This window comes from Mauremys mutica, chromosome 1 (genome assembly GCF_020497125.1).
Source record: "Mauremys mutica isolate MM-2020 ecotype Southern chromosome 1, ASM2049712v1, whole genome shotgun sequence".
NCBI lineage: Eukaryota > Metazoa > Chordata > Testudines > Geoemydidae > Mauremys > Mauremys mutica.
The window spans coordinates 3,219,054-3,361,213 of NC_059072.1; the positions used below are offsets into that span (position 1 = coordinate 3,219,054).

The 142,160-nt window shown below is 48.0% G+C and overlaps 5 protein-coding genes across 11 annotated transcripts in view; 3 read left to right on the forward strand and 2 right to left on the reverse strand.

Annotated features, from left to right (window-relative positions):
• Window positions 1-7,385, reverse strand: part of ARF5 (ADP ribosylation factor 5) — an 11,368-nt gene extending 3,983 nt beyond the window's left edge. Inside the window, exons 1-4 of the mRNA XM_045027374.1 lie at window positions 7,193-7,385; window positions 4,111-4,191; window positions 2,071-2,180; window positions 1,129-1,200 (exon numbers count right to left, since the gene is read on the reverse strand). Coding sequence (XP_044883309.1) covers window positions 1,129-1,200; window positions 2,071-2,180; window positions 4,111-4,191; window positions 7,193-7,259 — 330 coding nt within the window. The 5' untranslated portion in view covers window positions 7,260-7,385. The remainder of the gene's footprint in view (window positions 1-1,128; window positions 1,201-2,070; window positions 2,181-4,110; window positions 4,192-7,192) is intronic.
• Window positions 7,386-9,961: 2,576 nt separating this feature from the next.
• On the forward strand, window positions 9,962-17,693 carry GCC1 (GRIP and coiled-coil domain containing 1). Of its 3 annotated transcripts, none has more exons than XM_045027325.1 (3): window positions 9,962-10,221; window positions 10,738-11,823; window positions 15,931-17,693. In XM_045027325.1, exons 2-3 carry the CDS (start codon window positions 10,777-10,779, stop codon window positions 17,233-17,235), a joined length of 2,352 nt encoding a protein of 783 aa, XP_044883260.1. In that variant the 5' UTR covers window positions 9,962-10,221; window positions 10,738-10,776; the 3' UTR covers window positions 17,236-17,693. The 3 variants fall into 3 exon arrangements, with proteins under 3 accessions (XP_044883260.1, XP_044883279.1, XP_044883269.1); XM_045027344.1 differs by lacking the exon at window positions 9,962-10,221 and adding an exon at window positions 10,241-10,259; XM_045027334.1 differs by lacking the exon at window positions 9,962-10,221 and adding an exon at window positions 10,266-10,373.
• Window positions 17,694-24,109: 6,416 nt separating this feature from the next.
• Window positions 24,110-40,060, forward strand: LOC123375920 (transmembrane protein 116-like). 3 transcript variants are annotated; one of them, XM_045027349.1, is made up of 13 exons: window positions 24,110-26,186; window positions 28,163-28,206; window positions 29,709-29,772; window positions 30,520-30,660; window positions 33,361-33,459; window positions 34,286-34,341; window positions 34,832-34,972; window positions 35,547-35,589; window positions 36,227-36,307; window positions 37,008-37,161; window positions 37,681-37,792; window positions 37,986-38,056; window positions 39,013-40,060. In XM_045027349.1, the coding sequence occupies exons 1-13, from the start codon at window positions 25,809-25,811 to the stop codon at window positions 39,144-39,146; spliced, it is 1,518 nt and encodes a 505-aa protein (XP_044883284.1). In that variant the 5' UTR covers window positions 24,110-25,808; the 3' UTR covers window positions 39,147-40,060. The 3 variants fall into 3 exon arrangements, with proteins under 3 accessions (XP_044883284.1, XP_044883291.1, XP_044883297.1); XM_045027356.1 differs by lacking the exon at window positions 37,681-37,792; XM_045027362.1 differs by lacking the exon at window positions 34,832-34,972.
• A 1,806-nt stretch (window positions 40,061-41,866) lies between these two features.
• Window positions 41,867-79,023, reverse strand: DENND6B (DENN domain containing 6B). Of its 2 annotated transcripts, XM_044989585.1 has the most exons (20): window positions 78,799-79,023; window positions 68,617-68,655; window positions 68,495-68,537; window positions 66,774-66,886; window positions 64,847-64,927; window positions 62,432-62,537; window positions 59,494-59,573; window positions 59,193-59,255; window positions 58,461-58,516; window positions 57,355-57,477; window positions 56,302-56,397; window positions 56,077-56,171; window positions 55,448-55,513; window positions 53,098-53,162; window positions 52,433-52,522; window positions 49,706-49,759; window positions 47,898-48,007; window positions 45,087-45,189; window positions 44,155-44,229; window positions 41,867-43,802 (listed from the first exon to the last, which is right to left on the reverse strand). In XM_044989585.1, exons 1-20 carry the CDS (start codon window positions 78,973-78,975, stop codon window positions 43,680-43,682), a joined length of 1,758 nt encoding a protein of 585 aa, XP_044845520.1. In that variant the 5' UTR covers window positions 78,976-79,023; the 3' UTR covers window positions 41,867-43,679. The 2 variants fall into 2 exon arrangements, with proteins under 2 accessions (XP_044845520.1, XP_044845529.1); XM_044989594.1 differs by lacking the exons at window positions 66,774-66,886; window positions 68,617-68,655; window positions 78,799-79,023.
• Window positions 79,024-94,513: 15,490 nt separating this feature from the next.
• The window catches only part of PPP6R2 (protein phosphatase 6 regulatory subunit 2), a 156,543-nt gene continuing 108,896 nt past the window's right edge, over window positions 94,514-142,160 (forward strand). Inside the window, exons 1-2 of one of the 2 annotated variants that reach the window (XM_044990735.1) lie at window positions 94,514-94,684; window positions 133,614-133,772. The gene's annotated coding sequence lies outside the window, so the exon portion shown is untranslated. Of the gene's footprint in view, window positions 94,685-133,324; window positions 133,397-133,613; window positions 133,773-142,160 lie in introns of those variants that run through there. The other variant, XM_044990744.1, reaches the window with a different exon arrangement.

A 142,160-nucleotide genomic window follows, 5' to 3' on the forward strand; every position in this document is an offset into this window, starting at 1 on the left:
TGAAATACATACTTTCTACCAGAAAAATGAATTGTATCCCCCTGAAAACGCAGGAGAGGACTGGCATTTTATAGCTGGAATGGGACACTAATTATCAAGCCCTCCGCACGTGAGAAAGTGGTAATGGTTGTACAGTTTAGGGGTAGATGAGCTGTCCTTTTTAGCACATTGGTAAAATGGCCACATGGTAAATGTGTCTATTGGATCTACATGAAAAAGCTTCCCTGTAACACTGATGTTCAACATACGCTGAGGAAACAGTCCCAGGCCTCCACTTACTTGCAGGTTGGTTTTGACAGCCATTGGTGAGAGACAGCATTTCTAGGAGCCATCCCGTATCCTTGCATTCCATGGGTTCCACTAAATATGTCCATTCCACCCACTCAAAGGCCTTCTCTGCATCCAGAGAGAAAGCTAGACTGGGGCCAACACAAAGACACTTTCTATACTTGGCTCTGGTTAATTTTGGTTTGTTTTAGTAAGTGAGTTTAATGTGTCCCACCTATGGTTGTATGGAACATTTCTGGCAGACACTGGTTTAGTCTAAAGGGATGGCATGGATAGTGTATGCAATTTTGATTTCTGGAACTAGCTGTTAGTGCATTTCACCCTGTAGGTTAACACAGTAAGAGATGCTGAGTACTAAGTTCCTATTGACTTCATGTCTCAGCACCCGAAGAGTCAGAATATCAGTCACCCCCCATCCCCATCCCCCCAGTGAGTCAGTAGACAGCAGGCATGACTATGGAAGAAGCAGTAGTGTTACATTTACTCCAAACACAAGGGATTTTGAGGACTGTATAAGTGACCTCCGCATGCATGAGAGTCCATTGCAATAGCATCTAGATGCCTAGTCTTAGGGATAAGCAAATTTGGGAAGCAGGCTCCGCTGGTTTTGAGCTCCTGCTCCACACACGCCAACTTACCTTGAGATAGGAATTCTGCAACGGGCTCTAGCAGAGCCTCGGCCACCCTAGATCCATGTCCTACTAGCCCTGTCAGCTCCTAGGCTTTCACACCAGAAAGAGCCCACCTAACTATTCTCCCCCTTCCCACCAGTCTCCCCCAGCCCAAGTCACCCTACGGAGATAAGATGCAGTCTCTCTCCAAACCACCCCCACCACTCACCATCTTCTGCAGCTCATCTGCAGACTCCTGCACTCTCTCTCGGTCATTGCTGTCCACAACAAATATGAGGCCCTGTAGAAGAAAGCAGACAGACATGAGACAGTTCACGCAGCGCAGGCACCAATGCCACAGCGAGGGGCACACTACACAAACCCAGAGGAACACTATGGAACGGCAACTGAGATCACTGCCAATGTGGCAACCGCTTCCCACCATACCCCCAACCACGTATCTTCTCCAAAGCTATTCTATAGATCAGCAACAAGGGCTTGCATGCATCTTCATTCAATGGAAAACCCCACATCTCTTCTTGCCGCTTCTGCTGCGCAGAGGCCAGGGGTGGGAAATGCCCTGGGGTAGTTTTCAGACGCCCCACGTTCAGCACCTTGCTGCGCTGAACAAAGGAAGTTACTCATGGCTCAGAGCAGAGGCGCCTTCCCTGCCTCATTCTGAAAGAGCCTGACTCAGAGGCAGGGTCACTGCACCAGCTTGGTGCAGCGAAGGTGCAGACAACTCCCATAAGCCCAACGCAGGCTGCTGCGTGGGGGGAGCCAGGAGCTGCCTTCCAGCCATACTCCCTGGTTAAATCATCTCAGGAAGAGGACAACCTGCCACTACCAATGCCCAATCAAGCCCTAGCCTCTTTATCCATCTCTTTACCAATGTGACACTGCTACTGCCCTTCCCCCGCTAGAAGGGAGAGGGGTCAGAGGGTCACCCAGAAATGCTGGGAAGGCCAAAGCGATCTAGCTCCTATGAGCAGGGCAGGAGCAGCATCCATGGGACTAGGTCCACGTCTCATCCCCAGTTCTTTGCCATGGAAGCAGTTGCGATCTCCTATTCCTATCCTGAGGCAGGCAGGTGAGGGGAGGTCTCAGTGGATCCCTGTACAATCATCATGTCCAGAGGGCTCTTTCCCGGTGCCTCTGCAGCTCCTCCCACCTGTGTGTTCTGGAAGTAGTGTCTCCACAGGGGTCGGATTTTGTCCTGGCCACCTACATCCCAGACGGTGAAGCAGATGTTCTTGTATTCCACTGTCTCAACATTGAATCCTGCGAGGGTGACAGGAGGAGAGAGAGGAGACAGGGTTTAAGACCCAAGCGAGTCTCTGCTGAAGATGGTTAATCACCATGGCAGCCTGAAAACTGGCAGACCACAGCCGCGCACTACAGGAAACACCAGCCACTGCCGGCAGAGACGCCACAAGATCTCAGGGGATTTTTGAGTCGGGGGAGGGAGGATTCATGGGGTGACGAGCGTCACAGGGGTGTGTTAAGTAAGATGAAGATGGAGTGCAGCATCCTTCTCCTCCCACCAGCACTTCTGGGGAAGGGGTAATGGATGATCCCACCCCAGACAGCAGATCCATCCACCATGTCATTCTGCTCTGCAATGGGACTAAGAAAGGGACAGCACAGGTCCATGTTCACAGTCTGCTCCCTCAGCAAGCTGCTTCCAGCCACTACCAGTAAACTCACCCAGGCTGGTGTTCCTTTACTGCTAGCAGAGGATTCTGTGCGACAAACTCTGACTTAGCAACCCTAGAACTCACTAAGTGGTTCTGTCCAGTGGTGCACAAGTCACATCTATCTACTTTGTCTCTCAAGCAGGTAGACAACTCTGCATACACATGGTGAGCAGATGTCAAGAACCATCAGATGGAGACATATTTACACAGCTACATCTCAGGCTAGAATTGCACTAAGGTAACTGCTGTTCAGCTTTCATCTATAGCCTTGTCTGCTGACCACATTTCTCATGATCAGAAATAAGCAACCCACAAGCACCCCCATTCTAAAAATGCACCGAGAAAGACATTTACCACAGTCAGTAGAGCTCTGCACAGCTGAGAAATACAAGCTCTGCTGGACTCACTGTGAAGACCAAATTAAGGTCAGATGATGTTTACAATCAGACCATGTGACCCAACGATCCGTCCCAGCAACCCAGTCATCTGCTCTTCTAAGGTGAACCTGTGCACATGCCACCACTGGCACCTCTGCAGCCACTGCAGACCTGGCAGCTCTCAGACTTACAAGCATCAGTGACAGAAACATGGGGGTGGGGTGACAGGGAACGGAATACCGGGGGGTGGCCGCTTGGGACTGGGGGGTATCAGAAGAGCTGTGGATGGGAAGCCCAGGGCTGGGACAGTAGGGGGCTGCGGGCAGTGGAGAATCGGTAGAACTTGGCAAGGAGCCCAGGACACTAACAGCAGAGAAATGAGGTCTACTGACAGCGTTGTGTGGGGGCGTTTCCACAGCATCTGCCTCTGCTGTGCCTTGCCCAGGCAAGTCCATCACTTTCAACACTAGCGTCACATAAAACATTTAAGATAAACACCACAGAGACGAACCGACAGGAAGCCTCTTTCTTCTGCTGCAGTCACGCTACCCGTCAGACCAGCTCCTCGTATGCTGTGTCCGAAGCGAGCAGGGCTGAGACACCAGAGCATGGGCGGTTAGGAACATACGGACAATGACTGCCCTTGCATGTGGTCTGAACTCGTACTGCTGCCCAGCCCAGCCAGTGTGCAGGACCGACCTCCCCAGCATTAGAGACACCGGGATGGCTCCATTTTATCAGGCGATTGGATTGTTAGCTCTTCAGGCCAGGACTGTGCAAGGACCTGGGCTTGGGTCTCGCCCGTTGGCCTGTTGGGAAGTCTAGCCCCACGAGACGTGGGCACCTCCTCCAGTCAAGCCAGTGCCCAGCAAGGCACAGCTCAGCAATGCGACAGGAGCCATCCTGACACATCCCTGCTGACTTCAAAAACCGTTCTAATTCCAGCGCCACGATACAGCCCCCGCTCAGAGATGGCCCCCAGCTAACCAGCAAGGGAGCTGCAGGGAAGCACAACCCCACTGGCGACTCAGCCTGAGAGATCGGAGTCACTGTACACAGCTTGCGAACCGCAGCAGATTACCCCTCTCCCAGCCTTGGAGGCAAACCAGAGCCGGGGCGCGGCTTTTCACCACTTACCGATGGTGGGGATGGTGGTGACGATCTCGCCCAGCTTTAGCTTGTACAGGATGGTGGTTTTACCAGCAGCGTCCAAGCCGACTGAAATGGGGAGAGAGAGGGGAGAGGCCAGTGTCACTTGCCAGCACCGGGGTGCAGATAAACACATGGCTCCTGCCTAAAGCCCCCATAACCTGTTTCCCTCCTGAGTCTGACCGCCCCAGTATACAGCACCCCCTCTTTCTAGGAGATGCTGCAGACAATTCTAACAGCTCCAAGAGCCAAGTACATGCTCCCAGAGGCTCAGACAGAGCCATCCTAGCAAGACAGCTTTACAAAGGGCTACCAAATTTACAGTCTACAAACCCACCCACGGCCCCTTGTGTGCAGCTCACCCCCAAAACAGCAACACCTCATTCATTCAAGAGAAGCAAGCAAGAGGTCTGCCCAGAACGAAACCCACCGCCCCTGCGGCATTCTGCGGCTTTCCAAGCCTGAAGTTATCCCAGAGACCACCAAGCAAATCCACACGCTGGGGGGCAGAGATCTAACAGCAACTGTCCCCTCCACAAAGCTCTCTGTGAAGATCAGTTATGAGCACCAGGAGGGGAGAATCAGGCGAGATTCCTAAATGTTCCACTCCCTCCGTCACCACTCTGCTCAGTCCTAGGCCGCTGGTATCAGTTGTGGAGGAGTCACTTCAGTCTGTCCTTGACATGATGCCCAGGGCAGGAATTGCTAGCGTAGGCCAGCTCTGTAATCCCCATCACAGAAGAGCAGATGTCTCTAGAGCCCTATCTAGAAGGGTCATTTCCAGTTCAGAGGCAGAGCCCGGTGCAGGGCAGAACATGTGAACACCCACACAGTTTAGAGTTCCCCCCTCAGGAAAGACAAGGTGTTTGTCAATAGAACAGCTGCATCCTACAGAGACAATAGGAATCTATGGGGAATTCTGCAAGCCTAGAGAATTCTGCTGCCCTTTTCTCTTCTGCTTGACCTGACCGACATCGTAGTCCCAAACTTTACAAGGAGGGTGGTTCAGAAGGGCATTACCCGGGGAGCAGGATGGCCCAGAGTAAGAGTAATAGGCTAAGGAGACTCACACTCCCAAGGCGCTGTTCTGATCCGGCTCATGTCAGTATTGGCCAAGAGCCATTACCATCCAACGGCTCTTCTGGGACTCCTATAAGTAGTGAGCTGGGGTCTCAGCCCAGCTTGTCCACCTCGCAGAACTACCAGCACAAGAGGCCCTGCCTTGCTGGCCCTCGACTGGCTCATGGAGACTGAACACCCCTCGAAGTCAGAAACAGGGCACGAGGAGGTAGAAAGGAGCTTGCACAGACACTGCCTGGGCCACACCTTTCATGCAGCTGGAGAACTCTGGTCAGCATGCGTGTCAAAAAGCTAGGACCTTCTGCACATTAAAAGTGGTTAGGGCCCTGCCACTGAGCTGAAGCACTACTATATCTTGCAGGAACCCCCCAAAAAATCCTCCATTATTGTTACTTATTTGCACTGCACCTGGGCTGAGAGATCCCAGCTCAGGTCAAGCTCCTGCTTGGATAGTCTCTGTAAACCCCTTGCTTTCTGCTGACAGGGTTCACAGCCATCTGTTTGCATTATGCACCGCACAGTGACCAGCCAGAAGTGCCTCGGCAAACTCAAACCCAGAAGAGCTGACCCGAAGACTGTCAGCATCTTTCACACGCACAGCCTTTGTCTGGTGGCACTTCCCTTCCAACAACGTTTAAAATGCACTAGACAGAGCCTGGGAAACACAGTCCCGCTGACCCCAGCTGAGTGGTTCATATCCCATCTCTGAATTCCAGCATCTCTCGACAAGACAGGCGTGCCCAGCCACACCAGAAGAGTCCGTTAGCTGGAGGTGTCCAGCCGCCACAAGGATAAATATATGCTCTAGGGCCCAATCAGAATCACATTTCAGAGTAAACACCCCGTTTCGGGGACTGACAGTTACGTGGTTCAAGCCCCGCACCGAGGACAGCTGAATACTCTCCAGAGCCTTCTCTCATGGCTGTGGGCTCAGCCAGACCGGATAGACTCAAGGACATGAGTCTGGCCCTTCTGTCACCAAGGGCTCACGGAGCAGACCCAGAAATTACAACCTTGAATCCTGTTGCCACCTGCAGAGGCCCTTCTAGCCAAGGAATGTGCAAGGAGCCTATGCCCAGAGGTCCCCATCGCCCAGCCCATGAGGGGGGGTTCCCCTTCCGTGAGGGCTGCTCTGCTGGATGGACTCTCTCTATAAAGCCTGCAGCAGAGATCAATGCCCCATAAGGGGGAAGGATACAGGATCCCTCAGCCCTATAGGTCTCAAGGTCTAGGGAGGACGAGTCTGTGCTCCTCCTGGAAGAGGGCAAGAGACAGCGATAACCGTCACCCCAGCGATGCAGGGAGGGCAGATGCCCATGCCTGGCAGGGCTGCTCAGCTCCACCGGACAAAGGCAGGGCAATTCTCCAGCAGGGATGCCGTCCCCGATTCTCAGGGATAAGGGCTAGCGCTGGCAGCGCAGGGGCAGGCACCTGGCGCTGGGCAAGGGCGGGGCTCCCCCTACACCGCTCTGGGAGCAGCGGGCAGGCTGCCAACCACACTGCCCATGGCAGGAGGGGATGTTACCGGGCCCAGCTACCCCAGAGGGATTGGCCATGGGGGTGGGTTAACACCACTTCCCCTGCCAGCCCTGCAACCCAACCCAACCCTACTCCTTCAGGGGGGGCCCTACCCACCCCCCAAGGCCCTGCAGCCCGACCCCTCTGCTGTGGGGTGGGGAGAGACTTTACCCACCCCCCACCCACCCTCCGGGGCCCTACAGCCAGACTCCTTTTTCTCCAGGGGGGACCCTACCCACCCCCACGGACCTGCAGCCCGACCCCTCTAACCTCCCAGGGGGGACCCTACCCACCCTCCGGGGCCCTGCAGCCCGACCCCTCCGGCCCTGGGGAGGGCCGACCCACCCCCAGCCCTAGGGCCCTGCAGCCCGACCCCTCCCCCGGGGGCTCGGCAGAGCCGCCCGCGGGCAGCAGCCGCCCAGCGGGGAGGGGACTCGGGGGCCCCAGCGTCGCCCCCCCGGCCCGGCCTCACCCATGAGAATCCGCATCTGCTTCTTGCCGAAGATCCGAGAGAAGATGGCGGAGACCGTGAGGCCCATGGCGGCGGGAGGGGGGGGGGAGGCCGCGCTACGAGCCCCGAGGCTGCCGATACCGCCGCTGCGAGCAGGCCTGGCCGGAACCAGCCGCAGCCCCGCCTGCTGGCAGCCTTAGCCCCGCCCCGCCGCTTAGCCCCGCCTCCGTACAGAGCCCCGCCCACCTTAGCCCCGCCTCCGGACAGAGCCCCGCCCCCGTCCGCTTAGCCCCGCCTCCGGACAGAGCCCCGCCCACCTTAGCCCCGCCTCCGGACAGAGCCCCGCCCCCGTCCGCTTAGCCCCGCCTCCGGACAGAGCCCCGCCCCCGCCCACCTTAGCCCCGCCTCTGGACAGAACCCCGCCCCCGCCCACCTTAGCCCCGCCTCCGGACAGAGCCCCGCCCCCGCCCACCTTAGCCCCGCCTCTGGACAGAGCCCCGCCCCCTTAGCCCCGCCTCCTGACAGATCCATGCTCCCGCCTTAGCTCCGCCTCCTGGCAGAGCCCCGCCCAACTTAGCCCCACCTTCCAACAGAGCCCCACTCCCACCACCTTAACTCCGCCTCCTGGCAGACTTAGCCCCACATCCAGAGGGAGCTCTGCCCCTGCCTACCTTAGTCCCACCTCCTGACAGATTTAGCTCCGCCCCTGCCTGCCTTCTGAAACAGCTCCGCCCCCAGCAGCCTTAGCCCCACCTCCTGAAACAGCCCCAGGCCCGGCAACAGCCCCGCCCCCTTCAACGCTAGCCGCACCCCTGGGAGCACGAGCCATGGCCCAACACTGTTAGCCAATCACGTCTCCCAAAAGAGCTCTGCTGCCGTCAGCCTTAGCCCCACCTCCTAGAAGAGACTAGCCCTGCCCCTGGGAGCAGGAGCCCTGATTGGGCACCATTAGTCACGCCTCCTGAGAGCGCCACGTCCCTGCAGCACTAGCCCCACCTCCTCGGGGTTCCCCAACCCCAGCAAGTAACAGCCCAATCCTCGGAAGAATAAGCCCTGCCCTGTAACAATAGCCCCGCCCCCTACCAACACAAGCCCCGCCTCTCAAAGTGCTAACCACCCCCAAGGAGCTGGCCTGCCTCCTGAAAGAGCCACATCTCTATAGCCTTAAATCCCGTCAGACCCCACTTCCCGAGAGAGTCCTAACACCCACCCACCCCCGAAATTTCGGCTTCCTGCAGCTCCAGGCATGCCGCTCATGGTCCTCCCACCCTGGGCCATGGCCCTGCCATGTAGTCCTGTCCCTTGGAAGTGGCACCAGCTTTTGAAGTTAAGCTGAATGGGATAGTCCACACCTTTTGGAACTATTGTTTCAGGGTGTCTACCAGACAGCTACAGGGCCGCCCAGAGGATTCAGGGGGCCTTGGGCAAAGCAGGGGAGCTGTGGCGCTTGTACTCATCCAGCAGCAGTCCGGGTCTTCAATGGCATTTTGGTGGCGGGGGGGCCTTCAGTCGCTCCACGTCTTTGGCAGCACTGAAGGGCCCCCCGCCGCCGAAATGCTGCTGAAGACCCGGAGCGACTGAAGGGCCCCCCGCCGCCAAAGACCCGGACCGCTGCCGGGCCAGGGATCGTGGGGCCCCTGCGGGGCCTGGGGCAAATTGCCCCACTTGCCCCCACCTCTGGGCGGCCTGGACAGCTGGTGCGCCTGGCCTGCATTTTGCACGTCAAAGTTTTTTAAAATGAAAGCTAAGCTTCCGATCACAAGTGGCTCCAGTGATGGGGACCAAGTCCAACCTCCATAAGGTGAGTGCTTTAATCCACCCAAGAGAGGCGAAGTGGGTGAGGGAGTAGCTTCTATTGTACCAACTTCTGCTGGACCTGAAGAAGAGCTCTGGGTAAGCTCGAAAGCTTGTCTTTTCCACCAGCAGGTCAGACATTACCTCACCCACCTAGTCTCTGATATCCTGGGAATGACACATGACTACAACTACACGACTAATACCGGGCTATTGAATTCTAGAATGGAGCCATATTAAGCTATCCGTAACAGTTCTGGGTATCCTGCCTCAGAATCGAGATCCTGCTAATGAGCAAGAGGCAGACTAAGGTTCCTCTGATGAGCTGGAAGGAACAAGCCTTCCGCCTGAGAAGGGGGTTTATTCTACAGTGAGACAGCCCCCCCCCCCACCCCGCAAGGACAGTCCCTAGAAAGGAAGGAGTCACGTTCCCTTGGGCTTTAAAACACTTCTGCATGCCACCGCCTGAGCACCTCCGCCTCTCGGGACCCCCTCCGGATTTGGTACTCAGGGTCTGCAGCAAATTCAGCTCCCCCTCTAGGGATCTCTGCTCGGGGCCTCTCTTGTGCCCACTGCCAGAGTAGGGTGACCAGACAGCAAGTCTGAAATATCGGGACGGGGTGGGGGGGTAATAGGAGCCTATATAACAAAAAGACCCAAAAATCGGGACTGTCCTCCCTATAAAACCGGGACATCTGGCCACCCTAGCCAGGAGACTCGCTAGGGGGACATTCACCCCACTCCTGGGTCTCCAGACACAGCGCTGCAGCTGCAAACCAAGAGGCCCCGCCCCCAAACTCATAGGCCCCGCCCTGCCCCAGGAGGGCGCATGCGCATCTGCGAGCGGCGGAGTAAGAGTTTATTGCAATCAGCACATGCGCAGTAAGAGTCAGCGGCGGAAAGACCGGAGCGTGCGCTCGCGCGCTTACAGTCGAAGGGGACCAACAGGCGCATGTGCGTCAACTGTTGAAAGGGAGCCTCGGGGATTCGCGCAGGCGCGGCGAGTGTTGGACCGGGATTACGAGATATGCGCATGCGTTAGCAGGGAGCCACGGGGATTCGCGCATGAGCAGCAAGCAATATGCTGGGGAACCAGCGTCCTACGCGCACGCGCTTTGGGAGGAAGCGGTGCGGAACGCGCAGGCGCGAGGCGCGTGAGCCGGGAACAATGGGATACGCGCAGGCGCGAGGGCTGGGACCTATGGGATACGCGCATGCGTGGTGACGGTCGGACGGAGCCGGAGGTGGGGATCCGGGTGAGGAGAAACGCCCTTGGCTGGGGTCAGGGTGTGAGGTGGCCCCGGGGCCCTACGGCCGGGGCGGGGACCCGCGCGGGGTGCAGGCCTGGCGGGGGCGAGGCCCTGGCGGCTCTGAGCCGCGCTCCCAGGCCGCGCAGCCGCTCCGAGCGGTGGGTGTTAGCCCCTTTTACAGGCGGGTGAAGTGAGGTACCGAGCGAGGGGGGAGGGACTTCGCCATGGAGTCGGTGACAGAACTGGAGTCCCCAGCTCCCCAGTCCTGTGACCAGGCTGCGCCTTCTCCCGAGGAGGAGAGTTCGCTGGCGTTCAGAGCCTTCTGATGTGTGTGTTGCGCCTCAGGCTGCCGTCGTGCCCTGGGCTGCTGCTGCTCTGCAGATTTGTTAGCCCCTGAGCTCCATGTGGCTGGAGCGAGCTCAGCATTGTGGCCTCATAGAGTAGCCTGCGCTCATCTGTTTTAAGACTTGCTAAAGCTATTTGTGTAGCCTTCACTCATGTTTTTTCTCCCTCTCCTTTCAGGTTGCGTGAGCAGCGAAGTTGAACCGCTGCTGAGCAGCCATGGAGAAGTTTGGCATGAACTTTGGGGGCGGCCCTAGCAAAAAAGATCTTTTGGAAACTATTGAATCTCAGAAGAAACAGCTTCTTCAGTACCAGACTCGCCTGAAGGATGTTGTTAGAGCCTACAAGAGCTTGCTCAAGGAAAAGGAAGCCTTGGAAGCTAGCTTAAAAGTGTTGTCCGTGTCTCATGAGACAGACGTTGGCCTGAGTGGAGCTCACCTTGAAGATGTTGCCAGCTCCAATGTTTCCTTTGCTGACTCTGCTGATGACAGGAGTTCTGTTCATAGCGAAGACAGCATGGGGACAGCTACAAGTGTGGACACTGCTGCCAGCTTGACCAGTGCCAAGGGTGAACTGGGGATAGAAGATGAGAGAACTACAGCTGGGGCTTCCCTTATGAAATCGGAGGAGGCGAGTGGATCAGAGAGTGGCGTCAGCACTGGCAGTGGGGATGTGCCCGCCGCTGCTAATGAGGCTGACAAAAGGGTGCTCCAGCTGAAGACTCAGCTGGCCACCTTGACCAGCTCCCTGGCTACAGTTACCCAAGAGAAATCACGCATGGAAGCCTCATACCTAGCAGACAAGAAAAAAATGAAGCAGGACCTGGATGAGGCCAGCAAAAAGGCTGAGGAAGAGAGGAGCAAGTTGGAGGCAGAGATGAAGTGTGTCCAAGAGCAGCTGGCAGAGACCAAAGCTCGTCTAATCACACAGCAACATGACCGGGCCCAGGAGCAGAGTGACCATGCCGTTATGCTGCGGGAGCTACAGAAGCTGCTGCAAAATGAGAGGACCTTGCGCCAGGATGTGGAGCTAAAGCTGGAGGAGACCAGGGAAGCACTGGCTGGAAGGGTGTACGTGGCTGACCGTGTGGAAGAGTCTGAACTGCAGACTAAGCAGCTGAGCAGGGTGGTGGAGGAGCTGAAGAGAGAACTGCAGGCTGTGCAGGAAGAAAACCGCAAGCCAGACCCCCGGCTGCAGGAGCTGCAGGATGAGATGTCCAGCCTCAAGAGTCACTTTCAAGCACAGCTGCTGCAAGAGATGAGAAAGGTAATTCTCTGTTTGTACACCAGGGTGCACTAGCCAACATCTTGTATAGGAAGAGACCAATAGTGAGTACATAGAGATTTGTAGTGAGTTTGGGTTGACATAAATCCTGCATCTTCATAGGACCATAAATAAGAGAGATTTAAAAAAAAAATCTACTGTTCCACTAGAAGGAATAACTTCTTAATAAGGATACAAACTGCCATGCTTCAGGGCAAAAGTCAACCACTAACCAGTGGGAGTAGGAAGAAACTTCTTTTATGAACAGGTATGCCATAATTGTCCATTATAGAGTTTCTTACACCACCTTCAGAATCATGTTATCCTGGCCACTGTCCGAGACCAGATACTGGAGTGGATAGAACACTGTTCTGAGCCATTGTGGCAGTTCCTGTGATTGTACTTTTGTAAAACTTTTCAAGATCCTGCAGTGAAAGAGCGGTGTAAATGGAAATTATTATAGAAATAATTTTAATGTAATGTTTTGTAAATCAGCAGAACTCCCTATCAATGGATGCTGAGGTAAATAATTCAGTAAGATAAAGTGAAATGAGAAGGGCTTTTAACCCTTCAGCTTCAGGGGCTGAGCTGATCACCAGCTGGGGTCATGAAAAAATCTTTCCTCTTTTCTTGGTACTGTGCCGCATGCACAATGAGATGCATTTTGACAGTTTCACACCTTCCTTGGCAGCCAAATATCAGACTACAAGGACCATTGTCTGTTCCATTGAGAATAATCTTATGCTGCCATTGGCAATTGCTCCTCAATGTTGGTGGGAGCAACGTGAAACTGATGTGTCTTGTGCCGTCCTTGTAAGTTTCATGGTATTCCTGGGGAAGCTCTGCTGTTGAGCCCCTTTGTGATCACTCTCTGTGAAGTTTGGCTGGCGGGGGGAACAACAGGGCAAAGGCCTGTCATGTGCAGGTAGGGAGAGAGAAGGGCAGAAACCAGGGATACGGAGGAGAGAGCGATGAGTAGATGAACCCAGATTAAAGAGGGGATAGAAATCATCTTCAGTAATTGGATTTGCTGCTAAAAGAATTCCAGAATAAAATCTCCAACTCCTCCTCTTAACATTCCAGAATTCTTTCTTCCCCTCTGGATTTGGAAATGTCTAGAAAATTCCTTCCGCCAGATAACACATGGGCATTAATTTCATTTTATCTCTGGTCTCGCACTCCTCTGTGGCAGGGCCGCCCAGAGGATTCGGGGGACCTGGGGCAAAACAATTTCAGGGGCCCCTTCCATAAAAAAAAGTTGCCATACTATAGAATACTGTATTCTCGGGGGGGGGCCCTGCGGGGCCCAGGGCAAATTGCCCCACTTGCCCCCCCCCCCCTTGGGTTGCCCTGGGAAAAATAAACATTTAAAAACCTTCCACATCTCGGCACAAACCCAGTTTTGAGAAAACTTTTCAAGTCACCTTTACAAGGTATCACTGGTTCTCAGCATCAGCTAGTGCTAAAAGGCACTAAAGCTCATCAAAAGGGTTGGACAAATATTTTCCATCAAAACTTTTTTTGGATCGAAAACTAAGGGTTTTTAAAAAGCAGAAAAAAATCACGGACAATGTCTGCTTTCCTTCAAAATTTGTTGTGGTTTTTTTAATTGAAAAGCTGAAATTAGTCTGCCAAAACCTGAACATGGTTTGGGGTTTCAGAAGTGTGTAGCCAAATATTTGCTGCTTGCTGTGTTTGATTGTTTAAAGAAACAAAAAAATACTGCTTTTAAAAAAAAAAATCCAAATGTTTTGAACCACCTTAGCTTGTGACCAAATGCCTGAGCACATGCAGTCAGAGATTTTTCCAGGTTTCTGATACTCTGCTGGTTTCCTTGACTCATAGCCATCTCCATAACTTTGGGTTCATTTAGCTTAGAACATAAGAATGGCCATACTGGGTCAGACTAAAGGTCCATCTAGCCCAGTATCTGTCTACTGACAGTGGCCAATGCCAGGTGCCCCAGAGGGAATGAACCTAACAGGCAATGATCAAGTGAGCTCTCTCCTGCCGTCCATCACCACCCTCTGACAAACAGAGGCTAGGGACACCATTCCTTACCCTTCCTGGCTAATAGCCATTAATGGACTTAACCTCCATTAATTTAATCTGTTTCCTAGAGACTGGCTCCATGGGATCCCTCACAAACTGGAGATGGTTACTGTGGGTTTGTCTTTAGTATAGCTTATGTACATACGCCACGAACTGAGCATTTGAGCTTGTTCCGGAATCTGGGATGAGCCTATGTTGTGAAAACTGAAATGCTCAAAATAGCACATGCATGTGAAGGGACACAGGGTGCTAAAATTAAATTAACTCAGGGGTTCTCAAACTGGGGGTCGGGCCTTCTCATGGGGTCACAAGGTTATTACTGGGGGTTGTGAGCTCCACCTCGAACCCCGCTTTGCCTCCAGCATTTATAATAGTGTTAAATATATAAAAAAGTGGTTTTTATTTATTAGGGGGGTTTCACACTCAGAGGTTTGCTGTGTGAAAGGGGTCACCAGTACAAAAGTCTGAGAACCACTGAATTAACCCCTCTGGAGCCTTGGGGAATGCAGGGGAAGGGGGTCTCCCTTGGAAGGGTTGGGAAGCAGGTAGGTGGTGTAGAATATTGCTCTTCTCATGTGATCCCTGCCCTATGGCTCTCTTGGCTCTATCGCTGTTAATCTAAAGTGGCTAATTTTAATGAAGCTCCCCTCCCCTGGCGGGAATCTCCCTATGGCACTGAAATTAAATGTAGACTATAATTTGGCATTCGAGACGTGAAAGGGATGGTAGCCCTAAGGGAAAAGATAACAGCTTGGATCTTTGTGTTAAATAGCTGTCTGCAAGCCTCAAACTGCTGAATGAGCTTTGGGGAGGCACAGCATTCCCTTCCCTAATCAGCCTGGCTCTGCCCCCATCCGACCCCCACCCACTTCCTGCCCCCCGGCTGCCCTCTCAGAATCCCCGACCCATCCTGCTCCTTGTCCCCTGACTGCTCCCCCGGGACCCCACCCCCCAGGAACCCCCCACTTCCTGTGCCCTGACTGCTCTGACCCCTATCCACCTCTCCCCCTCCCCCCCCGCCGATTCCTGACAGACCCCCGGAACACCCACCATCCAACCCCTGTCCCCTGACCGTCCCCACCCCCCGAACCTCTGCCCCCTCCCTGTGCCCTGACTGTCCCCAGGACTCCCTGCCCTTTATCGAACTCCTCTGCCCCCGCCCCCTCGGCCTCTTTACCATGCCACTTATCCCCGCCTCCCCCTTCTCCCAGAGCCTCAGCATGCCACGTCCAAGAACGGCCCTAGTCAGCGCTGCAGCGGCCTGGCTCCACGGGACCCGAGCTCCCGCTGCTCAGCTGCAGCTCCGCCCCCTTACCACACGTCTCCGAGCGGGAGGAGCTCAGGCCCCACCCCCTTAGCACACAGCTCAGAGTGGGAGGAGCTCAGGCCCCGCTGGAGCCAGGCCGCTTTAGCTCTGTCCAGGGCCGCTCCTGGACGTGGTGCGCTGAGGCACCGGGGGATAGGTGGGTGGGGGAGCCTCCGACATTCTCGTGGGGGCCCCTGTGGGGCCCAGGGCCTGGGGCAAATTGCCCCTCCCCTCTGGGCGGCCCTGCTCTGTGAGCTTGTCCTTGGAAAATGGCCTCTAATAAGAGGATTTCCCAGGGGAGTCTGACTAGTGGAGAAGATTACTTGAATTTGGCTATGATTCTAGCTCTGCAAGATGCTGCAGTTGTACCCAGTGCAGTTGCGTCTACTGCATCCTTTAGATTACACCCAGGTTTTGAGAAATCCCATAAGAAAAACAGGGCCTTAAGAGATCCAGCGCTGGCATGCTTCTCGTTGCCAGTGCCGGTGTGGCATAGCAGCACTTCTTGCTTGAGAATGGGGAATGCAAATAGAAAATTGTTTCTTGTTTCATTTGATCCTTTGTTTATTTGTCCTTTAAATATGGGCCAGACTTGCTGTGTAATGGCCCAGACCTGATTGTGAGAGAGGAAGGATGGCCTGGTGGCTAGGGTACTAGCTTGGGTTTCAGGAGACCGAGGTTAATTCCTGCCACAAATTTCCAGGGTAAAACAAAACAGACGTGTAACCTGTCTGTGCTCCTTTTGTTTCCAGACTGCACAGGCAGAAGAGCAGCTCCGTCAGCATGCCCAGATGGAGGAGCGCCGAGTGGCCAGCTTGGAGAGCCAGGTCTCTGAGGTGTCAGAGCTGCTTGGCACTTACGAAAAAGCCAAACAAAAAGACCAAATGACCATTCAGAAACTAAAGGACCGCATTGTGCAGTTAGACCTGGAAAACAAGACTCTGGCCATCGCTGCTTCCAGCCGATCCCCAATGGACATTCACATTGAGGAAGCCAGCCTGGATGTTAACGTTCTGAAAGACAAAATGGAGAAGCTGAAGAAGCTGCTGCAGATGGCAGCCAAGAAGAGTCAGCCCGCCCTGGACATAGAGAAGCTCTGTGAGCTGGAGCTGCCAAAGGGCACTGAGGCTGGGGATGGGGAGAAGGCTACTGCTCTGTATTACCAGCAAGAGCTGAAGCAACTGAAGGAGGAATTTGAAAGGTACAAGATGAGAGCACAAGTGGTCCTCAAGAACAAGTCAGCCAAAGATGGCAACCTGGCCAAAGAGCTAGAGGACACCCAGGAACAGCTGGCTGAGCTGAAGGAGAAATACGTTGCACTTCGGCTCTCCTGTGAGGAGATGGAAAAGCAACACAAGCAAGAAATGGAAGCCAAGAAGCAAGAGGTGTCCCACCTTCAGCAGGTCCACAGACAGGACCTAGAGAAATGCCAGCTGGATTACAGGGAAAGGGCACTAAAGCTGGAGGAAGAGATGCACAAGCAGCGGGACAGAGCTCTGGCTGTGCTGTCGGAAAAGGACCAAGAGCTGGAGCAGTTGAGGTCTCTAGCCATACCTTACGGACTTCAAGGATCCAAAAACTACCTAGCACCAGGGAGTGACATTAGCGGTGATGATTTAATGGGTGCAATCTCTTCTGAGAACCTCACCCAGGCTCTGCATCTTGCTGCCACCAATGAGCCCACTTTCTTTCTATATGCAGAGCAGCTGGCCCGGAAAGAGGTAGACATTGTAGCCTTAAGGAAGCAGAAGCACAAACTGGAGAAGGAAGTTCACCAGCTCCAGGAGAGACTTTTGGTTGAGGAAGAGAAGCATAGGGAAGAGGTATCCACCCTTCAAGACCATATCCAGAAGAACTTAAGGGATAAGAGCAGAGAGGGAGCCAACCTGGAATATCTCAAGAACATTGTCTATCGGTTCTTGACCTTACCGGACTCACTGGGCCGTCAGCAAACTCTAACTGCCATATTGACTATACTGCACTTCAGTCCAGAGGAGAAGCAGGTTATTATGAGACATTCAGCTAACAGCAGTTGGTGGCTTTCTGGGAAGAGATGAGAACCCGGGTCCTGCTCATAACTACTTTACTTCTATGGTGACATGTTCCTGATTTCTAACTGTATGAGAAGAACTAACCATCCTTCCCAGGACCTCTGCACTTAATTGTGTCCATCATGTGTCAAGGGCACAGGAGCCTTCAGCAGAGTACTGAGCTTTTAAACTCGTGAAATTAGCACTAGGCCAAAAAACAAATTGTCATCTCAGTAATTCCACTAGGACCACAACTTTCTATGCCACAAGAATTCACTTGGGGTTAAGACTTCATAGAAAGAGCTCCCCACTGAGGAGATCAATATATTTTTTTTTTAATCAAATGTTCCTTCCTTCCTTTTTTTTTTTTTTTAAACCTGTCAGGTATAGAGTGGGGAGAACTTACTAAGTTAGTTCACTTGCTTGGGTCTTAAAACCCCAAATGGGCTCATGGCCTAAAAATAAAAGGAAAAGCACTTAACCGATTGGGCAGCGCTGTGATCTAATCACTTAGCATTTAAAAAAACCCTGAATTGCTTTGCCAAGTATGGGAACCAAGGGGCTGAGTAATGGCTCCATGCCATTTCTAAAACAAAAAGGACAACGTGCCCGTCTCATCAAGTTAGATCTGAGTTTCTAACCTTCGTGGGCAAAGGGGAATCCAGTGTTAATGTGTTAGATCCCAGGAAGGTGGTGACGAAAGCCTGGGATTGCAATGGCAAGCTGACCTCCAGCAATCATTTTAGGCTTTCTGGGGCTTGTCCACCATCCTGGATATTCTTAGACTAGCTCTTTGTTCAGAATTTTTCAGGGGGGAGCACAACTGTTGAAGAAGTTGGAAGAAGCAGTGAAGGGTGTGGGAAAGCCAGTCTGTTGAGCAGAGAGAACCCAGTAGCTCACTGGGGAAATATGATTTGCAGTAAAGTACCTGTGTGTGTGTGTGTGTGTGGGCTTGGCCCACTATCACTTTAATCCAGAGGTTCTGCCAAAACTTCTCCAGGATTAACTGAGATTAGCAGCCAGAGGTCGGAAATACCATTCTCTGGTGGGCCACTGCAAATATAGCATTGGAAACAGTAGCATTACTATCCCTTCTGGCTGTGCCCAGGAGCCCTTCGGCAAGACTGATGGCTGCTACACCGCCCAATGTGAGGCTTTGACTCGCCCGAGACGACAGCAGCACTACTCATTTCAGTAAGGGCTGCAGGACTGGCCTCTAACAAGCCAGGCAGGGAAGGGGTTGGGCAGAAGATCAGGCTGTGGGTTCTGAGCATTGGAGTCTGCTGGCTGGGTGAGAAGGGTAGTCTGACGCGAAGTGTATTGGTACCATTGCTTCCTCGTGTATGTCTCTGCACCTTCTGATCCCATTTGTGTTATATAACATGCACCAGCCTAGCGCTGCAACACCGCCAAGGGGGCTGGGTCCTGGTCTATCCTGTCTGTGGAAAACCCATGTCTTTCTGGATTGCCATGGAAGGTGGAGTCTGTGTGTGCAAAACCCCTGCTTTCCATGGTGCATATCCAGTGGGAATGTGACCCAGTCCTTTTTCCTTGCCTGAGTGTGCTGCAGAGGCTGAGCTATTGAAAGGGACATCCTTGGCTCTCACTTGGGAGTAAGGGACAACTACCCCGTGGCTGGCCTGGTTAGGAAGTAGAAGCCTCTTCACATGCAAGTCCCACACGGTCAAGCCTGTATTTCTCTGTGCTGAACTAGCAGGGGAGCAGATTGCCTTAACCCCTGTCTCTTTTCATTCTCCTCTCCCCCCACCCCCGGCAATGAATACCGACGTGACAGGCGTGAGAGTAGACAGGAATCGAGCTTTCAACAAGTTCCCTTTCCTTTTCCTGTGGGTAGCTTTGCCTTTCTGGGGGGAAAGCATAGAGGCTGTCTGGGTACCCAAATGTATGAAGCTAACACTTTCCTTTCCATAGTGCATTGGCACACCCAGATCACAAGGCGGCACCCTCTAGTCTGTGGTGGTAACACGGCTAAAGTTCTAGCTTCCCTCCCCATCATTCAGCTTTGAATTTAACCACTGATGCCCTTGTTGTATAGGTATATCAGAGCCTGTCTCAGTTTACACACAGATCTGGTGGATAATTATTGGCCTCAAATCTTGCATCATTAAACCGAGTTTTGATCAGGTTACACAAGGATCAATCTGGAGAGTCAGGGATTTGGGGCCTGTTCCCAGATGGACACTTTGATCGGACTCTCCTATCTCACAGGAGCGTTTGTAAAGCACTTGGACGTCCTCAGCAGAGGCTGTGAGTGTAAACGCTGGCTTGGTTATAAACAACTCCCAACAAGCTGGCCCTAAGCTGCCAGGGCTCTATGGCGCTCTGGAGACTCTGTGGCAGTCTCATTTAAATTTAAAAATGGAGGATTTTAACAATTTACATACAAAAATTATGAATCTACTTAGTAACTCCCCACCTGCAAAACTGTGAGGGGGAACTTTGGGCCTGTGATAATCACGCTTGCTGGATCTTTTGCTAACATGCTCAACAGTAAAATAGGATTGACGTTTAAACTACCATTACGTTTTGGAATCACCAGCACCACATTGAAACGAACAGGGCAGTTCACACCTTTCAGAGCTGCTGTTGGAGGCTGCTTGTAGACTCTAGAACCTAGCCCTGTACTGGTTACACTCCATTCATGTTTTCAGGGGGGTTTTTTGTTTGTAATGACTGCTGAGATTCTGGAGCCCAGTTCTGCAGCCACAGGACAGACGGGCCTGTTTGCAAGCACATACATTTGACCTTGTTTTAAGCTTCCTTCCTGGCACTTTGTCGTGTGGTGTTCCTGCTGGGTTTCCATTCCACTGGTGAGCCCTGGAACTGGGACAGGAAGTAGATGGTTTAATTTAATCAGCTGGAGTTGTTGCTCTACAGCCTTGGGGGAGACTTCTTTCCCTGGCACACAACCCAGGCAGTGCTGCAGGGATGTGGTGCTGAGTATCTAGGCAGTCATGCTTGCCCTTGCAGGCTGGCAGTATGCTGCAAAGTTGGAGGAGCAGCCCTTAATGCTTCCAGGCCACAGCTGCCAAGTGGACTCAATTGCGTCAGCATAACATACGTGCTGTTTGCTCGAGTGCTGAAGAACATGTTCTTTGCTTAGCTAGGGTTCCTAGGCACTTTCGTTGGAATCGGCACAATGTTGCATTGGGATCTTCTTCAAGGAAGTGGCTCTGACCAGGCCCATGAGTTATGCAGGGCTTTCCAGCTGCAGTCAGATGAGAGCAGTGTCTCAGCAAAGATTTCTTGGGAGAAAAAGCTTTCTGAGTGACAGCTGTAACGAGTGTGGGGGAGTTATGGAGAGCATGAGCAGTGAAATTTAATAGCCTCCTGTACATAGTGTTTTACTCTTTCAAAGTGCTGTGCGAGCAGCCCCTCTCCTCCATGGCAATCAGTGTTGATAAATTGTATAGTCAGTTGCTTGACCACACTTTGGTTTATTTCGTTTGAAATATACTCAAGACCAAATGATCAACATTGGGTTATTAATGCGATACAGGAAAAAGTTTCTAGACCATACCAGTCTCCAAAGAGTAGTCGCATGCAGCGATGGTACCTTAATCTTATGCAGAAGTTGTGCTCCTTAAGTTACAGGTTTCGGCTGCTGCTATTTGCTTCTTTACAAGTTATCCATTTCTTTATGCGACACTAAAATCCAACCCATCAGTTTGTTCCAGTTCCCTAACTTCTTGTTCTGTTCCTTCCTTAGCTTTGTTCTGAACATTAGCATTCCATGTACTGATCCATGAAGGTCCTTCCCTAGCTTGTACCATGACAGAGAACGAATGTGTCTTAATTTTGACAAGTTTCCTATCAGCTTGTGCCAAATGCTGACTTCAGCAAATGCCAGGTATTATCCTTAGCATAAGTGAACAGGATTATGATACAGACCAGATTAGGTTCTATCACTATTACATTATTGGTGCTTTGTGTGTGTATAATATACACACACACACACACACTAACATCATGTACAATATGTATATATGGTGCTGATAATACATATGATTACTATGATATATATTTGTATGCTAACCAGCATGTATTAGTCAACATTGGGCTGGCCAGTGAATAACAGATGCTGGCAGACTGCTGTTGTGGTGATCACTTTGCCAACCACAAAGGGAAGCATCTGACTTGGTGATGCATAAGGGTCTTTCCATTCCATTCCAGAAACTGATTATTAAATGGAAAACCTCAGTCCTCCACTGCCATTTGCTCCCCCAGCAAACTCGCAGAAGAAAAGAAAACTCCACAGGCAGATTCTGTGCCTGCTGGAAACCTTGGAAAGGGACCGAAAAACCAAGGAGTAAACACTTCATCAGATGGTGCCAGGAGAAGAGGGGCTGGGTACCTCCACTTCACTGGATGTCGGGCTGCTGGGAACATGAGCGGAAAGGATGGGGCCTGAGTGAGTTTCTTCAATGAAATGTGGGATCAGACTTTTGCTATTGTGTTGAAGTCTAGTGGAGTCACTCCAGGTTGCTAGCAGTGTAACGGGGAGCAGAATTCAGCCTTGTGTGTCTCATCTCTCTTAAGGCCTGGTCTATGCTGGCGGGGGGGGAGGGGGGAGAACTATTTTAGTTACGCAACTTCAGCTACATGAATAACATAGCTGAGGTTGAGGTACTTAGATCGACTTACCGTGGTGTCTTCCCTGTGCTGAGTCGACTGCTGCCACTCCCCCGTCGACTCCGCCTGTGCCTATCACAGCGATGGAGTACAGGAGTCAATGAGAGAGCGCTTGGGTGTTGATTTATCGCGTCTAGAGTAGATGCGATAAATCGACCCCTGCTGGATTGATTGCTGATCCGGCGGGTAGTAGACATACCCTAAGAAGTGCAGGTAGTTACTGCTATGGACCCTGCTGAGAGGTCTGAAGGAGGAGTCTGCTTCCCCTAATCTCCATGGTCCCACTTTGGCCAACCTTCCGTTGAGTAGCACCTTTGAAACCAATAGGACTATTCACAAAGTAAGGTTCCACTCAGCATGTCGGGCAGAATAAGGCCCAGAGTTAGAATGGGCGAGGGGGGTCTCCAGACTGGCAATTTTACTGCTCAGGCTGCCACTGACTAGAGCCGTTCTGAGTGCCACTGAGCTTACCCCATGGGTGTGTTTCCAGACTGTTAGGAGATGGGCCATGTTTTGCCTCTGCTGGGGTGATGATACCAAGCTGGGAGGGGTTGCAAGTGCTTTGGAGGATAGGATTATAATTCAAAATGATCTGGACAAACTGCAGAAATGGTCTGAAGTAAATAGGATGAAATTCAATAAGGACAAATGCAAAGTACTCCCCTTAGGAAGGAACAATCAGTTGCACACATACAGAATGGGAAATGACTGCCTAGGAAGGAGCACTGCCGAAAGGGAGCTGGAGTCAACAGTGTAACCTGTTGCAAAAAAAGTGAATATCATTCTGGGCTATATTAGCAGGTGTGTTGTAAGCAAGACACAAGCAGTAATTCTCCCGCTCTACTTCACACTGATACAGCCTCAACTGGAGTATTGTGTCTAGTTCTGGGTGCCACATTTCAGGGAAGATGTGGACAAATTGGAGAAAGTCCAGAGAAGAGTGACAAAAATGATTGAAGGTCTAGAAAACATGATCTATGAGGAGAGATTGAAAAAACAGTCTTTTTAGTCTGGAAAAGAGATGGCTGAGAGAGGACATGATAGCAGTTTTCAAGTACATAAAAGGTGTTACAAGGAGGAGGGAGAAAAATTGTTCTTCTTAACCTCTGAGGACAGGACAAGAAGCAATGGGGTTAAATTGCAGCAAGGGCTGTTTAGGTTGGACATTAGGAAAAACTTCCTAACTGTCAGGGTGCTAAGCACTGGAATAAATTGCCCAGGGAGGTTGTGGAATCTCCATCATTGGAGATTTTTAAGAGCAGGTTAGACAAACACCTGTCAGGGGTGGTCTGGATTAGGGGTTCTCAAACTTGGGGTCAGGACCCTTCAGGGGGTTGTGAGCTATGAGCCTCCACCCCAAACCCCACTTTGCCTTCAGCATTTATAATGGTGTTAAATATACAAAAAGGTGTTTTTAATTTCTAAGGGGGTCACCCTCAGAGGCTTGCCATATGAAAGGAGTCACCAGTACAAACGTTTGAGAACCACTGGTCTAGATAATAATTAGTCCTGCCATGAGTGCAGGGGGCTGGACAAGATGACCTATCGAGCTCCCTTCCAGTCCGATGATGCTTTGGAAAGGACTGTAGAATAAGAGAATGAATGGTGGTTTCTCTACTCCGTCCTTGTACATGATGGCAGGACTGACTTGATCATCCCAAGACCGTGCCTGAAAGATCACTGCTGTAGCCTAGAAAATCTAGAGGGATGGGGATTCTCCATCCATCTGTGGCAGCTTATTCCAGGGCTGTCGCTGAGCTTTTCCCAGTCACTGTTCTGTGAACAAGCCTTGGTCCTTGAAGCTTGGTGACTAGTACTCATGGCCCCTCAACACTGGGCCTGTGTGCCGGCCCTGCTAGTCAGCTGTGCATGCTCTAATCTGCAGTGGAACAAGGGCTGCTCTCAGAATCACAAGAACAAGCAGCCAGCGCTCACAGATCAGACAGAATCAAAGCTAAAATGCTTCCTGGCTCTGCAATGGTGCAAACCGCTCTGAGTTTGAATTGATCTAACCTCAGAAGTTTCAACTTACTGACTTGAAATGTTCATAACTTTAACACTCCGTAACTGATTTTCTTCAATCTTGGCTTATTTTGATTTAAAAAATGAAGTATGTCTGTCAGTGTGAACTGCAGCACACTGAGCAGGAGGGTGTGAGAGAAGTTTGTGTTATATAGGGTGTTAACAGACAGTTTGGTGTAACGAGGCCATGTGTTGAAACATAAGCAAAAGGGAGCAGCAGGGTTGAGTCTTCTGCCTTCAGTGCTGTCCCTGACTTCATAATCTTGTTGCTGGGTGAATGGCATCTTGTTACATGGACTTGCTGTGTAGAGTGAAGGGAGCTGCCAGTACTCAGCTATGTCTGAGAAGCAACGGGTTACCTGGAAGTGGGGAAAGCCCTGCCCTGCTGCTGGAAATGCTCTGTCCTAGATTTCATGCGTTTCCCTCTCAAATCTACATAATCCAGCTGTTCCCCCAATGTCCCTTTCCTGGGGTCAGCAGTGCGGCGAGGGCGTTTTGTACTGAGAATGTGGCAGCTGGTGAACAGACAGCTCTGAGCCTGAACCATTCCATGTAGCCACGTCGCTGCCCTGGAAGCCCTCTGGGGCTCCTCAGCCAGGCTGACGGAAGTGGCGAGGAGTTAGCACAGACTGCCACAAGGCAGAAGGTGGCTTTCAAACTTCAATACTTATCACAGTAGCTTCCCCCTTTCTGCGGTGTGGTGCTTTGCATCTCTCAAAGCACTGCCCAGAAGAGAAGGATTGGTCCATCTCCCACCGGGGGAAATCTGAGGCAGAGAGCCTGGGACCTGCCCAAATCTGCAAAGGGAGGTGGTATCAGAAGAGATCAGGTTCTTGGGTGTTCCTGGCTCCAGTCCTGCGCTCGGGCCAGTAAGTGACTCAGCGTCAGTCTCTGCCCTTCTCCCACTTGGAGAGCTGCAGCTGGGTGGGGCTTTGCACAGACATCCTTCACCCTACAGCGTTGGGAATGTTTTTATTGAAGGGTTTGTGTGTGTGTGTATGAAGTCATGTGCCAACGGTTGTTAAACATGGGCCTCATTAAACATGCAGTCTGTTCCTTTGCATTATCGTGTGAATTTCCTTCTGCATGTTCCTGGCCAACACGGCCAGACTTACCTTTCCTGTGTTTGCAGTGTCCGCTTGCTGACTAGCCTCTGTCCTGTCCTCAAAGGCTTCTCTCAGCTGCCCTCCTCTGACTGGGCTAATTTCAGTCATGTTCCGACTGATTCTACAGGCAACAAAGAGCTGTGCTGGAAAGAACTGGGCTGTGTTCGCTCATGCCCTGACAGCGCAGAGCCCCACACACCCCGCACACACTGTTCCTAGTCACAGCTATGGCCCCGCCCACGAGGAGCCAATGAAACCATCTCTGACGGCAGCATGGCATCCTGTGCCGCGGGGCCGGGAGCTGGCATGCCTGGCGCGGAGACTCCCTGCCTCACTCTAGGCCTTAGTTTCCCGCTGCTGCAGCTTGGAGATCGTGTTTGCCCACGTCGGGGAAGTGGTGACGGTGTTGTCACTCGCCGGAGCCACAAGAGCAGGGGCAGCTGAGTGGCACTGAAGCAATGGGTTAAATTCCGAGCGGTTGTGAGAGGTGATGTAAGACTTGCAGCCCCGCATTGGGCCGAGCGGCTGGGAGGTGCATGCTCAGGAGCCGGTGAAGGTGTGACTGAAAGGAAGCGGGGGAGGGGGCAGCTAGTGTTGAATTTTGCACCTTTTACACCCTCTTAGGGTTTTGGGTTCCTGTCTGGCCCCTCAGCTTGTGAGTTATGTCACCCCCGCCCCCTCCCTGGGTGATGTAGCGGGGATGTGGGTGGGAGTCCGGGGTGATGAGACATGCACACAGAGAGGTGACTTGTCCCCTCTTGCAATCCCTCTGGACTCAGCGGCTTGGGCCAGGTATCTAATCCCCACCTTGCTCCAGCCATGGTGGCTCCAGGGTGCTCTGGGAGGCTGCAGGGCATCAAGGGAAGGCTCCTCCCTCGGCCCCTTTGTGAGATAGTGGGAGGCTGGCTGGGCGAGTTGCTCCAGCCGCGCTCTCCAGGCTGTGTTCGGTGCCACCCCCTCCCCGGGACGGGTGTGGAACAAACCAAACAAGCAAAGGTTACAACAGCAGTTCAGTCAACAGCAGCCTGCGAGGGAGAAAGGCGCCTGGGTGCTGAGCACCACCACCGCCTGCAGGAGCTCAGCCCAGGAGGAGGAGCTGGGAGGCTTTTTGCTCTGGAATCAACAGAAAAGGCTACAGCCAGCAGCATGGACACGACGAGTGGAGGGAACAACGTGTCAGCGCTGTCCAACGACAAGGTACCAACCCACACGCAGGAACCAGGGCTGTAGAGACCCCAGCAAAATCACAGGGGCTCTGCAAAGGTGCCCTTCAGAGCCCGTGTCGCCACACTCACCAGCTCAGTGGAAGCCAGCAGGTCACCTCCCCATGCACTGAACAGTATGTCCAGCGTAGATGGGCTCAGGGGACACTCCTGGGTCCACACGAGAACTGACAGCCTGCAGGGAGGTGGAACTGATGTATTTCCCAGCTGCACAGTGCATGCTGTAGGACTCCCGCTCGTGCTGTGCGGAAGATGATTGTGTTTCTCTGGAACTGAGCTGCATTTCTCAGAGGCTGTAGCTTATGCTCTGTGCCTGTCAATCTAGCTCTTTCTTACCAGGATTCAGCCGTTCTATCCTCCGAATGAGTTGTAGGATGGCCTGTCTCTCTGGGGGCTTTAGTTGTCTCTGTCTGAGTCATTCAACCCCATCTCTCTCTTCATGGCTCATTTTCTCTCCATCTGTAACTGGGGAAGCTGTACTGTTTGGGGGGCTCACGGTGCCAGACACAGCGTTTCAGAGAGGCGATGTAGCCAGAAGCGGCTCTCAGGAACTCCCCGTTCCCAGGCTGCTGTGACCCACACGAGGCAGAGGGAAAGGAGTCTGTATGGCCCAGCAATGCTGGCAGGGGAGCATCCCATGGGCTGAGGCTAAAGCAGGGCTGCTCCTCACCTTACAGCAACCAGCCATGTCCCCTGTTAGCAGGGGAGGGGGGCTGCACCCCGGTCTGGGAATGAGGGGGAGCAAACTCCAGAGCAGGGGTTCTTGCTGGGCTCCCAGAGACACTGAAGGGAGAATCAAGCACCTTTTGCTCCTCTCTGTCTCTCACCCTGGCAAGCGCTTTGTGCTGTTCTCCTGAGCTCGCCTGGCAGAAGCCGGGGAAACCCCACCCAGGATACCGGTAGGACAGGGGACCGGAGCCAAATCACCCCCCCCCCACCTACTCCTCTTCAGGCGCACGCAGTGATTGCAGAGGGTAAAGACCTTCTCCAGCCAAGCTCCTGAGGCCAGGGCAGGATTGTTCCCTATTCTGGCCCTTTATCCTGCTTGGCTTGGATGTCCCTTTGCTGGGAGACCAGCACACCCCAGGATCATCAGACCAGTTTTCCCAGGCCTGCTGTTAATGGCAGAGCATCAGGCACCAATTCTGTCTAGTCCTACTCCTGCTGCTGTCCAAGGAGAGTCTGGGAGAAGTCGCCATTTTTCTCTGATAGCTCCTGGAGCTGGTTGAAAAATACCAGATGATGCCTTGTGTGAGATCCAGATTTAAAAAAACAACCCTATAAAAGCCTTGTTTTCTAAGCCCGTTTCAGTGTAAAACAAACCAAACCCCAAACCAAAACCAGTGACCTCTCCCCCACCCCAACCCGTCAGGGGTATTTTTAAGCCAAGAACTCAAGGCTTTACTGGGGGAAAAAAACTGGTTCTACACACCCAACCAGACTCGTTTTTTTAAATTCTGTCTGAAAACCCATTTTCCATCACCCCCCGTTAGCCAGCTCCCTGGCAGCATTGCAAGCCAGCCGGTGAGCGTCCTCGCCCGCAGCAACGCATGCCCCCGCATGGACTCTGCACCCAGCTTGTAACACGCACTGCTCCGTGCTTGCGATGCTAAACCAGGGTCTTTTCTGCCTATTTTCTAGTGTATCCCTGCTGCGAGTTAGAGCCCCTTCCTCCCCGCCTCCCTATCTCTGGCTGTTTACACTGCCGAGTGGAATGGAGCCTGCCCAGGGTTCAATGTCTTGCTCTGTTCCACTGACAAACAGCTGGCTCAGCTGGGGCAAGTTCCCTGCTGGTGGCCTGGCTGGGAGGGTCGAGGGGTCTCGGGCGGCCAAGCGCTGCTGCCAGGTGAAGCGCGGGGGGGGCAGAGCCTCGGCTTGCACTGGGGAGGAATTGAATCAAGGCCACGGGACACGTGATTAACCCGCTGTCATCTCCCTTTCTCCTTTTAGATCTTTGTGCTGACTCGCGTCTACCTGGCGGCCTTATCTCTGAGGTGGGTCCGCTTACCTGAGGCCTGTCCCAAGACCTGCTGGGGTCAGGATAGGCAGGGGCCACTGTGGATGCACTTTGCTCCTGGCCACTGGCCAAGCTCTTTCCCCTGGTAGCCCCCACGCTGGCTGCTGCCCCCCTTCTGTGGGAAGATAATGTAAGAGCTCAGTGTGACGAAGTGGGACTGTTCGTACTGGGGGCTGGGAGTGCTGGGTGCAGGCCTCCAAGTATCTAGCAAAGCAAAAGGCCGGTGCAACCGAATGCCTGACACTCTGTCTCCTAGCAACTGATGGCCTGGGCCCCTCCCCCGCAAAGGTGCAACTGCAGGTGTTGGAGACAAAGGGGTCAGGTGCACTCCTGGCCCAGGAAAGAAGCTGAGCAGAGAGGAGGGGCTGGAGGGGGTTGGGCAGACTGGAGCTGGCTGGGGGAGGAAGGGAAGCACAGACAGGGCTCTGGTTCCCCAATGGGGGCTGTGGGGCTCATGGGGCCCCAAGATGGACCTAACAGGGGGGATCCTGTTATCTGTGCCTGCAAGACCCTGTCCTGGACTGTGTTCCTGTCGCCTAAATAAACCTTCTGCTTTACTGGCTGGCTGAGAGTCCTGGTGAATCGCAGGAAGCCGGGGGTGCAGGGCCCTGACTCCCCCACACTCCGTGACACTGAGATATCTACGTCATCGAGGCCTCTGCTCATCCCTACACTAGGGACACATGCAGGCTGGAGCCAGGTTCTGGGGGTGCTCTCAGGTAGCCAGGCAGTGCCAGTGCAGGTCCCAAGCCATAGTGATACCTTTGGGGTCTGACCCTGCATGCTCCTGCATCCAGCTTGCAAGGTCATTTGGGATGCATTATCCCCAGCCCCAGGGTTTTCCCCCTCATCCTGTCCAGCCTTGTCCACAGCGGGAGGGGGCTGTGGAATCCACCTTTCCTTCTGGAGACCACCACGTCCCCTAACATCCCTGGAAGCCACCAATGGTCATCTCCACTGTGGAGGTAAGTGAGCAGCCTACGGCGGGGCTTGTGTCAAGGTTGCTGGTGCATGAATCCACCAGCAGGAGGCAGCAGTCCAGCGGGAAGCCATCCCCCTCAGTGCTTTTCCGTTGCCACATGCCAGCTCCTTTCCAGTCCCGACTGTCTCCTGGCTCTTCTCTCTGTGCAGTCTAGGAACCAACATGAGCCCCACTGCAGCAGCCCCCCGGGTGACCAGGATGGAGAGAGGTTGGGACATTACGGGCTGGGACGCAGGAGGGTTCTGGACTCTGATCCTGTTCCCAGCTCGGAAACCAGCTGCTGGTAACTCACACGAGCGCCTTGCACTTCAGATATCCCAGCTGGGAGACTGGGTGCAAAGTGGGGACCTCCCCGAGCCCCAGACCCGTGTCCGAGCCCAGGCTCAAGGAGAGGTTCAAGGGATGTTAGCTGTGCTGTGTGCAGACTAATCCATGGACACCATGCATGGCTGGCTGTGTGCGACGGAGCCTAACCATTGGCTGTATTTCCATTTCAGCCTTGTCGGCAGCAGCTCGGTCCTTGCTGTAGCCACCCTCAGGAGGAGGTGCTTCCACAGCCAGGTCTGTTGCAGACTCGAGATTCCCTGGATTTTTAGAGAAGTGGAGAGTGTGCGATCTCACGGGGCAGTTCATGCCCAAGGGGTTTTAATCCTGCCCCATAATAGTCCATCCTAATCCCGTGGCCAGTTCACTGTAGCCCTGGCCAACCCTGGAATACCCATTTCTTTGGATCTGTGTTTCCTGGTGTTTAGCTGGAGCAGCTGCGGGTCATGGGGAAAATCCCATAATCCATGGGGATTTCAGAGCCCCTGCTACCAGGCTGCGTGCGTTCCCCTGACACCAGGCGGGAGCTGGTCAGACGGCTCTCTGCGTGGGACTCAGTGAGGTGGCTGCTTCTAAGGGCAGTCTTGAGAGATCAGCGATGGCCCAGTCCGTTTGGGTTGGGGAAAGGAGGAGCGGGGCAACAGCTGCCCTAGGCCGGCCTGCCCCATGGCTTGGGCAGCCCAGCAAGAGCCTCGTTTGCTTTGAGTGCTCGTTGGTTGCTGGAATTACGGGCTGGCTGCAGCACCGAATCCATGGTGGCTCTCCTTGGCCTGTTCCCTCCCCCCTCCGGGCACAGGGGTAGCATGAGGAAGAGGGCACACGTGGGAGGAGATGGAGTGTTAGGCCAGGAGGGCAGAGGAGCTCTGGGCCACACACCATGCGGAGCAAAGGAGACTGATAGGTGCTGGGGAGGGAGGCAGGGGAAAAGGGGCTGCTCCCTGCTGGCAGCATCGTCCCCAACGAACCTTGTTGCCTTCCCCACAGCTGCGCCCCCTCTTCCTGCTCTCCCTGGCAGACTTCCTGGCTGCCTTGGTGCTGATCATCACGGCTGCCATCCAGCTGCTTCCAGCCCAGCTCTTCATCCTGGCTTACGAGTTCTGCCCCTACGGCCTGATGCTGGCCATGGTGAGCACCGGCGGGGGTGGGGGTGCGATTGCACGAGGGTCGACGTGCGGGCCGGGGCTGGTGATGATTGTGCCCTGCTCAAAAGTGGCTGCTGCTGCTGCTGTTTCTCTGGAAGCCGCGTCCCCTGGTAGAGCTGCAGATTGTAACCGTTAGCGCGGTGGGTGTGTCAGGCTGCCCCTGCACGCGGTGTGCCGAGCTGGGCCCTCTACTCTGGGAATGTTAGAGCCCTCACAGGCCCCACCAGCGGGGGCCAGGATTGTGCCAGGATGGAGATTCAACCCCTGCCCTGGGGAGACGGTGCCACACCTCAGCCCTTCAGCCGCCCCAGGTGCAGCGCTCGCCCCAGCACCCCAGGGCGATGCGGCTCTGCTCCCTCCCTAGGCTTTGTGGCTCCAGAGCCCCCCCGGTGATGCCAGTGGAAGTGGGGTTTCCTTCCGCCTCTGTTGACAACACTGGCCTGGGGTGCCTGAACCAGAACCTGCCCTGGGCCTCCTGCCCTGGGCCTCCAGCCCTTACCCGCCCCACGCTGCCCCAGCCGCTTTCTCCTGCTACTTTACCCTCAGCCCCTCCTGTGCGGCGTGTCCTGCCTTCCCCGGCAGCCAGCCCCTTGCTCGCTGTCTCCTGCTCCACCTGCCTGCAGGGCCTCTGGGTTTGAGTGCCACTCAGCAATTCATAGAGCCCTGGCGTGCCAGCCACAGGAGCCCCCTGGGATGCAGAACCACCCTAAATGCCTTCACGGGCCGGCCCCAGTAACGGCGACTGCTGGGGCCTGCTCTCAAGGGGGCCGGCCTGCTCTGCTAGCTCTGGGTTGAAGGTCTTCCAGACAGTTTTGACTCCACGTGACCATGTCTTTTCCAAGCCCGTTTGAGCCAATGGCTCAACTGAGATTTCAGGAGACACGGTCGCATGTGGGTTACTGCAGTCCAGAGATGGGACACCTGCTGCCCTTTGCACTGGGGTGGTAGCCACTGGCTCCCGTAGCTCTGGGGGAAGAACCCTGTTTTGGAGCCGGTTGTGAGTGCTAAGCCTGAGCCCACATGGATCCTCTTAGCTAACCTGTGGGGTGGGGGACGTGTCTCGGGGACGTGGTCATGTGTCATTAGAGGAGCCGGGGACCACTGCGTGGCTGAGCCTGTTGGCTACCGCAGGACTGTTCTGTGCCACGGCCTGCCCCGATCCAGCTCCGCTACCGGGAGTGTGTGGAATCCGCTCGTCAGCGCGTCACGTGGCCGCGCTGGTGGGAATCTGTTTCGGGCCCCGCTACGGAGCCTGGCTGGTGAGGTCGGGCTGCAGCAACTCATGTGCTCAGCTCCGGATGGTCCTGGTTCGAACCCGTGTGTGTCAGACAAGATGGCCGCCATCAGGCCCTGCTGTGCAGCATGGCTGGAAAGCCACGAGGGAGGCCCCAGTAAGGGGCCTGAGCCTTTGCGGGGATGGATATGGGCGGGGGGGTGAGATTCGTGCCCAGGTGCTGGTTCCTTTCCCCTCCCCCGACATGCTGGAGCCGTGGCGGTGTCGTTACCAGACTGGACCATGCTTGTAGGGATATTAAAGAAGGTTTATATTAAACATGGTTTATATGAGAAATGATTTATTGATTTATTGTTAATTAATACTTTATAACTTAAGGTTTATGTTAGAAGTAAATTTGTGATTCCCAACATTTAGCTTCTAACCTGCAAGCCACCAGCTGTGTCTGTGTAAAGCCTGCTCAAAGAAATACTTTGTATAAAACTTGTTAAACATTATCTCTAAGTAAGCCAAAACAGTAGCTGTTATAGTGTATAGATAGAGACCCCCACCCTCTGTAAGTTTTCATCTCACTTTATCTTTGCTTGTTAAAAGACAGGGAGTCTCACATAAATTGGTAACACCCCAAAAGGTAAAGAGACAGTGAAATAGATGTGATTAAGATAGAGAATGTATGTGAATGCATGCCTAGTTTAAACAATGAATGAATGGTTAGGGAGTCACCAGCCTGAAGAATTCAGTGTCGACTGAAGAAGGTGTCAAGTGGGATCAACCAGATGACCCCCGGAGGGCAAACTGGAATCCACCCACCACACCTCAAAGGAAGGAAAAACAAAACATCTAATAACATGGAGCCAGCCATCTGCTGATTGATTTAGCAACAGCAGAATGAAGCAACTCCTATGAACTAACATAGGGAAATATCCCTATAAAACTGGACTCTAAAGAATAAGGACTTTGAGTCTATGGTTCTGCTGCCAGCCTCCAAGAGCATCAGATGCATCTGACACAGACTCGGCTCCATCCTCATGACCAAGATACCTGGCCAGTAACTTGGCATGAGCAACATCTAGGCTGGTAACTATAACATCTATACAGAACCTGAATGAATGATTGTGTGGATGAATATATGTGTGTGTGTGTATAAGGAATAAGTAGTAATGGAAACAAGTAGGAAAACATTGTCTTTTGTTTTGTTATGGTATTTACAATAAATGTGGCATCTTTGCCTTATCCCTCTTAATAAGATCCTGCTGGTTTTTATTATATTGGTACAACATGCTCACATCCCCTGGGGTTACTGGGAGCAGCGCTGACACCAGGCCCCTAGGCATGGGGGAGGCAGGAAAGGCTAGTGGGAATGGGGCTCCAGCGGGGCTCCTGGCTTGCCCTAGAAGCCTGCAGGTGGGATTGTTGCTAGGTGTGACCCTCAGTTTCTCTCTTGCTCAGATGTTCTACGCCATCTCCTTCCTGATGGTCATTGTCTACGCGTACGAGGTGAACCGCACCATCCGTGGCTGGAGAGTGACGCACGAGCCAGCTCCGCAGGTAGGGGCTGACCAGGCCTTCCTTCCCCATCCTGCTGTAATGCCTGAGGCCGCCCTTCCCTCCCACCGGGCACAGCCAGGCCAGGGGCCGGATGGAGCTGCTGGTGGCAGCTCCTCAGAAGACCAGACACACACCACAGGGGGACCAGAGAGACAAACGGGAGGAAGTTACGCCACATGCCTCCGGGCAGGGACAGCCCATGCCGTGAGCGTCCCTCAGACCTGCCAGCCCCTGGCCCTGGCCTGAGACTGGGGGGTGGTGCTGTGGTCACCCACCCACCCCTTGGTAGGGGAGGAAAGGGAGCAGGATGGGCCAGAAGCTCCTAGCCAGGTTGCTCAGCAGCGAGTAGGTCTCAGTGTTCTCGCTGGCAGCGGGTTACCTTGGTGCCCTGGCTAGTAGTGGGTGTTGTGTCAATGGGACGCGAACAGCGGCAAGCGGGTGCCTGGGGCAGCCTGTTCCCTATTCTACCATGTGTGTATTGTGATGTGATGCCCATGTCCCCGGGCACAGCACTCGGCCCCCCAGCTCGCCCTCTGGGGGCCCCTGGGGGCCCGGGCTGCTCTGAGAATGGCCAGCCTGAGTGAGGGGCTCAGAGACGCACCCACGCCAGTGCAGAGCAGCAGCTTTCGGGACCCCAGGTGGTCCCCTCCTACGTGGTTTTAATGCCACTGTTCAGGGCTGCACGTTCCTGCCAGTCTCACGGGACAATGGGCCCCGTCCCTGGACCCGGCTCAGCGCTAAACGCTCGAGTTTCAGCATCCAGGCCCCGTCTCTAGCCCTGGGGCGAGGCTGCGGCCCTTTCTGACCCAGCTGTTCTCCGCTGCAGGAGAGAAGCAGGTGCATGGAGAGGGCGCAGCACTGCCTGCCCTACGTCCTGGCCTGGTAGGTGCTGCCCCGCTGGGCTTCTTTGACATGTGGGTTTGGACTGGTACAAAGCTGCTCGCCCCAGGCCCCCCCGTCACTGCCCCTCAGGCCTGCGAGCAGTGAGAAATGCGGTGCAGCCGCAGAGCCTGCGGGACCCCTGGCCAGCATCACCTGCTTCGGGGAAGCCGCAGGCTGTCCTGGCTCGCAGCTCCAGGCGAGGGCGTCCTGCATTCCCCTCCTGGCTCCGCCACGGCTGTGCAGCCTGGCCTGGGGGAAGTGACCAGCATAACACAGCCCCAGTCTGACTAGTGACTGCAGCTCCCTGGGCCTCGGGGTCCCCATCTCTAATGCAGGGGCAGAGGTGCTGCCCTGGGAGCCCCAGCTGGGGTGTGCTGTCGCCTTTGCAACCTGGGGCCAGGCCCAGCCTTCCCAGTGCACGGGGCGACTCCCCGCCGCGTGCCCAGGCTCTCACGCTCTTCCTTTCCCCTCCCCGTCTGTCTCTGCCAAGGCTGCTCCCCGCCCTCACCTTCCTGGGCCAGCTGCTGTTCAGAGGCACGTCGGTGAGAGACATCGCTCCCACCTCCCTCAAACCCGTCATGCCCCATACGGCCAACCGCTCCCGAGGGGCCGACAGCCTGTACTGCTCCAGGTAGCGCTTCGGTCCCTTCGCAGCAGCAGCCTGAGCCTCCCCCAGGAAGGCCCCACGGAGCCTTCGGCTGCCTCTTGTTCCGCACTAGACAGTGCGCTCTGGGGCCGGGCCCGTTACTCCCGGGTCTGTGCAGAAGTGAGCAGGCCCAGTCCATAACGATCCTGAGCCAAGGGTTGTGACACTAGCTCCGAGTCCTGCCCCTGCAGGTCTCCCTGAGTCCCATCCCGCACCCAGGTGGGGTGGCGCCCAGCAGCAGGGCTCAGGGCAGGATGCCCAACTCCCCTGGCACTGCAGAACCGCAGCTGCAGAGACAGCTGGATCCTTAAGCTGCTCCAGCCATGCCCGCTGCTGAAGAGCTGCTCAGCTGCTGGAGCCTGTCACTGAACTCAGCCAGCATCAGCGCGTGCCCTGGAGAGAGGTGCCCTGAACAAGGCCCTGCGCTCTGGGGCACGGCGCTGGTCCATGGCCTTGGCAGGCAGACTACACTGCCGGGATGGGAGCTCCCCCTTCCCGAGGGGAACATGCTGAGATAGTGCTGGGAGCCAGCGCCACTTACACAGCACTGTGCTTTCAGCTGCCTGATCCTCATCCACCGCTCCCAGGACGTCTGCTATAAGGTGAGAGCTCCCCGGCCTCTGCTTCCTCCCCCTCCCTTTTCTTGAGCAGCACCCAGGTGCCAGAAAGCCTCAGCCTGCCTCAAAAGCTCTCCCAGGCAGCAGCTGTCCTCCAATCTCCATTGCTCGTGGCTGTTACCCTCCTGCGGGAGCTGGGGGGGGACTGTCCTTACTGGGTAACCAGTACACATTGCTTCTCCTCCCGTCCGCCCCACCATTCTACCCATGGGGCAGCTCTCCCGACCCCTGCTGCCACCTGGGACTAAAGGTAAAATGGAGCTGAGAGGCAGCTGAGCAATGGCTGGGGATCAGGGTGCATGACAGGCAAAGGGCAGATGGAGGATGGAAGGCTAATGCCCCAGCAGGGTTCTCTGTTAAGAACTGAAACTTCGGCTGGGCTGCACCTCTGGGCTCAGCTGGCGCCCAGCTGTGTGTTTGTTCTGTAAAGTGCCTGGCATGGCCTGGGACTAACAAATACTAACGTCACGTAGACCCGGAGCAGTGCAGGTCTGAGTACCCACCATTCGCTGCCACAAGCAGTAAAACAAGGTGCCCGGGTGGGGGAAGAGCTGCTGGCAGGGGAGGGGGCAGCATAAAGCCCCAAGCAGCCGCCTCACCGCGCTTTTCCTGTGTCTCCCAGTACGTGGGCGGGAAGGACACCGGCCTGGAGATGAAAATCCTCTTCTTCATGTACCTGCTGCTGGTGCTCAGCTGCAGCACGGTGAGCACGAGTTTGTCGTATCCTGGAGTCTCAGCAAGTGGCTTGGGGCACAGAGCGAGTGTGCGTGCGCCTGTTGAGTGGCGCGGGGGGGAGAGCGAGTGTGCGTGCGCCTGTTGAGCGGCGCGGGGGGGAGAGCGAGTGTGCGTGCGCCTGTTGAGCGGCGCGGGGGGAGAGCGAGTGTGCGTGCGCCTGCTGAGCGGCGCGGGGGGGAGAGCGAGTGTGCGTGCGCCTGTTGAGCAGCGCGGGGGGGAGAGCGAGTGTGCGTGCGCGTTGAGCGGCGCGGAGAGCGAGTGTGCGTGCGCCTGTTGAGCGGCGCGGAGAGCGAGTGTGCGTGTGCCTGTTGAGCGGCGCGGGGGGGAGAGCGAGTGTGCGTGCGCCTGTTGAGCGGCGCGGAGAGCGAGTGTGCGTGTGCCTGTTGAGCGGCGCGGGGGGGAGAGCGAGTGTGCGTGTGCCTGTTGAGCGGCGCGGAGAGCGAGTGTGCGTGCGCCTGTTGAGCGGCGTGGAGAGCGAGTGTGCGTGCGCCTGTTGAGCAGCGCGGAGAGCGAGTGTGCGTGCGCCTGTTGAATGGCACGGGGTGGAGAGTGAGTGTGCGTGCACCTGTTGAACGGCGCGGGGGGGAGAGTGTGCGTGCGCCTGTTGAATGACACGGGGGTGGAGAGTGAGTGTGCGTGCACCAGTTTAACGGCGCTGTCTCTGTCAGTTCCTCTACTGCAGGGTGAAGCGCTGGTGCAGGAGGAACAATGAGGTGCGGTTGCTGAACATGGAGAATGACGGCTTCGCCAGCAGGAACATCCAGAGCGTGTGCAAAATTTCTCGCTGCTTCCAGCTGGTTTTCCTGATCTGTTGGACACCAGGTGAGTTGCTCCTACTAGATCAAGACTGATGACTGGTCCCCTCTTCTGTGTGCACCATGATCCCTTCACAGTGCAATCAAGTGCAAACGTGCAGCCTCCCCCACCACCCCCGGCCAACATTTGGTCCCACTTTTCTCCACTCCCCCGTGAGATCCTTGTGCCGAGAATGATGTGTGTGTTCAGGGAGAGGCTGAGGAGCAGGAGGCTACAGCAACAGTACTGGCAGCAATCCTGGGTCTGGCTGAGGAGAAGTGGAAGGGTCTGGCCTCAGTGCCTGAGGAGATGTTAGAATATCAGGGTTGGAAGGGACCTCAGGAGGTATCTAGTCCAACCCCCTGCTCAAAGCAGGACCAATGTTCTGTGCTTTAAGCATCAGGTTTGAAGTCTCTGGCTTCCCTAGAAACACAGAACTCCGATTCCTTCTGGGTTGGCTCGGCTCCTCCTCCCCTGCTAGACCAGCTGAATCCCTCATTTCAGCAGGTGCGGCTCTTTCAGACGAGCCCTTAATCTTTTGTGCAGGTGCCCAGGAGCAGGACAGGCCAATGTTTCCTCTCCCCGCTGCAGGCTGCCTGGCTTCCACTTGGAAGGGGCTGCACATTCGCAGTGAAGCTGCGTGTGTACAGAAGCACTGGTAAATCACGTGGGGACCCACCCTCAGGGGAAAGGTGCTGGCCAAACATCCGCTGAGGCTTAGGGCCTGGCCAGCAGGGGCAAAGGCAGCAGCACTCTGAGGGCTGCGTGTTAAAGGCAGGTGCAGAAGTAAACGGCAAGAGAGATGAGCAGGATAAAACCATGACTGCACCTTCCTTTGTTTCTGTCCACAGCTTTCCTGCTCAGCCTCCTCTCCTTCACCAGCATCGAGCCCACCTCCATCTTTGCACTGCATGTTGCCATGGTAAGGAAGTCTCGTCAGCCTGACAGGCAGGTGCTGCCGCAGATTGTGAGCTTGTTAGGGGAAGGACTGTCTTTGGATGAGTTTTGCACAGTGCCCAGCACGATGGGGCCCTGACTGGGGACCTGTATATGCTACCACCAGACAAGTACTGGGAGTGCAGAATGGTCAGTGGCCAGTCTAAAGGGAGGGAAGTGAAACAGCATGCAGACAGCAGGGCTTGCTTCTGTTACAGCTCCGCGGTGCCTGTGCATCCGCTTCCGCTGTGTGCCTGTAGCACTCAGGTGCTGACAGGGCAGGTTCTTCTCTGCTAGTGTAACCCACACCCCTCCTGGGTGTGGGGTTCTGTCCCATCTCGTGGCCCAAAGACCACTTAGCGAGAGAGAAAATGAGTCTGCTCTACAGACCGGGGTCTGTCAGTGTATGCTAGGCAATGCGGGTGCATGGGTGGAGGGGGCAGGCACTGGTCCATGCACACGGCACAGTGGCCCCTGCACAGTGAAATGAAATAAACCATCTCCAAGGGCCGGACAAGTTCTGCTGGGGCTGCCAAAATGTAAATAAATGGCCCTGTGAAATACAGACCACCGGCTTGAGGGGAGCGATTCCATGGTCCGGCCCGGCTCAGCTCAGCACCTTTGCTCTTTCCTGCTGCCTCTCCTGGCTGTTGATGCAAAGTCTTTTGCTAACCCTGCCAGTGGGAGGCCGTGTCAGTCTTGCTTTCCTTGGAATCCTGGCTGTGGCAGGAGGAAGCTCCTCTGTTTCCATCACCCCTTTGTCAGTTGGTTACGCAGTCATCTAACTTTCCACTTTCTGTCATGGACTCTGTGTTGGGAGAGGAGCTGCCCGCCTCTCCCCGGACATGGAGGCCTGCAGAGCAGAGGGCAATGGCCCTGCAGCGCAGAAATGGCACAGTGGCAGGAGGAGTTGATAAAGGTGCTGCTCTCCCTCTCTTGCAGGCCCTGACCATGTCCCTCCAAGGGCTCCTGCACAGTTTGGTCTATGGCTGGCTGCGGCAGAACTTCCGCCAGGAGGCTCTGGGGGAGACGCTCCCCTTGAGATACTACCCCGGCCTCAAAGCCTTCTACGATGAGTCGTTTGGGGTTGAGTGCTAGGAGAGTGCCTGCATCGTTCTCTGCTGATGGGCACTACACAGCTTCTCTCCCCACTGGGGGCTGATCCCCCTGGACACTGCACCAGGCAACAGTTAGGTACTAAGGAATCAGCCCTGTACTGACTTTGTGGTGCAGCCTTCCTGGAAAACAGGGACCTGCACTGATTTCACCACCCTCCTGGATTTTGAGAAATAACTTTGCAAACACAGAGTTATAGCCACACCTGCTCCTGGAAGCAAGCTGGCTGGAGAGGCTGCTCCTTAATCAAAGTAGCAAAATCATTAGCAACTGTCGTGTGACCAACTGTGGTTTGCTTAAGGAGTGTTAAAGGCCCAGAGCTGATGCTGGCTGCAAGGGAGAAGAGGCCAAGATCTCACTCAAATTCCCTCCCCCATACACTACTGTCCTTCCCTCATCTCTAAAGTAGCTTCTGCAAAAGGCTGGGAGTGGCAGCCTCCCCTCACCTCCCCAGTGGGGCTGCTCCAGGCTTCCGTGAGAGGGACGGGAGCTTGAAGGAACGATGGCTATCACTACGACAAGGCCACAGCATTTAGAGGAGAAGCTCTGTGGAGCAATTCTCTTGCACAATTGATTGATTCCATTATCGGTGGGGCCTAGAGCCCCAGTCATGGAGCAGGCCCCTGTCTGTGCCAGGCGCTGTACCCAGCTCTGAGTGCGTTCGTGGCCTGGGAACTCACAGGGTCTCTTTCCAGCCCATAAATTCAAACAACATGGACAGAGATAACTGGGGTGCAGAGAGCTCCCATGAGGGATGTGGGCATCCCCCCACTACTGGCAATGGAATCTTGTGGCTGGCCAGAGGAGGCAGGAGAGCTTGCTTGGCCCTCAATTGCCATCTTTACCCACTTGAGAATAAAAAACCTTAACCCTTTCTTCCCAAGCTGGCTTCACCTGCATTCCCTCCCCCAGCTCCGCGACGTGCAAGGTGGCAGGGCACCTCGCAGGGCTCAAAGGCGGATGCTTAGCTGCTCCTCATCCTTCCTGCCCCTGGGTGAAACAAAACCCAACCCCGGAGCGGCTCACCTCCTTTTCTGCCGGGGATGAAGGGGTTCTTGGCTAATGCCCCAGAATGAATACAGCTGACAGCCCTAGAAGCTCTCCTGCTCCCTCCTGTGCGCACTCAGGCTTGCGCCTTGTCAGTGTTAACCCCCCTCGCCCCCGGCTAGTTAAAAGCCAGACCAACCCTGTCTCATGTCTGGCCCTGGTGGTGGTGGCTCCCAAGGGCTGAAATTGCACCTCACTGAACAGCAGCTGCTGGTTCGTACGGGCAGAGGAAGACACCAGCCCTGCCTGTCCACAGGGCCGGTGCTGGAGCAGCGGTGACCTCTCTGAACTCTCCAGCCACATCTGGCTTTGAATGAGTCAGGCCTGACCCACATAGCAAACCAGCCCCATTGTGCCCAAATATTTATCCAGGTGCTGTAAGGCCACCTTTCCATTCATTGCCACCCAAACCCCTAGGAGCTGCATAGCAGACGAGTTTACTCCTGGGGGAATTCGGCACCACTGCGCATGTGCAGAATGTGTCTCCTGGCCCGTCCCGTTCCCGTCCCCCCGATTTCTTTGCTTCCCCTCAGAAAAATCTGACTTTCTGATGGGGCAGCAAAGGGAAGCCGCGAGCGGTCATGTGACCCTCCCCAGCAGTACGTTGTGGATGCCCAGGGCAGCCAGCAGAGAGGTAAATCACTGTGGGGCGGGGGAGGGGGGGGACTGGGGAAGACCTGGCTAGTGGCTCCTACCCTGTGCCAGGCTCAGCTGCTAGTCCCGGCTGGGTTGGGGGGGACAGGACTTCCTCTTCCCCTGCACAGCATCCAGGGCCAGGTCAGACCCACCCCCAAATTTCTCCCCCGGCTTCAGGGGGAGGGATTCCTGTACAGGGAGCTGCTCCCCTATCTACCCAGTGCCTGTGCAGCCCCCACCCACCCCCACAGAACACCCCTGATGAGCCCCACTCCACCTGCACGTGGCTCACCATCCCACTGAGCCCCACTCCCCCGCTGTGCCCCACCCACCTTCACCCCCCATGCAGAGTCTCAGTACCACTGCACACAGAAGTCCCCCAACAAGCCCCTGTGCCTCCAGACCCCCCCACCTAGACAGGCCCCCCCCAGAACCCTCTGAACCCACAGCTGGTCCCACCTGCCTGCCCACACCTGGCATGGAGGGGCAGGGCCCTGGGGTGTTTCTGGGGCAGGCCTGGTCCTTGTGCTGTCAGGGTTGGGTGCAGCCTCACCGCTGAGTCTGGGTCCCGGGGGAGGGGGAGCTGCACGGTAATCTCCCATCTCCGTGCAGCCAGTGGCCTGCGCGCCCCACTGCCAGGGTGGAGCCTCCCCATTTATTTGACCAGTACACTCTGCAGAATGTTAAAATACTGTGCGCACACTGCCCTTGGGAGGACGCAATAAACTGTAGGGGCCAGAGACAATCCACCCTCGTGCAGCATGAGAAGGCACAGAATCCAGGCTGCTCTTCCATGGAGTGGGAAGAACCCGAGTTCTTTGGGGGTGGCGCCGTTCCCCTGGGCAATGGCCCGCTGACCGTCGAGAAGAGGCTAGCTGCGGATGATGGGCATGCTGCACCTGGGGTTATTCTTACTCCAAGCACAGGGTGCAGAAAACGCCCGTTTCTTTTCAGAACAAAGCTCAGCCCAGCCCACGGAGGCGCCAAGACAAGAGGGCGTTTTTTAAGGTAACATTTACTACTATACGGTAGCGATTTAAATCCCTCCTGTGGGCACTGCACATCTCTATACAGACTATACACTATACAGACTGGGCTTTGTCACTACGGAGCAGTTTACAGAGTAACTTACTGCACGGAGGGCCCTGGCACCAGCTTCTCCAGCCGGGGAGCCTGCAGGGAGGCAGGGCAGGGCAGGGTAGCCATGAAGAAGGGCTCAGGGCTGCAATGAAACGCTCACTACCATGACGGCTGCCCTGCTTTCTTCTAGACTGCGTGTGGCGGGGGATGAAGGAACCATCCCCCAGAGTCGGTGGCAGAGAGAGGTGGGAGGGTTCCGGCATTTGTGCTTTACTGGCCCCTCTGCATAAATGAGAAACAGTCTGATGGAGGGCAGAACTTGCTAGAGAACATTCCTCCTCCCCACCATCACACCCCTCGTCCCCGCTCCCTGTACACAGCTCGCAGGACGCCTTAGTGCAGGGTCCCGCCTGACACCCTGACCATCCCTACTCTGCAGTGTGCGGGCCCTGGACACCAGGTTTGCCCCACGGAGCACAGGACACACACACTCCATGGCAAGAACGCTCTGGGCCGTGCTCAGAGTGGCAGAGGGTGAAGCATGAGGGCCTGGTACTGGCTCTCAGAGGGCAGCCGCGGGGGTGAGTTAAACCAGTGCTCAGAGAACCTGGAGAAACACTGCTCTGAAAAGGGGGAAGGCAGCGGTCAGTCCTTTTAGCGCTGGCAGAAAAGCCAGCTCATCATTCGTTCATCCGTTGTATGTGCGTGCAGCCCTTCCCCTTTTCCTCCCGTCCCCCGGAAATAACAGAGGCAGCAGTACCAGAGTCCTCTGATGCTGTGGGTAAGGACAGGGGAGCATCTCACTGGCAGTACAAGTATATGCACCAAGCTCTGTACCCACAAGGGAGCCAGTGCTATGCAAGTGCCCACTGGTGAGGGTAATGCAGGGTGTAAACCGTGGTGCTGAGTCCTCCCTGACGGGCAAGGGGGCTGAGAATCTGTAGGACAGAAACGCTCGTTAGACATGCTCTGGTCAGACACTTCACTGCACAGGAGACTGCTACCTGCTCACACACTACCAGAGCTCCAGCACCCCAGCAGGGTGTGCTCAGAGCTCCAGCCTGTCTAACACACACTGCTCTGGAGAGCTCCATTCCTTCCAGCAGTCACTTCTCCTGCTTCCCTTTATCCTGCCTTCAGCTCCACTAACAATTCACTAGGCCAGCGACTGCTCTCTCCAGCAATGGGTGCCCCTGTTGTGGGGGTCGTGGTGGATTTTCCACATTCCCCTGTGTGAAGGGGTCTGGAATCACAAGATTAGTGACAGCGTCAGGTTTCTCCTGCAGGCTCTGTACATAAACCCCAAACACAGAGTGTTCCTGTCTCTACAGCTCGGACCATGACAAGTGGGCATGTGGACATGTATGTATCAATGGGCCTAGTGTGAGGGCAAGGGTGGGGATGTCTGTGTTGGGTCTACACAGCCTACCACATGGGACTGGAAGCCTGGCTGCCTCCCTCTGCCTCACTGACGGCCACACAGAGCTCTCCTCCTCCAGCTCCTCCGGGAGAGCAGGACCGAACAGCAAACAATTGTGCACAGAAACAGTTCACCTTCCCGTCGTCAGTTCCACCCCGCGCTCAGGACTCACACCCACACGCATTGGCAGGCAGAATCCAGGTCAGCGTGGTGCTGGATCAGGGCAGAAGCTTCTTCCTCAAACCTGACTGCAGCCCCCTGCAGCTCGGAAGGAGATGCTGTGAATGGGGGAGTCCTGGTGCTGGGTGGCTCAGTGGTGGTGCAGCACAGTCTGGAGATCCTCAGGCAAGGAATCAATGACGGTTTCGATGTAAAGGCCCACTCGCTGCAGCGTTTCCTCCTTCACAGGGAGGTGATGGCACCTGGCTCTGATCTGGGGGGAGGGGGAACTTTTAATACAGACTCCAAGTATCCCCTTTCTGCTTGTGCCATTAACTTAAGGGAGCCCCATGGGTTCTCCCTTACCTGGGAGGATATACAGGCCCTGAGCAGTGCTGCCCCTGTGGAGATGGTTTGAGATGCAAGGGTAGGGGTGAGAAGAGCAGGACTGTAGGGTCCTTTTTCTAGCATTTATAAGGGAGGCTCACAGCTCCCTGGCTGACTTCATATGCTGCTCATCAGGGAGGAGCAGCAGGAATACACCATCTCCTATACACTGTGTGTGATCCACTCACCACCAGAAGGGCCCATGCCCACAGGAACCAAAGCAGGAGGAGGAAACTCACCAGCTTCTCACGAAGTTTCAGAACCAGGTCTACAATCTCCACCTCGGACTTGTCTTTCATCCAGGCCACAATGTTCTACAGCAAGAGAAGAAAAGTTCTCCTAAGGGAATCAACTTCCATACAGCAGCTCCCCTCAGAGCTATCTCCCAAGCAAAGCCTAGTACCGAGGCAGGGATGGAGACAGAAGGTCCTTCTCCTCTGCACAGCTGTGTTCAAGCCTAGGTATTTGCATGTGCTGCATGCAGCACAATGGCTTCCAGGCTGGCTGAACAGGACAATGTACTCCCCAGCTTTCTGTCTGTGGCAACACTATCCGCTCCCAGCCAAGCCGAGAGTGCAGGGAGGATGTGGCAATACACAGGCTTTGCATGGTCTCTGTTCTCTTACTCCCGGTCAGTGCCAGGATTCCTGCAGATTCCTCTTGCCACACGTAGCTGCCAAAAGGAGATGGGTGTAGGATTTTTGTGCTGCCCTGGGGCACTGCACTCAGACCATGCACTCGGCAGGAGCCAGAGGCACTGGCACAATCCCAGCAGGCTTTGCAATTTGAGAAATGTGCTCTAGGGAGTTGCTGTCAGAACTGCTGTCTATTTCAGTTCCCAGGAAGGAATCAAGCAGGCGGAGAGGCATCTGATCACAAACTCAGCTGGCTCTGGAAGTGCCTGAAGAATTAAAATAGCTGCCAGCAGGAGGCAGAGCAGGGTTTGTGCTGGCTCCTGGGAAGGCTGGTCTGACCCCAAACTGGATGCCCAGGCACTGAGACTCAGGCAGTGACTGGGATGTGGAGTGGATGTTCCCCAAATACCTGAGTGCAGTCCCCCCTCCAGGAGTGCTGAATCAGGATGTGACAGTGGGCATCCCCCATCACCAGTAATGACACCCAGGCATAGGGATCCCTGCATTTGCTTTCACCCCCTTTTGTCGGAACATACCGCCTCGCAGATCGCCTCCAGGTGAAGGGCCTCCAGCTTCTGGGTCATTTCCTTGTGTCTCTGACGGTACCAGCCATCAAAGTTGGGAGACTTGAAGAAACGTCTGCAGGAAGAGACGTGAAGCTGAGAGGGGGAGAGAGAGTGGACCGGGCTCTGGGGAATGGTACTTGCTGTCTGGTTTCTTCATTACTCCTAGGGATTTCTCATCCATTGAAAAGGTGGTTCCAAAACAGAGATGTTGGAGGGGACACAGAATCCCTGGTTCAGTGTAATTAGGGATGTGGATAGGTTAGAACTTAAGAACAGCCATACTGGGTCAGACCAAAGGTCCATCCAGCCCAGTGTCCTGTCTTCTGACAGTGGCCAGTGCCAGGTGCCCCAGAGGGAATGAACAGAACAGGGAATTGCCAAGTGATCCATCCCCTGTCATCCATTCCCACCTTCTGCCAAACAAGAGGCTAGGGACACCATCCCTGCCCATCCTGGCTAATAGCCACTGACAGACCTATCCTCCATGAATTTATCTAGTTCTTTTTTTAACCCTGTTATAGTCTTAAACCCTGTTATAGTCAAGTATAGGTTGCTATGGAGAAGGCTCTTTCTGACCCCACCTTCCCTAACCTCTCATATCAGTGGCCTGATTTATTCTTAGTCTCAGAAGTTGGCTTCTCCTACAATACGTAGGTGCTAGTGTCTGGCGAGTTGGCTGCCCTGAGGCAGGCAATGGTGAGTGCTTCCCACCTCTGGGCAGGCAGTGTGGTCTTATGGTTAAGGCACTGGATTAGAACACAGAAGATTTGGGTTCTATTCTTGGCCCCACCACAGACTCCTCGTGTTCATTTTCTAGAATTCTGCCCAATCTGGTTTCCAGTGTGTCAGGAAATGGTGCTCCTGGTCTTTCCACGGGGAAATGACTCCACAGCCACGTCCAGGGCAGCGCCAGTGTGTGTTTTCTAATCATCTTAAACTTGCCCTCTCAGTTTAACAATCTTAGCTCCGTCCCTCTGCACCGCAACTCCCCTCCCTCCTTGGTGTTTGCATCAAACACTTATTGTTGTCATGGAGCTAAACTCCACACATTTAGGCCTTTTTCTCTCTTTATAAACAAGGCTTTGTGTACGCTGTAGCCAAAGGTTTGGAGGCTGCAGCCCTCCACGGTGCAGCCGATGGGTGATTTTTTTTTTTTTTACAAATGGAGGTTTTTACTGAATGAAATACGGAAATGAAGCATTAGCACAGCTCATTAGTTTTACACAGCCCCGTCATTTTTAATTTTCAGGATGCTGCAGAATTTCAGACTTGGAATGAAAAATGACATGGCGAAGTTGTCAGACGGAAGCTGGCAAGGGACATCTGAGAAGGCGTAGACGGTAGGAGGCAGTTTGTGATTATGGGATATGCAGATTAGTTGGATATTCATGCTAAAGTAATCAGCTAACACTGTTGAGATCTACGCTGCCACGTTTCAAAGTTTATCCCTGGTTAAGAATGGAGAATTTCAGACCTTCATTATAGCCTGAAAAAAAACTGCTATTTGCAGATACAAGCAGACAGCACTTTATCAGTGGCACTCAGTTCATGCGTTTAAAGGTTTCTTTGTAACCCTATAAAGGCTCAGTGCCCCAGCACAATGGGCCCCAATCTCAACCGAGGCCTTTGAGTGCTGCCATAAAACACTTTTTTTTTTTATTATTATAAATTCAAGCTTAGATTTTGGAGCACTATTCTGTGCTGAGGGATGGATTATGCAGAAAGTTCCACAGCTAAGAACTGCAGAGCACACAAGATTCTGCCCTGTAGACCCTGGTCATGTTCTCTGAACTCTCTCCTATTTGCCAATATTTTTCTGGTAGGTAGGTAGTTGAATATTGCAGTTATTGTCACACCAAAGCTGCAGAGAGAGCAGCTATTCACTTTCCTGCGGCTTTATTTAACCTACAATTGCACTGACTTTATTTGCAGCCTTATGTTCCAAATCCATACATAATGTGCCTGTCCACTTTCTGGGTCTCTTTCAGCAACAGGTTCAGATTTTTAAAGGTACTTAGGTACCTAACTCCTTGATTTCAAAGGGTCTAAATAGCTCTGAAAATGTGGACCCCAATGCCTTCCGTATTTCTCCTATCCACGAGTATCTGGTTTCAGTTTTCCCCCTCAGATTTTGGTGAAGATTTGCTCTGTTCTGTTTGCAACTCTCTAATTTTTCATTAGAATAATAATGGGGGGAACCCTCATACAAGTCATCTCAAACTTTACCCTAAAGACCCTGTATTATTATCTATAACAAGGTAGGACCTACAGGCCCCAATCAGCATCTGGGTCCCACTGGGCTGGGTACTGTTCAAACACACAAAGATTGTCATACTGGATCAGAACCGTGATCTATCTAGGCCAATACCTTGTCTCTGACAGTGGCAAGAACCAGCTGCTTCAGGAGCAAGGTACATGAAACTCTCTAGTGGACAATGATGGAATAACGTGCCTCTGGGGAAGTTTCTCCCCAAACCTATCACACTCATGGACTCGCTTAAACCCTGAAACAGGAGAGTTTAAAGTCCTACTAAAATCTGACAGTTCCATGTCATTTAAAATATTATTTATACATAAGCAGGATTAGCTCTGTTTGCGGTTCCTCCCACCCATTATAACTTGGCCAGTTCCTTGTTGGCATCAAGCTTTTCAAAGGGAATGGTCTCTCCCTTGAAGCTGCTCTCTCCTCCTGATGAGTCTAAGCCCGGATTTGGCAGGTATGTTCGTTATACCCTTTACCTACTGCTGATGAGACAAGACAACCAACCACCACGTTCTTACCTGTACAGGCCTAACCAGTCACCCTTAAGTACACAGGTGAGTTGGGGACCAGCATGTTCAAGGGTCTTCATGAAATCCTCCTGTCGGAAAGGACGGATCTGGGGAGGATTCTGTGCAACAAAAATAATACATCGCAATGCAGCCCCCAGTACTGGGAATGAGGCTCAGAGCTCCTAGGAAAAGTCTATGCAGGATACACCGAAAATCTAGGAGAACCACCACATGCCTGAAACGGCACATCTCAAACAATTCTGCTAGGAGAGTTTACGTTACAGATCTCTAACAGCTTTGCTGAGCTGAAAACTACTGTAAGGAGGAAGCATCTGTCCCAGTGTTCATTCTATCTCCCTTTTCAGAGGGAACAATCCTGTCCCTGCAACAAGGGCAGTTTGAGAGTGGGCCATAGTATTTCACAGATTCCTACATCTTTTCTAACAGTCCTACCTGGGGGATGGAGGAGAGGGGATGAGCTCCTTGAGGCTGGGTAACCTTGGATTTTCCTATGACCCAGTGTGACAGTCTGTACCCCTCTGTTCACCCCTTTTACAAGACTGTGTTAAATTTTGTACAAAGCATAAGGTATAATTTGAAAACTCCTGATTTGCTGATCATGACTGTCCTGGTAAAATGGTTGGTATGTAAAGAGGTAAGATTCCACAGTATAACGTATCAAGACATGTTCCAGCATGTTCTGGAGGGCAGTCACAGACAAGTTCTCCAGAGACAAAAGCTAGCCAATGCCTCAGGCAGGTGTCAATGAGACCAAATGGACCATCACCTGATTAAGTAGCCACTCTTGGGCAGGAGAGAGGGTGTGGGCAAAAAAATCTACATTTTGACAAAGAAGCACCTTAGGGTTTTTGACCCCAGAGACTTTCTGTCTCCTGAACATCAGCTGGAGCTGATTCTTGTGCAAGAGAAAAGGCTATAAGTAGAGAGGACAGACACCCCAAAACATCTCTCCCTGCTCTCTACCCACAGCATCCATCAACACCTGCAGAACAAGGAAGCAGCACTGGACTGGGGAGCAGACCCTGACTGAAAGAGGTTCAGCCAGTAAGACGGCTGGAACATGTGATGAGAGAGACCTTTGCTTTGTATTCACTTAGCTTGTTAAGTTAGGTGTTAGTTGGGTTTTACCTTTGATTTCTTTGTAACCAATTCTGTTTGTATGCCTCATTACTCATTGTCACTTAAAATCTATCTGCAGTTAACACATTTTTGTTGTTTTATCTAAACCAGTACGTTTGGGAAACTCCATTTGGGATAACAAGGATCTGTGCATATAATTTTCTATTAGTAAATTACAGACTTCATATGAGCATGTATTGTCCAGGAGGATTCTGAGCAATACAAGAGGCTCATTTCTGGTGGAAAGTCTGGGACTGGGAGTTTGCTGGCGTTGCCCTGAAATGTAATTCAGGAGTGGCTAGCTATAGCACTCATCCAGTGTAGCTGGGAATGATTTACATGCTGGAGGCTGTGTGTGGACAGACCAGGAGCGGTTGCTTTCACAGCAAAGCAAGGTAAAAGGCAACCCAGGTTGGAGAACTGAGGGGGGGACAGCTGTCCATCATTCTAGATTGTATCCTGGATAATGTCACACCCAGATCTAAGTCCTGGAGGGCCTGGGCACTCTCAGAAGATCATGTGACCCAGATCTAGGAGCGCTAGAGGGCCTGACCTTGGGTACTTTTCCCACATCTGAGCAGACTGTTGCATTCGGGACAATTTCCCAAGAGAATGATCAGCATAAAAGTGTAACTATTCCAAATCTCTATAAGGAAATCAAATTAAACTGGACATACCTTCCATGGAGTAATGGCCCTCTGTAGAGGCATCAGACTCGCAATGTAATGCTCCTATGGAGTAGCAGTGAAAACAGAACTTAGACTAATTAGAGAGCCCTTCCCAAGGTCATTAGGTGTCACGCTGTGCTTTAAGAGCCACCAACACGACATTCAGTGAACAACCTTCCATTCTCTTCTCCCCTTCTTTGGTGGGTAGATTTCCACAAGTCCAAATGCTCATTTGCTTATCTCCCCCTGGATCCCCACTGCCCCGGGAAGCTAGGACATCAGAACTGGCTACTGTGGAAGTTTTAAGAATGCCACACAGGATGAGATCTGATGGGAGGGAATCAACAGCAGGAGCTGAGTGAGACTCAGAAAACACGGTAACATCACAACTCCCCTCACTGGAACAAAGAAGATGGAGAAGCCAATGCGATTCTAACTGGAATGTCTACCATAGGTGCAAGTAGCTCTCTCACAGGGCAGGAAGAGAAGAGGGGTTGAAAACGGCAACCATTACCTTCTGCAGTAAAGCAACAGCCATCCAGGCAGGGCTCTTAAAAATGCTATGGTAGGGACTGAACCCTCAAGAACTAAATACTAGGGCTGTCAATCGCAGTTAACTCATGCGATCAACTCAAAAAATTAATCAAGATTAAAAAAAACTGTGATTAATCGCAGTTTGAATTGCACGGTTAAACACTAGAATACCAATTGAAATTTATTAAATATTTTTGGATGCTTTTTTACATTTTTAAATATATTTATTTTAATTAGAACACAGAATACAGAGTGTACAGTGCTCACTTGATATTTTTTATTACAAATGTTTGCTCTGTAAAAATGATAAACAAAATAGTATTTTTCAATTCACCTCATACAAGTACTGTAGTGCAATCTCTTTATCGTGAAAGTGCAACTTACAAATATAGATTTTTTTTGGTTACATAATTGCACTCAAAAACAAAACAATGTAAAACTTTAGAGCCTACAAGTCCACTCAGTCCTATTTCTTGTTCAGCCAATCACTAAGTGAAACAAGTTTGTTTACATTTATGGGAGATAATGCTGCCCGTTTCTTATTTACAGTGTCACCAGAATGTGAGAAGAGGCATTCGTTATGCACTTTTGTAGCCGGCATTGCAAGGTATTTACGTGCCAAATATGCTAAACATTTGTATGCCCCTTCATGCTTCGGCCACCATTCCAGAGTACATGCTTTCATGCTGATGATACTCATTAAAAAAAGTGTGTTAATTAAATTAAATTAGTGACTGAACTCCTTGGGGGAGAACTGTATGTCTCCGGTTCTGTTTTACCCGCATTCTGCCATATATTTCATGTTATAGCAGTCTCAGATGATGACCCAGCACATGTTCATTTTAAGAACACTTTCACTGCAGATTTGATAAAACACAAAGGTACCAATGTGAGATTTACAAAGATAGCATAGTACTCAAACCAAGGTTTAAGAATCTGAAGTGCCTTCCAAAATCTGAGAGGGACAAGGTGTGGAGCATGCTTTCAAAAGCCCTAAAACAGCAACACTCTGATGCAGAAACTACAGAATCCAAGCCACCAAAAAAGAAAATCAACCTTCTGCTGGTGGCATCTGACTCAGATGATGAAAATGAACATGCCTCAATCCGCACTGCTTTGGATTGTTATCAAGCAGAACCCATCATCAGCATGGAAGCATGTCCTCTGGAATGGTGGTTGAATCATGAAGGGACATAGAAATCTGTGGCACATCTGGCACGTAAATATCTTGCGATGCCGGCTACAACAGTGCCATGCAAATGCCTGTTCTCACTTTCAGGTGATATTGTAAACAAGAAGAGGACAGCATTATCTCCTGCGAATGTAAACAAACTTGTTTGAGCAACTGGCTGAACAAGAAGTAGGACTGAGTGGACTTGTAAGCTCTAAAGTTTTACATTTTGTTTTGTTTTTTAATGCAGGTTTTTGGTTTTTTTACATAATTCTACATTTGTAAGTTCAACTTTCATGATAAAGAGATTGCACTACAGTACTTGTATTAGGTGAATTGTAAAATATTTTTTTTTTTTTACAGTGCAAATACTTATAATCAAAAATAAATATTAAGTGAGCACTGTAAACTTTGTATTCTGTGTTGTAATTGAATCAATATATTTGAAAATGTAGAAAACATCCAAAAATATTTAAATAAATGGTATTCTATTATTGTTTAGCAGTGCGATTAATCACAATTAATTTTTGTAATCGCTTGAAAGCCCTACTAAATACTACACACAGCAGGGGAAGTTTTCAAACTGGTGTGTGGGATTTAAGCCCATTGTTCCAATCAAAATTGATGGGAACCCTGGGGTTAGCTTCTCATTCACCTCTGTAAAAGTCTCCCTTGCCATTTCTTAGCTGGATACAGGCTAAGATAGCAGAATAGGTGTCAGAGACCAATCAGAGGGGAAGTTAATTCTTGTACAGGAGAAAAGGTTTGTTCCCTTTATAAACATTGTGCTGGGTGTCAGGACTGTAGAGCCAAGCACAGTATCAGTCAAACCTGCTAGAACCTGCCAATCGGAAGACAAGTTTATTCTTCTCTAAGAAGAATTAAAATGTCTATGATGGTGTTCAGGGCTCTGGCACAGAGCCTGTCTTTGTAGAATAACCTAGAGGGGAGGGTGGAACCCAGCATTCAGGCATATGCTGTTCATTCCTCCCATACTCCTTCACCACACAGATCAACAACCCCCTACTCACCAGGGGAATAATGAAACTCTGTGTGAGCTCCAGCAGGTGGCGCCTCAAAAGGGCACTTTGGACTTCAGACGGGCGCTTCCTCTGAATCCCCTGCAGGTAGAGAGTGAAGTTACAGCACAGAGGAGAGCTCATGAAGATACCATTTAACAACCAGCAGCTTTAGTAGGTAAGAGCTGAGGCTATGGCAAGTGTGTGCAGTTCTCAGCAAAACACGGCAGCTGCATGCAGCCAGTCAAGGGGCAGACTGGAAAAGAATAATTTTGTGCATTCCCCCAAGCTTGGCCCATAACACAAGCTCCACTCACTTGTGACACTAAAGTAAGATGCCACTCACATGGACTAGATTGTTTAAATCTGCCTAATATGATCATCCCTCTCCTTTCTTGCTAACAATGCTAACGGTTAAGATATCATTAGGCTCCAGAGCTCAATCAAGTGCAAATCTTCGGAGAGCACCACCCTGAGAAGACTGTCCAAGTAATTTTAACCCACACTTGGATAACCTGGACTAAACCATGACTGGAGTCAGGGTGAAGTCAAAGGCCTCAGGCCAAAGGGAAAACCAGTACTATTTCTCCTTTGGGCTTCAATGGTTTAATCCAGACTTTAGCACTGCTTTCCTGCAGCGTTTTACAGGATGGGGGATAGAGACAGGAAACGCTCACCTTTAACAATCTCTTTATCAGGGTTTTGTCTTTGTGCAGAAATGTCTTGTAAGAGGTGTAGATTCCTAGATTAAAAATATAGAAATGCTTAAAAACAAATCACCCCCCCGCCGCCACTTTCTCAAGGTCACATTATTGTGCAGTAAAGCCTTGTTCACAGGCAGGGGAGGTGAATTTCCCAATCTCAACTCTGGCTAGTTAGAAGAGAAAAAGCTTTGATGACAGAAACCTCCTAAAATGACAAGAGTTGCTGCCACAACAGCACTCACAGTAGGATTAACCTTAGAGACCTTTTAACTGTCCCGGGGCACCCCTCTCCCCCAAAAAATGTCACAGGAAAAGACACGTAACCAGCAGCATTAGCTCAGGACTAGACTTAAGTTGACTAGTTCAGTGGTGTTAGACAGCTGTATCTACCTACCTAGGTACTTATGAGTCCCTTCACTATATCTGACAGCCTCCCAAATACTCAACAGAAGTGATATAAATTTCTCTCCACTCCCAACCTGCAGGTTAAATAGCCTGAATAATTTATATTGGAGGGTTTAACATCTGAGAGCAAGGGGATGTATTGTGTGCCTGTGACAAGAACATATCCAAAGTCTCAGCATGAGTTCTGAGCATGGCAAGGCCTGTGGCCTCATCTCCTGCAGAAATGAATTCATAAGAATGGCCATACTGGGTCAGACCAATGGTCCAGCTAGCCCAGTAACCTGTCTCTGACAGTGGCCAGTGCCAGCTGCTTCCAAGGGAATGAACAGTACAAGGCAATTCTGAGTGATCCATCCCCTGTCACCGAGTCCCAGCGTCTGGCAGTTGGTGGTTTAGGGATACATGGGGCATGGGGTTGCATCCCTGATCATTGTGGCTAATAGCCATTGATGGACCTATTCTCCAAGTCTAGGCCCAGCTCCCCTGAAAGTTCTGTCTCTCACCTCAGGAGTCTCTCCCTATTGGCCAACAGCTTCATTTCACTCATACAACAGAACTGTCCTGGGAGGTCATGGTGGGGGAGCTAACTGCTCAGATAGTTAGGGTCAGTTCCAGAGAGGGGACTACGAACTGGACTGTCAACGGGAGCCAGTGCAGAGCGTAGGGCACCATCACAATGTATGCATGTGATCTTGTTGCTAAGTGTGTAGGCGGTGCATTTTTCAGAGCGAGAGGCTTTGTTAGTGTATTAGCTATAGAGAGTTTATCACCAACACATGGATCACTGTGACCAAGTCTGTGGCTGAGAGGATGAGGCAGTGTCTTCTGGCTAGGTGCAGATGGACATGGGTGCTTTTTGCCACTTTCAGGACTCATTTGGCCTGAGGCAGGCCAAGCCAACCAGCACCGATAGTGGGTTTAACCAGATGCTACAATTAAAGGAAAGTTATACACAAGTGAAACATTCTGATGCTTCACTCCCCAGCACATGCTTTTACCCATGTCCCTACCCACCAACTGATGTTTCCTTAGAAATGCTAATTCACTGCAAAGGGGCTAGAGCCCCAGACTTCATGCAAACCTGTGAAGACTCAGGGTAAGTCTACACTGCAAAAAAAAGACCCATGGCAGCAAGTCTCTGAGCCCAAGTCAACTGACTCAGGCTCGTGCTATGGGGCTAAAAATAGCAGTGCAGCTGTTCCCACTCGAGCTGGAGTCTGGGCTCTGAAACCCATCAGAGGGAGGTCTCAGAGCCCAAGTGTCTACACTACTATTTTCAGCAAGCCCCACGAGCTCAAGTCAGTTGACCTGGGCTCTGAGTCTCCCTTATTTCATGTGAGCTGCAATGCCTAGGCACAATGGGGTGAATAAGGAAAGCAGAAGCGAAGCTTGAGTTGTATCACTGCAATGCAGAGATAAGAGTAGCCGCACTGGGGGAGGGGGAATAGACAGGTGATTCAGTCCAGCCCCAGACCAGCCCCACAAAACCCCACCTTCTTCAGCCAGTCAGAGCCATCAGGCTACACAAGTACTTCCCAACAACCACCGGGGGAAACCTCTAATGAGGCTTCTACCATCTCCAAGGCTTCTCCTTCCTCAGACAGAGTCTTCCTCAGGGAGGTTTCTAAAACCAGATGGGAGGGGGGGGCTTCCACGTTTTCCGTATCAGAAGCCTTTAGATGGCCCAGTAGTAACAATGGAGAGCTCAGGAGAGTGCAAGTCAGGAAGGACACTCACGTAACCATAAAGAATTACTGCACAGCAGCAGAGGAGCTGGAAGAAGTTACAGCCCTGGAGTTGCTCTCAGTTGAGGCAGAGGGCAATGCCCACAATACACACATTGCTGCAAAGCCTTCAAACTCAGCAAAGAGGGAGGATCAACGCAATTAAACCAAATCTGATGTTAAATGGGAATTACCCGGCTTAGTGTCCAGAGTTTTCAGTTTGGTTAGTTTCTTCACCTTGACTTGTTTGGGTAAGTCACCTGTGGAAAGACACACAGTGTCTAGTACCAGGTTATGAAGGCGGCACTTCTAGCCTCATAGCCACAGCACACGTGAGAGGACTCACACTTTAGACCATCCATGCCAAACTGTGATATGAATCCTGAGCTAGTGCTGGTATCCCAACTGCTACGGGAGCTTTCAGACCTGCCTCTGCCAGTCCACGGTGGTGACAGGAAAAAGGTAATAATGAGTCACGTAGAGAACTCCTCCTCAGCCCAGCCTACAGCAGCGCTCTTGGCTTTTCAGAAAATAAAACCAGCGTCTCTCTACCAAGCATCTCCCTCCTATTCCCTTCCATCTTCCATTTCCTTAAAGCTTAGAAGAAAGAAAAACTAACTGTTGTAATTTTCTTAAGACTTTGCCTTTACTGCTGTCACCTCAGCTCCCAGGCTAGCAGCCTGAACTACCCTCTCTGAGTCCCCAATCCACAGAGAGATGGTGATGTGCACATGAAACTGTGGCTGAGACACCACTACATGGGCCAGCTCACCGTCAACCTCTGAGTCTAATGCAGAAAGACGAGCTTGGGTTAGAGCTTTACCTGACATTTTGAGCTCCCCGATCCGAAGAAGGTGAGGCCAGTGCTGGAGCGTTTTGATGAAGAAAGGATTTGTGACTCCCACGACAATGTTCGGCCTACAGAGAGAAGGTTGAGACGAAAGTGGAATCCAGAGCAACAGTGCCCCCAAGGTTCCGTCATGTAGCTTGTGCTGACTGAGTAATGAGTCTCGAGGTTCCTTTCACACAGCACAACCAGGGTACTTACGGGGCTTGTGTCCTGGTGGTGTACTCCTTAAACTCGCTGTCATGGATAGTGAAATATGGACGATAGTCACAGCAGTACTTAAGAGGGGTGAGACAGCTGCAAGAATAATACAGGAGTATTGTAGTCATCACGAAAGACAGATCATGTTGGAGAGGAACAATTTTGGGACAGGCCAGTTTCCCAGTGGTCACTGCTTTGCACTGCCAGATGAAAAACACAGGATTTCCCCTCCCTCCCTCTCTAAACTGGCGGCATGTCTACACTTTGAGCTGGAGGTGTCATTACCAGATGGATGAGTCACTCACACGAGCTCTGACAGAACCAGCAGGTGACAGTGAAGCGTAGCCATGGCAGCGCAAGTGGCAGGAGGGGCTAGCCACCCTGAATACGTGCCTACGGTCTCCCACGGCTACACACTCAGGGCAACTAGCCCCTGCTGCTGCTCGCACTGCCATGGCTACACTCTGTGTTTACTGAGTTGGCTCTATCAGAGCTAGCGCAAGTATGTCTCCTTGAGACGGGGATCACACTCTAGCTCCAAGTGCAGATATACCCTAAGAGTGCCGCTGACAGGGCCATCCCTAGCGGGGTGCGGAGCCCAGGACAAATCAGCCCCCACCGGCTTGGTGGCCCCGCTCTGCATCGGCGTCACCACATGGCAGTGAGGGGAGGGACAGCTGAACTGCTGGGCAACGGATAGCCTGCTGGGCGGCTGCCGCACAGGGAACTTAGGGGAGTCGGGAGCTGATGGGGGGCTGTCAGTCCACTCTGGTTCCAACCCCCACCAGCTAGCTGCAACGGGCTGCTCTTTCTGCAAGCAGTGGACAAAGCAGGCGGCAGCCAAACGATGTTATAAGGGCATTACACAACTTTAAACGAGCACGTTCCCTAATTGATCAGCAATGTAACAACGTTAACCGATGTTAAGGGAGGAGTTACTGTACTTGCATACACAAATTAGATCCGATGCAATTTATTGGACAGAGCAGTGGTTCTAAAGGGAGGAGAATTAATAGTATCCTGTGACAGTCACCTGTGATTCAAACAAATTACCTGGTAAGTGCGAGAACCATTTCTGAGGAAATTGTAGGGGATGGCGCCATTACAACTATTGGCTCCCCAAGTAGCATCAACTCCCACAGCATCTGGATATGAATTAGCACTGGCTGGAAACATCTGTTCATGAAAGAGAGAGTAACAGGGTAAGGCTAGAAATGGAGTTCCTGAAAGAACAGACTCTGGTAATAGGCACATTCAGCTACTCCTCTGCATCTGCACATTTAAGGTCTAGGATGGGTTTCTAATATCCTGCAGCAGTGAGTTCCACAAGGTAACTATATTTTTATATATATAACACACACACACACTTCCTGTAAACCATTTCAAATCTGTTAAAAGGAAACATTTTAAGCAATATATAGTTACCCTGTGGATCTCACTGCTTATTTGATATATTTTAAGCAAAATAAGATACATGTAAAAGGGAATAGGACAGTGTTTCTCAAACTGGAGTCGCCGCTTGTGTAGGGAAAGCACCTGGCAGGCCGGGCTGGTTTGTTTACCTGCCCCATCTGCAGGTCCAGCCGACTGCAGCTGCCACTGGCCGTGGTTTGCTGCTCCAGGCCAATGGGAGCTGCTGGAAACGGCGCGGGCCAAGGGACATACTGGCCGCTGCTTCCAGCAGCTCCCATTGGCCTGCAGCTGTGAGCCAGTGGGAGCCGTGATCAGCTGGACCTGCAGACAGGGCAGGTAAACAAACCGTCCCGGCTCCCCAGGGGCTTTCTCTACACAAGCAGCAACCCCAGTTTGAGAAACACTGGAATAGGATCTACAGTAGATTGGTTACCCTGGACATTTTTAATGTAACTAATCTGCCAGGGCATAGGCTGATCCCCAGCCAAAGTCAGGAAGAAATTCCTGTCTCTACAGTCCAGGTGGTTGTGCATACAAGAAGCCCATACATGCACTACAAAGCTCCCTAATGCCCTTAAGCACTGTGCAGCTCCTACTAACCCCACGTTCAGACTGATGCACTTTACCGACAAGAAGTATCAAGATCACACTCAATACCCACAACCGCCCACTCAGTTAAAGAACATCATGAGCAGAGAGGAAGGAGGTAGGATGGGAGGAGTGCGTTGAGAGAAGCTAACTCCCACCTGAAAAGATCCAGTTCATGAACACTGGGGAGAACTAACGGGGCTGGTAACAAGTTCTGAATGGGAGAGAGGAGAAAGGCAGTTAATGAATGAGCACAAACTACTGTCACTCTGAGTTGCCCACCTCAGTCACAGAAAGACATTCCATCTACAGTAAGTACCAAAGCATCAAAAAGCTCAGACAAAGATAACGTTTGGAGAGCCAAGCTAGGAGCAAACGTGGACAGCACGGACCGGGGGTAAACTGCTGAGCCAGTCGAGGTGTAAGAATTTCATTTCTTACCCCAGGCGCCAGCCAAAAACCCCCTGCCTTCCAAGCCTTCCCACTGCATCCAAGCAGAGCTTGGGAAAATGATAATCAGGGAAGGTGGTGGATGCTAAGAGTCCAGAAATGTGTGAAAGGTAATAGCACAAAGGAGGGAAGGAGAAGGGATTACTGGCAGGGGTTAAGATGGCAGAACAAGGAGCAATGATGTAAAATTACCCAAGAGGCTGAAGCAGCATCACTCAGGGATTTCTCTGCCCAGACAGGGGTTAGTGTCATTCTTATTCGGCAGGAGTTTGAAGAGTTGAGTGAAAACACTCGAGAGGAATATTTAGGAAGCTGTTGTTCCAGGGAGCACGTTGGACAAGCTCCAAAGAGCTCCAATTCTACAGTACCCTTCTCTTACTCAGCAATCTAGACTCTGCTTGCTATTGGGCCATTTTACACCACTCTCTTCTTCATCTCACCTCCTGATTGAACTGCTTCAGAGGACTTGATCCGGGTTTATCCACCCTGGATGGGATTCTCACCTGGGTTACAAACAGGAACACAGAGAGGTTATTTGGGGAGATGGGCTCAGCTGGCAGGCATGAAAACTTCCTGTTTATGTCTAAATGTGCAGAGACTAGGAACAAAGGGAAAGAATTTAGAGCCGTCAGGAACATTAACATCCAAAGGAGTATAAAGGAAATATGCCACCTTTCGGGTTCAGAGTCCATCAATGCCTGTGGCTGGAGCATTTGAGAGTGGAATAGCAGTAGCAAGTACCTGAATGACAATTCCCATCACAGGAAGGTTTAGCGTCTGTCCTGGCACCGGAGGTGGCCACTGATCAATCTCATTGCACACTGCAAAAACATGGACAAAAGGCAAAACTTCAACCCGAGGGACAAATGCAGCCGATTTAGGTAGTCTCTGTGAATCCTGCTGTGAACATATCACCACTGCTGCTGGTCTTTATTACAGGATAAGGTATCTAACTCTGCTTGCTAATAAGAGAACCAAAAAAAGAGCTACCGTAGCTAAACAACAAAGTAAAAAGCTGTGAGAGGCAAAAAGGCATCCTTTAAAAAGTGGAAGTTAAATCCTAATGAGGAAAATAGAAAGGAGCATAAACTCTAGCAAATGAAGTGTAAAAATATAATTAGGAAGGCCAAAAAGGAATTTGAAGTACAGCTAGCCAAAGACTCAAAAAGTAATAGCAAAAAATTTTTTTTAAGTACATCAGAAGCAGGAAGCCTGCTAAACAACCAGTGGGGCCACTGGATGGTCGAGATGATAAAGGAACACTCAAGAATGATAAGGCCACTGCGGATAAATAAATGAATTCTTTGCATCGGTCTTTCTGGTTGAGGATCTGACGGAGATTCCCAAACCTGAGCCATTCTTTTTAGGTGACAAATCTGAGGAATTGTCCCTGATTGAGGTGTCATTAGAGCAGGTTTTGGAACAAACTGATAAACTAAACAGTAATAAGTCATCAGGACCAGATGGTATCACCCACGAGTTCGGAATGAACTCAAATGTGAAACTGCAGGACTACTAACTGTTGTCTGTAACCTATGATTTAAATCAGCTTCTGTACCAAATGACTGGAGGACAGCGAATGTGACACCAATTTTTAAAAAGGGCTCCAGAGGAGACCCTGGCAATTACAGGCTGGTAAGCCTGAGTTCAGTACTGGGCAAACTGGTTGAAACTATAGTACAGAACAAAATTGTCAGACACATAGATGAACATAATTTGTTGGGGAATAGTCAACATGGTTTTTGTAAAGGGAAATCTACTAGAATTCTTTGAGGGGGTCAACAAACATGTGGACAAGGGAGATCCAGTGGATATAGTGTATTTAGATTTTCAGAAAGCCTTTCACAGGGTCCTTCACCAAAGGCTCTTAAGCAAAGTAAACTGTCATGGGATAAGAGAGAAGGTTCTCTCATGGATTGGTAACTAGTTAAAAGATAGGAAATAAAGGGCAGGAATAAATGGTCAGTTTTCAGAATGGAGAGATGTAAATAGTGATGTCCCCCAGGGGTCTGTACTGGGCCCAGTCCAATTTAACGTATTCATAAATGATCTGGAAAAAGCGGTGAACAGTAAAGTGGCAACATTTGGAGATGATACAAAACTACTCAAGATAATTAAATCCCAGGCAGACTGTGAAGAGCTACAAAAGAATCTCTCAAAACTGGGTGACTGGGCAAGAAAATGGCAGATGAAATTCAATGTTGACAAAGGCAAAGTAATGCACATTGGAAAACATATTCCTAACTATACTTATAAAATGATGGGGTCTAAATTAGCTGTTACCACTCAAGAGATCTTGGAGTCATTGTGGACAGTTCTCTGAAAACATCCACTTGATGTGCAGCGGCAGTCAAAAAAGTGAACAGAATGTTGGGAATCATTAAGAAAGGGATAGATAATAGGACAGAAAATATAATATTGTCTCTATATAAATCCATGGTACGTCCACATCTTGAATACTGTGTGCAGATGTGGTCGCCCCATCTCAAAAAAGATATATTGGACTTGGAAAAGATTCAGAAAAGGGCAACAAAAATTATTAGGGGTATGGATCAGCTGCTGTATGAGGAGAGATTAATAAGATTGGGACTTTTCATCTTGGAAAAGAGATGACAGAGGAGATATGATAGAGATCTATAAAATCATAACTGGTGTGGAGAGTAAATAAGCAAGTGTTATTTACTCCTTCTCATAACATAAGAACTAGGGGCCACCAAATGAAATTAATAGGCAGCAGGTTTAAAACAAACAAAAGGAAGTACTTTTTCACACAACGCACAGTCAACCTCTGGAACTCCTTGCCAGAGGATATTGTGAAGGCCAAGACTACATAATAGGGTTAAAAAAAGAACTAGATAAATTAATGGAGGATAGGTCCATCAATGGCTATTAGCCAGGATGGGCAGGGATGGTGTCCCTAGCCTCTATTTTCCAGAAGCTGGGAATGGGCGACAGAGGATGGATCACCTGATGATTACCTGTTCAGTTCATTTCCTCTGGGGCACCTGGCATTGGCCACTGTCGGACGACAGGATACTGGGCTGGATGGACCTTTGGTCTGACCCAGTCTGGCCATTCTTATGTTCTTATGCATAGCAGCTCTGGGCTCCTAGGGGCTAGATAGGTCCAGGGACAATAACTGAGAGCTGGGAGACTGTCATTCCTGTGCTGTCACAACAGCAACTGAAGTCAATGGGAGCTGCGCTTTGAACACACACAGTGACATGAAGTACTCTGATTAAATCGGGTCCTAGGTGTCTCAAACTGGATGCCGAAATTAAGTGGATACTTTTGACCTTATTCTCTCTGTGCCTCAGGGAGAATGTGGAAAAAAATAGTTTATGATCATGTGATTAAAGACTATATCATAATCCGTGCACACAAAGGATCCAAATTAAGGTTGCACAGACCATCTTAATTCTTGCACTTCCTAACTTTTGAGCATTTGACTTTCCAGCCTTAATAATGGTCAAAACAGCTGTGCGTGTGTAATATATATATATTTGTTTAATGGAACTAATTGATGTTTCTCCCTACTAGTAACGTGCAGCTCTGCAACCCTTTCTTATCAATTTGTTTTCCATTTTCCATGGCATACATCTCCCATTTGCCTCCACATTTACTAATATTAGATTTTTAACCCCGTGACAAAACCCTCATGCCCACCCTTTCTCCTTACCTGCCTCCAGGCACGGCTCCAGCTTGTCAAAGTACTCAGGAGCAATCAGCTGCAGCAGAGATTGGAACAGGTTCACATAAGGCAAGCGTGACACCAGCACTAGAGACTGAAATAGATACACAGTAGCACCATCGTCAGCACCTTTAGCACTCCATCTACAAGAGGTGTTCAGACTCTGCCCACCGGAGGTCCACAATGGACTCTTGCCAGGAGCCCAGAAGCTGAATCTATTTTGCCCAAAATGATGTTTCAGTGCACTTGCTCACAATCTGTGGAACACTTGATGGTTATTTTGTACTGGATTCTCCAGGTGTCCACGCTCAGGGAAGAGCCTGGATGTCTGCAGAAGCAGCTGTAAGCCGGAAGGAGCCAGTCTAGCAGCCTCCACTAGGGACCACTGCAACCATAAGAGATGAATCTGCAGCCCAGCAGAAAAAAGATCACCAGTGTAAAGAGCCAGTGATTGCCAGTAGATCCAAAGCTGCCAGTGCAAGCACACCAGGAGCTACCTGAGGGAGGAGGGTACCGAGTAGAGCTAGAGACCAGGCACAGGGGAACAAATCAGCAGAGCAGGAATCAGGGACCAGGCAGGGAACTGATATGTGGAAGACTGAAGCAGACAAACAAAATAAGGGAAATGAGAGATCATTTTTCCAAGTTAATTTCATTTTGCTTTTTCTGCCCATGTTTCTAATCTCACTGGGTCCCTTTATACCATCTCTGTCATTGGTTTTTATACCACCTTCCAATTCAGTATCCCCTCAGTGTGCTGCTTACTCTGTTTTTCAAATTATTCCAACTCAAATCTTTTCAATAACTCCTGGACACTTTCTCCAATTCAGTACACCTCTACCCCGATATAACGCTGTCCTTGGGAGCCAAAGAATCTTACCGCGTTATAGGCGAAACTGTGTTATATCAAACTTGCTTTGATCTGCCAGAGTGCGCAGCCCTGCCCCCCAGAGCGCTGTTTTACCGCGTTATATCTGAATTCGTGTTATATCAGGTCACGTTATATCGGGGTAGAGATGTACTTTGCCATTTGGTCTAGCCCTCCGTTTTACTCCCATCTAAGGCCTTGTCTACACTACCACTTAAGTCAATGTAACTTACCTTGCTCAAGGGTGTGAAAAACCATCCCCCCAGGAGACGCAATTTACAGTGACTTAAAGCAATACCCACCCCATGCTGTTGGCAGGAGACGCTCTCCCGCTGACATAGCTTCCGCCTCTCGTTGAGGTGGAGTAATTATGCAGACAGGAAAGCGCTCTCCCGTCAGGATAGCACATCTTCACCAGATGCACTACAGCAGCGCAGCTGTATTGGTGCAGCTGTGCCTAATGCGGCAGTGCAGACCAGCCCTTAGTGTCACAGTGTATTGTATCCAGTGCTTTTACATTATCCTCTACTGCTGTAATTCTATCGCAAAAGCAATCAAGTTAGCATGGCAAGAGGTGTTTTACAGAAACTCTCCAGTGCGATCCAATTTTCCATTATCTTCCTGATTTTAAGTATCAGAGGAGTAGCCATGTTAGTCTGGATCTGGAAAAAGCGACAAAGAGTCCTGTGGCACCAGGACTCTTTGTCGCTGATTTTAAGTGTTGTTTTTCTCTCAGTGACTGATCGATTATTTTACTGGGGACACAAGTTGATGAGTGTTAAGACAAGACTGCTCTTTGGAAGATACTCCGGGGTGTGAGCACAGAGCAGGATAGAAGAGGAGAAGTGCACAAAACAATTATAGGAGCAAAAGAGCCTCAATCTTCTGTCAAATTATCAGACTGGCCTATTGCAAAGCAGAGGTCTCTGAACGATAGTTTTAATTCCCCTCTGGTTCAAACTCTTTAATAGGAGGTCACTTTAGTTTTGATGGGAAGATCAAAACAAAACTGGTAATTCAATGGATAAAGATAAAAGAAAGAGAAATAGATGCCTGCAATGAATTGGAAAATCTTCCTTCACTAGACTTGAGAAAAAGAACTAGTCTGAAATTCCATGTTCCTTGAGGCACCAGTTGTGTATTCCTCTACATTTGGACAGTGTCCAGCACATTGTGGGTGGTACCATCATACAAACAACAACAAAATACACCATCTCTGTGCTCCTGAAGCTGGAGTGTATGGGAAGGGAGATATTCCTTCAGAGATTTCTCAGGAATTTATGGCACAAATGGACTGTAAATCACTGGTCACATGATTTATCTAGTACGGCAGCGTCTTGCAAGTTTGTTTCGGACTACACTTTCCATGTAGTCCAACTGTTGCAGCTTTTTTCCCTGTGGCCCTTCCTGTTTCCTTGAGGAACATTTCTGGTGTCATTGAAGGGAATGGTGAGATTGTTAAGAACCATGGATAGATGCCATTTTACAGCTAGGTACTCCTTTAAAGCAGCAAGTTACCTAGTTTCAATACTCACCTTCTGGAAATAACCTCTCTTCATTGAGCTGTCCTTGACTTGCCTGAAGTACACATAGCCAAAGTAATGAGCTGACTCCCGCTGCAAGAAAGAGGTCAACAATACCATTGTCAAGGAACCTGCTACCTCCGCCACCAGTCTTGAGCCTCCCTCTAGTCCAGTGGAGGGCAGCCTGCGGCCCACATGCAGCTCATCAGGGTAATCTGACTGCGGGCTGCGAGACATTTTGCTGACGTTGACCGTCCACCAGGACAGCTCCCTGCAGCTCCCAGTGGATGCGGTTTGCCATTCCCCGCCAATGGGAGCTGTGGCCAGCACGTCCCTGTGGCCCGCCACTTCCTGCAGCTCCCATTGGTCGGGAACGGCGAACCGTGGCCACTTGGAGCTGCGGGGGGCCTTGCCTGCGGACAGTCAACGTCAGCAAAATGTCTTGTATCCCACAATCAGATTACCCTGATGGGCCGCATGTTGCCCACCACTGCTCGTCTCAGAGATCTGCAAGTACATCTCAGCCCTGAACTACAGCACCCCCCACTACTCCAGGCCTGGTCTTCTCTGTGAGGCAACTGTCAATGACAAACTGTACGGCAGAATTTATTAAATGGCCATGTAGGGATGAGACTGGGCCCACTGAATTCACAATTGCAGCATAAGGAGTTGAACTCCAGGGTGTCACCCAGCCCCTTGTACTACACCCACTACTGTAATTCCATCTGTGGCCCTTATTAAAAGGGTTACTTGCTGTTCCCATTGGAATGAACCAGCTGGGCTTGCTCAGTGATCTAATCCTGGTAACTCCCTGTTGCTATGTAGCAAGCTCTTGTCTGATTTCCAGCTTCCCTCTTGGGATAGAGATGGGCTTGGAGTGCTGTGGGGGCAACACATCTCCTGAGAGGAAGAGATGCCTGCCCTCCATCGCTCAATAGCACTCTCGCCAGACAAACTCTTGAGTCAATGCCATTCTGGCTTTAGCTAGGACAGTAGCTTTGACAAAGGACCTGAAGGACAGAGCTTGTAAGGCAAAAAAAAAAACCCACATGATTTGATAAAAATCCCTCACCGCTAGTTGGCATTTACAACATCCCTACATTCCCACAACTGGCACTGGGGTAGTGATGGAGTCACAGTGGACCAGGCCTACTATTCCTTGGCGTGTCAGAGTTCTATTGACCGTGGCACTTATAACACATTACTTTCCCAGGAGCAGCATCTAGTTTTTTAGCAGTCTTGCTCCCCTGGCAATTCTTTAGCACCACCTGGTGCGATCTCTGAGCAGGCCCCCCTCCCTTGCTGACTGGAGAGCAATGCGATTGTGTGTGTTGTGAGACCACTAGGTGATGAGAGAGTCCAGAATATTCCCAGAATTCCTTCTCTGCGCAGCAGTCACCATGAGTCACTCCCCAGGGCATATGATGGCAGGCGTTAAGAAACCTTACACAGGCACCTGAGGGACCCTGACACCAAACAGGGGAAGAAGGAAGAGGAAGTAAGGACAAACTCCTGCTCTAGCAGGAGAATCAGTACCTAGCCACACCTACCTTCTCTGTGTGAAATGGACTAGCCAGTACAAGAGAGCATCACAGACCAGAACTCCAGGGGTAGAAAGCTTTTCTAGGTCACCAGAGCTCTAACATTCGTCCCCTGTTTGAGCGGAGCAATAACACTCCTTCAGCCTGGCTCATTCCAACACATCATATCTTGATCTTTATTCCCACAGAGAGGTTAAATCCTCGGCAGTATGTCCCTCTACTCGCATTAAGATGAATAGGAATCCTTATGCTGAAAATTTACCCCTTTATGATTATTCCCAGTCAAACAGGACAATTATTTACAGAAAAAATAAATCCATGTTCACATTTTGTTTTTAAACACATGAATGCTATTGTTCATTTCGCAGGTGCAAGCTGCATACTGTGCAATAACTGACCTGTAGTGTTAGGGGGGCTTCTCTGTTATATTCGCCATCATCCCCAAAATGAGTGTTTCTCTGCCCCCCAGACTGACGGAGACGGAAGCTAAATTGAGTATCTCCTAGGCCGCCTGAGACAGAGACAAGATCACACACACTCAAGAAGAAGATTCAGTAAAGAAAGGACTAGGGACTTTGATTATCAAAAAAATGTAAGGAAGTAAAAACCAGTTAAAATATATCAAACTCAAATTAGCAGTGAGAGAGCAACAGCAAAACAGTAGGATCAATTAGGAAGGAGATGCAGCAGATCACAGGAATTTGTATTGATGTATTTATTATGCACTCATTTGCTGGGAACATTAAAAACATCAGCCAGTACTGCCCACACTGAGCAGCTGCAGCCCTCCCCCTATCATCCACACCAGATTGGAAACCTACACATATATAGTTTTAATCCAAAACTGCATAAAGCCTTGGCTGAAAACACAGCCAGTGCACCGTACCCTGAGAGCCAGGATGTACTTGTTCTGGCAAATGGCCAAGCTGAGTGAGTTCCCCAGCTGGGAACCCCCACACTGAGAACACTTTGCACATGGTACCAGAGCATGAAATTCTCTCCAGAGATACCCCAGATTGGAGGGATGGGCAGAGAGACACCTACAGAATATGTGCAAAGTGAGTTCACATTATTTTAGGCCCCAAATCATCATCAGGCATGTGAAAGGAGAGCCAAACTGGGACTGATATTCAGGTCTATGGAAAACTGACTCGACGGTCCAAGAATGGGCAAAATGCAGCCCACAGAGTTCTACCATGCTGCCATTATCATCTCTAATATACACGTTCAACCCACAGCAACTACAGCAGGAAGCTGGAAGGGCTGATTTATGATGAGAGCTACATATGTAAAACTTGGCTAAACACTAATTTAGGCTAATCAATAACTAATGCACTACATAGGGGTGAGACATGATACACCCTTCACATTTTTTTAGATGCTTAAGCCCCAAGGAAGGAAAGGGATTATTTTGTGTGTTATGAAGGAGTACAGCTAGAAATAAAGGGATCACACTAAGAACAGAAAAGTTTGGGATGGACAGCAGAAGTAGAAAGGGCTCAGAAAGGAAGTGGTGGAAGCACCATCTCTAAGGACAATTAAAACTCAACTGGCCAAAGCCCTGGAGAGCAGACTGTAGGAAACAATCATGGAGGGATTTACGGGAAGTGGCCTAATACAGCTTTCCATCTCATAGCTATCGTTCTGATTCGCAAACACAGACTCTGAATTTGTTGTGTTTTGTTCGGAGAGAACCCCTTCCCCAGAAAAGCTAAGTACATTTCTCCCTGTGCTGAGCCATCTTCTGCATCAAAATGCTGATATCAGCATGGACAGCTGCAAATCCGGGGAAATTTAGCCCTGATTACTATTTGTAATACTTTTTCTGGCACCTGAAAAGCATGAGCAAAGCTTGCACATAGAGAAATTCTCCAGTCAGCCGCTAGATCACAGATTCTGCATCTATTTAGATAAGGATCAAAATTCAACTGGAAACCTCTCCATGCAGCCCTGATGCCAGAGTGCTCTCTGAGGTCTTCATTCTGGAAGATACAGCCCATTGTTCTCTCTGCTACATTACAGATGCTGACTCACTCTTTCTAATATTAACCTTAATGTCTCTTTCACAACAACAGGAACCATCCTCATTCTCCATGCAGAGCCCACAGATGCCACCTACCTGAGTAGGAGTCTGGGAAGGACAAGTAGCATATGTTGGTTTTCTGTAACAAACAAGAACACATTGTAAGACACCCTCTCTACGACACCTACCGATCTTTAAAACAGAAGAAACAATCCTACCTCTTTTTCTGTCAGTCTGAAGTCATAAGGATACACCAACTACAAAACAAAAAAGAGATGACAAGCTGCAGACTCCGGCCATTGCTACGTCCCCCAAAACTCACCCCCACCAGGCCAATGTTTTTAAATGTACATTGCTTCCTGGCTGTAAGAAAAAATCAGGTTATATAATCCACAGACTCTAGCTCACACTATTAACAGGTAAACATACCCATTTAGAACCTGATAGTACAGTGAGTTAACAAAAGGCAGCCAGTGTCAGAAGCCACATTTATTAGATAAACCAATCTGTAGACAGAAAGAATCATTCACATTTTAATTCTGACATCCCTGGTTTAAAAACTAGCAGTTCTTTGAACTTTAAAAACTAAGTAGCCTGAAGCTTAAACCTGATAGCAGAGATTGCTGATTTGGTGACTGTGCTCTCTAGAGGAAGCCAAACAGAATTATCCTCATTCAGCCTGAAATTGTTTCCAAGTCCCTTCCTCTTTATGGCCCCAATTCAGGAAAGCATCTCCATTCAAGACAGCACTTAAGCATGGGCCTATATCTATAGTTGTTTTTTTCTGCTTTTGAACCTGGCTAAGGCAGCACCTATGTTTCTTTAAAATGGTCCAAGTGTTCAGAAGGCTGCAGAGGGAACCATATCCTGTGACCACTGCAATGGAACAGCAAACATATAAGAATGTAAGAATGGCCATACTAGGTCAGACCAATGGTCCATCTATCTCAGTATCCTGTCGTCTGACAATGGCCAGTGCCTTCATTTCAGAGGAATGAACAGAACATGACAATTTTGAGTAATCCAAGCCCTGTCAGCTAGTCCCAGCTTCTGATAGTTGGAGGTTTAGGGACACCTGGAGCATGGGATTCCATCCCTGACCATCTTGGCTAATAGCCATTTATGGACCTGTGCTCCATTAACTTTTCTAATTCTTTTCTGAATGCAGTTATACTTTTAGCCTTCACAATATCCTATAGCAACATGTTCCACAGGTTGACTGTGCATTGTGTGAAGTAGTATTTCTTTTTGTTTGTTTTAAACCTGCTGCCTATTAATTTGATCAGGTGACCCGTTTCTTGTGTTGCGTAAAGAGGTAAATAACACTTCTCTATTCACTTTTCCCACACCATTCATTATTTATAGATCTCTATCATACACACCCCCATCTTAGTTGTCTCTTTTCTAAACTGATCAGTCCCAATCTTATTCATCTCTCCTCATACAGAAGCCATTCCATGCCCTTAATCATTTTTGTTGCCCTTCTCTGCACACTTTCCAATTCTAATACATCTTTTTGAGATGGAGCAACCAGAAATGCATGCAGCATTCAAGGTGTGGGCATACCATGGATTTATGTAGTGATGTTATGATATTTTCTGTCTTATTATCTATCCCTTTCCTAATGGTTCCTAACATTATTAGCTTTTTTGGCTGCCGCTGCACATTGAGCAGATGTTTTCAGAGAACTATGCACAATGACACCAAGATCTCTTTCTTGAGTGGTAACAGCTAATGTAGATCCCATCATTTTGTATGTTCAGATGGGATTATTTTTCCAATATACATTAATTTGCACTTAACATTGAATTTCATCTTATATTTTGTTGCCTGGTCACCCAGTTTTGTGAGATTCCTTTGTAACTCTTTGCAGTCAGCTTTGGACTTAAGTATCTGGAGTAGTTTTGCATCACCTGCAAATTTTGCATCCTCACTGTTCACCTCTTTTCCAGATCATTTAAGAATATGTTGAACAGCACAGGTCCCAGTACAGACCCCTGGTGGACACCACTATTTACCTCTCCCTATTGTGAAAACTGACCATTTATTCTTAACCTTTCTTTCCTGTCTTTTAACCAGTTACCAATCCATGCGAGGACCTTCCCTCTTATCCCATGGCAGCTTACTTTGCTTAAGAGCCTTTAGTGAGGGACCTTATCAAAGGCTTTCTGAAAGTCCAAGTACACTATATCGACTGGATCACCCTTGTCCACAAGCTTGTTGACACCCTCAAAGAATTCTAACAGATTGATGAGACATGTTGTATGTTTGACTCCAACCTCAAATGCCTAAAGAATTATGCTATAAAGTCAGTGGGATTTGTCACCTAATGCTTCAAATGCAAAAGAACCTAGACTGATTCTATGTATCTAAATTGAAAACAAATTCCATTTTGTACTTGAAATATTTAAGTGCTGCTAGCGTTGCATCTATGTGCCTGTAGACAGTGTAACCCAGCTAAGGAGAAGTAAACTCATTCAGCATTTCTCAGTTCAGTGGCACGTACAAAAATCTGTGTGCAACTGACATACACCAGCAAGGTTCTTTCCAGAACAATAATCTCAATCACAAATACAAAGAGACGTGAGGAATTCTGACACAGTGATAATGATATTAAGCTTTATATCCCACCTTTTACCCAGATGGATCCTAAAGTATTTACAACACTTTATTAATAAACCATGCAGCAGCTGCCCCAAACAGCCCTTCTGGATAGAAAATGAAGAATAACGTAGCCAAGTGAAATTGCAGGGGGGAATTTTAGGCAGGCAGGTTACTGGCACTTTGAAAGCTACTTGTACTGGATGACCTGCAAGACAGGGATTTTCTAGGCACAGTCTAATTCTGAGGGTCTCAGGAGGTAGTTCTGTTTCAGGACAGTATGAGGACCACCTGGTACTCAAATCAGAAGCTGTTTTCAAAACTTGGCTTCTCCTACCTGTCTATTAATAGCTACTCTGGGCTTCAAGCCAGAGCTTTGAAGGTTCACAGGATCAAGCCTGTCCTAGCTCTAGTAATTCCTCACAGCTTCTTTGGCAGGCTGGCCTAATCAGCTTCTGAAAATGAGTCAAGTTAACTATTAGAGACTACGCTGACAGTACAGCCTCACCACACAAAAAAGGCATAAGCTATAAAACGCCAGGAGTGAAGTTATGACAGGTACAGTGCAGCAGTGAAGGGGCAGATGTGTGATAAAAGCAAGGCCAAAGAACCTATGCTTTTAGACACCAAGATGTGATGCATTAGAACTGCACAGGAGGAGTGCAATTATTTTCATAAAATGCTTGATGTATTTTTACAATGAGCAGCTGACTCCAAACTCATATGGCTCTGACCAATTTGATCTTCAGTCCAATTTTTCTTTCTGTAACTTCCAATTTATCACACACAGAGCAAAGGGTCCAACAAGAGTGGAGTCCTGCATGCCTGAAGTCTATTCATTCTCAAATTATCAGCCAACCGAGCATTTCGCGAATCCAGTACAACCACTCTTTCTGGAAGACTTACTGCTTGTGGTCTAAGTGCTGGACTGGAAGACAGAACCGAATTCTAATTCTGATACCACATCTTCTATGGCCTCCAGCAAGCCACTCAAACCAAAATTCTCAAATGTGGACACTGAGGTTGGCCCCCTGATTTAGGCCTGATTTTCAGAGATGTTAAGTATTTACTTCAATTGGAGCTGCAGGCGATCAGCAGTTTGGAAAATCAGGCCCAAATGTCTCAGGCTGACTACGCAAACATTGAGACACTCAAAAATCAACGGTCACTTTTGAAAGTCTGATCCTTAATGTCTATAGCTTTCCTTCCCCAGTAAAATGAGCTAAGAATACTTACCCACCCAGGAGAAGGTTGGGAATAAGTTAATACTCATTAAATACTTTGTGGATGAAAGGAAAATCCAGAATATTTAGGATATAGCACTTTTCAATTGCAAAAATGTACTGTATATAAAAAGGAACATTTCATTGTAAAGATCCCTTGAAATCTAAACAGGAGCCCCAACTGGCTGAAGTCACTCAATATTCTCTGTGAAGTAGGAGCTCTCCCACCAAAGCTAAGTTAACAGTGTGCAGCCTGCTTGTACTGTTGAGAAAGGGTCATTCCACTAAGGCTCCCACATTGAAATCTACAAGGGCCCCGAGTGCTCTGCTACTGTCATAGCAACGCAAACTGTAACCCTGAATATGGAGTCTGGTAGTTTAAAATAGCCCCTGCTGCACAAAGCGCCTGTGTTTGGAGGGGTTTAGGAAGGGAGGGGTTGTGCTTTTGTGAAATGGGTTATTTTAGAACTACCAGACCCCATTTTCAGCACTCCACTGTCTGTTTCTATGACAGCAGCAGCCGAGCAGTCAGGGCCCTTGTAGAGTTCAAAAGCAATGTGCTAGTAAGATCTGTTCCCAACAGCACCTACAGACTCCAAACTGTTAACTGGAGGAAGAAAAACCAAAAAAAAAGATAGGAAAATATTTTGAAATTTTCCCTGCTATTTTTGTTGTCAGGGTGACAGACTGACAAAATCCTGTAATAGCCTTATGGAATTAAGATAAACTTACAAAGGTTAATATCTTTGGGGTACATTGTATTAACAATGCAATTGTATATGTGTTGTGACATTGTACAGACCTTCTCTAGTAGGAAAGGGGGATGCTAATGAACTTCATCCTTTATCAGGCTTGGAACCCACCCCTGCAGGGATATATACAGATACTAGTTCAAACTGAATTCTCCAGAGACCAAGAGACAAAGAAGAGACTTTTGGATAAAAAGCCTGGGTTTAAAGTGCCTCAGGGCCTTCTTCCTCATACAGCAAGCAGACAGGACCTCTGGTCCACGGAGGGCCCCAATCCTTAGGGAAGGATTGGAAGGACTTGGCCTACTGAGGCCTCGTAAGACTGGGTGCTTGTTCTGAGCTGGAGTTGTGAGGAACTGGTAACCACAGGGTCTCCTGTAGGGTAGGGGACTGAAGGACTCATCTGCCAGAATCCATGTTAGGAACTCAGAAGTTCCAGATAAGCTTATTAGCATGTGTGTAAGTTCTTTTATTGTTTTTAATGCATCTTCTCTGTAATGCTTTAAACGTTACATTTGGCTTGCTTAGAAAGAACTGTGCAGTAACTTACAACCGTTGACAATCATTGTTATCAATCTCTGAAGAGAAAGCAAGCAAGTCTGTTTAGGCAGACTATCTGTGCTGGAAATACAGCGAAGGCCAGGAACTGTTCCGCCTGGACGTACCCTGGTCAGAAGGGATTGAGATGCAGTTCTCCACCGAAGAGAGGCAACAGCTGGAAAACTGGAAGTCTGAGAGTGAGTGCCCTTGCTGGACCACTGAGGGGAAATACAGGTGCAGTTGCCCTGAACTGAGATAGTCACTTCATAGGCTATTTGAAGAAACATGCTGGTGCATGACTCATAGCCAGTGTAATTCTATCTGATTCCTGCATCAGCTGATTCTTCCTTTCGTAGCACCTATTACGGTTTGTATTATATTATACATTTGAACACCACCAAGGCTTAAGCCAATGGAACGCTTTATGTTCAAGACTGATTGAATATCTGTGCTTGGTGATTGCTGTGCAGACAACATACAAATCATGCAACATTTGGAAACGTGCAATCCCTAGGCTACAGTGACAGCTGTAAAGGTGTATTAAGAGTTCCCATTCCATTTGATGGATCCACAATACAAACTAGGCTTGCCTTCATGCATATTGTTGTTAAAGGTCAAGAACTGTGCACCAGGATGGCTCCAATTACATGGCTTTTATACTGATCTAGAGCAGCAAGGGGAAGGAAGAAATGCATTGATTTTAATAACACTGAAAGCTCCATCCAATCAGATCCATCCGGAAGAGTTTTATTCAGAAAAAAATATTTGAGACTGCACAGTTTCGAAGAACCCTACAGCAAGGCTGATTAGGTCTCCCATGTTTTTATTTTTTATACATCTCCAAAAGCTAGTTAGGCACTGAAAAATAAAATAAAGTCCAGTAAACAGTTAAGAAATCCCAGTGTTTAGAATTAATGTGTCCAGGATGACTCTGTGTCTACAAAGTACACAGAAGGAATAATTTTTCACTCTCCTGTCTCAGATGTGGAAGGCAAAGTCTGAAGGGTGGGATAGGGGTTGGAACAATGTTAGTGCCCATTTATGTATTGAGAGGCCAAACAGGCAGTGCCAAAGAGCGGCAAAGGTAAGGCACACACTAAGAATTCTCAAACTTAGTCTCAACATAGGCTATAGGCAAATTGGCGGAACCAGTGCCCTTCGCCTAATTTGTATCCAAAGGAGTACAATGCAGCTTCCCTGTTGCTTAATCCACAGGCACAGCCCATAATAATTACAGGTCTCAGAATGCAAATCTTGCTCCAACCAGATCTACCTCTACTGCAGAACTGTGGTGGCCATATGTGGAATACACCTACTCTGGAATAAGACACATCACTGCTGTTTAATGGATTTCCACTAACATGCAGAACGAAAGCCTTTTTTGGCACCGGTGCCTCTTCATGCACAGATTGCCAGAGGTTGCTGCAAAGAAGTATGGTGTACACTCAACCTGGGCAAAGCAGAAAAGCTTTTCTCCCCACCTCTATATCCATTTTGCAATGCCACTGGCAAAGGCAAAATTCTTCTTCTAAGTATTTATGAAGTGTCAGTCCGAGGATCTGCACAGCAGCTGGAAGAGTGCTTCCCAGCCTGGGTAAACAGGCACATGTTAGCTCTGTTAGCATGCTAAAAAGAGCAGTGTGGCCACAGTGACACAAGCTGCAGCTCAGGCTAGTCATCCAAGTACACACCCAGGTGGTCGGGTGGGATCGTGCTCAGCCAGCCCGAGCTGCCGCTGCCTGTGCCACCGCAGCCACACTGCTATTTTTTGCACGCTAGCTTGAGCAAAGAAGCAAGGGAAGCATCCTCCTCAGCTGCTGTAGACATACCATAACTATAAACATCTCTCCAGAAGCATACTGGGCCACATATAGACACACATTTCTCTAATGGCTTGATCTCAATGGTGCGGTATTACAGCAGCATCCAAAGACCCAAGTCAGGACTGAGGTCCCATCACACCAGATGCCATACAAACATATTGTAAGACATTCTCCCTGCCCCAAAGAGCTTACAGTCTAAGGTTCTGACCCTGTAATTGACCTTGTGTGGATGCACTGATCTGTCCGAGTGGAGTCAATCACAGGATCAGGACCTAATTTAAGACCAGCGAGAGAATAGGAGGGGAACGGATGTGTGTGTGGAAGGATTAGGGAAATGATGATAACATCACAGGATTAAAGACGCTAACTAGCGTATATCTCGATGGTTCAAAACCATTTAAGATTTTTTTTTAATTACCTTCTTACAATTCTCTACCAAAACACAACAGCGTGAGCCCTCTAATCATTTGCTTCCTTCCCACCCAGGAAACACTCTGAGTTTCCATGCTTAATTCCACCCACATCGTTCCTCTTCCCCAAACTCTTTCCCTTGCTGCAGATAACACTGTGGGGTTCCCCTTCTGCTTCCCCACAAAGGTGAGAAGGACCAGACAGCGTGGCCTGTCCTAGATATAAACTGGTAAAAAGAGGATGTGGCATCACCAAGATCCTGAGGTGGCCCCACTATGTTCCAGGCAGCTGGTGCTGTCAGATAAGTGCTTTTCCACGCCCTTACACCAAACAGAAGGAGACTATCCCATTTCAAGATGATTTGCTGCGTTGCCAAGTCAACTATATGCAAGTTCAAGTCACACTTCTCATCTAACAATGGACAGATAGTGAAGGGTGAGAGTTCAACTTCTTTCAGGTTAAATATTCATTAGGATCTATTAAATATTTATGCTACAAATTATCCTGATATGCCACCACAGCCCCCAGATCTGCATGTTCTCTCCAGGATTTAGTAGACCTGGCTGTGAAGAAACAAGTCCACTGGGAATGTAAAACTGACTGAATTGCAGGGTGGAAATTATTTTATTTTTATATATATTTTATTTTCAAACTGCATAGAAAGTAAAAATAAATGTAAATGTCCAGGAAGCAAAAAACTCACCCAAACAATTCCTAAGCAGGGATGCGCTAGTTTGACCTCTAGCTCCTCCCATCTAGGGACCTCAAAGTGCTATAACAATAATTAAGTCTCAATTCTCTAGGAGTCAGAGGTCAGGATCCTCCCCGTTTTACAGTCTGTAAATAAACGGCACAGAGGGGGTAGTTCCTGTGATCACACAGTGAGTGACAGGCAGGAGATGAGGTTCAAACCTGGGGTTCAGTGCAATCAGTGGAAATGTCTGTTATTGCAAGATCCTTTCTTATGATGGGACCTCAAGCTCTCCTCTGAGCAGGGTGGGCTTCAAGCCTTCAGCCGCCTCACATGTCCCATACACCTAGCTCCCTTTGTGTATCTTCCAATTCCCTTCCTCCACAGGGTCCCCTCTCAGGCTCCATGTTCTCCCAAGGAGGCAACTCAAGCCCTTTCAGTTAAGTGTTCCCCATCCCCAAACAATTCTCTCTATCCCTTATGGGGAATTCTCTATGGGGTCCAGGTGGGGGCCAAAGTTTACCCTTGTTCATCCCCTCACCTCCATAGCCATCTGCCCCCACCCCCATGGCCTCCCCTCCTCAGCTCCCCCATTACCCCATGCAGGGTCTTCCCTAGGAGAGTGTGGAGCCCGAGACAAATCAACCTGTATGGGTACCCTTAAAATTTTTTTACAGGTGAAATCTGGTGTGGGGAGGTGACACCAGTGCTGGGGGGTGAGGGACGATGGAGAGGCACCGGGTAGCACCTGTACCAAGGGTGAGGGGACCCCTGTGCAGGGGGGTCCCAGAAAAGGGAAGGTCCGGGGCAGAAGGGCAATGGATGGGGTCAGCCTGGCGTGTTCTGGCGGTACTAGGATGCGCCAGGCCAGTGCGGCGGCAGACGAGTAAGAAAAGGAAATACAATGCGCGCTTCCCACCGGTTAGTGCAGGCTTGACCCTCACTGCCGGCACCAGGCCCCCTGTTAACTCCTTGGCCAGCCTAGCCTGCCCAAACCATTAACCTCACCCCCAGGCTGGCCTGGCCCCCCAGGCACCCCTAACCCCAACTCCCCTGGCCGGCCTAGCGCCCCCCACATGACACAGGCACACTGAAGCTGGGAATCCCTCAAAGCACAGGACCCAGAGCAGTTGCCCCGATTCAACATATCCAAGGGACAGCTCTGACCCCAGGGCCCCTCATACTTGCCTCCATGGACCTCCTTTGCTCATGCACCCCCTTGCCCACCTACACCCCCCCCCACCTCCCTTGCTCCCCCTTAAGGCCTCTCGCCATAGTTCCTTCACCTCCCGCTCACCTCATACCCCCAGACCCTCCTCACCTCCATGGCCCCCCATACAGGGGGAGGGGTGTATTTCCCAACCCTCCTCATGCCATACTCCCCAGCCCCTCCTCACCCCATGGCTTCCTCCCCTCAGGTCCCCCCATACGCCTCCATGGCCCCCCTTTGCCCATACTTGTCCTCCCCACCGTACCCCTTAGTCATCTCCATTCCCTCATCCTGTACCCCACAAGGCCCTAGAGCCCCCCCTCACCCCGTACAACCATGACCCCCCCTGCTTCCCATGGCCCCAGAGACCCCCTCAGCCCATTCCCCCCCACACCCCTGTTCTCTCCAGGGTCCCCCTCACCCTGCACCCCACACCCCCGGCCCCAGAGCCCCCCCTCACTCCTCCAACCACCCTGTCCCCCACAGCCCCCCGTATCCCTGCCCCGCTGGCCCGAGTCCCCCCCACTCCGTACCCTCTGCCCTCCACAGGCCCCCGGTCCGAGCCCCCCAAACCCCATACCCTCTGCCCCTCACACCCCCATCCCCAAAGCCCCACCCCCACCAGCGCCCTCACCCTGCCCCTCACACCCCCGGCCCCAGAGCCCCCCCTCACTCCTCCAACCACCCTGTCCCCCACAGCCCCCCGTACCCTGCCCCGCTGGCCCGAGCCCCCTCCCACTCCATATCCCCTGCCCCCCACAGGCCCCCGGCCCCAGAGCCCCCCACACCCCCAGCCCCAGAGCCCCCCCTCACTCCTCCAACCACCCCGTACCCACTGACCCCCCACCGGCCCCCTCACCCTGCCCCCACAGCCCCCCGTACCCTGCCCCACGGGCCCGTGGCCCCCCACACCCCGTACCCCCTGCCCCCCCTCACCCTGTCCCCCACAGCCCCCCGTACCCTGCCCCACGGGCCCGTGCCCCCCCACCACACCCCGTACCCCCTGCCCCCCCTCACCCTGTCCCCCACAGCCCCCCGTACCCCTGCCCCCCTCGCTCCCCCGGCCCCAGAGCCCCACCCCATCGGCGCCCTCGCCCTGCCCCCCACAGCCCCCCGTACCCGCTGCCCCCCACAGCCCCGCGCCCCCCTCACCTCCATGGCCTGCCCCAGCTCCAGGTCGAAGGTGACCACGCAGACACACTCGAGCCAGGCGGAGAAGCGGGCCCAGGGCAGCAGGGAGGCCGCCGGGCCCGGCTCCGGGCAGGAGCACACGGGCGGCTCCCCGCGGCGGCCGCGAGGCCGGGGGTCGGCGCTGCACAGCGCGTCCATGGCAGCCGGCGGCGGCCGCTCCCCTCCTCTCCTCCGCGCGGCCGTGACGGCCGGGGCCCGCCCGCCGCCGCAGCGCCCCCTGCCGCCCGGGAGGACCCGCTCCGCGGGCAATGACCATAGAGACAGCCTCCAGCCAGCTAGAGCGGCCGCCCCTGGGCTCTCCGGAACGCAGGGAGCCAGCGAGTCTGGCTGTGAGGCAGGGCCGCGCGTGGGGCGGGCTGGGGGCTGCAGGGTAACGGGGAGGGGGGGTGATAGCAGGAAAGGGGGCGCGTACTGCCCCGGCCTGTGGGGGCTAGGACTCCTGGGTTCCCCCCCGACCCCGCTGTGTGACCCCTCCGCCCTTCTGTGCCTCAGTTTACCATGGGGGGTAACACTGCTGCCCCTGAGCGCAGGGAACTGCCCCTTTCATGGCAGGCCTCGGGTACAGTATAAATGCCAAGCCTTCCCTTGCGCCATTAACCTTTCTAAAGGACCCCACCACTGCTCCGGATTTTACCACCTCACGCCCTAGGCCAGGCAAGCGAAGTCAAAATTAACAAGGGGGAGGGAGAGACTTCTGCCTGAACAATGCTGCGTTACCGCAGCAGCACCTCTGATTGCTCCACAGGACAAACTTACAAAGGTGTCCACCGACCTGTGTGGGGGCCTGGGACTGGAATAGCAGGCTGTGAAAGTGCAGCGCTGGTCAGAATTAATATGAATTGGCAGAATGGTGTGTGTAGAACCCGGGACTGGAATAGTACTGCAGGCATGCTGTTAAATTGAGGTGTGGTGGCAAAACTGAGTGTCGGAGGCTTTCACTGCACTTGCCTCTACTGTATGCTATTTGGCTGCCTCACATTCAATAAAAAAACAAAAGCCTGAAACAACAAACCACCTAACATTCCTAGTTACATTGAAAATAATTTGGAAATGATCATTTTAGGGAAGATTCTCAAACATGCTAATAAAAGAGACTTCAACACTCAAGAGCTGGTGTAGTGCAGGAGATCCTGTGAATTAAGATCAATTTCACCACAGACATAACAGCAGGTAGCATCTTCTGTCCACCCAACTGCTGTTATATCCACTCTTCAGTGGATGGCAGTTAAGGAGGGAGTCTGAAGATGGAAATAGTCACCAGTCAGTATCCGAATAATAAACCTGTTATCTCACAATACATCCTTTTTCTTTTAAACTAAGCCTATTCCTGAATCTCTGCATGCGGCATGTGTTAGTGCATGAGCAGAAAAGACTGAAACTGATTATACACAGAAAATGGCCAGCCTGTTTCCAGTAAGTGAAGTAAAATACATAACTTGCACTAGTCTCTATATACCACTTAAAGGTTTAAGTGAAATTTAAGTGGTGCATAGGCCTTGTGAGACCCAATGCCCGGGGTGAATTTTATGCAAAGTGTTAAAGGAAAGATGAAGAGTAAATTAGATATTTTTAATTCTTTCAGTTTAGTAAACTAAGGTATTATTAGTAGAAATTTTTAGGTTTTAAAAAATATTGTAAATTTTATGGGGCAGACACTGTCTCTTTGTTATATGTTTGTACAGTTCTTACCACACAGTGGGGCTGTGGCTTCTAGACGCTACTGCAGTATAAATAATCATCATTTTATCTTGCATTCAGGCCTAGGGTGACCAGATGTCCCATTTTTATAGGGACAGTCCCGTTTTTTGGGACTTTTTCTTATATAGGTACCTATTACCCCCCACCCCGTCCTGTTTTTCACAGTTGCTATCTGGCCTGCACTTTTGTATGCCTGTGAATGGTGGGGGACTGAGAAAGAAATAGAAGCAAATCTCTAATATGGTTGAAATTAAAATGTTAAAATGGATGCTTGGAGATACAAGGATGAACTATGTTCGGCATGAACAAAGTAGGGGAAAGGTGGTACCAATTATAGAAAAGTTGAGAGAGTCCAGGCTTAGATGGTTTGGGCATGTGACAAGACAAGAGGATTGGAAGACTATACAGGAAACATTACATTATATTTAGGCCATGTCTACACTACTGAGTTAAGTCAAGTTATGTCAAAGATCATAAGTCGCTTTAATAACATCAGTTGTGCACATCCACACAACACTCCTTGTGTCAGCAGAATGCGTCCACAGTACTTGTTCTTGCTTTGACAGAGAAAGCGTTGCATCATTGATAGTTATTCCACTGTGTAACTCGCCATCCTTTGTCTCCCTCTGCCTCTGGGAGTTCTGAGAATGGATTGCGGTGCATCATGGGGACATGCTCACCATCTTGTGATGAAATTCTTTCTGTCCCATCATTCCATGGACTTCCTACTTGTTTTGTGCCATTTTTCAATCACCCTTGTAAACTGTGTGCCCACCACCTCTGCCTGACAGCATGGATTCTGAGCTGCTGACCAGTCTGGTGATGAGCCTTATGAACACAATGTGGCTGGTCCTGCAGTATTTAATGAACTGCTAAATGGAGAGTCAATTAGTGATGCCTGCCCTGCTGTCTGCCAAGCAAATAATTCAAGATTGCTGCTGGCATTCACAGAGCAGCTTGCCAGGGTGGACTGTTGGCACTAGGCTAGGGAAACAAGCACTGAGTGTCAGGATCACGTTGTGATGCATGTATGGGATGGTGAGCAGTAACTGCAGAACTTTTGGATGCAGAAACCCACCTTCATGGAACTGTATGCATAGCTTGCCCCAGCACTGCAGCATAAGGACAGCAGAATGAGAGCTGCCCTCACTGTGGAAAAGTGAGTGGAGATCACTGTGTGGAAGCTGGCAACTCCAGACTGCAATCGATCAATCGTGAATCACTCTGGGGTTGGAAAGTCCACCGTGGGGGTTGCAGTAATGCAAGTGTGCAGGGCCATTAATTGTCTCCTGCTACGAAGGACTGTGACGCTTGGTAATGTGCAGGAAATAATTGATGGTTTTGAGGCAATGGGATTCCCTAACTGCAGTGGGGCGATAGATGGAACACGTATCCCAATGTTGTCCCCTGACCATCTTGTGATGGAGTACATCAACTGAAAGGGCTACTTCTCCATGGTCTTGCAGGCACTGGTGGATCACCGGAGCCATTCCACTGACATCAGTGCAGGGTGGTCAGGGAAGGTGCATGATGCAGCCTAGTATAGAAAACTGCAGGCTGGGACTTTCTTTCCAGACCAGAATATTCCAGTGGAGGATGTGCAAATGCCCATAGTGATCCTTGGAAATCTCGCCTACCTCTTGCTTCCATGGCATGTGAAGCCTTACACTGGGAACCTAGACAGTGAGAAGGAGCTCTTCAACAACAGGCTCAGCAGGTGCTGAATGACCATTGAATGTGCCTTTGGCTGATTAAAAGCTCACTGGCGCTGTCTTTTTGGCCGGTTAGACCTCAGTGAGGAAAAGATTCCAACGGTCATTGCAGCCTGCTGTACTGCATGTAATATTTGCAAAGTGAAGGGGGGAAAGTTTCCCCAGGGGTGGACTGCTGAGGTTGATTGGCTGGCTGATTTTGAGCAGCCGGATACAAAGGTAATTAGAGGGATGCAGTGGGAAGCTATTCCAATCAAGAAGGCTTTGAAGGAGTATTTTGGCAACAATTTCCAGTAATGTGTCCTTATGTGAGGCATTTGACCAGGCAGTGATTACTTGCTGCCTTGAATTACACCATTAATTGCAGTGAGCAAATAGTCCTATCTATAGCCACTGTGTTTCAGTGTTAGCACTAACCAATGTATGTATGTCACAAATAATCACTTTATTTCAAAGACTCAAGTTTAGTAATAGGACAAAACACAATTTTTTGGTCAAACAGGTGACATGGGCAATGAGTAACAGTCTCGCAGTTAGGGCTTTCACAGCTGTGTGTAACTCCAGCTTTCACTGGGAAACCAGATCCTAGGCGTGGAGTGCACAGGGTACTGTGAGGGCCTGGGAACTTGCGAGGACTGCAGTGCGGGAGTTTGGAGAGGGCATGGACCGGAGTTCTGTAGTGGGTGCAGGGTGAGTCGTGCACGGGTGTGCTCAGATTCCAGGGTAATGAGGGACTTAATCATCTCTGTCTAGCCTTCCAGTATCTTTATCATCCACTCCTTCCCACAGGTCCTTTCCAGGCTATCCAGCCTCAGTCTTTCATTAACTGTCTCCCTCCATGCTCTTGTTTCATTGTGTGCTGCATCTATTGACTGCAGCACTTAATGAAACATATCTTCCTTACTCCTCCTGATTTGCGCCTTATCTGATGGAGGCACTCTGCTGGAGGATTGGGTTCTCAAGGGCACATCTGCAGAAGCCAAAGAAACAATGAACAGAGACAATATTATGAGTGCACTCACAGTTGTGAATCACAAAAGTTATACACGCCTCTTTCTCACTGTCCCTGAGCTAGCGTACAGGTTGGCATGAGTCCCAAATATGGTGAGTTTGTGGGGGAGAGAGGTGGCAAGGGTGAATGCGCAAGAAGTTATAAAGAGTGGTTTGCAAAGGGGGGTCACTAAAAGTGGTTAGGGAGACTATTCTGAATACTGGCACCCTGTTCCACATGTTAGAGCAGGGGTAGGCAACCTATGGCACGCGTGTCGAAGGTGGCATGCGAGCTGGATTTTCGGTGGCACTCACACTGCCTGGGTCCTGGCCACCGGTTCGGAGGGCTCTGCATTTTAATGTAATTTTAAATGAAGCTTCTTAAACATTTTAAAAACCTTATTTACTTTACATACAACAATAGTTTAGTTATATATTATAGACTTATGAAAAGACCTTTTAAAAACATGAAAATGTATTACTGGCATGCGAAACCTTAAATTAGAGTAAATAAATTAAGACTTGGCACACCATTTCTGAAAGGTTGCCGACCCCTGTGTTAGAGTAATCAAACCCGATATCTCACTCCTGAGGGTAACCCAGAATTCAAGGGTGTATCTCCTGCATGTGTGCTGCTTCAGACTAGCTCCGTATGCTGCTCACCTGTGTGCTACTCTGGTCCCTGCAGAAATAATTGCTGGGTGGCATGGCAAAGTCTCCTACAGTGTGGGGAGAAACAAGGCAGCTCTACCAAGGAATCTTTGGCAAAGGATTGCAGAATACCTAGAGGAACATTTCCTAGAGATCACTATGGAGGATTCCAGGGACATCCCCGTGTACATTAACAAACTTTTCCACCATGGACTCGCTGCATAGGCTCTGTTGTTAATATCTGTCCCTTATCCCTCTTCTGCCATATAAAAGAGTACATGAGAGCACACTCTCCTGTCACCATGCAGTATCAAAGCAAAATGAGCACTTACTGGAGCTTGCCTCCCCTGCATCCTGTGTGCCAGAGCCAGAGTGCTGAGAATGGCTAGACCCCTCCAGAGTGGAAAAGAGGTCCTGACTCATCACACCACTGGACAATCTTGCCATTTGCTCCATATCGTCCTCGAGCTCCATTTCCTCATCCACCACTTTGTCATTGGGGTTGAATCTGCTGACCGCTGCCTCCAGTCCCTCCAAAGTATCCATGGGGCTCTTAGCAGTGGAGGTGGAGTTGCTGCCGAGTATGGCGTGCAGCTCCTTGTAGAAGCAATGTGTCTTTGGCTCCACACCAGAGTGATGGTTGGCCTCCATTGCCTTCTGGTAGGCCTGTCTCAGCTACTTTATATTGGCATGGGGTCTGCTGTGATCCACCTTGCCAGAGCCATCAATGGACTTCTGCTAAGTAGGGTAGTGACTCTGGAAAATGTCCAGGACATAGTGGGAGTTTGAGATTTTGCTGCGATGGGGTTCCCTAACTACAGTGGGTCGATAGACAGAATGCACATCCCTATCTTGGCACCAGACCATGTTGCCAAAGAGTACATAAACAGAAAGGGGTACTTCTCAATGGTGTTGCAAGCACTGGTGGGGAACAGGGGCCGTTTAACTGACATCAACGTGGGATGGTCGGGAAAGGTGCATGACGTGCACCTCTTTAGGAGGAGCTGCAAGCAGGAACTTTCTTTGCAGACTGCAAAATAACCAGTGGTGATGTTGAAATACCAGTTGTGATCCTGAGAAACCCACCCACCCGTTGTTCTTATGGCTTATGAAGCCGTACACAGGCAGCCTGGATAGCAGTAAGGAGCGGTTCACCCATCGGCTGAGCGAGTGCAGAATGGTGGTGGAATGTGCCTTTGGATGTTTAAAAGCCCACTTGTGTATTTTGCTAACTAGGTTAGACCTTAGTGAAAGCAATATTCCCATTGTTGTTGCTGAGTGCTGTGTGCTTCATAATATCTGTGAAACAAAAAGATAAAAGTTTCTGGTGGGGCGTGGGGTCAGGGGTGGAGGCAGATCACCTGGCAGACAATTTTGATCAGCCAGATACCAGGTCAGTAAAAAGAGCACATTGAGGCGCACTGTGTCTCCGTGAGGCTTTGAAAACTAGTTTCATCAATGATCCACAGTAATGCGACACTTATGTGTGTTGTTCCTTACCAAGGTGTCCCCTTCATTGCATGTACTCCCCTGTGAACTACACCCCCTACAGTGTGCTGAATTAATAAAGAGCCTTTTCTCCTCAATCCATTAATTTTGATTATGCTCACAAACACTGAGAGACAGCGAAGACAAGTAAGATAATCTGGGTCTAAGGGGCTGATAACACTGGGGGAGGGCAGGGAGAAACAAGGACGGCTTGCTTACAGTTGTGCTGCAATAACAATCAAAGGTGTGGGAATGGGCGCCTTCTCATCCTTGTACCCTCCCCTGGAGTTTAGTACAAGGGATACCAGAATTCCCCAAGCCCCCGCATCCTAGGATTTCTGGGAGAGGAGGATGTGGAACTTGGCAACGGTGGCAGCAGGTTCAGCATAGGCTGCAGTGGGACTCTAGCATCCAGCTGCCTTTCTTGAACCTCAACCAGACACACCAACATATCTGTCTGCTCCCTCATAATCCACACCATCTTGTCCTGCGTGTCACACTTGTGTTCCCAGCATGCTCTCCTGTCCTCGCGGTCCTTGTGCAGGCTGTTGGACAGTGCAATCCTGCGCTGAGCTCCGTCTTGTCACTCTCGGCGGTGCGCCTTAACTCATTGGACATGTCCTCCTGAGCCTTCTTTTTCCACCTTCTAATCTGGGAAAGTCCTAATAGATTGATGAGGCATGGTGAGTAAGGCCATGAGTTATGGGTGAGAGGTCTTGTGCTGCAGATTTTGTGAAGACATCCTTGGGATCAGTGGTTCCAACCTCAGAAAAGCCCCATTTCCCATAGCAACCTGGATGGTGCTTGAGGACAGGCACCAGCGTAAAGCCCCACAAATAGTTTGATTGTTACAAAAGCAGCACTGAGTTCGGGTGGAAGGGAGACAAACAGGAAGCATTGCCCCCAACCCTGTTTTTTAAATGCTGGCTGCAATACAGCCACAACCAGGGCATGCTCGGGAAAGTGTGGTTGTGTGACCCAGAATTCACCAGACGGGTGGATTACTTGTCAAATTGCTTGGGGTTTATGGGCTAGCATTTAAAACTTACCCCGTTTCCCCTAGGTGACCATATGAGCTATCACTCTCCTGAGTATCAGTGTTAGTCTGGATCTGTAAAAGCAGCAAAGAGTCCTGTGGCACCTTATAGACTAACAGACGTATTGGAGCATGAGCTTTCGTGGGTGAATACCCACTTTGTGGGATGCATTCTCCTGAGGGTAACAGAGGCAGAAAGGGAGCAGATGCTGCAAGCATCTGGGTACAGACCTGGTCCTTATGCTGCAATACTGTGTGCCGCAATGATGCCAGACGAGTTAATACTGGAGTGGTACGGGAAAGTGTCCTACCATGGTGGACGAAATAAGGCAGCCCTTCCCAGAAACCTTCTGCAAAGGATTACAGAGTACCTCCATGAAAGCTTTCTAGAGATCTCAAGGGAGGATTCCTGGGGCATCCCCAGGCAGATAAACAGTCTTTTTCGGAGAGCACCGTCTGCATAGCTGGAGTGGCCGCTGATAACTACTATCCCAATTTTTTAATTCAGATTCAACATTAAAAATAATAGCATGTGACTCCTACAGTTTGATTGAAAATGTGTACTCACCAGAGGTGCCTTCCCAGGCATCATGCTCTGCTGACAATTGGTCCTGTGAGGGGATGGGCTCCAGAGTTTAAAAAAGTTCTTGACTGTCGGGGAGAATGGATTCTCCGCTTTCCTGCCTCACATTCTCCTCCTCCTCTTCCTCTTCAACAGTGTCCTCTTCGTTGTTGCCTGGGGTTCCTGGGAGGTATCCACAGAGTGTTTTGGGGTAGTGGTGGAGTGGAGCTTTGAATCGCATGCAGTTCCTCATAGAAACGGCATGTCTGTGGCTCAGAACCAGACCGACTGTTCGCCTCCCTTGTCTTCTAGGACGCTTGCCGAAGCTCCTTTATTTTCACGCGGCACTGCTGTGTATAGCTCTTCTCCCCCATGCCCTGCATGATTTTGGCAGAGATGTCAGCATTTCTTCTGCTGGATTGGAGCTCTGCCTGCACAAACTCTTCTCCCCACACAGCAATCAGATTCACTACCTCCTGTGTGCTCCATGCTGAAGCATGTTTGCGGCCTTGAGCATCCATGGTCAGCTGTGCTGACAAGCTCTCCACACCAAACAAATAGGAAATTAAAATTCAAAAGTTACCGGGGCTTTAACCGGGGGGTGGCTGTTTCCTGTGTACCTGTCTGAAGTGCAGTGAAGTTGAAAGTGCTCTCCAGAGTAGTCACAGTGGAGCACTGTGGGACACCTCCTGGAGGCCAATTCATTCTAATTACACAGCGCTGTATCTACACTATCCTCATGTCAACGCATGGATGTCGACTGAAGCAGTACGCCTCTCGCGGAGGTGGAGTACAGAAGTTGACTTTACAAGCCCCTTAGGTCGGCGGAAGGGACTCAGTAGTGTAGATACATACATTATTAACTCGACCTAATGTGGCATATGTCGACCTAACTTTGTAGTGTAGAGCAGGCTCCTGAGTCTTGGAAGCTGTAACTGCCAAGGGAGACAACTGGAGATCACCCAGGGTCTGTGCTGGACTCATGCCTATTATTGATCCTGTTTGAAGTGACAGTGTGTATTTCTATATTAATTATGGCTATGTATTGTTTGTATGCATCTCAGATATTATTAGAACTATCATTACCATTCTTATTCACAGTAATATTTTGGTGAACAGCAGCCCAGGTATAATATATGTGTGGTGGCTACAGCTGTATGAGTTTCTTTGATCATAGGAGCAGAAGGCATTTTAAAGATGGGAAAAAGTGGTTTGGCTAAATTTGCTGGTATTTTTGGTTCATGTTGACTCCACTTTAATGTTTTTCATCAGGCCCCTCAAGCCCTTTCTCTAGAAATAAACAGGGATTTTAATTTTCTTAACATCCTTTTTAATCTATGCTTCATTTGTCTGCCTCAATAACTTATCCTATATAGTTATCAAGGGAGAAATTCAGTCCTCTCTAGCGGGCCAACACCACATTAATGCTATTTTGTGTTTTTAAGTGGGACTTAAATGGTATATAGGCCTTATGGTGGACCTCTGCAGAATAGTGATTTAATCCAATTTTCATACAAGTATATCAGTGCAGTGGGTTGGATTGAACAGGTTAAGCCCTCAACAATATGAAGAATAAAAAACCTTATCTTGGCGCCTTGCATTTATATATTACAACAGAATAATTAATTGTGTGGTTGCATACTACAGTACTTCTCAGATAATAGTGTACCATAATACAATTTTTTCTGCAACCTTAGATGCATGTATATCTGAGATCCTGGAATCCACAAATTAAAGATTGCATTGTAATATTGTGTTGTTTGAGAAACAGTTTGTGATCTCATGGTTAAAGACTGTACCAGAATGCACATCCATGAGAACTGAGGTCGGATTTGACATTCAATCTCAACATTGATATTTCCTGACTTTTGAGGGGTTCTGACGATTCTGAGGCTCAGTCCCTGAGCATTTCACTTTAATATTGTATTAATATGGAGCTTTTACATTTAATTTCCCAGGTTTTTGTTAAAGGAAAATAAGAAGGTGAGGGGTTTAAATGGAAATAAGCATCAGAGCTTCCACGTAGCGACAGACTTAAGCTTCCCAAGAGTTCTGGGCCTGTGGCATTTAGGAATTCTGCAGGAGACAGATGCAAAGAGCTCCTTTCCTGCAGTGAAGGTAAGCTCCTAAACTCTAGAGGGCTCAGCCTCCCAAGAGCTCAGTTTCTGTGAAGCATCTAAGTACCACAGGTCCAGAGTTTCAGGCCTATGAAGTTCCTAAATTCTGCTGGACCACATTTTTGCACCTAAGGTCCTGCAGAATTTAAGAGCATTTCAGAACCGATCCTCACCAAAGCTCTGGCTTTGTTGAGCTGTTGTGCTTGTAACATTCCAGGGTGCAATCCAGAGAAGTGAGTTATTAGTTTTAAAATGATACCTCACAAGACATACTTTGTACAAAGATTATTACCATAGTGTGTAGGGGGTGAATACAGGGGTGCACTCAGTCACACCTCCCCCCTTAAAAGCTGCAGGAGGGTTAGCCACTGGCTGACCCAGAGGCAACAGGTCAGAGCCCTCTTTCCCGGACAGCATGTCTGCCACCATGCTCTCTTTTCCCTTTATATGCACAATTTCCATATCATGTTCCTAGAGCGTGAGACTCCATCACAGTCATTTGGAATTGGAGCCTTTAGTTTTGTGTAACCAGACTAATGGAGAATGGTCAGTTTAGTCCCCTGAACTTTAGGTTAAAAAGATACAGCCGTAACTGCCCACAATATGCCCCACAAATATTTCACAATAAGAAGTATCACCTTGGAAACCTTTCTACTTCATATTAGAACTACATTGTTACCATTTGAGAGACAAGAATTTACTTGCTGCTTGGTGGGGAGAGGGGCAGCAGCACCAACTGCCAGGGGCTGCGAACAGTGGCTGCTCCCACCACCCCTGGGACCACTGCCAGGGGCCGCTGACAGCGGCTGCTCCTGCTGCCCGCCCCCAGGACCACTGCTCAGGCAGTCCCGAGAGCCAGCCTCACCGGCCACTGCTTGGGTGGTCCCTGGGGCCAGCTGCCTGGGCCGCCCGAGCAGTGGCCAGTGTGGCTGTCCCTGGGGCCACCTGAACAGCTGGCCCTGGGGTCAGCCACACTGGCCGCTGTAGAAGTCAGAGAGGTCATGGAAAGTCACAGAATCCATGACTTCCATGACCTCTGTGAAAGACACAGGCCCTGTGTATAAGTTATACTAGCAAAAGCACCTTATTGCCCATATAACCTGTGTCTACATTGGGGTGTGTGCCGGTATAGTGTTACTGGAAAATCTTTTCTATTGGAGACCTGGCCATAGGCTCCAAACCTGCAAATGCTTACATGTGAATAACTTTACACGCATGAGTAACCCCTTTGACTTCAGCGAAACTACACAAATGCTGAAAATTAATATGTTCGTAAGTGTTTGCAGGATGAGAGCCTAAATAAAACAGGCAAAGAGATGACAAGACACATTCAGAGACTAGGGGAAGTGATCCAATGTGACATTTTTCAAATCTCAATTAATTCTTTTCTTGTACAGTGCTGGAATGTACAGGGCAACTGAGCTGATTTAAAAAAGGGGCTTCAGAGGAGATCCTGGCAATTATAGGCTGGTGTGTCTAATTTCAGTACCCAGCAAATTGGTAGAAACTATAGTACGGAACAGAATTATCAGACACATAGATAACGTGTTATGTTAGGGAAGAATCACCATGGATTTTGTAAAGAGAAGTCATGCCTCATCAATCTATTAGGATTTTTTGAGGGTGTCAACAAGCATGTGGATAAGGGTGATTCAGTCAATATAGTGTACTTTGACAAGGATCTTCACCAAACTTACGAAACTAAGTAGCCATTCCATCCCTCATCAAATGCCATTCCCGCCTCCACGCAACCTTCCTACCCCCCCATTCCCGCCTCCACAGAACCTTCCTACCCCCCATTCCATCCCTCGCCTAATGCCATTCCCGCCTCCACGCAACCTTCCTACCCCCCATTCCATCCCTCGCCAAACGCCATTCCCGCCTCCACGGAACCTTCCTACCCCCCATTCCATCCCTCGCCAAACGCCATTCCCGCCTCCACGCAACCTTCCTACCCCCCCATTCCATCCCTCGCCAAACGCCATTCCCGCCTCCACGCAACCTTCCTACCCCCCCATTCCATCCCTCGCCAAACGCCATTCCCGCCTCCACGCAACCTTCCTACCCCCCATTCCATCCCTCGCCTAATGCCATTCCCACCTCCACGCAACCTTCCTACCCCCCATTCCATCCCTCGCCAAACGCCATTCCCGCCTCCACGGAACCTTCCTACCCCCCATTCCATCCCTCGCCAAACGCCATTCCCGCCTCCACGCAACCTTCCTACCCCCCCATTCCATCCCTCGCCAAACGCCATTCCCGCCTCCACGCAACCTTCCTACCCCCCCATTCCATCCGTCGCCAAAGACATTCCCGCCTCCACGCAACCTTCCTACCCCCGCATTCCATCCCTCGCCAAACGCCATTCCCGCCTCCATGCAACCTTCCTACCCCCCCATTCCATCCCTCGCCTAATGCCATTCCCGCCTCCACGCAACCTTCCTACCCCCCCCATTCCATCCCTCGCCTAATGCCATTCCCGCCTCCACGCAACCTTCCTACCCCCCATTCCATCCCTCATCAAACGCCATTCCCGCCTCCACGCAACCTTCCTACCCCCCCATTCCATCCCTCGCCAAACGCCATTCCCGCCTCCACGCAACCTTCCTACCCCCCATTCCATCCCTCGCCAAACGCCATTCCCGCCTCCACGCAACCTTCTTACCCCCCATTCCCGCCCCCACGGAACCTTCCTACCCCCCATTCCATCCCTCACCAAACGCCATTCCCGCCTCCACGCAACCTTCCTACCCCCCCATTCCATCCCTCGCCTAATGCCATTCCCGCCTCCACGGAACCTTCCTACCCCCCCATTCCATCCCTCGCCAAACGCCATTCCCGCCTCCACGCAACCTTCCTACCCCCCCATTCCATCCCTCGCCAAACGCCATTCCCGCCTCCACGCAACCTTCCTACCCCCCCATTCCATCCCTCGCCAAACGCCATTCCCGCCTCCACGCAACCTTCCTACCCCCCATTCCATCCCTCGCCAAACGCCATTCCCGCCTCCACGCAACCTTCCTACCCCCCCATTCCATCCCTCACCAAACGCTATTCCCGCCTCCACGCAACCTTCCTACCCCCCCATTCCATCCCTCGCCAAACGCCATTCCCGCCCCCACGGAACCTTCCTACCCCCCATTCCATCCCTCACCAAACGCCATTCCCGCCTCCACGCAACCTTCCTACCCCCCCATTCCATCCCTCGCCTAATGCCATTCCCGCCTCCACGCAACCTTCCTACCCCCCCATTCCATCCCTCGCCAAACGCCATTCCCGCCTCCACGCAACCTTCCTACCCCCCCATTCCATCCCTCGCCTAATGCCATTCCCGCCTCCACGCAACCTTCCTACCCACCCATTCCATCCTTCGCCAAACGCCATTCCCGCCTCCACGCAACCTTCCTACCCACCCATTCCATCCTTCGCCAAACGCCATTCCCGCCTCCACGCAACCTTCCTACCCCCCATTCCATCCCTCGCCAAACGCCATTCCCGCCTCCACGCAACTTTCCTACCCCCCATTCCATCCCTCGCCAAACGCCATTCCCACCTCCACGGAACCTTCCTCCCCCCCATTCCATCCCTCATCTAACGCCATTCCCGCCTCCACGCAACCTTCCTACCCCCCATTCCATCCGTCGCCAAACGCCATTCCCGCCTCCACGCAACCTTCCTACCCCCCATTCCATCCCTCGCCAAACGCCATTCCCGCCTCCACGCAACCTTCCTACCCCCCCATTCCATCCCTCGCCAAACGCCATTCCCGCCTCCACGCAACCTTCCTACCCCCCCATTCCATCCCTCGCCAAACGCCATTCCCGCCTCCACGCAACCTTCCTACCCCCCCATTCCATCCCTCGCCAAACGCCATTCCCGCCTCCACGCAACCTTCCTACCCCCCATTCCATCCCTCGCCAAACGCCATTCCCGCCTTCACGCAACCTTCCTACCCCCCATTCCATCCCTCGCCAAACGCCATTCCCGCCTCCTCGCAACCTTCCTACCCCTCATTCCATCCCTCGCCAAACGCCATTCCCGCCTCCACGCAACCTTCCTACCCCCCATTCCATCCCTCGCCAAACGCCATTCCCGCCTCCACGCAACCTTCCTACCCCTCCTTCCATCCCTCGCCAAACGCCATTCCCGCCTCCTCGCAACCTTCCTACCCCCCATTCCATCCCTCGCCAAACGCCATTCCCGCCTCCACGCAACCTTCCTACCCCCCATTCCATCCCTCGCCAAACGCCATTCCCGCCTCCACGCAACCTTCCTACCCCCCCATTCCATCCCTCGCCAAACGCCATTCCCGCCTCCACGCAACCTTCCTACCCCCCCATTCCATCCCTCGCCAAACGCCATTCCCGCCTCCACGCAACCTTCCTACCCCCCATTCCATCCCTCGCCAAACGCCATTCCCGCCTCCACGCAACCTTCCTACCCCCCCATTCCATCCCTCGCCAAACGCCATTCCCGCCTCCACGCAACCTTCCTACCCCCCATTCCATCCCTCGCCAAACGCCATTCCCGCCTCCACGCAACCTTCCTACCCCCCCATTCCATCCCTCGCCAAACGCCATTCCCGCCTCCACGCAACCTTCCTACCCCCCATTCCATCCCTCGCCAAACGCCATTCCCGCCTCCACGCAACCTTCCTACCCCCCATTCCATCCCTCGCCAAACGGCATTCCCGCCTCCACGCAACCTTCCTACCCCCCCATTCCATCCCTCGCCAAACGCCATTCCCGCCTCCACGCAACCTTCCTACCCCCCCATTCCATCCCTCGCCAAACGCCATTCCCGCCTCCACGCAACCTTCCTACCCCCCCATTCCATCCCTCGCCAAACGCCATTCCCGCCTCCACGCAACCTTCCTACCCCCCATTCCATCCCTCGCCTAATGCCATTCCCGCCTCCACGGAACCTTCCTACCCCCCCATTCCATCCCTCGCCAAACGCCATTCCCGCCTCCATGCAACCTTCCTACCCCCCCATTCCATCCCTCGCCTAATGCCGTCTGTCATGGAACCTTACCCTCCCCAGACCCAAGGAACCTGCCCACCCCCCCTCCACAGGCCCAGTGGAAGCTCCCCCCTCCCACAGAACCTTCCCATCCCCAGGGCCATGAAGCCCTCCCCCGTCCCCCGGCCCAATGGAACCTTCTCATCCCCCCCTTCGCATGGAACCTTCCCATGCTCCCTTCCTGGAGCTTTCCCATCCCCCCTCGGCAGAACTACCCCCCGCAGCTGCGCGGAGCCCCCGGGCTTCACGCGCCCACCTCTAACCCCGGGCCCCGCCCAGCCCCTGTTGCAGGCCCCGCCCCTCGGCTCCCTCCGCCCCTGCCTGCCCCGCCCCCTTCCCGGGTCTGGGCAGGCCGCTCCCGCCGCCATTTTGGAGCGAGCGAGCGAGCGAGCCTGTGGTGGCCGAGCCCTCAGCCCCGGCGCTCGGTGACAGCGCAGCCCGGCCGGGGAGCGAGCCGCTGCCAGGCCCGGGGACGTGTCCCATGTCCGCGGCCTTGCCGGCCTCTGCAGCGCAGGGAGCAGCGGGAGCGGAGCTGCGGGCCCGCCGCCGGGGAAGGCCGGGCCCGGAGCAGGTGAGACCCGCGGCTGGTGCTGCCTCCGGCTCTCTGCGGCCGAGCCCCTGCTGGCGGCGCCCCCAGCCTGCCCCGGAGGTGCCTGAGCCCCCCCGGCCTCGGGGCTGTCTGAGCTCCCCAACCTGCCTGCCCCCGGCACCCCCGAGGCGCCTGCCCCCCTGCGCCCCCTCCCCAGGTGTCTTCCCCCCGCGGGCGGGCCTATCCTCGCGAGCCTCCCCCGAGGTGCCTGAGCCCCCCTAGTCGAGGTGTCTGTGCCCATTGGCTGCCCCTGAGGCCCCCCTATCCAAGGTGTCTGTCCCCCCAGAGGGGTCTGAGCCATCATGAGCCCGCCCCCCCAGTGGCTGCCTTCCCCAGCGGCTGCCTTCCCCAGCCAGCCTCCAGTGACAGTCTTGAGCCCCCCCAGGTGTCTGAGTCCGGCCCAAGGTGCCTGCCTTCCTGAGCCCCCCGCCCCAGATGTGTCTGAGCCCCCCTCAGATAAGCCTGTGCCTGCCTCCCCCTTGGACGCGTTAGCCCCCTTCCTTGCCTCTCTGTGACAGCCTGAGCTCCGGAGGTGTCTGCTCGCCTGCCTCCCTGGCTTCCCCACCGTGACACTCCTAGGCCTCCCTCAGTGTGTCTGCCCCCTGAGAGCCCCCAAATGTCTACCCCCTAGCCTGCCTTCCTCCTCCCCCCAAATGTGTCTGCCTCCACAGCGCATCTCTGATCCTCCCTAGATATGTCAGCCTCCTGATGGTCCCCCCCCACACCTGACCCACCTGGATGTGGTACCTCCCCCATTACCCCTCCTACCCAACCCCTGGATCTGTCAGCCCACTACTTCCCACCATGACACCTTCTCAGCCCAGTGTCTGTCTCCCACTTGCAACCCCGACCTGCCACCCTGTGACACCCTGAGCCTCAGATGTATCTGCTTGCCAGGTCCCCAAATCTGATAGTATTTTTCTCCCATCCCTAGCTGAAAGGCACCTGCCTTCCCTGAAGGGGTTCCAGCCTGTGGATGCTGGGGAAGCTAAGTGTCTTCAAAGACATCTCTCTCTACCTCCCCTTTCTCCAGTCATGAGGATCTTGATCCCCAGCCTCAGCCCCAACAATATGCCCCTTCCTGTGTGTTCTTTCTGTCACACCATCCTACTTTCCCGTTGGGCTTTTTAGCTGTATTAGCTACTTCTTTGACCCTTTACAAGTTTTGCTTATTTCAAGTTCACAGCCTAGATTTCATCTTTCAGAAGAACTTCTCAAGGCAAAATATTTATCCAAGTCATATTTGAGGGTGCATAATAAAATATCCGTATTCGTTACTACATCCTGTATATTTGTCCGTTTGAACAGAAATTAGTTTTTTAATTACTGAAACTCACTCTTAATCCTCAAACCACAATTAACTACATGCTACTAAATTGTTTTTGTTACTGTTTTATTTAAAAAATAGCCAGCTGCTTCAGAAATTCCAAGTACCTTTAATTATGAAATTCCTTTTTTTGGGTCTTATTTTATCAAACGTTTTGAGTCTTATTTTATCCTTTTAATATAGGATTTGGGTGAATAATTCTAAGTTTCAGGGTCTTGTATAAAAAGTTTGTTTAAATTTCACTTTTTTCTTGTATTGGAGACATTAAAGCTTGCTTCTCTGGGCTTCTGTAAAAGGTGGTGAGGAAGAGTGAGAGAGAATATTACAGCCTAGCCTTTTCTGAGTCATTCATAACAGTTGACTAAACACTGAAACTGGCAGAGGAGATCATGTTGGCAAGGTCATGTGGAGTCCATGGTCAGTTTGATTAGGAGGAATGAGTGACTTTGAATCTGTATTGCCTAGATTTGAATTAGGGAAGCCATTGGGCTTTGGTATGTATTGTATATATGAAATAACAGTAATACACTACTTCTGTGATTATATAGAAATTGTGGTGGGAATTGTAGCAAGTCCATTTGTGGCTTCAGCCTTGGAACTTTCTTACAGGAAGATTGTATTTCTTGACAAATCTAGTGAAAGCTTCTTTCCTAATTTGAAGGGCTTGTTTTGTACTAGCTAAAGAAAATTAGGAAGTGAAAAAGGAGAAATTAAGACAAGCTTTAAAAGGCTTTGAGGTATTTTCATAATCTTAAAAATATTATATTCATTTTGTTAACCTAGTAAAAGATGAAACTGAAGCTTATTTCCTTAGTGAAACCTTTTCCCTCTCAAGAAGGAAGAAAATTTGTGTTGCATATTTAGGCCACAGTCCTGTAATAAATTAAGAACATAAGAACATAAACATAAGAGAGGCCGTACCGGGTCAGACCAAAGGTCCATCTAGCCCAGTATCTGTCTACCGACAGTGGCCAATGCCAGGTGCCCCTGAGGGAGTGAACCTAACAGGCAATGATCAAGTGATCTCTCTCCTGCCATCCATCTCCATCCTCTGACGAACAGAGGCTAGGGACACCATTCTTACCCATCCTGGCTAATAGCCATTTATGGACTTAGCCACCATGAATTTATCCAGTCCCCTTTTAAACATTGTTATAGTCCTAGCCTTCACAACCTCCTCAGGTAAGGAGTTCCACAAGTTGACTGTGCGCTGCGTGAAGAAGAACTTCCTTTTATTTGTTTTAAACCTGCTGCCTATTAATTTCATTTGGTGACCCCTAGTTCTTGTATTATGGGAATAAGTAAATAACTTTTCCTTATCCACTTTCTCAACATCACTCATGATTTTATATACCTCTATCATGTCCCCCCTTAGTCTTCTCTTTTCCAAACTGAAGAGTCCTAGCCTCTTTAATCTTTCCTCATATGGGACCCTCTCTAAACCCCTAATCATTTTAGTTGCTCTTTTCTGAACCTTTTCTAGTGCTAGAATATCTTTTTTGAGGTGAGGAGACCACATCTGTACACAGTATTCGAGATGTGGGCGTACCATGGATTTATATAGGGGCAATAATATATTCTCAGTCTTATTCTCTATCCCCTTTTTAATGATTCCTAACATCCTGTTTGCTTTTTTGACCGCCTCTGCACACTGCGTGGACATCTTCAGAGAACTATCCACGATAACTCCAAGATCTTTTTCCTGACTCGTTGTAGCTAAATTAGCCCCCATCATGTTGTATGTATAGTTGGGGTTATTTTTTCCAATGTGCATTACTTTACATTTATCCACATTAAATTTCATTTGCCATTTTGTTGCCCAATCACTTAGTTTTGTGAGATCTTTTTGAAGTTCTTCACAATCTGCTTTGGTCTTAACTATCTTGAGTAGTTTAGTGTCATCTGCAAACTTTGCCACCTCACTGTTTACCCCTTTCTCCAGATCATTTATGAATAAATTGAATAGGATTGGTCCTAGGACTGACCCTTGGGGAACACCACTAGTTACCCCTCTCCATTCTGAGAATTTACCATTAATTCCTACCCTTTGTTCCCTGTCCTTTAACCAGTTCTCAATCCATGAAAGGACCTTTCCTTTTATCCCATGACAGCTTAATTTACGTAAGAGCCTTTGGTGAGGGACCTTGTCAAAGGCTTTCTGGAAATCTAAGTACACTATGTCCACCAGATCCCCCTTGTCCACATGTTTGTTGACCCCTTCAAAGAACTCTAATAGATTAGTAAGACACGATTTCCCTTTACAGAAACCATGTTGACTATTGCTCAAGAGTTTGTTTTTCTATGTGTCTGACAATTTTATTCTTCACTATTGTTTCAACTAATTTGCCCGGTACCGACGTTAGACTTACCGGTCTGTAATTGCCAGGATCACCCCTAGAGCCCTTTTTAAATATTGGCGTTACATTAGCTAACTTCCAGTCATTGGGTACCGAAGCCGATTTAATTATGCGTGTGCTTGAAGTTAAGCATGTGAGTAAATATTTGCAGACCTGGGGTGGTCTTAGGGCAGTTTGTCCGAGTTATAGAAAAAAAATTATAAAAACTGATTTTTGCTGTGACTCTTGTGATTTAACACTCCCCCTTCCCCCTCCCCCCGCCCCAACTGTCAGGGCAACTTTTGCTGTCTTGGTGGTGGGAGTTGGTGGTGGTGTTATAGTAATTTCCATAGTAACTGATTGTGATACCATGGCAAATTGGTTTAAGTTTTGGAATGTGCAAAAGAAGCAGATAAAGATCATGCCTTCATTGAAACATCCCTAATAATAAATGTTGGTGCATCAGAATGGCGGAAGATTGGATATGAGCACAATTGTTTTGAAGTTGACTGTTTTTCCTTGTTTCTGGGGTGCTGGATTTTAACTTGTGACTACTGTACTTTATTGTTGTAGAATATGATGATTCATATTCAAAAGTTAGATAGTTGGTGGGGCTTCTGTTTGGGGACCCAAGACAGTATCCTGGCCTGAATCATGGGAAAACTTATTAGGCACTGGAGAAACTTTTTAGTGAAGGGAGAGCCCATAAAGAAGGGATGGGCTCCACTTTAACCAAAGGAGAAATGGATTGCTGGCATAGAAAACTTGTAATGTTTTGGGGGAGTCACTTTTACTTGGAGGTGCAGAAAAGTTGAGAGGTGCTGAAAGGCACTTATGTAGGAAAAAGCCCGGATGCTGGGGATGTCAAATTATGTAAAGGTAACCCAATAGTGAGGAAAAGAACAGAAATTACAGCTGGGCTGGAAGAGAGAGAGAGGCTGCCATCACAGATGTATGTTTCAGTAAAGTAAGGTGTGTCATAGAAGAGTTAAATAAAAACTGGCACATGATTCAAAAATAAAATCTTTAATATCTTTATTCCAGTAGTGTCTAGACTTTTCAGCTTGGAGGCTGAATGTATTACTTTAGGAAAGGTTAAGAGCTGCTATCATTACTTGTTTAGGGGCATAGTCTCTTCCCTTTTGTGGTCCCTGTGAGCAGGGAGCAGAAAACAACCTCAGGTCCCCCCAGTTGAGGATTCCTCTGGTAGAGAGAAGTCACAAGTGAATATAGAGCTGGTAAAGACACCTCTTTCCCTGCACCCTGTGATGCATGGGTTGCATTGGGTGAGGAACTAGCTGGCATGAGTTGCACAGCGGCTTTCCCCAGATCTTGAAAACTGTTCTAACGTGGGCTGAGAGAGGGAATCACATGGTTCTGTACCTATTCTCTTCCCTTCTGATGGCTGTATGTGGGAGGGGAGCCATCCTTTCTATGCATTGCTCTGTGTTCAGGCATAGCCAGTTGAGTACTACCTTGCTGTTCCTGGGGTGCTCACAGTCTGGCAGGTAAGCAGGCAATAAACCCAACCAGAACATCTCACTTTCCCCGGTGATGCTGCAGGTGGCAAGTGGGAGATCTGCTGAGCAGCTTCACCAGGAGTAGAGAGCATCTGCTTAGAGCTCTCCTGGCTCTCATTATTGTGGCTGGTGGGGAAGCTAAGCTCTTTTGATTCCGATTCAAACACTTACATTCAAAAATAGCAGGTCATGGCTCAGGGAAAATATTTAAAATTCATAGTCAACTATACATTTTCTTAACACAGTTGAAGCCTCAAGAGCCCTGGATGGGAGACTACTCTATTTAACAATGTGAGAAGCTTAACAAAAATAGGTGAAGTAGAATGCTTGAAAATGGAAGAGGATCTTGATATTATAGGTACTTCTGAAACATGGTAGAATGCCAACATCCTGGGAGTACTTGTGTATAAAGTGGAGAGATTGGGTCAAAGAGGTGGGAGAGTAGCACTATAACTAAAAGATTCCATAGAATTTTTTAAGATGAAATTTCTGAGTGAAGAGGACTTGGAGGGATACAAATCCCAAGTCATAAGAATACAAATATACTAGCAGAGTTTCTCTACCAGTTTCTAAATCAGGAAGTTGAAAGATTGTACAGTGCTGAGATAGCTCAGAGCTAATACAACTAAATTAATGAGTGACTTCAGCTATCTGTATAAACTGGTCAAATGTTGAGAGACATTTAAACAAGCAGTTTGTCCATATCTTACCCTTAACGGGGTCTCCTACTTATTCTGTGGAGAAGGCAGAGTTCTGTATTTGATTATGGTCTGTGGACTAGGTTACAAATATAAGACAACATACTATCCTTCTCTCCATGGTGAATCTTTCCTTGATATCAATAGGTTTATACAAAGATCAAGGACAGTGTATGGCCCTTAGGTGATAATTAAACTTCTAGTTACTATTATTACTATTTAAATGCCTTGGTTTTTGTCAATATCACTTAGCAGGAAAATATGCAATCTTTTATGACCACTACTATTTCTAAGCCTCTTGTTTCTCTTTCTTCCTTATTGCCCCTTCCCTGTCTTTGTGTGCCCTCCTTTCTTCCCTCTGCAGTTCCCCCTGCCATAGGCTTCTCTCTTCTCTGTTCCATTTGACCTGCTAAAATAATCAGCAATAAAATAGTTAATGTTGACATTAACATGTTGTCATAAGGCTTTAGAATTAACACCTTAGTGAGAGATGCAGGTTGACACACAATTGTTTCAGGCATTATCTGTTTGCAGATTCTGGAAGACTTCACTGTATTGGTTACATTCACTCCACAGTTGGAAGATGATCTTTCAAAACCAGGGATAGAACCAAAACTAATCCCTGCCCCCAAACCAGCAAAAAACACAGATTTTTCAGAATTTGAGTTTGTCACGCAGGCCACGTGAATGCATTAAATGGCCAGATCTGGCCTGCAGGCTGGGAGTGTGACACCATTCCCTTAAACGATTGCTCTTTTGAATAGTTAGTTTTACAAACAAGGGAAGCTACTCTAAGTTTAGTCCTAAATAACGCACACGTTGGCGCAAGAAGTAACTCTAGTAGAAACATTACATAGCCATGAATAGAGTGTAACTAAGGTCAGCATCTTTATGGGAGGGATCATACCAAACATGAACTCTGCGGGGAGTTGAGAAAAATTAAGACGCTAGTTCAAAAGAACCTGAAGTGAAACATAAGGAAATCAAAATCTTTAATCTGAGCATGGAGAAGATAAGCAGCTGGTGACAACTAACTAGTATTGTCTCACTGCTTCCTTGTGGTCCTCTGTCCTTGTTGTATCTGTTGTCTCTCATCTTAAACTTAGATTATAAGCTCTTTGTGGCAGGGACCATCTCCATATTGTGTTTGTACAGGGTCTGGTACAATGGGCCCTGATCCATGACTGGGGTCCCCAGGTGCAACCTCAATGCAAATAATAAGTGATAATCTTAGGCAGTCATGAACTCATTCATACCCCTACACAAAAAGGAAACAGGAAGGCAAGAGAAAAGAACATTATGGTTAAGTGGCAAAGTTCAGTAGGTTATTTAAGCCATACAGATAGGGCTTGAAAATTCTACTGGGCTGTGCAAATAGGAAGCTTTTTTAAGCAAGTGCTATTAGATTCTGTAGAAGTTAAGCTTTTACACCTCTACCCCGATATAGCACGACCCGATATAACATGAATTTGGATATAATGCGGTAAACAGCGCTCTGGGGGGGCAGGGCTGTGCACTCCGCCGGATCAAATCTAGTTCAATATAACGCAGTTTCACCTATAACGCGGTAAGATTTTTTTGGCTCCCGAGGGTATATATCAGGGTAGAGGTGTATTTTGAAACAAAATAAAACTGAGTTTCTAACCTTTATGGTTGCAAAAAACAAAAAAACAACCCTTTCAAACATGAATCAAAAGTAACCTGTGCAATCTGTCTTCAAATTTAAGACAGCACTGCTTCATACCTCTGCTGCTGCTCCTATCTTTGCCTGGTTAAAGCAGAGTAAAAATACCAATCAGTCTTGTCAGTTTTCATTGCTTCTGTTCATAACCCTGTGGACAGCAATGAAATTGACAAGTATTAGGTCAAATTGATTCTGGTTTTGTTTAGCAAAGCTAGGAGTAGCAGTAGCAATAGAGACAGATACTGGAGCTATTTTCTGAAAGAAGGATTAAAAAATGGATGTTGGGGGGTGGGGTTCAGTAGTGGAGTTCCTCCTACTCACCCTCACAATGCCCCAGGAGACCGAGGGAGGGAATAGCAGTGAAATTTTCAATGTGTTCTGGCCCTGCCTCCTTTGACTCCTCTGTCTTTGGCAGTCTTATCTGTATTAGCTGAAAAAATACATCTGAGGTAACTATATCCCCAGTATGTTCTAATGAAAACAAATTCAGATTAAATATTTTAGCTTCACTTTAGTGGCTTTATCCTTTTTACTTGCTCCCTTTACTTCCTGGGAGGCCAGCAGACCACCGCCAATTATTTCACAGGTTTCTTGGTTCTTATATGAATAATTTCTTGTTATTTATTGTCTTTAGCTATTGCTCTTCCAGTTCTCTAGTAACCCTGCAAAATATCCTCAGACATTGTAGCTACTATTATTTTTTCCTTTCGGTTGGTCTCATTTTGGCCAGTCTTCCACTTTTTGAATGGATACCTGTTAGCATGCTTAAACGTTAGCCAGCTCCTACTAGCCCAGGAGTTAAGCCTACTAACTATCTATAGTCCGAAAGACTACTTTCCAAAGTCGCACTCCATGCAATTTAAAATAGTTATTTGCCATTTACCGGGAACTTTATTAATATTCTCAATCATCTTTCTGTTTAATAATTTTTTTAAAAGTAACTTTTGCATCTTGACTTGGTTTTGTTATATCTATTTTCCCTTCTTGTCTTCTCCTTTTTTTCCGTTTTCCTATAACAGATCAAGCTGAATCTTTTCCAGAGTTGTTTCTGTGTGTTCCTCTCTTCGTTTGCTCTCCCTCCACCCTTTTACATATCTTTCTTTAAATTATGCCCTCCACCATTTCCCCATGTTATCATTATATTTTCTGTCTCCCTTTTCTGGCACTTGTCCCCTTCAAATCAGTCTCTTTCCCAATGCCTTACTTTTTTTTTTTAAATAACATATCCCATCTGTCTCACACCTTCATCTCCACTCAGAGGGCATAGAAATTTCACTAAATACCAATAGCCAGAGAACTAAACTTACTGTCCAAAGGTTCATATGGAAGATGGGGACCCCGTTGTCCAAGTGTGATAAGATAATTTGGAACTCTAGCTACTAGAAAAGGTAAGGATATGGAGAGTCCTCCTAGAATGATGTCCGTGAACTCTGCTCAGTGGCTCCCATCTTTTCACTTCAGTTTCTTGCTAGGCATTGGATACATTTGAATGCCTACAAGAAATTGGCCAACTGATAAAAGCTATGTTGAGCGTGTCAAGAATATCCTGTATTTATGTATAACCTTTTTATATGATTCAGCACAATTAAGTTGTGCACTACTTACATTATAAGCTTTCTTGCATATATATGTGTACAACATGTTTGGATTCCTGATCCTGACTGAGACCTCTAGGTATTATTAAAATGAGGGCTGTCAAGTGATTAAAAAAAATCGCGATTAATTGCACTGTTAAACTGTAATAGAATACCATTTAAATATTTTTGGATGTTTTCTGCGTTTTCAGATGCATTGATTTCAATTACAACCACAGAATACAGTGCTCACTTTATATTTATTTTTTATTATAAGTATTTGCACTGTAAAAAAACAAAAGAAATAGTATTTTTCAATTCACCTAATACAAGTACTGTAGTGCAATCTCTTTATCATGAAAGTTGAACTTACAAATGTAGAATTATGTAAAAACAAACCTGCATTCAAAAACAAAACAATGTAAAATTTTAGAGCTTGTAAATCCACTCATTCCTACTTCTTGTTCAGCCAATAGCTCAGACAAACAAGTTTGTTTACCTTTGCAGGAGATAATGCTGCCTGCTTCTTGCTAATAATGTCACCTGAAAGTGAGAACAGGTGTTCTCATGGCACTGTTATAGCCGGCGTTCCAAGGTATTTATGTGCCAGATGCACTGAAGAGTCATGTGTCCCATCGTGCTTCAACCACAATTCCAGGGGACATGCATCCATGCTGATGACGGTTTCTGCTCGATAACAATCCAAAGCAGTATTGTCTAATGCATGTTCATTTTCATTATCTGAGTCATATGCCACCAGCAGAAGGTTGATTTTCTTTTTGGTGGTTTCAGTTCTGTAGTTTCCGCATTGGAGTGTTGCTCTTTTAAGACTTCTGAAAGCATGCTCCACATCTTGTCCCTCTCAGATTTTGGAAAGCACTTCAGATACTTAAACCTTGGATCGAGTGCTGTAGCTATCTTTAGAAATATCGCATTGGTACCTTCTTTGCATTTTGTCAAATCTGAAAGTGTTCTTAAAAGGAACATGTGCTGGATCATCATCTGAGACTGCTATAACATGAAATATATGGAAGAATGCGGGTAAAACAGAGCGGGAGACATACAGTTCTCCCCCCAAGGAATTCAGTCATAAATTCAATTAATGCATTATTTTTTTAACGAGTGTCATCAGCATGGAAGCATGTCCTCTGGAATGGTGGCCGAAGCATGAAGGGGCATACAAATGTTTAGCATATCTGGCACGGAAATACCTTGCAATGCCGGCCACAAAAGTGCCATGCAAATACCTGTTCTCACTTTCTGGTGACATTGTAAATAAGAAGAGAGCAGCATTATCTTCTGCAAATGTAAATGAACTTGTTTGTCTTGGCAATTGTGTGAACAAAAATTAGGACTGAACGGACTTGTAAGCTCTAAAGTTTGACATTGTTTTGTTTTTCAGTGCTGTTCTGTAACCAAAAAAAATCTACATTTGTAAATTGCACTTTCACTACAAAGAGATTACACTACAATACTTATATGAGGTGAATTGAAAAAACCTTTTGTTTATCATTTTTACAGTGCAGATGTTTATAATAAAAAATATACACTTTGATTTCAATTACAACACAATTTAATATATATGAAAATGTAGAAGAAAATACAAAATATTTAATAAATTTCAGTTGGTCTTCTATTGTTTAACAGTGGGATTAAAACTGCTATTAATCGAGATTAATTTTTTTAATCAAGATTAATTTTTTTGAGTTAATCGCATGAGTTAACTGTGATGAATCGACAGCCCTAGTTAAAATACAAATAAATAAATAATCTGTGAAACCTTATTGTCTTATTTTCTCCCTTATCCTTCCTTCCTTTTGCTCTCATGCTGTTTGTGGTAATCACTTATTGCACCTTATTTCAAATTAGATTGTAAGCGTGTTAGGTCAGGGTCCATATGTTTTTCTATAAGTTTGTGCAGTGCCTAGCACAGTGGGGCCCTGATCCTTATCCTGACATGGGCCTATGGGCATTACCATAATACAAATGCCTAATAATAATAGAAGCCCCAACTTTACCCTGCTCTGGCTACTGGGAGAAAGAGCATTAAATAGTGACAAGTCGCCAGGACCAGATGATGCACATTCATGAATTCTGTAGGAACTGAAGTAGCTGAGTTGTTGATAAAAATATGTGATTACAGTAACTCCTCGCTTAACGTTGTAGTTATGTTCCTGAGAAATGCTGCTTTAAGCGAAATGATGTTAAACGAATCCAATTTCCCCATAAGAATTAATGTAAATAGGGAGGGTTAGGTTCCAGGGAAATTTTTTTCGCCAGTCAAAAGACTATATATATACACACATACACAGTATACGTTTTAAACAAAGAATTTAATACGGTACGCAGCAATGATGATTGTGAAGCTTGGCTGAGGTGGTGGAGTCAGAGGGTGGAAGAGGGTGAGAGGCATTCCCTGGGAAATATTACTGCTAAATGGTGAACTAGCACTTGGCTGAGCCCTCAAGGGTTAACACGTTGTTAATGTTGCCTCACACTCTACAAGGCAGCACGAATGGAGGGGAAGACACACTGTGTGTGTGTGTGTGTGTGTGAGAGAGACGAGCATTGCCCCTTTAAGTACGCTGACCCCACTCTAAGGCCTGGTCTACACTAGGGGGGTGGTTCGATCTAAGGTACGCAACTTCAGCTACGCAAATAGCGTAGCTGAAATCGAAGTACCTTAGTTTGAATTACTTACCCGTCGTCACAGCACGGGATCGACGTCCGCGGCTCCCCCATCGACTCCGCCACCGCCGTTCGCGGTGGTGGAGTTCCGGAGTCGACGGGAGCGCGTTCGGAGTTCGATATATCGCGTCTAGATGAGACGCGATATATCGAACTCCGAGAAATCGATTGCTACCCGCCGATATGGCGGGTAGTGAAGATGTACCATAAGTACACTGGCTTTTAAAGTGGATCAGCAAGTTGAGACAGCAGCTGCTGCCGCAAGCTCCTTCCATCCTGAGCCCTATCATATTCTCCCCCCCCACCTCCTCCCGGGGAGATAGGGTAAAGGAATGGGGTGGAAGGGGACACCCTGACATTATTCCCCCCCCCCCCGTGCACATCAAGGAGGAGGCTCCAGGGAGCAGCTCAAGGCAGAGGGCAGGAGCAGCATGGCAGTAGGGGAGGGACAGCTGAACTGCTGGGCAATTGATAGCCTGCTGGGCAGCTGCAGCCCAGGGAACTTAGGGGAACCGGGAACTGATGGGGGGGCTCTCAGTCCACTCTGGTTCCAAGCCCCCACCAACCAGCTCCAACGGGCTGCTCTTTCTGCAAGCAGTGGACAAAGCAGGTGGCGGCCAAACAGCATTGTAAGGGAGCATTGGGCAACTTTAAACGAGCATGTTCCCTAATTGATCAGCAATGAAACAATGTTAACCAGGGTGACTTTAAGTGAGGAGTTACTGTACTTATTAATGTTAGCTCCTATACCAGAGGATTGGAGGATAGCAACTCTTACATAAAGGCATTAGGTGTGATCCTGATAGTTACAATCCAGTGAGCCTTACTATAGGGAACAGTGACATACATTTATGGAAACAATAATTAAAAATAGTTAGAAACATGGCTTGAAAAATGTTCCTGACATCTACTTGTCCAGAGGTTAAATCTACTATGCCTGTTGAGGAAACTTGTGGTATTGTCCTCAAAATGTGCGTATTTGATTTCCATTGGCACATCTGCATTCTGCCCCCTCACCCACCCATGTCTCCTTAAGAGATCAATTGTTCCTTCCCAGTGTATCATTTTTATTCCTCAATCAATTTTGTCACATTTCATTTCAATCAGTTATGGTCCCTACAAAAAATAAATGTCATCTCCTAATCAATCAGTACCTTGGGTGTGGTTGCTGCTGCCATCCTCCCATACTGGGTGTGTTGGTGGCCCATGGCCTCCCAGCTTCTGCTTCTCACTCCATTTCATAAAGTAGTAGCATCTCAGAGGGCACTCTACTCCCTCCCCTCCTCTTAAAACAGCAATACCTGGGCTGCTCTTATCCTGCCTCCACAGGAGGGGACTACATCTTTTTAATTCCACTTACCTGGACAAAGCTTCTATTCACTTTTGAATAAGTGGATTTTTCAAGCACTTCATATAAAACACATGAATGAACATAATATAGGGGTGAACGAGCACAGCATCTGTGCAGGAAGATTATCTCCAATTTATTTGAACCTTTGAATGTGTCAGTAAAATAGTGAATAAAAGAGAAGCAATTGATGTGTTTTGACTTTCAATAAATGTTTGACAGAGGGCATCACAAGAATTAGTTAAGGTAACTTAGTAGTCATAGGATGAGAATTAAGTACTGTCATGAATTAGAAATTGGCTACTAGACAGAAAACAGCTTTCAGCATGGCAAAAGGTTATCAGTGGGAAACACTGATCTGTAAAAGCATTAGTGCATTTCATGTATTAATTTATGATCAGGAAAGTGAGTTAATGATTTAATAATTTTTGCAAATGGCAAAAATTATTTACATCAGTATGATGACTGAGAGAAACTCAAGGACCTAATGAAACTAGGTGGATTGGCAGCATGATGGCACAATAATTCAGTGTTGACAAATACAAGATAATGTATGTAGGAAGGAAAAAATATTAATCATGTATGTTATTGGGTTGAAATTAACTGTAATCAGTTGAGGTGGGAAAAAGATGGGCAGCTTTATGAATATATGTTCTTAATGTGTGGAAGCAAAACAAAATGTTGATGTATAAAGAGAGAGTGGGGTGGAAAATAAGTCTGAAAATAGCAAAGTGCCATTATATAAATTGGTGGTATGCTCTCACATTCAATACAGTGTTAAATTTTTCTGTTTCAAAAAGATGTAGTTGAAATAGAAGGGATCCAGAGACGAGTAGTGAAAATTACTTGACATATAGCAAGACTTGTATGTGATGAGATACTGAAAAGAATTGGACTATTTAGTTTAAAGAGGAGACAAATTAAAGAGGCATGATAGAGGTATATAAAATTTATGTTATAGAGTTGTAGGTTACATGAATGGTTCCTATATACCAGTGTTTCTCAAACTGGGGTCGCCGCTTGTGTAGGGAAAGCCCCTGGCAGGCTGGGCTGGTTTGTTTACCTGCCCCGTCCGCAGGTCTGGCCGATCGTGGCTCCCACTGGCCACGGTTCGCCGCTGCAGGCCAACGGGAGCTGCTGGAAGGGGCGGCCAGTATGTCCCTCAGCCCGTGCCGCTTCCAGCAGCCCCCATTGTCCTGGAGCAGCGAACTATGACCAGTGGGAGCCGCAATCGGCCGGACCTGTGGACAGGGCAGGTAAATAAACCGGCCCGGCTCGCCAGGGGCTTTCCCTACACAAGCGGTGACCCCAGTTTGAGAGACACTGCTGTATACCATCCTTTTTAATACAAGAACAAAGGGACAGCCGATGAAATTGAAAGGTGACAAATTTAAAAGTACTAAATGGAACTGCCTTTACATGGTGTGTAGCTAGTCTGTGGAACTCATTGCCACAATTGATTATTTAGTCCAAGAGTTAGTAGGATTCAAAAAAAGATGAGATATTTACAGTAGAACCTTAGAGTTACAAACACCAGAGTTATGAACTGCCCAGTCAACCACATACTTTATTTGGAACGGGAAGTAAGCTATCAGGAAGCAGAGCACACATACACAGCAAATACAGTATAGCACTGTTTTACATGTAAACTACTAAAAAAAAAATTTTTTTTTCTTCTGGCTAGTAAAGTTTCAAAGCTGTATTAAGTTAATGTTCAGTTGCAAACTTTTGCTAGAACAACCATAACGTTTTGTTCAGAGCAATGAACCATTCCCGAGGTGTTCATAACTCTGAGGTTCTGCTCTTTTAGGGTAATGAGACCATCCATGTATTAGATATGATAAAATATGGCATACATCAGCCACTTGGAGATGCTCAGACACTATGTTAATGAGGGCCAAGTTATTCCATCATGGTTCACTGTGGGGATTCATGCATCTAATTCTGAAGCAACTGGTACTGGCTACTGTTAGAGATAGGATACTGGACGCAATGGACCATTGGTCTGACTTGTTACGGTATTTCCTATGTTCTTAAACCCAGACTGCCTCCCCAATCCATTTCATGTCCTTACTTCTGCTGCTGTTTAAAGCAGTAGATTGAAACTTACAGTCTTAAGATTCTGAGGAGCAGTAATGATATTAACCAGATTCTTTAAACTGTCACTTGGGGATTCTGTGGTTAGTTGTTGCAACAGGGGACTCAGGGCTTGTCTACACTACTGGAATCATCTGGTGAAGACGCGCTATGCCGACAGGAGAGCGCTCTCCCATTGGCATAATTACTGCACCTCTGCGAGAGGCGGAAGCTATGCCAACGAGAGAGCGTCTCCCATGGACATAGTGCTGTGTGGATAGCCCTTTAAGTCGATAAAAGTTATGTCACTTAGGGAGGTGTCGTTTTCATGCCCCTGAGCAATGTAAGTTACATTGACTTAATCGGTAGTGTAGCCCAGCCATCAGTCTTCAGTTTGCTCAAACCCTTCAGTGAGTTTGAGTTAATGGTACTCAGCAACTCCAAGGATCAAAGAGAATGTTCCACTGACATAGCATTTGGATAAACATGGGTCTGTCTGTCACTGAAAAAATGCTTTGTTTGAAAATTATTTTTGATTTCAGGCATTGGTACACAACAGTGATATACTCTTAACAATACATACAAAGCAATAACCTGAGCTTTTCTCATTTTTTAAAACATGGCAATTAAAATTTAAATTCAGACAAGATTGAGATTATAATTGAGGTTTTATGACAATAAAATTTTTTATAGCCTTTGAATTACTTTTGCTCTTTGAACATTACATTGTGTACTCTTTCTCTCTAAGGTAGTTATAGTGGCCCAGTCACCAGAATATGTACTGCCTGTCTTTTATGGGAAATTCACGTTAGTGTGTATATAATCTATTAGAGACCTTTATTAAATCTTGTATAAAAGACACCAACCTCAAAGAGGCCCTTTTGCTTCCCAAGAATTTGAAGTCCTGATATTTTCTGTTCCAGAGTACGTTGATTTGTTTTTTTGGCAATTAGAGTTGCTATTAAGGCTATCAGTGTGAACTTGTTCCTGGAGTTTGTGCCTAAAATGCATTGAACTGTAATGAGCGTCAACTTTATATTCATAAAATCCAGAACAAACTGAGCTATAGAAGATGGGCAAGGATTGCTAAATCTGTGTATTTGAAGGGTATTGCCCATATAGTTGCGAAGCTTCCTGGTGATCAATATTTAGCACTAAGACATGCTATGGAAAAAAAAAATTAAAATCATGGGCTTAATTATTTACTCATGTAAAATGTGCTGCTTTCTTGCCTCTAAGGATTAAAGAACTAAAAATGATTTTTTAAATATCTTTTTTAAAGTGATAGTTTTATCAGCATTGTAATAACAACAGAACATATAGGTAAATTGATAGCACCAGTGTGTTCTGAGGTAAAACTGGTTCTGATCACAGTATTCAAAAGAATGTAAGCGTTTTAACATATAGTATTGTTGTAGAACGGTTGTAGATGTGATTTTATATTTTAATGTTTGGAACTATTTTACAATTTATATCTTGCATGAGATATTGTTAAAGGAATACTGTCAAACGTTGTGATTTTTGTTTGCTCCATTATGATGATATAGTACTGACAATATAGGTGAAGTTGATTTATAATACTTTACCTTTCAATAGAGTGCAACAGGAATTTTCAGTCTGCAGATGTTGCTTCCTAATTGTCAGCAGGGTCTGATGCAATTGCAGCATTCCCTAGCTCTCATCTGTAGTAAAGAGATGAAGTCCAGAGGCAAACATCTGCATGTCAAATTATTTATTACCAGAGTAGATTAGCTTAGCCTATGTCTGGAAGAATTTATAGTTGGCTGTGAAGTTCCAATATGTTTCAATTTTCCTGGCCTAGACAAGTTTTAACCTAAAATATAGTTGACATCAAAGTCTTGTTCAGCAATGTGAGAACTACATGTGGACAGAGAAAATTGTTTAACGGAACATTTGAAGAATGCTGTTGGAGGGTAAATCAGTATTAAAATTGAAATAATCTAGTATTTGGTTTCATTTGTTTAAATTTTTTAATAAATTAGTCACTTAGTCTTTAACAAGATTGTTTGAAAATTTGTTTTATATTGAAAATATTTAACTGTTAAATATCTGCACATATTCATATGGGAATTGAGATAAAAATATAGATTAATAGAATTTCTTCATTGATTCCCTGTGTCTAGCTGAATAATTTGTGGCTACACTAGAGCATATCCTTTTGTTCATTTTATAACTATATTGCAATTCACCATTAGCACAATATAAATTTACTGCTCGTTACGTGCTTTGTTTTTATTTTGATTATTTACTCATAAATCTTGCCAATTCAGCAACTGTCTCTCACATTTAATAAAAAATAATTAAAATATAGGTCTAAACCCCTGCAGATTCAGTTCTTATAATAGCCTTGGGCATTAGCTGGAAGTTTGATTGGATGGCTAGTGGGTATGGATTATTTTAGTCATTGAATCAGGGAAATCTTTGATATTTTTTAATTCGGGGATTTCGTAGCCCCAGAATAGCTAGAATTAATTCTTTCTGTGCGATGCATATTGGATTACTATGGCACGTTGATCCTTCATGTTTTCCTGCAGTAATTTTCTATTAGGAAATCCCTTAGTCTCTGCTATTTCAGAATGAATCTTTTGAAGCACACTTAGTTAGGTTAATGTGTGCCTGTTTAAAGTGTCCATCCACAAACACAGACCTTTTAATTTTCAGTTAATGTCAGTTGAGTAGGAGATATCTTGGTGTCAAGAAAAATTACTCAAAGGAAAGCACAGCACTCATCCAGAAGAGGGAAACAAAGGCAGGATCCTCTGCTGTTTGGCCAAAGAATCTTTTGATGGACAGTTATGCAATTTAGTTCACATTTCCCGTCAGCTGGTGACCATTCTTATATCAGTACCTCATTACAGTTTGCAGATGGGGTGCAGGTGTGCCCTCCTATCTGACAAACTGCAGTCCATGTCTGCAGCTGGTCAGGATGATTCTGTTAATGTTTAAGAATTATGTTAACTCTGGTGTTCAGGAATCCATTGTCTTGCCTGATTCTGTAGGACTTTCTATCTGTCCCTTTTCTAATCTGTAAAATGGAATAATTGTCTGTCACAGGAGTTGTGTGAAAATTAGTACATCAGTATGAAAATGTAAAGTGATATTTAAGTGCTGTTATGTTCTCTTAACCTTGAAGTCTGAAGAGAGTTCCAAACTGCAAATAGATACTGGTGGAGTGAGCTCCGTGAACCTCATGAGCAAAGTTCCTGATTATCATATTTATAACAGTTGTTAGAGGAGTCACTGCAGTACTGCTTAGTTTGTATGAAATCTTGAAATGGGAGGAAGCTTTGCAGTTGTAAAGTAAAGGAGGCCTAAAGGGTTCTTCTCTAATTTAAAAAATCATATAAGTATTTGCTGTTTTGCTGTGATAACTTTAGCAGTCACTAGCAGATACCTATAGAAATTCTGTGGATGGAAAAACGTAAGACAAATAGTTGAAGTCTTCCATTTAATTTCCTTGTGTTGATAAAATGGACACTAATAATTATTGTGTTAAGTAGGATGTTCTTAGACCTGTAGTATGAAATCAAATTTCCAGTGTGCTCTTGGGCTTTGGATGAAGCTGCCAACTTCTTAGTTTTTGTTTTTCTTATTTCAAATATTTCTTCCACTCTACTCTGAAAATATTTTTTTTGTTTTGTTTTTTTTCTTGCCACGGTTACTAAAAATACACTAGAAAAATATTCAGATGAACATCACAATTATTCTGTATCCTCTATATTAGCATTGAAAGCACGAGGTTGGAGAAGAATGTGCCAGAGCTGCTATCTAAAACGATCAGCTCTGAGACCTTTTCATAGAGTTTAAAGCCAGAAGGGACCATTAGATCATCTAGTGTGTCCTATATAGCACAGATAATTAAATTTTATCAAGTTACCCCTGTACTGAACTCAGTAATTTGTTTGACTAAAGCAGAGGTGGGCAAACTATGGCCCACGGGCCACATCCGGCCCACAGGACCGTCCTGCCCGGCCCCTGAGCTCCTGGCCCGGGAGGCTCGTCCCCAGCCTCTCCCCGCTGTCCCCTCTCCCCCACAGCCTCAGCTTGCTTGCTCCGGCACCATTGCAATGCTCTGGGCGGCAGGGCTGTGAGCTCCTGGGGCAGCACAGCTGCAAAGCCCGGCCTGACCCGGTGCTCTGAGCCTCGCGGTGGCAGCAGTGCGGCGGTAGCGCCACCAGCCACCCGTGCTCCAGGCAGCGCGGTAAGAGGGCACGGAGCAGGGGGTGTTGGATAGAGGGCAGGGGAGTTTGGGGTGGTGGTCAGGGGGTGGGGGCGTGGATAGGGTTTGGGGTGGTTGGTGGGTGAGGGAATAGGGGGTTGAATGGGGGCAGGGGTCCTGAGGGGGAAGTCAGGAAGGAGGGGGGGTTGGATGGGATGGCAGGGGCAGTCAGGGGTGGAGGTCAGCGGACAGGGAGTGGGGGTGTGTGGATGCGGCAAGGGTCCTAGGAGGGGCTGTCAGGGAACGGGGGGGGGCGGGGTTTGGATGGGGCAGCTACGAGGTGGGGGCTGGGCCACTACCCCCTCCCCTAACCGGCCCCCTCCCCTAACCGGCCCTCCATACAATTTCCGAAACCCGATGCGGCCCTCAGGCCAAAAAGTTTACCTACCCCTGGACTAAAGCATATCTTGTGTTTAGCTTAAGCATATTTTCTAGAAAGGCATCATCTTGATTTGAAGACTCCGGGGGATGGAGAATCTACCACTTCCCTTGGTAGTTTGTTCCAATGGTTAATTATCCTCACTGTTAAAAATGTGTGCCTAATTTCTAGTTTGAATTTGTCTAGCTTCATTTTGCAGCCATTGGTTCTTATGAGGCCTTTCTCCACTGTATTCTCCACTTACTCCTTTCATACCTGTTCCCCTCCCCAAGGTACTTATACATCATAATTAAGTCACTTCTCGATTGTCTGTTGATAAACTAAAGAGATTGAGCTTTCTAAAAATCTCTCAGTGTAAGGCATTTTCTCCAGTCCTCCAATAATTTTTGTGCCTTTTTTCTGCACCCTCTCCAATTTTCCAACATCCCTTTGAAAATGTGGACTCAAAACCTTAATGTATGTATTCAGGGTCACAAGTTTTAATGGAGTACCTGTTCTTTTCTATGGTATGGAAGAGGATGCACATCATAAACATTCACTGTCAAAGGGGGTCACTTTAGAAGTGTTTATATATCAGTACATTTGAAGGAGGCAGTGTGTTTCCAACAGTGTATAAGAACCTTAGAATGGCCATACTGGCCCATCTAGCCCAGTATTCTGTCTTCTAACAATGGCCAATGCCAGGTTCTTTAGAGGGAATGAACAGAACAAGTAATCATCAAGTGATCCATCCCCTGTTGCCCATTCCCAGCTTCTGGCAAACAGGCTAGGAACACTTCGCAGCACGGTTTTGCATCCCGGCCCATCTTGGCTAATAGACATTGATGGACCTATCCTTCATGAACTTATTTACTTTGTTTTTGAACCCTGTTATAGTCTTTTGCCTCTACAACATCCTCTGGCAAAGAGTTCTACAAGTTGACGGTGCGTTGTGTGACGAGGAACCTTATGTTCATTTTTTATCAAGATCAAATGTTGAGATTCCTAATTAACACTGAGCAGTATTTTTTTGGAAAATGTTCCATCTTGTATAAACGTAACTGGAACGGATGAATATTGCAGCATTGCTCTCCAATGTGAAACAGGTTTTAAAGAAAAGCATGCTTTCATTCATTCACATTTAGTAACAATTCTGTTGTGCTTCATAAAGTATATTTGACTTTACCTCATATTAACTAAGATTTTAAAAACAGATTAGATCTCCTAGCACAAACCAATGCAAGGAATAGGGTTTAACATTCCTAGTAGATGCCTTTACAAATAGGTTTTAATAGCAAACTTACAGTACTTAAATATTGCCTAGTGGGGAACTTAAGTGGCTACTCCCATTACTGTTCCTCCTTATCCCTCCACACTTTCTACTCATCAAAACCATCCTGTTGCTGCTTTGCCTGCTTCCTACTTAGCTGTTGCTGCTCTTGACAAGCAGATACAGACTCAGTTGCCTGACTGAGCGATGACTCATGAGCTAAAGACAGCAGTTTGCAGTGCAAGTTAATCGCATTTCCTGGGGACCTTTTAGGTTTCAACTTTTTAGTAGTGATTCGTAAGAGGTTCTTAATGAACAATACTATGATTTAAAATATGCCAGTGGTCAGCTCCATTCTTCATCGTGATAAGGTCCACAGATCCATTTCAGTGGGTATTTGAGTTAATTTGCATCCTGGGACAGAAACAGATCTGGTCTCTGGCAGCAGGCCAGTATCCTGATCCTTGAAGTTCCCTCTAGTTTTATCTGCCTTCCCATCAGCAGATGGCTCTCTGAACCCTCCCTGCTGCAGAGCTCTTCTGAGGGAAATTTCAGTCCTTTATTTCAAATTTCTGATTAACATTTGGGCTCAGTAGTGACTAATTCCTGGCCGTGTCTCAGGGCTGCATTTGCTTACTGGGGAGATTTTCCCTTTTTGAGGAGTCTGCAGTGGCTAGCACCTCTGCAGACATCAGGGAGAGAGCTAGACTGAGAGAACCAAAGGCAAAAGGAAGGGTTAGTGCCTCCTTCACCCACTGTCAGTTCTCTTTGGGAAGCTCAGACATCTCTGCTCCTGCCTCAGCCTGGTCTGGCAGGGTTGCCTCAGTCCCGTTGTGTCATATGTGTCTCCTCTCTTCCCTGCAGGAAAAGAGCCAGACAGGACTGGAATGACAAGCAACCCCCGCTCCCCCCATCCCATTTCCATGAGAGGAGCAATGCACAAGATGAAATATTGTGCCCTAGTTCCTAAAGTCCGCACCAAAGCTGTTCCTCAACTGCAGAGTGCAGCCATCTTTTCCCCTCCGATTCTCCTTGGGCCATGGATGGAGGGCAGTACACGCAGCACAGATACTGGCAACACTAGCTCCTCCTCCTACTTTCTTCTCTATAACAGGCCTCCCAAGGGATCCTTACTGACATCCCAGACCATCTGGCCCATGTGGACCCCCATAACAGAAAAATGGTGAGCCTCTGGGGAATCATTCTTCAACCCCAGTAACTTCCCTGAGAGACCCAGATGGGGCCCCTGTTGAGGAGGGAGGGCAATAAGGACAGCCTCTGTGAGGGCAGGAGCTTGCTACCACTTGAAATATTTTTGGAGCAAAAAACCCAAGTTTGCTCCTCCTTTTGAAGCAGGATCATAAGGAGAATTTCCCAAAGGGGATATAAATATGTAAGATCAGTGCCCAGTTCCCCTTCTCACCTTCACAGAGTACATGCAGCCTGACAGATTTAGCACAGATCTGTGGCTTGATCTTTGCTGAATTGTTCCTCTGGGTTCATGCATGCATAAAGTGGGATGGGAAAGGGAATTCTTCCTTAGGGGATGCCAGCTGCCTGAATCAGAGATGGGGATCAAATAATAAGATACTCTCAGGAAAAGTACTAAGTACTGTGAATCTATGCTTAGGAGGTCTGCAGGTGCCCTAGACAAACTATGATGAAGGTTGGGGATTTCCTGCCCAACCTAAAAGATTAGGAAAGTATTGGAGTGTTGTCCCAGATGCCGGTGTAGGTTGCTACACTCTAACTATTAGCTGTTGACTCTGGCTGTCGTCGTAGGTTGCCTTGCCTTGCCACAGCTGCTCCATGGTAGCTGTCCATGGAGTGATGAGGACAGCCCATATGTGGAAGAGCAGCAGGCAGTAAGGAGCCTCTTGGCCCATCATTTACTTTTTTCTAGCCCCCCAAACCTCAATTTTATAAAGCCATAAAGTTCCTCCATGTGCACCAGTCCAAATTCAACCTGATGTTACTACCAAGGGGAAACAGGGCTATCTTCCCTGGTGGTCAGGGACTCAGCATTTCTAACTGAGTGAGACTTTTTTTTTTTTTAAATCTGAAAGGATAGCCTCCTGACTCTGCAGGTAGCCAAGTCTGGGCGGATGTCACCTCAGTCTCTTCCCTGGGTGTAAAAGCTCTCAGGTCACATGAGCCCAACAACGACAGAAATAAAAATTATGAAGTATTGTTTGATGCTCTTCCCATGCTTCACAGGCAGTGCTAGCATGGGCGGACAGTATTGCTCATATAAACAACAAGGAGTCCGGTGGCATGAGTATTGCTTACATGGTTATCATAACTTCAAAGCCTAAGGGCTTCTCTGTGCAAAAGTTAGTGGGTCCTAAATCTTTACATGAAGGTATAGGGGGCCTTCTCAGGCAAATTGGTTTCCAGCTTGTAATTCTATAGTGGGAAACTTTTTGGAAAGCCAAAGCTATCCAGAGCTGTCAGAGAAGTAGATTTATAATCCTGGCTTCTGCCAGACACTACTGAAAGATTACTTGGCAAGTTAAAACAGTCTCTAAAGTACAGGAGAGAATACTACTTTGCAAATGGTGGGAGGAACAAATTGAGGGAGCTGAGGCAAGGTCAGTCCCATAGAAACCCAGAGTTACAAACACCAGAGTTATGAACTGACCAGTCAACCACACACCTCATTTGGAACTGGAAGTCTGGAATCAGGCAGCAGCAGAGACCAAAAGAAAGAAGAAGGGGAAAAAAAAGGCAAATACAGTACAGTGCTGTGTTAAATGTCAATTACTTAAAAAATAAAGGGAAAACATTTTTCTTCTGCATAATGAAGTTTCAAAGCTGAATTAAGACAATGTTCAGTTGTAAACTTTTGAAAGAACAGCCATAATATTTTGTTCAGCGTTACGAAAAACCTCCATTCCCAAGGAGCTTGTAACTCTGAGGTTCTATTGCAGTTGCCCTGAACTGCCTCAGAGTAATTTGCATGACTTGCAACCAGCCCTGTTTAGAGTTAGACCCCTGAATGGTGCCAAGCTCTTTCAATTGGGAACCTACAACTTTGGCCGCAGTAAGATCACTGGACACTGTGCAAAGAGGGATACTCTCTGGAGCTTAGCAAGGGTCACAGACACAATTTTGTCTCATTCCCAAACTCAGGCAGCCCGTTGAAATGACAGGATGTGAATGTAACTGTACATTACCTACTTCAGATAAGAGCGATATAACTCATCCTGTTTCTAGGGCAGGTCTACGTTACGGCGTTAAGTCGACCTAAGTTACGCAACCCCAGCTAAGTGAATACAACTGGAGTTGACGTAGCTTAGGTCGACTTACTGTGATGTCTACACCACGCTGGGTTGACGGGAGAAACTCTCCTGTTGACTTACCTTACGCTTCTCGTCTGGTGGAACAACGGAGTTGACGGGAGAGCAATTTGTGGTCGATTTGGTCTTTGCTAGATCCGCTAAATCAACCCCCGGTGCACCGATCGCTCTAGCCTCAATCCCCAGTAAGTGCAGACATACCCCTAAACTTGGAGAATAGGGAACTAACAGGGATCTCTGAAACATCTGAGGCTTATAGTCTTATGCCCATTTTATCGTTCCATAGTCAATTCTCACAGTTTGCATATGGATGGAAGTCCCTGCACGGCACCGCTGCGCACGGAGCTCTTCTTCCCCCCCCCTCCAAAGTTCCATTCACTACTATTTGGACTGACAGATGCTTTCAGGGTCTCCTGAAATCACAGTGGTATTAATATGGGCTTCTGGAAAAATTCAGTCATAGCTCTGAGCTGATGATAAATCCTATTGGGTACAAGGCCTCATCTCAGAAGAACGATAACTGAAAATAAAGATGACCTTACAGGGAAAAAAAAAGTGGAGTCAAACAAAAATCCAGTTCTTAGTAAATCCTATTAGGAATGTTGCTTTCATGCACAGACATGCTTCAGTGAACCTGAGTTCATATGAGCCTTATCCAGTAATTCCTATTATCCCTCCACATTTCAACCTATCACATCTATTGGTAGAGGCCCTATTGTCTATTCTCTGTTCCCTCAACTCAGGGTGGAACCACTAGCTGGCTGTGCCTAGTCTATGCTTGACCACTTTGCCTACTCTGCACAAACCACCGTAGAGTTGGCAGATGTTTATCACCTCTTGACCCTTGTTTCAAGGATTCCTTCTGGAACATCACTGAATTTACCTCTGTCCTATAGCGCACTGTTATATATGCCACCCGATTGCTACAAACCCCATAACAAGAACAGACGGATGTGCTACAATTCTTGCATGATTCAGCACAGAAATGAGGGGCCCATTATACCTTCGGGTGCAGATGTACATTATCTTGTATCACAGTATGAGCTCTGGCAACGTGCTGCAAGTAATCCCCTTCACTGTGTTAAGGTCATCTGTATTGACTGGTGCAGGAAGTTGGAATGCACGCAGATTAACAAAAGAATATAGTTATGTGGAACACATCACACCATATTAACATGGCATATATACTTAGTGATTCCTCATGTTTGCTTATTATAGGCAGCCTTGGCTGAAACATCCATATAGTATATCTCCAGTAGATCTTGCCAGCTCCAGAGGATGGAGTTAATTTGCATGGTGGGGTCTGAAGTGTACTGTAACTCTGTATTTCCTGGCTTTCAGAGGTTTGTACGCAGCTGCACTTAATGTTCTGGAAGGGTAAGAGGCACTGCCAGTAAACCTTAACTTTTGTGATAATGGAGTTTTTGGGCACTGAATAAGAGATTTAGTCTAGTCATGACAGCGTGTCTGATGAGGTTTTTGTAAATAATTTAGGAAGAATATGGTCAGCCCTGCCCCAAAGAGAAAATCAACTTCTCCTTTCATGGGCAGAGCAGAGTTTCCTATCTCTGTGTACTGACCATCAAGGAGAAGTTGAAGACCAAGGTTTACATGGCAGAAGTTGGTTTAAACAGAGTGGACCTGGACCCAGACATATCCTCACTTATTGTAAGTCAGTTTGATGGGCTGGTGATTGATTTATATTGCTATTTCCAGATACAAAAAGTGCCCTGTGGCCTCGCCATGTATCAAGATTCAGCATTTGAGGTTGTGGATGATCCCTTGGAAAGCTGGGCAAGGTCTCTGCTCCATTCCTTTCCACCGCTCCCCAGAGCCAGGCACAAGAAAGGAAGGAGAGTGCCAGAGACACTCTTTGTCTTCCTTGCTGAAGAGGCTATAGCTCCTAGGACTGATTTAACCTAGTGTTGGACCTTCCAGTGTTTCTACATCTCAGAGAAGATCTGCTGTTGTAAAAAGCAATCCTTCATCCAGCACCAGGCAGGTTCAAAATGGATTCTTGGATGAAGTGATGATCACTCCCATGGACTGCAGAAAAGTCGATAAATAGAACTTATTTTATTGGTAGAAGCAAAGTCTGTGTTTAACTCCCACATTAAACAAATGAATTTGAATTCCTCCAGGAGGGCTTTAATGAGAATGTTCAAGCAAAAATGTAAAGTTTCTCTAGTACAAGGGTCTCAGCATGTTAAAGACAAGATCTGTAAACCCTGAAATTAAATACCTCCTTAGGGTAACTACCTTGTTTCCAGCTGCACAGGTTATAGAATGCAACCTTGACATTTCATTCTGGTCCTTACAACACTACCTCAATTAAACCCCTGTTGCAAGTGTCATTATATTTATCCATTAAAGTAGACTTCCTGAAAACTGCTATCTCCAATCAGATGAGCTTTTGAACTTGGGAACTCTCCTGAATGAGACCCATTGTGTATTTTGAATTCTGACATAGTTTTTACAACTGTCATATCATTCATGCCCAAAGGAAATTCAATACATATTTTTCCTTCTGTCAAGCATCAAAGTCCAATCTATAGAAGTGCTGACAATTTCAGGGCAGAGAAGTCATATCTCCAATGAGATATGCGAGGCAGCGAAGTAGCCACCAGTATATAAATTCACCAGATTCTGCATATTGGTCATCCAATCTTTAGCAAGTGCCATTTTTGACGGAAGTCTTCTCCCTGCCTCAGTGCCCATGGAAAGAGAAGAAATATAATTTACACTATTTTGAATGTACATATTTAAAGGATGATCCTACTTCCCACCGTGGAGGCTACTGCTCTGAAAATCCTACTGTAATAGATATCTGTATCTTAGCATGATGAAGAATAGGAACATTTTTCTGCACTTACCTGCATATTTCCTTTCCTTGAAACAATTCCCACAGATCTCGCTTCTCCTAGAGACAAATGGGATCATCCAGAATAGAGATGGAAATTGACAACTAAACATTTAGGTTTATTTCATTAGGGGAAATTGTCCCTATGCTCTGCAGTAGGATAAATTGTTCTTTTTCTTCAATGTATATTTAATACAGTCTCTAATTTTGGAAAATAGATTGAAATTACCGTGGCTGTTGAAGTTGTTTCAATTAGAGGAAATTTAAGGGGGCAGGGCAGTTCCCTGCTGCCAGTGGCTGACAAGTATGGTTCTGTTTCTAACTTGCAAGCAGGCTGAAAAACTCATTGTAACAGATCTATGGACTTCATTAACTCAAAGAAAGGAAATTTTCAGGTAAGCAGATACATTTTTTTCTTCAGAGGTTTTGGTGGTGCTGTGTGGTTCACATCTGTGCATAATGATCTTTTAAAAGTGGGGAGTAGTAATTTATATACAAGGATACATAATGAGAGGGTAAGAGAAGGAAACAGAAATGAGAGAACAAGCATCTTTCAGTTAGCAGTCTTTATTTTTTTGCTGTTTCTTCCTGTCAAGTTAAGGTTACCTGGCAGGCTGCCCAGAGAATCTGTAGCTGTGTGTGTGTTGCTGTTGGTGCAGAGGAAAATGTTGCTGTAGGAACTAGCCAGACATATTTCTGCTGTTGGTAAGCCTATAACTCTGTTAATGGGCACCAAGCAACTTAGCAATGCTGCTTTTTTTAGCTATTCATGGACCATAAGACCCAGAGTATGCTACTTTGGAGCAATAGGCTGCCAAGGCTTTCTTGAAGGATTTGGAACCAACCCTTTTTTCCATTTACTCTGCAAAATTGTTTCTCTGATGGTACAAAGAGAAATGTTCCAGAGCCTTTCAGATGTTAGTGGGATTAAAGAGAAGATGCTATGAAAATTAACATCAAGATAACTGTGAAGCTGCTTTTTTAAAAACAGTATCGTCTAGAATAAAAGTATAAAATCATTTTCAGGTCACTGAAAGTGAGCTGTTAGTATGAGCTGTACATCAGGAGGCCAAGTGTGTTTCATCAGTTTACCACTGTGTCAAAAAAAAATGCTTTTGCCACATCAGCAAAATGTATCTAGATGAAGAGTTAAAAGTCCTTCTACATGCACATGGGTTCAGTGTGTTTTCCATTTGGGATCTCTATAATCTGTATATATCACACCTTTATTTTGCATAGAATCTTCTTTACAAACTGTCCTATACATGCTTTCATAGAGATCAATAATACAGTGACACGGGTGAATAGGTGAATTTAAAATTAACAAATATAGGGAAAATAGAACAGAGATATTCCTAGAGAATGAATGAATGAGAAGGAATACTGTTCACAGCAGTTCATAGTAAGTGGATACTCAAAGAAGTTTCCTAAGGAGCTTTTATCACATCATAGTGTGACTTAAGTTTGACTATGGTGCTTTCTTGTTTGTTGCAGATTTGCTCATTTCATTCATACTTACCCCACACTGTAAACTGGCCTGAAAGCAGTGAAGCAGTCAGCTGAAAAGTATCTCTGAGTTTCTCAATGTAAATACTGGAATGCTAATACACTGGACTACAAAGTAATATAGACTGAAAACCGCACCATTTTTGTATATCTTGTCAGAGTTGTATCTAGAGCTTGGAAAGTTTAGTTGGATAATCTTAATATTTGCAAATTTGAATTGACTTATGTGCGGGTTGCTTTCAGTATTCAAATACCATTACTTATGGGCAGGTGTGACAAACTGACATCAACATAGATGGGTTTGTGAAAACCAGCCAGAAGTATAGAAAGGCCATTAATAATCCTCCTGAGGTTCTAAGGCTGCATGCTCAAGGTGACCCTAAACCTCTGACTACCAGAAAATGGGTGGATCACTGCATAATTTCCCTTTTCTTTATGCTCCCCCTTAAGGTGTGGTACAGGCCACCATTGGAGACAGGATACTGGGCAAGATGGGCCATCGTCTGACCTAGTATGGGAGTTCGTCTATGACTCTTGTTGGTGTCTATTCATTTGATTAAATCTAGAGGCACCCTAGCTTAGGGCAAATAGTGTTTCAATGGAACTGCTTTTTCGGTTTTTAGGCATATTGAGTGATATGAGTGTTGAGTGAAAGCTATGCTGACAAGTGAGAGGCACCACATATAATGCTGAGAAAATGTACTGGGCCCAGTGGGATTCCTCCATTTTTCTGCAAGCGGCTGGGAATGTAAGAGATGCAGAGAAAAAAGAGAAACACCTCAATTTTTCCTAGCAGCTAGGTAAGGAGAGAGGAGAAATGAGTGATAATGTGCCAAATGGAGTATGAGATCTGCAAATAATTGTGGTGTCCTGGGCTTATGTTACTTTACAATGTTTGTAATGTGTAACGTTTTATGGACTGCCTCTCCCAGGATTTGTAAGGCATTTATCATCTTGATGTGTGTGTGTGTGTGTATATATATCTATATAGAGTGAACAAATTTATGACCAAATACAAAAAACGATGAGCTTTCCCTTGAGTCTTTCGAGTACAAGAATGTACAAAGGTAAGTGCGATGTTTGTTTTTTAGAGGTGTTTCCCTGTGAAGGAGGCAAAATTGGAAAGATGGCTTTCATTTAACTCTAAATGCTCTCAGGGTTGGGCTTTGATTTCTTCTGGCACAAAAATTCAGTCAGTTTCCTGACACTGAGAACTCTCTGTGGGATCCTCCCCAATAGTCTAAAGTTGGGCCTCTCTATGTTAATTGCTTTTGTGGAGCATTACTCTATTTGGAGGATCATGGAGGGCGAGGCAGTCTGAAAGAACTGGGTTCCATCCAGTAAATGTTTTGTATATTAGGACCAGAACTTTGAATTCTGTTGTGAAATGGAGTATAGGGTTTGTGAGTACAAATATAACTATTTTGATTGCTGATGGTGCGTGTTGTACTAACTTAAAATGGTTGCATTTAATCCTATATAGAGAAATTTGTGGTTGTCTAACCTGGAGGAGTCAAAATTGTGGATCATGATGTTTGTCTTTGTTTGGGAGGAAGGGATGTAGTCTAGTCAGTGAAAGATGAATAAAAGTGTTGTTGGCATATTCAGAAGTAGTGATGAGTCCTGCATGACCTGATGCTTGGTAGCACCTTGACAATCAATAGTCTGATGACTTTGAATGTTGATGAAGTCAGGATATGGCCAATTTGTCAAAATATTTTCCCCGTTCTGCCAGTGTAATTCTGTCATTGGTTGAGTTTTAAGAAGAGCAATTAGTTTAAGGGGGAGAGAGAGAGTATTGAGATGTACAGGATTCTTTAGTAAAGAAGCTTGGGTGGTAAGGGGCATGTGTCCATCAAGAGTCTCTGGGATTTGTCTGGGAATGACTGGATCCAGGGCAGTGCGAATTCACTTACCTCCCACCAGATCGGTGAAAAATCTAATAGTTTCATAGTTTTTTCCCAATTTTTTTAATAGATTGCCCAAAGATTTTCAGAAGTCTAGAAGGGGCTAGTGATTTTAGGTGACTTAATTTTGGAGTAGCCAACTTGAGACACCTGAGATTCTGATTTTTAGAGTGTGGGTGCTGAACACTTTCTGAAAATCAGACCCCCTTAGGCATCTCAAGTTGGGCAAACCAAAAATTCAAGGTACCCTGAGTCACTAATGACCTTTGAAAATTTTGGATCTAGGTTTTAAGGCCTGAATGGCCTTCTCATGTAGTCCGATCCTATTCCAGGTAGAGATCACAACATAGTAGCATGATGAGAGTCTACAGTTACTCTGTTTTTGTTCTGTTTTACATGTGATGACCAAATGGCAAAGTAGATTGATTTAAATCACCATTTTAATCATGATTTAAGTGAGCAAGCAGGAGGAGCTGTGATTTAAATAATTAAATATATATTAATATATATATATACCAATCTCCTAGAACTGGAAGGGACCTTGAAAGGTCATCAAGTCCAGCCCCCTGCCTTCACTAGCAGGACCAATTTTTGCCCCAGATCCCTAAGTGGCCCCCTCAAGGATTGAACTCACAACCCTGGGTTTAGCAGGCCAATGCTCAAACCACTGAGCTATCCCTCCCCCCTAATTGATTTTAATTGTTTTGCATTTGTGCTTTTTACATCTTTTCCTAAATAAGTTTATTCTTATTAGTTGGTTACCATTAAACATGTTGATTTGCAACCAAATATAACTTTACGCCAATTTTGGTGCTTATGTTTGTTAACCAGGAAGATACTTGCTAGCTGTCCAAGACTGAGTATAGCTGAGTTACATCATCAGTTTGATTAGGTATATGTGAGTGCAGCCATTGCAGATGGTAAGATGAGAAATATAGTGGCATTTCAATTAATAGGTATCCCGTTTTATAGATAATCATGGCTTAGTGTGACATACATTGGTAGTGTTGTTACCTGTTTTGATCCGTGCAATTGGCCATTATTCAGGGTTGTATCTGTTAGGAGAAGAAAGTGATAATGAAGTCAGGTATTTCTTTGATGCTGTCTGGTTTATTTACAAAGAATTGCACACTAAGTCCCATTTCTCTGAATAGAATAGGAAGCAAATGTAATCAAACAGGCGGCAGTTTCTTTGCTAACAGTTCCTAGCCCCATTCCAGCTAGCACTCTGCCTCAAAAGATCTCTCTGGGTTTTCTCTCAGGGCCACTGCCATGGTGCTTTTCTAGCTGTCTCCTTGGCTTTCTGTGTGCTGCTGCTCGCAGACACATGGATTTTCACCAAACAGGACCTAGTTCCCTGTATTTGCATTCATTCTTCAGCTTCTAACTGGCCATGCACGTGGCCTGTGTTTTTGGCAGTGGTTACTGTTGTTTCAGCTTACTCCAAAAAGGAGATTAAATTCTTACAGTTATCCTGAATGGTGCTTTCATGCCCACCAGCTTCAAAGAGGTTTCACCCACCTTCATTATAATATGTTTTCTTATATATAGATTAGCTTATAGGTGAGACTTTATGATAGTAAGCTAAGGACTTAAAATAGTAACAGGTATAATTTAGAGGGAGTTCTCAGACTTACAATGCTATTCTGAGGAATGAATTGTGTCATGAGTCGAAACCACTTTTCCCATAGTAATTAATGGTATGAAGGCAGGATTGGTTCCTGAACCAAGGCTTGATATACTATTTTCATCACAATAACACAGATTTTTGTATTAAATGAATTATAGACAAATGTTGCAACATCAGTGTATTTACTGTGCACTGTATTTTGTAAACAGCATTCAAATAAACATATAAACTCACAAAGGCTGCTCAGAATGCCAGCAACACAGGCTCAGAAAGCCAGGGAGAACGGTACACATGCTGAGCCTCAGCCAATCACTGTACTGTTCAAGCTTTCTGATTGACTGAGCCCGGGGCCGGGAACCAATCAAAACCAAGCAGCAACCCTACCTGGCAACAAGCTACCCTGCTGCCTCAAAGCCAAACAGAAGCAACCCCTTCCAGCTCCATACCAGTATAACGCAACCAGGAAGTGATTTCAAGCGAACTTTATGCAAATCGAGAATCATAAGGATGAAATGCGTTGTGGGGCAAAACAGGTAGTCAATTGAAAAGCATTGTAAGTGGCGTCTGATGTAAGTCAGGGATCGTAAGTCTGAGGACTCCCTGTACTTCTGTGAAAACAACGAGGAGTCCTTATGACACCTTAGAGACTAACAAATGTATTTGGGCATAAGCTTTCGTGGGTTATAACCCACTTCATCAGATGCATGGAGTGGAAAATACAGTAAGCAGATATAAATTTACAGCACATAAAAAGATGGGAGTTGTCTTACCAAGTAGGGGGCCAGTACTAATGAGGTAAATTCAATCATGGTGGAAGTGGTCCATTCCCAACATTTGATAAAATGATGTGAGTATCAACAGAGGGAAAATTATTTTTTGTAGTGATCCAGCCACTCCCAGTCTTTATTCAGGCCTAATTTGATGGTGTCAAGTTTGCAAATTAATTCCAGTTCTGCAGTTTCTCGTTGAAGTCTGTTTTTGAAGTTTTTGTTGTTGAAGAATGGCCACTTTTAAGTCTGTTATTGAGTGTCCAGGGAGAATGAAGTGCTCTCCTACTGGGTTTTGACTGTTACAGTTCTTCATGTCTGATGTGTGTCCATTTATTCTTTTGCATAGAGACTGTCCGGTTTGGCCAATGTACATGGCAGAGGGGCATTGCTGGCACATGATGTGCAGGTAAACAAGCCCCTGATGGTGTGGGCGATGTGGTTAGGTCCTGTGATGATGTCCCTTGAATAGATATGCGGACAGAGTTGGCAATGGGGTTTGTTGCAGGGGTTGGTTCCTGGGTTAATGTTTCTATTGTGTGGTGTGTACTTGCTGATGAATATTTGCTTCAGGTTGGGTGGCTGTCTGTAAGCGAGAACTGGCCTGTCTCCCAAGGTCTGAGAGAGTGAGGGATCATCCTTCAGGGTAGGTTGTAGATCCTTGATGATGCACTGGAGAGGTTTTAGTTGGGGGCTGTAGGTGATGGTTAGTGGCATTCTGTTATTTTCTTTGTTGGGCCTATCCTGTAGTAGGTGACTTCTTGGTACCCTTCTGGCTCTGTCAATCTGGTTCTTCACTTCCCCAGGTGGATATTGTATTTTTAAGAACGCTTGATAGAGATTCTGTAGTCTGAGGGACTGGAGCAAATGCAGTTGTATCTTAAGGTTTGTCCGTAGACAGTGGATCGTGTGATGTGGTCTGGATGAAAGCTGGAGGCATGTAGGTAAGTATAGCGTTCAGTAGGTTTCCGGTATAGGGTGGTGTTTATGTGATTCGCTAATTTTTACTGTAGTGTCCAGGAAGTGGACCTCTTGTGTGGACTGGTCCAGGCGGAGGTTGATGATGGGATGGAAATTGTTGAAATCCTGGTGGAATTCCTCAAGGGCTTCCTTCCCATGGGTCCAGATGATGAAGATGTCATCAATGTAGCGCAAGTGAAGTAGGGGCTCTAGGGAAGAGCTGAGGAAACATTGTTCTAAGTCAGCCATAAAAATGTTGGCAAACTGGGGGGCCATGCAGGTACCCATAGCAGTGCCATTGACTTGAAGGTATAAATAGTCCCCAAATCTGAAATAGTTGTGGGTGAGGACAAAGTCACAAAGCTCAGCCACCAGGATTACTGGGACATTATCGGGGATACTGTTCCTGATGGCTTGTAGTCCATCTTTGTGTGGAATTTTGGTGTAGAGGGCTTCTACCTCCATAGTGGCTAGGATGATGTTTTCTGGAAGATCACCAATGGATTGTAGTTTCCTCAGGAAGTTATTGGTGTCTTGAGGATAGCTGGGAGTGCTGGTAGCATAGGGCCTGAGGAGAGAGTCCACGTAGCCAGACAATCCTGTTGTCAGGGTGCCAATGCCTGAGATGATGGGGCGTCCAGGATTCCCAGGTTTATGGATCACGGGTAACAGATACACTACCTCTGGTCAGGGCTCTAGGAGTGTGTCTGTGTAGATTTGTTCCTGTGCTGCTTCAGGGAGTTTCTTGAGCAGATGGTGCAGTTTCTTTTGGTACCCCTCTGTGGGATCAGAGGGTAATGGCCTGTAGAATGGGGTGTTAGAGAGCTGCCTAGCAGCCTCTTGTTCATACTTCAACCTATTCATGATGACTACAGCACCTCCTTTGTCAGCCTTTTTTATTATAATGTCAGAGTTGTTTCTGAGGCTTTGGATAGTGTTGTGTCTGCACGGCTGAGGTTATGGGGCAAGTGATGTTGCTTTTCCACTATTTCAGCTCATGTACATCAGCAGAAGCACTCTATCTAGAAGCCCAGTCTGTTGTTTCGACCATCAGGAGGAGTCCATGCAGAATCCTTTGGCTTGTAGCGTTGGTAGGAAGGTTTCTGTGAGTTAATGTGCTGTTCAGTGGTGTGGTGGAAATATTCCTTCAGTTGGAGACAGCGAAAGTAGGATTCTAGATCACCACAGAACTGTATCATGTTCGTGGGGATGGTGGGGCAGAAGGAGAGGCCCTGAGATAGGATAGACTCTCTTGCTGGGCTAAGAGTATAGCTGGATAGATTAACAATATTGTTGGGTGAGTTAAGGGTACCACTGTTGTGGCATGTAGGAGTTTAGATAGTTTAGTGTCCTTTTTCCTCTGTAGAGAAGCAAAGTGTGTGTTGTAAATGGCTTGTCTAGTTTTTGTAAAGTCCAGCCACGAGGAAGTTTGTGTGGAAGGTTGTTTTTTTATGAGAGTCTCCAGTTTTGAGAGCTCATTCTTGATCTTCTCCTGTTTGCTGTATAGGATGTTGATCAGGTGGTTCTGCAGTTTCGTTGAGTGTGTGTGGTATAATCTCTCACCATAGTCAGTGTGTTATGTTGATTGTAATGGATTTTTTATCTTCAGTCCTTTTGGTATGTTGTCCATCTGTTTGCTTACTCATATCATTTAGCATATCTTCAGACTGTGGGATGTTTTATCACAGGCTCTCTTTGTATTTGTGCCTCTGAAAAGGATTAATTTCAATCTTTAAATTTGTGCTGTTAATTCCATGTGTAAATTAAAGTGGTATGTTTATCACAATGACTAGAAACAGAATTCAAAATCCTTTCTGCGGTGAAAAAACAGCAAGGAGTCCTTGTGGCGCCTTTAGAGACTAACAAATTTATTTGGGTATAAGGTTTCATAGGCTATAACCCACTTCACAAATTTTAATAATTCTGGTGAAATCATAAGTAATTCAGAATGGGGAAGGTGAGAAACTATAGTACTTTTTCCTTGAGTGCTATATAAATTGTAATCTCCTCATGCTTTCCATGGATTTTGAAAGTCTAGTTTGAAATACTGTCTAGATGTTAGAGTACTTGTCTAATGCTTCTATCTAATGCCCATTTTTCATGGGTGTGATACTGAAGGTTTATACATAACCTTATACATAAGGTTTCTCAAGGCATGTTCATTGTTAATATTGCGCTTTAGTTTAGTCTTAAACACAAGATTGGAACCTCACTTCAAGATCTGACGAGAAGACCCTGGATTGTGTAAAAATACCTTGTTAAAACTAGGGCTGTCAAACAATTAAAAAAATTAATCTTGATTAATTGTACTGTTAAACAATAATAGAATATCATTTATTTAAATATTTTTGGATGTTTTCTACATTTTCAAATATATCGATTTAAATTATAACACAACACAGTGTACCGTGTTCTCTTTATTTTTGATTACAAATATTTCTGCTATAAAAACAAAAGAAATAGTATTTTTCAATTCACCTCATACAAGTACTGTAATACAATCTCTTTATCATGAAAGTTGAACTTACAAATGTAGAGTTATGTACAAAAAATAACTGCATTCAAAAAATAAAACAATGTAAAACTTTAGAGCCTACAAGTCCACTCAGTCCCATTTCTTGTTCAGTCAGTCACTCAGACAAACAAAAAGAACAGGAGCACTTGTGGCACCTTAGAAACTAACAAATTTATTTGAGCATAAGCTTTCTTGGGCTACAGCCCACTTCACCAGATGCATAGACTGGAACATACAGCAAGAAGATATTTATACATACAGAGGGGCTACTTCCACCTTTTCATGTTCTCTGTATGTATAAATATCTTCTTGCTGTATGTTCCAGTCTGTGCATCCGATGAAGTGGGCTGTAGCTCACGAAAGCTTATGCTCAAATAAATGTGTTAGTCTCTAAGGTGCCACAAGTACTCCTGTTCTTTTTGTGGATACAGACTAACACGGCTGCTACTCTGAAATCAGACAAACAAGTTTGTTTACATTTGTAGGAGATAATGCTGTCCGCTTCTTTTTTACTATGTCACCTGAAAGTGAGAACAGGTGTTCACATGACACTGTTGTAACCAGTATTGCAAGATATTTATGTGTCAGATGCGTTAAAGATTCATATGTTTCTTCATGCTTCAGCCACCATTCTAGAGGACATATGTCCATGCTTATGGGGGGTTCTGCTCGATAACAATCCAAAGCAGTGCAGTCCGATGCATGTTCACTTTCATTGTCTGAGTCGGATTCCACCAGCAGAAGGTTGATTTTATTTTTTGGTGGCTTGGGTTCTGTAGTTTCCACATCGGAGTGTTGCTCTTTTAAGACTTCTGAAAGCATGTTCCATACCTCATCCCTCTCAGATTTTGGAAGGCACTTCAGATTCTTAAACCTTGGGTCGAGTGCTGTAGCTATCTTGAGAAATCTGCGATTGGTACCTTCTTTGCATTTTGTCAAATCTGCAGTGAAAGTGTTCTTAAAATGAACAACATGTGCTGGGTCAGCATCCGAGATTGCTATAACATGGAATATATGGCAGAATTCAAGAAAAACAGCAGGAGACATACTGTTTTCCCCCGAGAAGTTCAGTCACAAATTTAATTAAGTCTTTATTTTTTTAATAGGCATCATCAGCATGGAAGCCTGTCCTCTGGAATGGTGGCTGAAGCATGAAGGGGCATATGAATGCTTAGCATATCTGGAACGTAAATACCTTGCAATGCCAGCTACAAAAGTGCCATGTGAATGCCTGTTCTCACTTTCTGGTGACATTGTAAATAAGAAAAGGGCAGCATTATATCCTGTAAATGTAAACAAACGTGTTTGTCTTAGCGATTGGCTGAAGAAGAAGTAGGACTGAGTGCACTTGTAGGCTCTAAAGTTTTACATTGTTTTGTTTTTGAGTGCAGTTATGTAACACAAAGAAATCTACATTTGTAAGTCGCACTTTCACAATAAAGAGATTGCACTACAGTACTTGTATGAGGTGAATTGAAAAATACTATTTTGTTTTTTATTTTTACAGTGCAAATATTTGTAATAAAAATAAGTGTACACTTCGTATTCTGTGTTCTAATTAAAATAAATATATTTAACAATGTAAAAAAGCATCCAAAAATATTTAATAAATTTCAGTTGGTATTCTACTGTTTAACAGTGCAATTCAAACTGCGATTAATCACAATTAATTTTTTTAATCACGATTAATATTTTTGAGTTAATGGCCTGAGTTAACTGCGATTAATCGAGAGCCCTAGTTAAAACAGAACTTCACTAAAAGCAAAGGGAAGCTAAGAAAAGTACAGTTCTTTCACAGTTTTCCTCAATGTGAGTCTCCTTTTCAATGTATTGTATATTCAGTTCCTGGGTTCAGTGTCTTGCTGTCCCTTCAAAGTAATAGGGGCCTCAGACTGAATATGTAATACATGTATTCTGTTGTAATTATTCTTGGAACAAGGAAAATGACCTTTTGGTTTCCTTGGCAACTTAGAACTTTCTTTTAGAGTGATGTCAGGAAAACAAAGTGTGTTCCTGAATGAAGTAGGTATTTCACAAGCTGAGTCTAAGGACTGCAGAGAGGAGGAACTGTTAACACATTGTGCTTCCAGAAACCAGAATAAATGTTCATAGTTGTCTGCAGTATTAAATGGTAAAGCTGCAGGTAGTGTGATAGAAGGGAGTATATTCATATGGGATAATGATTTTACAAAAAACTTGGCATCTACAATAAGTTCCATCTTTCTTTAGTCTAACTTAAATTTCCCATTAGGTGAGGTTACATGTAAAAGATACTTCATGCCACAGTAACCTTTCAAGGGCTTTCCTTGGTGAATAGTAACAGTATTTTCTTTTTCTTTAATTCTCAGGAAAAAGAGACTGGAGCGAAACTTCACATTGAAAGAAAGCTCTTTTTTTTTTCTTTCTTTTCTTTTTTTTTAAAGATGAATATACCCCAGGAACTGTAACCCAAATGTTTCTCTGTCCGTGGAGAAGATTTCATTTTTGAAACAAGATTTCTACGGAAGGTATGAATATTTACTCTTCCTCTTTAAAGCTCATTTGTTTCATAATAAATACAACTATACAATGCATCTCAGTATTCAGAACTTGAAAATTTTACTTGGCATTTTATACTGAGAGGTAGACAAGATGAGAGTGGTGATGCTGGGAGGGCTGTAACCAATGTGGTTCAGCTCCTCTGCCACCATTTGGAGGCATGTGATATACAGGAGCTCAATCTAGCTAATCTAATGATTGTTTCTGGCCTTAAACTCTGTAAATCTGTGACTCATAGACGATAAGGCCAAGAGGTACCACTGTGATAATCTGACTTCCATATAACACATCCCATAAGACTTCTCTGAACTCTTTGAACTAGAACATCTCTTTTAGAAAAGCTTCCAGTCTTGAGTTAAAAATTTCCGATGACAGAGATTCCACCACAAGCATCGCTAAGTTGTTCCAATGGTTCCTTGCCCTTCCTCTTAAAAATGTGCACCTTGTTTCCAGTCTGAATGTGTCTAGTTTCAACTTCCAGTCATTGAATCTTGTTAGACCTTTGACTGCTAGATTTAAAAGCATATTATCACATTTTTATTCCCCGTGTAGGTACTTATAGACTGTCATCAGGTCACCTCTTAAAGAGAAGTTAAGCTAGATAGTCTCGAGGAGCTCAGTCACCATAAGGCAAGTTTCTTCTTCGAGTGATTGCACCTCCATTCCTTTTGAGGTGTGATGCATGTCCCCTTAGCATCCTTGTGCTGCTGCACAATGGTATGAAAGGCAGGGCTGACACTGCCCTGCCCCAAAGTTCCTTCTTACTGCCCTTGATCAGTAGAGTGCGTCAGCTTGCTGCTGTGATTTTTCTCCTACTCCAGGGGATTTAACCCCCTTCTGACCAGCATTTACTTGGTCTTGCTAGTATTCAATCTGAGCCAGTTGATCTGTGTTATATAGGTTGTATAGTGACTAGACTGTAGTGTCTGAGTGTGTTCCAGTAGTGCATTAAGCAATGTGACTACACATCTCTCCTGTGTTGTTCTCTCATCCTCTACCCAGAAGGAGAGTTGTGTGCAGTGGAATGTCTTGTTTTAGTAGTGTGTGTGTTGTTGTTTTTTTTTAAAATGTACCTGTTGCTTTGTGTTCATATTAGAGAAAGCAACATCAAAGAAACATGGAGCAGAAGGTTATGAGGTTCTGATGGCTCTTAGTTCCTGGGGGAGTTCATTCCACGGTCTCAGACATCTCTCAGAGAAGGTTCTCTCTTTCGCATAGATAAGCTTTACTCTTTATTGTTGAGAATTCCATTGTATGAGAGGACCATAGTTGTTTCCCCCATTCTTCATCCCAGTGCTTTAGATGGCCTTCTAGAAGTCCTGGGCTCAGGCCATGGAGTGTTTTGAAGATCAGGATGAGACCTTGAACTTAATTTGAAAATGTATTGGAAGCTAGTATAGAGAGTAGAGGGCAGTTTGGTATGTTTATGGTAGTTTGTATTGCTGAAGAGATGGGCTGCAGTGTTCTGAACTAGTTCAGGTTTCCTAAGTGCTGAAGGCTTCATGCCCAGGTATATTATCTTGGTGTAATCCAGCCAAGAGGTGATCAAGGCATGAATATCTGAAACCAGGTTGTCTTCCCAGGATGAGATGGAGTTTCCTAGCCAAGCAGAGGGGTGGCAAGCAGTACTTGTGGATTCTGCTATGTGAGAGTTCAGCATCAGAGAGGAATCCAAGATTACTTCTAGACTACAAACTAGACTGGACTAATTGTGGGTGTGTCTCTTCAACCAATAGAGAGTGCACTGAATCTGCAAGCTGTTCAAAATACTTTCTTCTGCCCACCAGCATCACCTCTGGTTTGCTTGGGTTCAGTTTCAGCCAGCTGGTCTTCTCCAAGCACCAGGCAATCTTGGTGGTAGTGGTGTGGTGAAGGATAGATAGAGCTCTGTGTCAGCTGTGTATCACTGGCATCTGAGTCCATGTTGTCTGACCAGTTCAACTGGTGGTTTCATGTAGATACTGAAAAGGAGCAGATTGAAAATTGATCCTTGTGGAACTTTACAAGCGAGGGGACTAGTGGTGATGCTGCAGTTTGCCATTATTACTCACTGGGTTCCTCCCTCCAGGAAGGACTCAGACCAGGGGTGAGCTGGAGCCGGTTCGCACCGGTTCGCACGAACCCGTTGTTAAATTTAGAAGCGGTTTTAGAACCGCTTGTTAACTAGCTTCCCTGCGAGGGAAGCTTTGATGGGCTCTGCCTGGGAAGCCTGTAATTCCTCCTCCAGGCCGCCGGGGGGGTGCTGCGCTGTGCTGCGAGAGCCATGTGAGCTGCCTCCTGGCCCTGTTGCTGCTCCTGCTCTTTGGACCTCTGGCCCTGGGGCTCCGGCTGCTGCCTGGTGAGTGCCCGGCTGCGTCCTGCTGCTCCCAGCCCCCCCCCCCCGCCCGTGTGAGTATCTGCGCCCCTCCCCCGCCTTCCCTGCCCACAGCCACCCCCAGCCAGCCCCTGCCCCCAGCCAGCCCCTGCCCTCAGCCAGCCCCAGCCACCCTCTGCCCTCAGCCAGCCCCTGCCCCCCTCTGCCCCCAGCCACCCTCTGCCCCCAGCCAGCCCCTGCCCCCAGCCAGCCACAGCCACCCCCTGCCCCCAGTCAGCCCCCTGCCCCCAGCCAGCCCCCTGCCCCACCCCCTGCCCACAGCCACCTGCAGCCAGCCCCTGCCCACAGCCGCCCTCTGCCCCGCCCCCTGCCCACAGCCGCCCTCTGCCCGCAGCCAGCCCCTGCCCCCAGCCACCCGCAGCCAGCCCCTGCCCACAGCCGCCCTCTGCCCCACCCCCTGCCCACAGCCGCCCTCTGCCCGCAGCCAGCCCTTGCCACAGCCACCCTCTGCCCGCAGCCAGCCTCTGCCTGCACCCCCTGCCACAGACACCCCCGTGCCTGCAGCCAGCCTCTGCCCACAGCTGCCCGCAGCCACCCCCTGCCCACAGCCACCCGCAGCCCGCCCATCTGCATCACCTGCCCACAGCCAGCCCGTGTCACTCCCTGCCTCCAGCTAGCCCTGCCCCACGCCCCTATCTGCAGCCAGCCCCACATCCACTGGTGCCCTGCAGTTCCCAGGGCAGTAACCCTGCACACCTGCTTTAATGAGGAGGGGGCAGGGAGCAGCTGGGACCCACACATGTGCACACCCTAGAGTGACCAGACAGCAAGTGTGAAAAATCGGGACGGGGGTGAGGGGTAATAGGAGCCTATATAAGAAAAAGACCCAAAAATTGAGACTGTCCCTGATCACCACCCACACATGTGAAACGGAGCTCATTTCTAGTTCAGCCCCATCTTTTTAAAAAAGAACTTTAGGTAGGGTTAAAATACATCTGTATTTTCCTGGACATGTCAGGCTTTTCGGTTCTTAATCACCTCCTGGGAAAATATGGACGTATGGTAACCCTATTGGTACAAAAAATACATGCTGTCGCACATCCCTTAAATCAGAACTTTTTATAGGGAACCCGTTGTTAAATCAGAACTTTTTATAGGGAACCCGTTGTTAAGATTTTGGCAGCTCATCACTGACTCAGACCATTTTAGTACATTATCCTGGACCCACGCCGCCTCTCAGGCAAGATAGCAGAATCTCATGACCAACATCAAATGCTGCCTATCTGTTGTAGGCATTGTGATATTCTGGTGATGGGACTGGTTACAACTGTGGAAAAGTAGATGATCAGCTCGGTTTAATTAGCGTAGGTTTGGCATTGGAGCCTGTGGTAACTTAACACCTCTTCAAGTGGTCTCATGCAGATTTTGAAGAGGAGGCAAACTAAAATGGATACCTCTAGGACACGTGGGAATGTGCTCTTGGTAAGGAGAAGCCTATCACCACTCTGGAGGTTTGCTTGAAGAGGACTGATTGGTTTGCCATAGACAACAAATGCTTTGACAGAGTATTGCAGCATTCAGAACTAAGTGCAAAACCCATCTCACATTAGATAGTATATGTAGAGAGACTATCTCTCTCTTCCAAGCACCCCTACCTGTTAACTAACTTTCAAGTGATCCTCACAAAGAAAGGGACAATTTTATTTTTTGTTACATGTTTTAATTAGAAGGGGCTCAGATACAACTGTTATGAGGATCATATAAGAAGAGTCCTGCATATTTCATGATTTCATAGGCATAGAATTTGTCTTGGAATTCAGCCCTTGATGGATAATTGTGCTCCAGAATCTCAGCTTTCATTTCAAAATGTTTTTTAGCTCATATAATTGTGGCGATGATTTTGAAAATGTGAAGAGTGCATCCAGTGTTGATTTAACAATTGTCAGGGATGGCAAATGCACCAGAATCCTTGGTAATTTGTTCCAGTGGTTAATTACTCTCACTGTTAAAAATTGATGCCTTATTTCTACTTTGAATTTGTGTACTTCAAATTCCAGCCATTGGATTGTGATACACCTTTCTCTGCTAGTCTGAAGAGCTCATCATTAAATATTTGTTCCTCATGTAGATTCTTATACACTGTTATCAAGTGTCCCCTTAACCTTTACTTTAAGCCAAATAGATTGAACTCTTTGAGCCTATCACTGTACGGCAGGTTTTCTAATCCTTTAATCATTCTTATGATTCTTCTCTGAACCCTCTCCAATTTATCACTTGCTGAAACCAGTTACAAACTGCCCACTTCTCTGGTGTACTTCTGGGGAAGGAGGTTCTAAGCTAGGTTGTTTGGACAGAATAATGAGGAGCCACAGCCTGGGAAGCTGGGCTACCTGAAGAGCATGGGGGAGGAGGGAAGCCTCAGAAATTATAATTTTTAACAATCAGTAAGAACATAAGAACGACCATGCTAGGTCAGACCAAAGGTCCATCTAGCCCAGTATCCTGTCTTCCGACAGTGGCCAGTGCCAGGTGCCCCAGAGGGAATGAACAGAACAAGTAATCATCAAATGATCCTTTCCCTGTTGCTCATTCCCAGCTTCTGGCAAACAGAAGCTAGAGACATCATCCCTGCCCATCCTGGCTAATAGCCATGGATGGACCTAGCCTCCATGAACTTATCTAGTTCCTTTTTGAATCCTGTTATAGTCTTGGCCTTCACAACATCCTCTGCCAAAGAGTTCCACAGGTTGACTGTACCTTGTGCGAAGAAATACTTCCCTTTGTTTGTTTTAAACCTGCTGCCTATTAATTTCATTTGGTGACCCCTAGTTCTTGTGTTATGAGGAGTAAATAACACTTCCTTATTTACTTTCTCCACACCAGTCTTGATTTTATAGATATCAATCATGTCCCCCCTTAGTTATCTTTTTTCCAAGCTGAATAGTCGCAGTCTTTTTAATCTCGCCTCATATGGAAGCTGTTCCATACCCCTAATAATTTTTGTTGCCCTTTTCTGAACCTTTTCCAATTCCAATATGTCTTTTTTGAGACGGGGCTATCGCTCTGCACATAGTATTCAAGACATGGGCGTACCATGGATTTATATAGAGGCAATATGATATTTTCTATCTTACTATCTATACCTTTCTTAATGATGCCCAACATTTTGTTTGCTTTTTTGACTGTTGCTGCATTTTGAGTGGATGTTTTCAGAGAACTATTCACAATGACGCCAAGATCTTTCTTGAGTGGTAACAGCTAATTTAGAGCCCATCATTTTATATGTATAGTTGGGATTATGTTTTCCAGTGTGCATTAAATGTCATCTGCCATTTTGTTGCCCAGTTATCCAGTTTTGTGAGATCCTTTTGTAACTCTTCTCAGTCTACCTGGAACCTAACTGTCTTGAGTAGTTTTGTATCATCTGCAAATTTTGCCATCTCACTGTTTGATCCCTTTTTCCAGATCATTAATGAATATGTTGAATAAGACTGGTCCCAGTACAGACCTCTGGGGGACCCCACTATTTGCCTCTCTCCATTCTGAAAACTGACCATTTATTTCTACCCTTTGTTTCCTATCTTTTAACCAGTTACCAGTCCATGAGAGAACCTTCTCTCTTATCCCATGACATCTTACTTTGCTTAAGAGTCTTTGGTGAGGGATCTTGTCAACGGCTTTCTGAAAATCTAAGTACGCAATATCTACTGGATCCCCCTTGTCCACATGCTTGTTGAACCCCTCAAAGAATTCTAGTAGATTGGTGAAGCCCGATTTCCCTTTACAGAAACCATGTCACTGTTCCCCAACAAATTATGTTCATCTATGTGTCTGACAGTCTTGTTCTTTATTATAGTTTCAGTAAGTTTTGTATCAATGATTGTTTTCACCTGAGCTGCACATGTGTGTTTTTTGCATTGGAAGGAAGAAAGGGAGAGGATGAAACATATTTTATGGCAATAAAATAGATCAATGTTGCCAGAGAATTTAGGAGTGGTTGTTTATAATCCACAGAAGTACACACCTATAGATAGATAAAGTGTTGCTACAATATCCTGAGCAATGACTTTTTAATTAAATAACTGTATTGTCAAGTGCAATTAATATGAAAAATTCTTCTGACCATTTGAACACTGAGATCTATACAAAATGTTTGCAGCATTCTTTTACAGTTAAATGAAGACTAATAGTTATAAAATGCTAATATACAAGCTTTCAAAGAAATGCAGTTAGTCAATCTTGCATCTTCTATTAGATCACACTGACTAAATGATTCATCTAGTGGTTGGCATTTTAATAGCTCATAGTGGTAAATACTGTGTCCTTTCTCTGGCTCTGTTCCCCTCCAACCCCCGCCAAAAAAAAGCCCAGATAGATATTTTGACACATTTAAGGCTTGTCTTCACTGGAACAGTTAGCTCAAGTTAGCATGCTTGAGTTATTGCACTTGAGTTACTCTAGCTAGAGTGAGTGACCACACTTCTAAAAGACACTGGAGTTTCAAAACTACATTGGAGTTATACGGAGTGATTTGGTTTAAATGCAGTAGGAGCAAGAGAACACAGAAAGTAAACGTCCTTTTACTTAGCGGGGAAGGAGAGCTAATAACAGACGACATCAAGAAGACTGAGGTGTTCAATGCCTATTTTGGTTGTCTTCACTAAAATGGTTAATGGTGACCAGATACTCCACACGATTAATATTAACAAGGGGGAAAGGTATTAAAGCCAAAATAGGGGAAAAACATATTAAAGAATATTTAGATAATTTAGATATATTCAATTTGGCAGGGCTTGCTAAAATTCATCTAGGGTATTTAAGGAACTAGCTGAAGCATTCACAGAACCGTTAGCAATTGTCCTTGAGAACTCATGGAGGATAGGTAAGGTCCCAGAGGACTGGAGAAGGCAAACATAGTACAGTACCTGTTTTTAAAAAGTATCAGAGGGGTAGCCGTGTTAGTCTGGTTCTGTAGAAGCAGCAAAGAATCCTGTGGCACCTTATAGACTAACAGACGTTTTGCAGCATGAGCTTTTGTGGGTGAATACCCACTTCTTCGGATGCAAGTAGTGGAAATTTCCAGGGGCAGGTTTATATATGCAAGCAAGAAGCAAGCTAGAGATAACGAGGTGCAGTTGTGCCACAGCACAACTGGTTGCTGAGCTCTGTGCCTTTATCCTCACACACAACTGTTTCAAATTTGATGACAATATATAACTCCAGATCAGTGGCACCGCTATGGGCACCCGCATGGCCCCACAATATGCCAATATTTTTATGGCTGACCTGGAACAACACTTCCTCAGCTCCCGTCCACTCACGCCCCTTCTCTACCTACGCTACATTGATGACATCTTCATCATCTGGACCCATGGGAAGGAGACTCTGGAAAAATTCCACCACGATTTCAACAGCTTCCACCCCACCATCAACCTCAGCCTGGACCAATCTACACGGGAGGTCCACTTCCTAGACACTACGGTGCAAATAATTGATGGTCACATTAACACCACCCTATACCGAAAACCTACCGACCGCTATGCCTACCTTCATGCCTCCAGCTTCCATCCCGGGCACACCACAAGATCCATTGTCTACAGCCAAGCACTGAGGTACAATCGCATCTGCTCTAACCCCACAGACAGAGACCAACACCTACAAAATCTCCACCAAGCATTCTCAAAACTACAGTACCCGCACGAGGAAATAAGGAAACAGATCAACAGAGCCAGACGTGGAGCCAGATGTGTACCCAGAAGCCTCCTACTGCAAGACAAACCCAAGAAAGAAACCAACAGGACTCCACTGGCCATCACATACAGTCCCCAGCTAAAACCCTTCCAGTGCATCATCAGGGATCTACAACCCATCCTGGACAATGATCCCACACTTTCACAGACCTTGGGTGGCAGGCCAGTCCTCGCCCACAGACAACCTGCCAACCTGAAGCATATTCTCACCAGTAACTGCACACCGCACCATAGTAACTCTAACTCAGGAACCAATCCATGCAACAAACCTCGATGCCAACTCTGCCCACATA

Excerpts from the sequence above, each read along its gene's own strand:
- LOC123375920 (XM_045027349.1), top strand. The coding sequence starts at position 25,809 with ATGGTGGCTCCAGGGTGCTCTGGGAGGCTGCAGGGCATCAAGGGAAGG. Across the intron at positions 34,342-34,831 it reads CTGCCCTACGTCCTGGCCTG|GCTGCTCCCCGCCCTCACCT; the intron begins GTAGGTGCTGCC and ends GTCTCTGCCAAG. Across the intron at positions 36,308-37,007 it reads TGGTGCTCAGCTGCAGCACG|TTCCTCTACTGCAGGGTGAA; the intron begins GTGAGCACGAGT and ends TGTCTCTGTCAG.
- GCC1 (XM_045027325.1), top strand. The coding sequence starts at position 10,777 with ATGGAGAAGTTTGGCATGAACTTTGGGGGCGGCCCTAGCAAAAAAGAT. Across the intron at positions 11,824-15,930 it reads TGCTGCAAGAGATGAGAAAG|ACTGCACAGGCAGAAGAGCA; the intron begins GTAATTCTCTGT and ends TTTTGTTTCCAG.
- DENND6B (XM_044989585.1), bottom strand. The coding sequence starts at position 78,975 with ATGGACGCGCTGTGCAGCGCCGACCCCCGGCCTCGCGGCCGCCGCGGG. Across the intron at positions 56,172-56,301 it reads ACCACCAGGACACAAGCCCC|GCCGAACATTGTCGTGGGAG; the intron begins GTAAGTACCCTG and ends TTCTCTCTGTAG. Across the intron at positions 53,163-55,447 it reads AACTCTGGACACTAAGCCGG|GAATCTACACCTCTTACAAG; the intron begins GTAATTCCCATT and ends TTTTTAATCTAG.